Below are 123,641 nucleotides of genomic sequence, written 5' to 3'. Positions count from 1 at the left end.
GAGGAAGAGGGGGAGGAGGGCAAGAAAGAGGAAGAGAACAATAAAGAGGAAGAGGAGGAGGAATAGAAAGATGAAGGGGGGAGGAGGGCAAGAAAGAGTAAGAGGAGCAGGAAGAGGGCAAGAAAGAGGAAAAGGAGGAGGACAAGAAAGTGGAAGATGACAAGAAATAGGAAGAGGAGGAGGAAGAGGGCAAGAAAGAGGAAGAGGGGATGAGGGCAAGATAGAGGACGAGGTAGAGGACAAGAAAGAGCAAGAGGGCAAGAAAGAGGAAGGGGGAGGAGAGCAAAAAAGAGGAAGAGGAGGACAATAAAGAGGAAGAGGAGGAAAAGGGCAAGAAAGAGGAAGAGGAGGGCAAGAAAGAGGAAGAGGGGGAGGAGGGCAAGAAATAGGAAGAGGAGGATAATAAATAGGAAGAGGAGGATGATAAGAAATAGGAAGAGGAGGATAAGAAATAGGAAGAGGGGGAGGAGGGCAAGAAAGATGAAGAAGAGGAGGAGGAAGAAGGCGAGGAAGAAGGCAAGAAAGAGGAAGATGGCAAGAAAGAGGAAGAGGAGGACAAGAAAGAGGAAGACGAGGACAAGAAAGAGGAAGAGGAGGGCAAGAAGTAGGAAGAGGAGGAGGAAGAGGGCAAGAAATAGGAAGAGGGGGAAGAGGGCAAGAAAGAGGAAGAGGGGGAGGAGGGCAAGAAAGAGGAAGAGGGGGAGGAGGGCAAGAAAGAGGAGGAGGAGGGGGAGGAGGACAATAAAGAGGAAGAGGAGGAGGAAGAGGGAAATAAAGAGGAAGAGGGCAATAAAGAGGAAGAGTGGGAGGAGGGCAAGAAAGAGAAAAAGGATGAGGAGGACAAGGACGCCGCGTTATCGACCAAGCAGAACAATCCTTCCATCCACCATAGATAATTTTTCAAATTGCTTATCGGATTTGTTTCAGCTGCTGCCTGAACCTAAACAAACACAACATGACATCATGACTTTGCGTAAACATACACGCCACTTTCAAGTCAAAAGTGGCGTGTTATTTATACGTATTTTGAGCTATTCGCGTGTATGTTCACGCCGAAACGAACCGTCATCTTCCGCGTGTATGTCTACGCCGTTAAATGTCCGCGCGAAACGGAGCAAAATGTATGTGAAATAATCATGTTGGTCCCCTTTGGAAAACGTGTCGATGGCACAGTTTAACAGCCTCAGACGTGAATCTTACACGTACCATTATCCCCGGACGTTTGCTAATCCTACCATCTAATCATAACAATTTCTTAAAACTACGTAGGCTACAATTACAAAGAAAAACAACAGACAGACAAATATAATCACAATAATTTATTTAATAAGAAAATGTCAAAATCGGTACCAAAAGTTGTTCACGTGACGTGATGTGTCGCAGTCCTCTCTGGCAGTGATTTTGTATGAGGTAACAGCAGAATTTAAGTTATTAATTCAAATCCATCATGAAAATGTTAATCCGTCTTCGGTTCGGTTCGCTCTGAGGGCTGCGCGGCAGTGGTGCGCGCTTCATTTCAAATGTGAATGACGCAATCTGTGACGAAGCAGGCGAGGCGAGAGCCAATGAGTGTTTGATATTACTGCCGTAACCATAGTAACCTGTCGTAACGCTTCTTGAGGGCGCAATTTTTGAATTTGAATTCATAACAAGCGCGGGGTTTGACGTTTACGGTCAAGATGACGATTACTGGATAAAGGGCTGAGTTTGGATCTTTTTCTGGCAAATATGGATTCTGAAGGTTTGGATTACATCAAGCTAATAAAATTGGTGTATTTTGTGAATCGATGTTGTGTTGTAAGGTTAATTATTGTGATTATACTCGTCTGTCTGTTGTTTTTCTTTATAATCGTTGCCTAGGTAGTTTTAAGAAATGGTTATGGTTAGGTTTAGGGGTAGGATTCGTGGCTCAAACTATATTTTAATGCCATATTGTTCATAAAAATGCCATTTTCCTATATCTGTCCATTACGTTTTATAATTTTAATATTGTCCATAAAATGGGTATGTTTAGGTGTGAGAGTAGAGTTAAGGGATCTTACATTTATAATCTATGGAATTGACGGGTGACGGGTAGGTTTAGGGACGGAGTTGGGGTAGGTCATATTTATAATGTAACGTTAAGTCAACGGCGTTGATAAACACGCTGAAAAGCGATTATGCGTGTTGATAGCACGCCAAAAATGGAAATCGAATTGGCGTGCCATACATACGCCATTTCATGAGATCAGTCTGACAAACAGATGAACTAGAGGAATTAACTAGCACTATGAGCACCATTCTCTCTGGAAAATTGGATATTGTTGCACCCATTAGATTAAAAAAGGTCAGAGAGAAAAGTAAATCACCATGGTACAACAATACTACGCATGTTTTAAAGAGAGAAACCCGTAATTTAGAGCATAAATGTAAACAAACTAATTTGGAGGTCTTTAGAATCGCATGGAAAGACAGTATGTCACGTTATAAAAAGGCCCTAAAAGCGGGCAGGGCTGATCACCTCCGCAAACTAATAGAAAACAACCAAAACAATCCTAGGTTTTTATTTAACACCGTGGCTAGACTAACAAATAAACAAGCGTCTCCTGAACAAAATATTCTGTTACAGTTTAGTAGTAATGATTTCATGAACTTCTTCACTGAGAAAATAGAAAACATCAGAACCACAATTGTAAACGTTAAATCTTCAATCGCGCCTTATAATTCAGCCTCGATTATCACCCCGCAAGAACAATTACAGTGCTTTACAACTATAGAACAAAAAGAGTTACAAAAACTTATCACTTCATCTAAATCAACAACATGTTTATTAGATCCTATACCCACTAAACTACTGAAAGTGCTACCGATAGTGGAAGAGCCTCTTCTCAATATTATTAACTCCTCTTTATCTTTAGGTCATGTTCCAAGAACATTTAAACTGGCAGTTATAAAACCTCTCATTAAGAAAAAACAATTAGACCCACATAATCTAGCAAATTATAGACCTATTTCAAATCTTCCTTTTGTGTCTAAAATACTAGAAAAAATGACATCTATGAAAAGTTTCAGTCTGGGTTCAGGCCGCACCATAGCACTGAAACTGCGCTCGTTAAAATCACAAATGATTTACTCTTAGCTTCTGACCAAGGCTGTATCTCAATACTAGTTTTACTTGATCTTAGTGCTGCGTTCGATACTATAGATAACACAATACTCTTAGATCGACTACAAAATTATACTGGTGTTCAAGGACAAGCATTAAGCTGGTTCAGATCATACCTATCTGACCGCTACCATTTTGTCCATTTAAATGGAGAAAAATCGATCATAACTCCAGTAAACTATGGAGTGCCGCAGGGATCTGTGTTAGGCCCTCTGTTATTCTCAATATATATGCTGCCACTTGGAAATATTATAAGAAAACATGGAATTAGTTTCCATTGTTATGCAGATGACACTCAAATCTATATTTCATCACGGCCAGATGAAAATGCTAAATTATCCAAATTGACAGAGTGTATTAAAGACATAAAAGACTGGATGATGCTCAATTTTCTTTTATTAAATCCAGACAAGACAGAGGTACTACTTATCGGTTCAAAAAACCGCCCACAAAACCTCTCAGACTACAACTTTAACATAGTAGGATGTCCTGTTACTTTATCCTCTACAGTAAAAGACCTGGGTGTTATATTAGACCACAACTTGTCTTTTGAAAATCATATTTCATATGTTACAAGAACAACCTTTTTCCACCTTAGAAACATTGCTAAGCTACGTAACATGCTATCTGTTTCTGATGCAGAAAAGTTAGTTCATGCATTCATGACCTCGAGATTAGATTACTGTAATGCTTTATTAGCAGGTTGTCCTGCATCCTCAATAAAAAAGCTACAGTTAGTCCAAAATGCAGCCGCTAGAGTTCTTACTAGATGAAGAAAATATGATCATATAACACAGATTCTGTCGTCTCTACATTGGTTACCTATTACGTTCCGTATCAATTACAAAGTATTACTACTGACCTATAAAGCCCTAAATGATTTAGCTCCCGTGTATTTAACGGAACTTCTATCGCCCTACAATCCATCGCGCTCTTTAAGATCACTAAATTCCTAGGATATCTAAGTCCACTATTAGGAGGGAGGGCGTTTTCACATTTAGCTCCTAAACTCTGGAATGGCCTTCCTGATATTGTTCGAGGCTCAGACTCGCTGTCCCAGTTTAAAACTAGATTAAAGACGCATCTCTTTAGCCAAGCATTCACATAATACTTACCTTTTATACTACAGTTGAATCAGATTGAATGCATTAATATTACGAACAGCAGCTACGCTAATTATTTCCCATATGCTTTTCTGTTGTTATAATACAGATTCTGTAGATTCTGTAGGTAAATACAGATCGTCAGCTCCAGTTTGTATCCAGCCTCTCATGGAAACTACAGATTCTCCAACACCCGTGCAGAGACGACTCGATGCTGGCGATATGTTTATGCCCTAAATCAATACATGATTAACTAACTGTATTTCTCTATGTACATTTCTGAAATGCACTTTCTGTAAAGCTGCTTTGTAACAATATGTATTGTGAAAAGCGCTATACAAATAAATTTGAATTGAACAATGGCTGATCTTGCGCTCTTGGTTTTCCTCTCTGTGTTTGCCATGATTTCGCAATCGATGAATATTAACTTGTGGGCGTTTCATGAACTAGTTATGGGCAACTATGGGCGTGACATGAAGCCACAAAAGCTGCGCTACATTTGGAATTTTGATTTATTAAGGGAAAACTGCGTAGGATGTGTGTGCGCACGGTTTTATAAATAAGAATATTTCTGCTCATCCAAGAGAATGAGAAGTGAAGTAGGGCTTCTGTGACAGACAGTAATGCAGTCTCAGTTGAGCGTCCTTCTTGAAGCTGGATTGGTTGACATTCAGCTGGTTGTTCTGAGATAGGAAGATGATACTTGGTTGAAAGCAACTCGTTCAAGTGTTTTCACTATGAATGGTAGGAAGAGAGACAGGTCTGTAACTCTCTTCAAGTGACGCGTTTAATGTGGTGGCACAAACGCTCTGGGAAAACACATGAAATTGAAAATTAGTAACATTGTGTGAAAAGAACACCATGGCTCTGTCGTGATGAAATAAAACTTTATTTCCTTTATCCAGATTTACTGATGAAAAGACACTATGATGATTCAGGAGCAGTTTGTTCTTTAGCGTGTTTCTTCTGGTGGGTCTGAAAACTACCTAAATAAGCGAATCTCTCGTCGCAGATGGAGCAGCGGTAAGGCTTCTCTCCTGTATGAACTCGCTCATGATGTCCTCAGAGTGTATTTTCTGGTGTGACTTTAGATAACTTGAGTTTGTGAAGGTTTTCCCACATTCGCTGCACTGGTACGGCCTCTCGTTGGTGTGAACGCGCACATGCCTCTTCAAAAGGTATCCATACATGAATCTTCTATCGCAGTGAGGGCACTTGTGGGGAAAGTGTGGATTCCCTTGTGACTTGAAAGAACTTGTTTGGTGCTGAAATTCTTGTCACACACACTGCAGAGGAGAGTCTTTTTGCCAGTGTGTGTCTTCATATGAACTGTCACATTATAAGGAGTGGTGAAAAAATCCTTCCCGCACTGTTTGCAGTGAAACCTCTTCATTCTGTGCTCTTTTGAATGACGTCTCTTCTCTTCTAAGGTAGGAAAGCTGATTTCGCATATCTTGCATGTCAAGACTGTCTGTTCTGTGTGTTTTCTCTTGTGTCTCGCTAAATGTCCCCGTGAGCTCAATGTTTTCCCACAGGTGACGCAGGAGAAACTCTTGATCTTCAGCTGATTTTTTTTTGATGTCGAGGTTGTTTCTTCATCAGAAGATGAACCGCCATTCACATCTGAAAAGAAAAAGGTATTAAAATGTCTAACTTTAAATGAACACAAATAGATTTAATGAATCATGCACTTACCATCATGAAATTCTATCATTTCTGTCTATATTTTTTCTATAACTTTGAGAGCTTAAAATTTAAAGCTAAATGTGAAATTGTGATGCAGCTCATGATACAGTGTTTTCAGCACATCGGTTCACAGTAACTAATGTCTGCACCTGCTGATTTAGGAGCACAACTACAGTTTTGCACACATTCTGACTATGATTTACTATAACACAAGATCATAAATGGAAGATACACACCTGAGGGAATAAAATCACTGTCATCATTTTGATTATCCTCATCTTCATTTTCTTCATCCTCAACATCATTTAATTCATCATCCTCATTCTGATCTTCATCTTCATCATCCTCCTCCTCCTCCTGAGTCTGTTGTTGTTCCTCTGCTGTGGTTTCTTCTCCTCGTCTCTCTATCAGGTTCCTGCAGTCCCCCATTTTGACAGAGGTTTGATCAGCGGATCCATGATCCTGATCGTCAGTATAACACAGTAAAGTGAGGCTGAGCTCTGAGTCCTGTGTGTCTCTGGATCTCCAGACTGAATCCTGAGCTTCTGTCCCATCACTCACACACACTGAAACCTTCTCCAGATCCTGACAAACACATCATAGATCAACACAAATAAACAACAACCTGTTGATATTAGCCTCAGTACTCAGCAGTTTTCTCTAGTGGGTATATTAGTTATTTGTTAGCATATTTTGCTCAAACCTCTCTGTTGGGTTTGTCTCCTCTTTCTCTCAGCTTTGCCTCCAGTGACGCCACCTCTTTCTTCAGCTGACAGATTTCAGAGATGAAATACTCAATATCCAGCATGGACAGATCAGTTCCTACTGATTTAGAGCAGATCACATCCATCTGAAGACAAACATCATCATTATTACAAGATGCATTTATCCACATTTATATCAAGCTAAGTTGTAATGTGGACTCAAGCATTTTCTGTAAAGCTGCTTTGAAACGATGTGTATTGTGATTGTGAAAAGCGCTATACACAGGTTTTTGAGCCGTTTCCGCTCTACATCCTAAGCTCCTCCCATCGATGCAATCCACTTCCGTTCTGGCGGGTTTGGTTTGTTTTGCTAGCTAGCTCCGTTGTGCCGACAAAGCACTGATATCGCAGTGACAAAGAGGATATAACAATTACAACATGAAGAAAGGTGGTTCGGGAACGACGTGTGCAGTAGTTGGTTGCAAACACTCGAGAAAGCACCTGAACGAGTGGTTAGAGAGTGCTACGATCACAAACCAGCTACGAAGAGGCAATGTCCATGCGCTCCATTGTGTACATTTTTTTTACGATTCTCTTATCGATTCATGATAGCACTGTGTGGAAAAAGTATTCATATGCTTTTTCGGCAAAAAACTGTACTATTTATGTAATAAATGGAACGTTATTGTAAAGTGTTACCGATTAGTTATACATCGATTCATACATCTCGTGAGTTCAGTGTTGGAAATATCAGTTGTTTTGACAGCATTAATGATTAATAACAAGAATGCTGAGAAACTGGCTTCTTTTATAAACAATCTTATTGAATAATTGCCCTTTTAATTCATTTTATTTTGAATATGTAAATGCCATTTGTGCCATTTATAACATGGCACAAATGGCATATTTATAACATGTTCTTCTGTTCTTTTTTTTTTTTTTTTCAGGATGTGCACTGTTAGTTCGTATTAAGACTTTTACATTGTACCTTGTATTTGCTTCGTTAATAAAAAAAAAAAAACGTAGACAGGTTTTAACCATGGTTTTAATTATTCATTAAAATGAATCGGTTCAAAGGAGTCATTAGTTCGCGAATTGGACATGTCATACGCATTGTGTGATTATCCCAGCAGTTAGGACATGGATATCCAACTAGATTTGTGTCAACACAGAAAACATTACATCACTGGATAGGTTTTTACGTTTATTAAGAGTGTGATTTTTATGGCAGCTGAATGTGCGGAACGCATTTCAGAGAAGATAAGGCAACGTATTTTAGCACAATTCACACCCAGCGGTAATTCAGGAGAAAAAAAAATGCTCCACATGAAACTTTGGTTTTCCGACATTTTACCATCATGTCGTTTTATTTAGAGAGAGCAAGACAGCGCTTTTGGAGTTTGGAGACGGTGAGTCTTGTAAACACTTTCGCCTGGCTCCGAAGAGAGAGAGTGCGCGCGCGCGACCGGGTCCCTCTCTCTGCTAGTTCTTTCAGTTAAACATGCGAATTCAATTCCCATCCCTACCTATGATGTAGTTCGGATACCAACAATAAAAAAGACATAGGCCTTGGCTACAATGGTCAAATAATCGCTGTGTTTACATCGGGCAGACGCTGTGCAAACCACTTCCGGCGGAAATGAAGTGCATTTGTGTACAGTAATGGCGCCGCCCATGATTTGGCGCGTTAACTTGTCTATACAAGTAAATGTGAATTGAATTATAATGAACTTACACTGATTTAAACTCAAAATGACTAATGATAATGGAGAACAGAAATACACAGCATAAGAACATGATTGCAATTTCTGAGAATATTAATACACAGGTAGATATTAGTTACAGATATAAAATAAACATATGTTTAGGCATGTTTATGTTTAAATTCACTATTGTAAATATATCATTACAACACATTACCAATATCTAAAACTTAAATTTAGCTGCTGGATCTAAAAACAGATTTCAGAAATTTAACATGATAATGTGATACTTGTACTCGTTTCAAAGCGTCATTTAAGTGTCCAGCATTATAAATTGATTGAAAACCAAAATTAGAAAATTAAACAACGTGTTAACTTTGGTTCTCTTACGAGAGTACTCTTGTGTTGCATAAGCTAGCTTACGCTACGGGAAAATCCCCTTTCTCGAGAATACTGAAGCCAAAAAATTATCCTTAATTTTTGCATTAGTTTAAAACGCATTGCTGCATAAGCAGACCTAGGCGAGACAGCCCGCGCGCCTATTGGTTGCTCTGCGGCAACTGCTTGAACCTATCGAGAGACCGCCCGTTATATATCCTTTCACTGCATTCGCTTGTTACGTTATACGCGCTTCTCTAAAAGAGCGGGCCGTTGTTCTAAATGGCTCTTTTCTCTAAGTGCGGCTCTTGCCAAGCCCCCCCTCAGCGACCGGGACCGCCACATCCTGTGCGTTTCCTGCCTGGGACGAAGTCACGCCAACCACGCGCTCTCCCAGGGCGGCTGCCCGGAGTGCGGGGAGATGTCTATGTCAACCCTGCGGGCTCGTCTAGCATCTTTCGACGTGATACCTGCCCCTCTGCTTCTCTCTGCTGGGCCGCGCCGTAAAAAGTGCCGTTCACAGTGCCGCTCATATCCGATATGAGCGCGCTTGCATATCGGATATCTTCCCGTGTGCATCGCTCTCTGGATCCCCTACCTCTATCACGGCCGGCATATCGAGTCTGAAGGGGAAGACGTAGAAGAGGACAGCTGCTTTCTTCTAGCTTCGGAGTGTGAGGGCTGGTCGGGCTCCATTCCGGACCCAGCCCCTTCCCTTCAGGAGTCGAGCGGTATGCGGACCAGCGTCGATGCGGAGCTTCTCCGCCTGCTCACCAAGGCCGTGGAGGACCTTGGCCTCGACTGGTCGCCGCCCGAGGAGCCCGCGCCCAGCAGGCTGGACGGCTTTCTCCTGCCAGGTCGCCGCTCGACGCCTCACACGAGGCCCGCTCCTTTCCTGCCGGAATTACACAAGGAGCTGACTAAAAGCTGGAGGGCACCATTTTCTGCCAGGCTGCTGCCTACTGTCTCTTCGACGCTCTCTCTTGTTGATGGCGCGAAAGACAAGGGCTACCTCTGCATTCCAACGGTCGAGGAACCAGTAGCCACACACCTCTGCCCACCTTCCGCCAGATGGCAATCCAAGCCCTCGCTGCCCTCTAAAGCCTGCAGGACAACTTCGGCTCTGATCGGTCACGCTTACGCCGCCGCCGGTCAAGCCGCTTCAGCGCTTCATTCTATGGCCGTGCTCCAGGTTTTCCAAGCCAACCTTCTCCGCACTATGGACGAGGCGGGCCCAAACCCTGAGAATTTCGCGGACCTTAGGAGCGCGATGGACTTAGCGCTACGAGCCACCAAGTCCGCTGCCCAGGCCATCGGGAGGAACATGGCGTCTCTCACCGTCACCGATAGACACTTGTGGTTAACTTTGTCCGACATGAAAGAGTCAGACAGAGCTACTTTCCCTGACACGCCTGTGTCGCCATCAGGTCTCTTCGGCCCGGCTGTTAAGGGTTTTGCGGAGCGGTACAGAAAACCTTGCAAGCCATTCGGCACTTTCTTCCGAAGCGCTCTAGTTCCGCGACGGGTCGCTCTAAGCAGCCGCCCAGCCGGAAATCAGTGTCACACCCACCCCCGCCCACACACAGCGACCAAAGCCCGTGCACCATTCTCCCTTTAGCTTTACACATGAAAGCATGGGAAAACATTCCGGGCGTGTCAGATTGGGTCCTGAACACTGTAAAACGAGGCTATTCGCTGCAGTTTGCCGGCAGACCCCCGCGCTTTCGAGCCAGGGTCGAGACCACGGCAGGGGTTTTCCTACATTGACATTTTTTTGGTGGCCGCCAAAACGATTTTTTTGTCCCGCCAAAGCCTTACTTCATCTGTTATGGGGTTTTGTGAGTGAAGCAGGCTACTGACGGAGTGACGGAGAGAACGATCACAGAACCTCACCCCCGCGCGGGCACTCTCCGTCTTTAGTTCTGTCTTTGCTCTCTCCCTCGCATCAAAATCAACTGATCCTAAAGGTCGGAAGACCGAATCCATGTTTCACGTGGTGCATTCGAAGAATATTTTTGCTGAATTAGCGCTGGGTGTGAATTGCAGTCAAAAAAAAGTTGCCTTATCTTATCTTACAACTTGTGACATGCATTCCGCACATGCAGCTGACATAACTTTAAATAAACGCAAAAGAAAGAAATAAATCTATCCAGTTTTAAGTGTTTTTTTTGTGTGTGTGTTGACAAATCTTTCGTGATGTCCTAACAGCCAGGATTCTCACACAACACGTCCGCTAAAGTCCGATTCGCGACCTAATGACTCCTTTGAGGCGATTCATTATAATGAATGGTTAAAGCAATTGGTCTGCCCGTCAGTGTCTGAATCGGTGTATAACAAATCATTGCTTAGAACATACACATCTGAAATGAGAAAGTAAGTGTGCTTACCTCATTTAGCAAGAGTGTTTAGTAAAATTTAGCCTTAATAATCCACAGTATGTATAGGCCTATGACAATGTGTAGTAAATTACCTATAAAATCATTTAGTTTAAAGTTAGACTGGAGTGAGATGAAACTAGATCAAAGCACAAATCAAGCTGTTGCTAGCTAGCTGCTAATTTTACTTTCTTTTACTATCTAGCCTGACAGTGATTGTTTTTTCATGAATAAATAGGATAAGAAAAAAAAAAAAAAAAATCACAAACTGTTTCTTTGTATTTATTTTAAATGTCAGAGCAACCAATATGCGCGCGATCTGTCTCACCTAGGTCTGCTTATGCAGCAATGCGTTTTAAACTAATGCAAAAATTAAGGATAATTTTTTGGCTTCAGTATTCTCGAGAAAAGGGATTTTCCCGTAGCGTAAGCTAGCTTACGCAACACTCGTTCCCTCATCTAGAGAGAACCGAGGTTACGTTAGTAACAGAGCGTTTTATTACAAATATCACAGTTAAAACACAGCTGCTGTAGGAAATGTGTGTTTACAACTACAATTATACAAATATTTATTATTACATTTACCCAGGCTAAGCTATTTACTGTGGGGTAAAATCATGGCTAATTAGTTTATTTATTTATATATATATTTTTATGATAAATGCGAATAAGTAGTTAATTTAAAGCTCATTAAATAACTACAGACAGAAAATCAACAATCACACACACAGTTAAAAACAACACACCTCAGTCTGAGCGCGCCGGGCTTCCTCTTCTTCAGTGGTTTTACCGGCGGACTGAAGAGCGTCACAGCGACTCCTACAGGTTTCAGGAAGAAACGCTAGTCAGTAGATATATCGTGTCTACAGCAAACTTTCTCCATCTTTTTCTCAATCAAAAACAAGCTTGAATTCCTGTGGTGCAGCTACGAACGTGAATCATGTTTATGTTTTCTCTATGGTTCAAGTTGTAAGGAATTTATTTTTGTAGTTGATGTGTCATGTTCACGGCACCACTTTATTTCCTAACGTTTCCGTATCGTCTATTATTGCATTTCTGTGTCAGAATCAGTTTAGCTCTCTAAACATGAACTGTGGTAAATAACGGTCCTTTCTTGCCCTGCTGTGGCACTGCCATGTTTCTAGTATTACTGCTAAAAGAAGCTGTAGCTGAGATTTGTGTTTACACGAGAATAATATGCCAAATAAATAAAACTAGGCTAAATCAGACACTGATCAGCACTTATATCTTACCTGTCATGGTGGCACAAACGCTCTGGGAAAGCACAAGAAATTGAAAATGAATAGCATTGTGTGAAAGGAAAACTATGTCTCTTTCTTGATTAAATAATGTTTACAATCAGGGTTCTAGACTGCGACCATTTTTTGAGAATGTGCGAGTTAAACTTTTATGTGGTCGCATTTGTGCGAGTGCATGGTCATGTACTAATCAGTTAAATTCACGCATGCGCAACAGAACGCCGTTGCATAACTTATGTTCAAAATCACTACGGTACGCCTATAATAAGCGTTTATATTCGGACTATTTTATCCCGGCTGCGGAGCTCCGTGCCTGCGTGACTCGCCATAGACATTAACGGAAAGAAGTAGCTCCGGCTACAATGTTCTTGCGCAAGACACCTGCAGTTTATTTATTAACAAACGTACAGGAATTCAGGAATTACAAGCCAACGCACCAGCATACAGCCTCAGACACAACTGATTACCAGAGCACAGGTGTGGACATGGAGGAACCAAGTGAGCAAAGGAATATGACAAAGACATATTATGTTTATTATGTTTGATTATACAAAAATTAGGGCTGTCAAAATTAACACGTTAACGCATGCGATTAATTTTTTCAGTTAAACGCGTTTAAAATATTTAACGCAATAATGCAGCATCAGATTTTTTCTTTCATCCATTGGCTGCTCTATAGTATTTTATCACGCTATCATTCATTCAAGTGCTAAGAAACTATTCAAGTGCGATAAAACGCAAAAATAAGAACTTAAATCTGTACTGGCGGCGCGCTGTCTGTAAATCTCCTCTCTGTGTGATACACACACACACAAACACAAACACACAGGACTCGTCCGCACAGAATGCCGCTTCAGACAGCGCGCAGCTGCATTGAGTTCTCTTTCACGCTTGAACGGACAAAAACACACAAAAGTATGCCAAAATGCTCTCTTTGTCGAGTATCCTTGTAAGCACAGTATTAAATTAGTTAAAAATGTGTTAAATGAACGCAAAGAGTTGTGACAACATCGGATGCTTGTCAGATCCAGATTCCCATTGTATGCATCAGATCTTAAAGCGACAGTGGCCTAATAAACCCGCTTCTGTGATACATTAATGTAAAAAAAAAAAATCAAATCAAAGAGAAAACGTCAGAGAAAATTACAGTGAAATCTGAGAGGTGTTTGATAACTTTATTCAATTTATGTATATTTCCTACCTAATAGATCAAATATTTAAAATATACTTTATGTTGTTTCTACATTAATTTGGAGATTAAATGTGTAATTATTACAATATAAAAATATATTAAAAACTTTAATGTTAAGTGTGATTAATCGCGAATAGGCTAGTTAATTGTTTTAATCGATTGACAGTACTAAAAATACAATCAAACATTAAAAAACATACGTTGTGTTTTTTTGATAGTTAGTTGTGCGCGACTTTTGTTCGTTTTGTTTTATTTTAATAAAGTACGAGTCCCAGTCATGCCGACCCCTGTCTTCTTCCTTCCTGGCTCTTGAACCTCATCACACTTTTATTTCATTAAAATGAATTAACAGCAAGAAAAGTAAGGTTTAATACTAAATTGGTTATCATAGATTTTACTGCAGGGATGGAAAATAACTTTTTTGTCCACCGGCCACTGTGGCTGGTGGATTTCAAAATCTACCAGCCACTCAATGTTTTTACCAGCCACTTTCTTGTTTTTAACCGACAATGTGTAACTGCATGTGAAAATTAATACTACAAGATCTAAAACACTTAAACTGTTTATTTAATCTCTCAAGTCTCAATGAAATACTGAAATTTTCTCTTTCTCTCTTATATTTCTCTTTTTTACCTGGATGTGGCATTTGGATGATTCGTGGTCTTTTATGGCTTCCAGTTTTAGGTTTTTAGTCCCAACAATGAACACGAGAACGCTCGCGGGTGAAAGCGTAAAAATATTTTATCAGATGTGCCTTTCGTTTAGACCGCGACGGCATTTTTGGGGCTTAAAAACGCAAAAAAAGTGAAACTACCCTCCAGAGTGGAAATCTTAAAAACGCTCCACCGTCGCGTTCCCGTAATGGTGCGTTCACACCGGACGCGAGTAGCACGTCAGGCGCGAGTGATATCATGCCTCCTCTAAAAGTGTCCACCATCCGTGTGAAACAATATGCTATTTTTATTTACCCGCCACGGTGGCCGGTAGGTGAAGCGGGTTTACCCGCCACAACACAAAATCACCTGCATTTGGCTGGTGGCGGGTGCTAATTTCCATCCCTGTGTTACTGTATTTGTCGAATTCATTGTTAAGATAACGCTGCACAGTTTTACGTGTTCTAAACAATTGTTGTAAAAGTACATTCAAACATACCCACCACATCATTTGCCAAAATACTGATTAATCTCTTTGTTTAACACATGCTATATTTATTTACATGGCCATAAACACCAGACATGATAAACAATGTCAATAAACTAAACACAAATCTAAAGCAATAATACTTTCCTTGCTTAAACATAACTATTACTATTACCGAATGCTACATTTGGAAAATATAAAATTAAACATGCTTTGTCAACAGAACCAGCTGCAATCGGTAAAGAATAATTGTGTTCCATAACGACTGCACAAAGCAAGCTAACGTTTGTTGCTTGATCGACGCTACAACTACAACTTCCGCATTTGTCCAGGACTCCACGCAGTACCAGCGGAAACCGAGGGTAACGCGGAAATGACGCCATTGACTGGCGACTCCCAGCTCCCCCCTGCTCTAACGCCCCGTTTCCTTGGTTAAAATCGCAATTTTCTCATGATTTAAAAATAGTTGGAAACAATTGGGATATTGTAAGTAATCAACTTAACAAAATATATAACACTGGCCTTGAGATGTTGGGATATTTTAATGCAAAATTCTTACATATTGTACCTTTAACTGACTGTTTTGTCAAGTACTTTTTACTTTACTATATTTTCTTTTAGTGAAGTGACGTAAAAGTTTAAGTAAAACAAATGTCAGGGTTTCCCGCAGCACTTTGGAACTAAGGCGGCCGCCTAAGCAACACACGCCTACCGCCTTAACTACGTCGTCAAAAGTTTTTTTTTTACATCGCTTTCAAAAAGAGGAGTGCTGTCAATACAGAGAACAACGACAAAAATCGGTGTTGCCTACACCATGTTATCCTCTTTTTAAAATTTGCACCCTGTTGACTTCAATGGGGCAAGTTTTAAAACTGCTTTTAGCCTCTTAAAGTAACAACATGTAACTTTTCAATCTTCATAATATATTTCCAAGACCCTTGTGATAGTACATCGACTTACAATAGGTTGAATGAGACGTCTGCCAGAGCCTGACGGGGTCTGTATCGCTTTTACTGGCACTATGTAACTTCGGGGAGCGGGTAGTAACCAGCGCTCAAAAAGAACTACAAAATTCGACTGCTTTACGGCATACGCCATTTCGCCCACCACTTCCTCAAATTCGGCTGTGATAGGCCAACCAACGCGTTTGTTTTCGTGCGTCTGTTTTCGTCATGGCTGAAGCAGCAGCGAAACGTAAGAAGTCCAAGGTTTTGTCGGAGTATAGTCGGAAGAGGAAAAGGGAGAGTGATAAACTGAAAGGCAGGACGAGGATCAATATTGGTCGAGCATTTGCTCGCTGGCGTGAGCTTATGGAGGAGGAGTGTTACCAGACCGATGCTGACTTGGCCGTCATGCTGTTGAACTAGTAAGTAAATTGCTTGCATACTATCTTTAGTTTTTCTAATCTGTTGTCTGCGGCTACGGAAACTATCTCAGACCTGCAAACTCCTCGGACTAAAAAAGGTGACAGTGTCGCGACTGTAAGTGTGCGACTAACATTTTTCCTAGGTCGCACCGGTGCACCTAACGTCCTCGCATCCGCTGCCTCTGCACGAACGTTTGTTGGCGTTCTCCTTTGACGGAACTCACACTCTTCTCTCACGCGATGCCACAGTTCGCACAACACGACAGCCCTGCTTAATGAGTGACGACGGAGGACAGAATTAAACATTCAAACGTAGCCTTGGTTACACTTAAGGTCTGTTATATTAGTCTGATTTTATTTTAAATTTCGGCTTCCAAAGATTATAAAAAATAATATATTGAGGTAAAACCATTAAAAACTATCTAACTACGCGCAACTTCTTCCCTACGCAGCATTACAGAATCAGAATCAGCACGATCGGTGATTGTTGTAAATGCAGTCTAGCTGTTGCTAAATTGCGGGACGCGTTTAATAATTGAAAGAGCTATTAAAAACACAAAAATCTGCGCAATAGATGTTGTTCGCATGGCGGCGCGCGCTCCGAAACAGACCGAGACAAGCAAATTATACTTTCGGTTTCATGTGCAGATTGTGCGCGTCTAAACGATCTCAAAAGCGTGTCAAAATTACCGGCTTTGAGATTCACTAAAAACAGTTTATGTCTTAAATGGACGTAGTTATGGAAATAGTTGGGAGAATATGGTGCATCAGTAGCCTATTAGATCTGCACCCGGTCTTAAAGGGGCCGCAGTCTAATAAACATGCTGACGATTGCGCCATTACTGCAAATCAAACAACAAGAGAAAAATCACTCACAGCTCTTGAAAGAATAACTTCAGCTTTAATAAGCATTAATCTATTTATGATAAATTTTACAGTGTTATTTTACATTTTATTACTTTATTAGATTTCTTTTTAGACCATGCCTGAACAGTAGTAGGCCTTCCTGAAATTAAAGCACTGTGTAGGCCTATATAAAGTATATCTTTGTTTAATTATTTATCTTTTGTTTATCTTTGTTTATTATATATAAAACAAAAAGAACCATAAGAATACAGTTAAAGTACTGTATCGATGAGCAGTATCGGTAAGAGTAGGAATACCGTTAATAATTGTGCTTCAAAAAATAAATAAAAGTTTTTACCTACACCTTCTTGTTTAAATTCATTTACATAATATATATGAATGTGTATAGAGCGTGATAAAAAGGTGACCTTAAAATTGTGGCGTTAAAGGTGATACAGCGTAGGAAAAATTTGGGTGCACCCAAATTTTGTGCTGGTGCACCTAAATAAAAAAGTTAGGCGCACCAGTGCAACCAAGGCAAAAAGTTAGTCTGGAGCCCTGGGATTAATCAATGCATGCTGATGAATAATCTATAACAATAATAGTTAATCTGCATACCCTAGTTTTGCTCTGATGTAAAAAGACTGACAGTGACACAATAAGTCATGTTAGCAAAATGTTTTAATCTTTTAACTCTTAAAAAAAAACTATTAAAAAAACATGTATGTTCTTTAATGTTTGATTATAATTTTACTGTCTTCACATAGGGATGGGAATTGATAAGATTTTATCAATAATAATGCCACTGACGATTCTGATTATCGATCCAATTCTTTAACGATTCTCTTATCGATTCTTGATAGCACTGTGTGGAAAAATGTAGTCATATGCTTTAAAAAAAAACAAGTGGTTTTATTTATTTTAAAGGTTAAGCTTGAGTTAGCAAACTGTACTTTTATATAATTTATGTAATAAATAGAACCTTATTGTAAAGTGTTAACTTACTGATTAGTTATACACCGATTCAGATGTCTCCTGAGTTCACTGTTGTTTTAACCATTCATTAAAATGAATCGGTTCAAAGGAGTCATTAGTTCGCGAAATGCGCGTTGTGTGATTATCCCAGCAGTTACGACATGGACATCCAAGATTTGTGTCAACATAGAAAACATTTCATCACTGTATAGTTTTATTTCGTTTAATTAAAGTGTTGTTTTATGTCAGCTGAATGTCCGGAACGCTTTTCAGAGAAGATAAGGAAACTTATTTAGCACAATTTACATCCAGCAGTAATTCAGGAAAAAAAAAAAAATCCCCGAATGCTCCACATGAAACTTTGGTCTTCCGACCTTTTACCACCGTGTCGATTTATTTTGATTAATATGTGCGAGGGAGAGAGCAACACAGCGCCTAGTTTGGAGACGGTGAAGTCGTTTACACAGAGAGTGCGCGCGGCGCGCGCGCGCGACCGTCTCTCTCTCTCTCGTTCTTTCAGTTAAACATACGCCCTGTGACACACGCAGCCGTTCATCTACATTACTCACCGATCAAATAAGACTTTGGCGGGACAAAAATTCACTTTGGCGGGCGCTAAAACAAGTTCAATGCAGGAAAATTCATGCGTGAGTTTCCATTAGACTCGCACGGTAGCCAGGCGTCTCATCTAATGGCGAGCCGAGCTCAGTTGACGCTGTGTGCTTCAAGATTCTGACGCAAGTGCTAAGATTCCAATTGGCCAAGAGAAAAAGTGCTAAGATTCCGATTGGCCCAGAGAAATGTCAATTATAAGAATTATCCAATAATGTTTCGCAATTCTAGCCTGCATGGCAGTTACTGTGAGAAACAATACCCCCCCCCCCCCCCCCCCCCAAAAAAAAACTCTCCGGTTCTACGCGATTCACGTAAATGACCCAATTGACCAAGAAAACGGTGATTGTCGCCGAAAAGCGACAAGTTTGCAGGTATGCTATCTGGTCCTCCATTTATCTTCATGAATCGGCTAGTAGATGAGCGAATTATCAATCTGGTAGCTAGTAAACACTAACATGCTAGTTTTAGATGGTTAGGATGCTATCGCTATCATTCTCGTTCAGATTTGAGCATTGCAATCGACATGCAAATCGCAAATGTTTGAGTTAAAATGTTTAGTCTACTAAACATGTATAAATTATGAAAGGAGGAAGATTAATAATATTATCATTGCCCATATGAAAAAAACCTGCATGCTTCATATACAGTAACCGTAAATCATTTTACGACAGCGGTAATGGACAATACCGCTTCCAACCTGTAGGGCGACCGCAGAGGAAAAGTTCCACGTTGTTGCTTTAACATCCTTGATGTGTCATTACAAGTGCATAGTTCATGTGAGTGATTCCTTCAGAGTGAACACGAGTGAATCTGACTTTTTTTTTTGTCATTTTCTTTACATCCTGTTTTCGGTTGAAGTCCAAAGTAGTCGATTGCCGAGTTCACGCGCGTTATCATAGGTAACTAAACCTATGCGCGTGAACTCGACTGCTTTGGACTTCAACCGAAAACAGGATGTAAACACAGGTATTTGCGCTGGCTTAAATAACATCATTTTTATCCATTTCTTTCACATCTACTGCAGTCAGATTCACCTGTGTCCACTCTGAAGGAATCACTCACATGACCTGTGCACTTGTAATGACACATCAAGGATGTTAAGAGGCTAAAAGCAGTTTTAAAACTTGCCCCATTAAAGTCAACAGGGTGCAAATTTTAAAAAGAGTATAACATGGTGTAGGCAACACCAAATTTTGTCGTTGTTCTCTGTATTGACAGCACTCCAAATTTACAAAAAAAATGAGCTCAAAGTTAAAATTGACCGGAGTTCTCCTTTAAATTAGCGTCAATTCATCCTTCGCAGGGAGTTTGATTGACATGCGATCGGAGTCTGACCAATCAAAATCCACCATTTTTGTCCGACAAAGCAGTCAGGAGAGTTAGATTAACGTCGGTGGATTTGACCTTGGCTTTAACTGAAGGCAATCTGTCACGACACATTAAAGAACAACAAAACGTTAGGCCTATTTATTGTTTAATGTTCTTTGACTGACCAAATTTGAAAGGTGAGACTTTGTTTCATATTAAACATTACCTGCTCGGCCTTGTCTGTCAGCGTGTTGTCAGTGTCCTCTATTTTTCACTGCTTGAGAACATGGTTTGAATCCGAAAGTTAAATTTAAAAAAAAAAATTAAATAACACTTCAGGGGCCTCATTTATAAAACTTTGCGTAGGATTTGCGTCAGAAGTGGCGTACGGATGAAACATAGGATGTGCGTACGCACAGAAATATTCGGATTTATAAAACCGTGCGCACACACATCCTACGCAGTTTTCCCTTAAAGGAGAAGTTCACTTTTAAAATGAAAATTCTGTCATCATATACTCACCCTCATGTTGTTTCAAACCTGTATGAATTTCTTTCTTCTGCTGAACAGAAAAGAAGATATTTAGAAGATTATCAGTAACCAGACAGTTTTTGGGTCCCATTGACTTCCATAGTAGGAAAAAAATATACTATGGAAGTCAATGGGACCCAAAAACCGTCTGGTTACTGATAATCTTCTAAATATCTTCTTTTCTGTTCAGCAGAAGAAAGAAATTCATACAGGTTTGAAACAACATGAGGCTGAGTATATGATGACAGAATTTTCATTTTAAAAGTGAACTTCTCCTTTAATAAATCACAATCAATTCTAAATGTAGCGCAGCTTTTGCGGCTTCACGTCACGCCCATAGTTGCCCATAAATAGTCCGTGAAACGCCCACAAGTTAATATTCATCGATTGCGAAATCATGGCAAACACAGAGAGGAAAACCAAGAAACGTAACTTCACTCATGTCATTACGCTTTGTGACGGCATCATGGCATTTTATTACCATCCATATGATTGCATCTGACAAGCTACAGATGTATTATGAGGATGAATTGCATAACATGACAATATTATTGCAGAACATATTTCACTTTTCATTTTGAAAATATGTGTTAATTTGCATTTCTGTTGTAATCTTCGTTTGCTTTTGTTTGTTTTACACTGCAGATCGATCAAACGGGTGTTCGTGTAGGCTGTTAATTGTAAGACTTGCTAAGTCTTCATGTTATTTATGAGAGGCAGTATTGCCATTTCTTTTACAGTTTCTACAGTTTCACACACTTTCACGTGTTTTTTCATTCTGCCGACGGTGTCGCCATTTCTCATTTCACCCGTTTTTGTGCGTACGCCTGGGTCAGAGCTTGCGTGAAGGACCGCACATTTTCCCGTCAAGTTTGCTTTTTATAAATACCAATTATTGCGTAGAGAGCGGCGTACGCCTTCTTTTGTGCGTACGCAACGTTTATAAATGAGGCCCCAGGTCTCTGCACAATTGTAAAACTATGAAAGCGTTGTCCGCAGAGATGCGATCTGACACAAGTCCAATTTTCTCACAAATCTCAACGTTCATTTAAGACTTTATTTAAATCATTTAAGACTGCTCTTATGAGGACACTCAACAAAACGGACATTTTGGCATCATTTGTGTGTGTTATGGTTTGTTCAAGCCCGAAAGAGCACTCGATACTGACGCGTGTCTTTTCTGTGAGTCGTGTGTGTGTGTGTGTAATAGGCATGGTCTAGTCTTGTCGCGCTTGAATGGTTTAAAAGCATTCACATTAATAAGAGTGTGATCATACAACGCTAATCAACAGGTGACCGGAAAAAAATGGATACAGCGTAATTTAACACAACTTATTTTTTTTTTGCGTTGCCGCGGTGGGCAAGTGATGAAACCAGCGTTGCGACTGAACACCGTGTAACACCGACTATCGTAGCAAGCCTAGATCTTACTCATGCTTTTCACTTTTCATGTAATCAACAGATGAAATAAAAAAATTAAATAAAAATATATATATATTTATATTTTATATTTATATTATATTTACATTATTAAACATAAATATGAAACTAAATCGTTTTCTTTAATGACTGGGCTACAACACGTAGCCCTATAGCCTACACAGTACAGAGAAATCTAATGTTGGAGCGGGATTGGAGCAAACACCGTCTTACTGGCACATGTTGTACCCCACCAACCTTAAAATTTTACTGAAGATAGTTTGCAGTTTCATCAGGCAGAAGTCAGCTTCAAGAATCACAAGGAGTGATTACTCCAGTGATCAAAAGTAGGCCACTTCCCCTTATATTTACAAAAATCACAGCAATTATACCCTTCACCAAGGTCTAAGCTTTGTCATTGCTTCAGGTTGAATGATTCTGATTGGTTAATAAATAATCACACATTTTCTACGTAGATAGACTGAAGCATATCTCCATCAATTATGCGGCTGACATTCGGACCCTGAATTTAGGCACGTCATGACCTTCCACACATGTAGTGATTGTAATGAATAGTAATTGGACCAATTTTTGAGTCTCTAGGACCAACTCTATAGCGCCACCACCAGTTCAAAAACACAACATTAAAAGGGTTATAACTTTTGATCCCTTTGATCTAGATGTGAATGTAAATAGATGTAAGATGTAAACAATACTTTAGGTGAAATACAGTAATTATTTCATAAACTTATTTGATAATTGTACGTAAAGTAAGGGAGTTATAGTCAAAAAGACAGTCTGGTCACTAGGAACATGCTACAACCTTTGGATAATAAAAAATCCCTTTGGTGAATTAATGTAATTTGATTCTAAAAATATTTGTGTACAGTATGTGCAGTGAGGCAGGTTTCCTATCCTATCATTATAATGCAGTATAGTATATAATGCAAGTTAGTATGCCATTAAAACAATACTTTCCCACTTTGATCGATTGTGGAAAATGTAGTAGTTGATCATATTTGTTGCCCACATCATGTAGCTGCTTAGAATGTGCAAAAAAATTAGCTTTATTGCACATATGATTAAAAAAGTTCTTAAACGCGAATATGCGAATAGGTAGAGCATATAATAACAAACCAAACGTGAAAAAAACGGTGCAGGTAAAGTTCCCGGTGAACATAGGAACAGTTTAGACAGAGAGTAAAGCTAGGTAATGTTAGTTATATAAGGTACACTACGTGTGCTATTTATGCATGCTTCATGACAAAAAAACAACAACAACAACAACTTTGCCATCAAAAAGAAAAAAGCCCGATTAACGTTACCTGTCCAGCAGAAATAAAGCCATCATGGCGTCACTCTTCAGCCCCATGAGGTCCCTCAGTTGTCGCCACCGCTGGAAAGCCACGCCGATATTGACTCTCGTCTGATTTCTAGCTTTATCCCAAAACTTTTTGGTCATAGCCTTTTCGTATACTGTCTTCCTTTTTTTGCCTTGTTTGCCTAATGTATGTGCAGGTACTAGGAATTTTGACTGCTCTTTCTCTGCCATAATTGTGTTTCTTCCTAGCTCCCGTGCCTCTTCCCCTCCTCTTCAAACGGGAGCGCGCATGTGGTCAGCTCCTGCTCTGTAGCAGCAGGGGTGGTAGCCATGGTAGCGAGGGAGAGTGACAGTCGCCCAGCCAATCATTTCACTCATTCCGAATGGAAATAAGTAGCAGTGTTTATAGAGCTGGTAAGTCCCGCCCATCCGTAAAACCCCAAGTGGACCTCAAAATTGTAGTAAAATGATGGCAAAATTCAAACGGGACCAGAAGATAATTATGTTCTCACATTCACTTGCATTTTTCGATCTAGAGGTCCAGTGGGGTTAGCGGAAGGGGCGGGACTTACCAGCTCTATTGCGCCCTGAGAGGACTACAGACACTCGATTTTTATACTATCTTTTTCAGAGTACTTACATTTTAATTATGTATTGGTATATAAAGAAAGTTTAAACATTTTGGGGGGAAAAACTGCCGCACCTGACTTTATTTATTTTTTATCTTATTTTTCCACCACAAGAGGGCGCAGTTTCCAACAATAACAAAGGCGAAGCTTGATGACGCTATGAAGGAGGTGACGATGGGAGACGTCTTTTTTAATGCGTTTTCACCATCTAGCGATGTATCTAAATGGAATTAATGAATCATGATCACGGATGAGGTAATTTATTCGTTTTTGTATTATCTGTCTGATCGTATTATTTTATGTTATCATAATTAATGAACTGCAAGGAACGTGAAATGTTATGCTATATTATTACAGGCATGTGGTGTAATTCATATAAATCATCTTTACTGTAACTATTACGTTACTTGTACAATACAAAAAAAAAATGATTTGCTTACCTGTCTATCAATGCACTCGCGAGAGCAGAGTCGCTGTCAAGTCCAAGATTGTCGCGCAGCTCTCTCCATCTCGAAAACGCCTGGCCGATATTTATCCGGGTTTTATTCCTCCGTTTGTCACACAGTCTGCGTGTATCCGAGTATGGACGCTTTCGTTTTGTTGGCACTTCAATACTCGCCAAAGAGTAATCGTGATCCATAACCGCTATAACCATACAGTCTATGGCGGAGTCCCAATTCGCATACTATCCGTCCTAAATAGTATGCGAAACTAGAATTAGTACGTCCCAAATCGTAGTATGCCTATGGTAGTATGTTGAAATGAGTATTCCAAAGATACCCGGATGATGTACTATTTCCGGTTAGAATTTGAAACGGCTAATATTGCCCACAACCCATTGCGCGCGGGAGGAGCTTTGTGGTGATGTAAACATGGAAGCCGGTGTGGTGATCCTATTGAGAGCCTAAGTCCCTCCCCTTCCGGTCGACCACCATGGGACCTTGGCTGAGTCCCAATTCGCCTACTTATACTACGACCTAAAAGTATGTACTTTTTTTGTGATGAAAAAGTACATACTTTTGAGTGTGTAGCAAAAAAGTATGCACGTTCTGGGACATACTTCGATGACGTCATGCAACGTGAACTTGAACGTGGTTGCCTAGTTACGCACACCGCGACTGTTAACAAAAGATTTAACATTTCATTCATTCTTATATATCCAATATAATTTTATTTACTATTCCCATCTTTTTTTCCACAATACATTTACAATGTGTTTACCAAATTGAGGAGTGAAGCAGGGCGTCGTCGTAGATCAACCAAACGCAGGTCGTTTGTGAGGCGGCTGGTTCTGACGTTCATGTGCAAATGTGTGTAACGAAAGCTAGCGCTACTTATTTTCTGAGTTAAAATATTTAAAGTTTATAGTATAACTATTGTTTAACGTATTTTATACTTAATCTTATACTTATGTATAATACTTAAAAATACCCCGATGAAAATGAACCATATGCTTTTACTATAGTAAAAGTTTAGTAACCATGTTTCTTTGGTTGGACTGATAAAGTTAACATATGTACAGCCACAGTATTACTACAAATAAGTCAGACAGAAACATCAAAAGAAATACATAAAAAAAAGACACTTGCATGACACTGTACTAGAGCCTTTTTATTTATTGTTTTGTAGCCTGCAATGAGGCGCTCGGTATCTTCATCGGACCCTACAAGATAAACACGGTACTTTTTTGGCACAACATAAACCCATTAATATTACGAGACAATAAAATATAACTTTAATTAGGGTTAAACATTTGAATTCTTACACTTAAAAACTGAGGGCGCATCTCCGTTGCTGCATCCGACTGCCAGGTTTACATCACCATCATCACCGCGAAGCTCCTCCCTCCCGCACGCAATGGGTTGTGGGCAATATTAGCCGTTAGAGTGTGCATTGATCTGCACTTCGAATTCTAACCGGAAATAGTAGACCATCCGGGTATCTTTGGAATACTTATTTCAACATGCTACGATTTGGGACATACTAATTCTAGTTTCGCATACTATTTAGGACGGATAGTATGCGAATTGGGACTCAGCAATGGAAGCCGGTGTGGTGATCCTATTGAGAGCCTAAGTCCCTCCCCTTCCGGTCGACCACCATGGGACCTTGGCTGAGTCCCAATTCGCCTACTTATACTACGACCTAAAAGTATGTACTTTTTTTGTGATGAAAAAGTACATACTTTTGAGTGTGTAGCAAAATAGTATGCACGTTCTGGGACATACTTCGATGACGTCATGCAACGTGAACTTGAACGTGGTTGCCTAGTTACGCACACCGCGACTGTTAACAAAAGATTTAACATTTCATTCATTCTTATATATCCAATATAATTTTATTTACTATTCCCATCTTTTTTTCCACAATACACAAACACAATAAAATACCACAACAGTGCGGTGAGAAGCCTTTGAATTCGCTGAAATCTCCGCGATGAAAGAAAGATGAAAAAGTGCAGATATTCCTAACAAAATTGAAGTGGAAAACATGAGAAACACTTTGTAACAAATAAACTATTAGTTCATGATTAGTTAAAGAAAGTTTGTTATGTTTTCCAATACACAGATTACCTTGATTTACTTTAGTAACAAGTTTTTAAGGACTAGTTTACTTTTTTGAAAATATTTCTTTTTTTTCTGATTCATTCTAACACAGGAAGGAGTAAATTAAAGTTTTACGCTACTGGATGACAATGGTTCTCAACTTTGGTCCTGGACAGTGTACAATAGTACACATTTTGGATGTCTTCCTTATCTGGCACCGGTCTTGGAGTCCCTCTACTAACAAGCTGGTAAGTTGAATAATGATTAGAGACCAGATGTGCAGTGCTGGGGCTACTACAGATCCAGGTACAGATAATTACTTATGTTTTTTTTTTCCAGCTGTCTTCACTTATTTTAATACAGTATGTTTTAATTTCAATAGAGTCTGAGCTGTCTGATGACTGACAATGTTTGAGTGGCAAAAGAAAAGCAAGAAGTCCTCACAGCCAAGTCGAGGAGTTCATGAGAGACACACAACACCTCAACAAACTGCAGTGCATGGAATTGATCCTCTGGAACAAAAACTACCGAAGAAATCATTAGAGAACATCCTAGACTTCACAATTTTCTTGGAATGGTGAGTTTAATGAAGTTCAGTACAGAGGGTATGCGCGTGACGTAGTAGTGGGAAGTTCGGATAATTTTACTGACTTGGATCTTTAAATCTCGTTCATAAAAATGAACAAATCTTTTTTCAAGTCATTTCGTTCATTTCATATTTATTTAAATGTTATGTCAATAGCCAAATTCCCCAAACACATCAAATGTTGATCACATTTAGAATAAGAAAAAAATTGCAATGCAAGGAAGAGGCCAAATTATGAGAAACAGAAACGATTAAAGGTCCTGTTCTTCGTGATCCCATTTTTCAAACTTTAGTTAGTGTGTAATGTTGCTGTTAGAGCATAAATAATACCTGTAAAATGATAAAGCTCAAAGTTCAGTGCCAAGTGAGATATTTTATTTAACAGAAGTCCCCTTTCAAAGTCAACAGTGAACGGCTTGTTTGGACTACTTCCCTCTACTTCCTGCTTTTAATGACGTCACTAGAACAGTTTTTTTGACTAACCTCCGCCCACAGGAATACACAAAAAAAGGGGGCGTGGTCTTGTTGCGCTCCCACGGAGAAGAGGAAGAGTTGCGTTTGTAGAGTGTGTTTGTCGCCATGTCGTCGAGACGCTGATATTTTCTTCCCGGAGTCAAATCACCTTTGTTTGGCCTTCCCAGGGGCGCTGTACTTAGAGATCAATGTGATCATCTATGTTCTTTGGGTCTGATTCCGGCTCAAATTGAATTTAAATTAAAGACATGTTTACAATAACACTGAGAGCATGCATCTCCACGTTATGGTTAGAGGCGTGACCTTTCCGGGCAACGTGCGCTAAGCTGCTGTCGAATCACAACACAGGAACCGCTGCACAATCAGAACTCGTTATGTATTTCTGAAGGAGGGACTTCATAGAGCAAGGAAGTTATCAGCCCGTTTTTAGGACAGTGAAAACAGCGGTATACAGATAAGGAAATTGTGTGAAAAATACAGTTTTTTTTTTTTACACGCGAAACATGAACACATATTATATTGCACACTGTAAACACAATCAAAGCTTCAAAAACACAGGAAAAACGGGACCTTTAATTGATTTATCTGGGTCTTCAGGCTATGCAGTCTGTTAGTTTACCTCAACTCCCAATCTAAGCCGTTAAAACATTAGTAACTCATTTATGGTCCAGCGCTGTCATGTGACAAAAGAATGAAAGACTCAGAAGAATCAGACCCGAAGACTCGAGAGGTGAACTAATCCATTCTCTTTCCGGTACTGACAGCATAGCCTCTATGGGACTGACAGGAAGAATGAAATATGAATATCCATGATCACTGGATCTTTGATAAGTTGTAAGGAACACTATATCGAGTCCAACCTTTAGTTTAAACTGATAATCATTTGTTTTACTCACGTTTTCGCAGTTACCCCTATTAAATCCAGTCATGCAGCAGCTCTTCGGCGGGAAAGTGACGTCAGTGCATACCTTCTATAGGGAAGGAGTGTCTTATTTTGGAAAATTGTTTTGGCTGTGTCTAAGTGCATATGAAATTAGGTTGACACACGTGTGGTATAGTTGAAAACTGGAATTTTTTTTTCTTTTTTCTTTTTTCTTGTCTTTCAAAGATGATCCCGGAGAAATGGCCTGACATCCTGCCATCATCGCCATACCTCACAAATGGAAAAATGGTGTGTCCAACATATGCTGAAATGAAGTGCAGCTTTTTGACATTAAGCCTGTAAGTAAAAGCAACACTATCAAATCAACTTTGATAAATTACACTGCTCTTCGGCTTATGTTCGTCCACTTCTTCTTTTCTTCAATGATTCCGCTTGTTAATGGGATTGTTCATCCAAAATTGCTCGCCCTCATGTCGTTCTAAACCTGTAAGACTTTCTCTCATCTTAGGATCACAAAAGAAGATCTTTTAGATGAAATCTAAGAGATTTCTGTCCCTCCATTGACAATCTACACAAGTACCGCTTTCAAGCCCCAGAAAGGTAGTAAAGACTTCATTAAAGTAATCCAAGTGACTCCAGTGGTTTAATCTTAATTTTAAATTATGTTTAAGGGATAGAATATACTCATGTCACTTCATAAAATTGAGGTTAAACCACTGGAGTAACATGTATTACCTTTATGATGTGTTTGCTACCTTTCTGGGATTAAAAGTGATAGTTGTGTAGCTGTCAATGGAGGGACAGAAATCTGTAAGACTCATCAAAAAGATCTTTATTTGTGTTCCGAAGATGAACAAAAGTCTTACAGGTTTGGAATGACAAGAGGGCGAGTAATTAATGACAGAATTTACATTTTTGGGTGAACTAATCCTTTAACGGCAGGTGTAATGACTAATTAGAGTGACCATAATTTAATTCAATACAGCACTGCTTTGATGTAACTTTTTCATAATTTAACACTGTTGATGTTGTCACAGTGCATGCCCAACTGAACATTATTTATTCTTTTAAGGATGGAGACAAGTGAGAAACAGTGAGACAAGCCCGGATCCACATGGCTTGATGCTTAATTGGGGACGAAGAGAACTCACAAGTTTTTATCATATTCAGTGTGGAAGCAGTTGAACAGAAGACTTTATTTCAAGCAATGGATGTGTTTCAAAAATGTTTTACATCTATGACAAACTACTTCAAGACCTCTGCACCCATTTTGGGAGTTTTTGTAGCATGCAAACTTTAATATATCTAGAGATATATCTGGAGGAGTTCCTGCCTCATTAAGAACTTTGATCATCATCATCATCATTAGGTCCAGTATTCAACATATGTATTTGTAGTTTTATTACTCAAGGTATGTTTACACTAACTCATCAATGCATTCAGTGTACAGTGAAGAACTTTTAATAAAGTTGTGATTAGGATTTATTGTTATTAATTTGTGTATTCTTTCCATATTTGTATAGGTTATTGAATTAAATAGGTTATTAATGTGTAGTTCTTAATTTAGTGTTCATTTTGAATTTTTGTGTGCTGTATGCTGTACAATTGTATGTATGCTATGTGTATTTTTGTGTAGGTTTTGAATGTGTTCTGTTTGTACATATTTGCATAGGTTTTGAATTTATTATGTGTGTTGTATGTACAATTATGTATATTTACATTAAATCCTAGACTCCACAATACATAGTTTGTAATTGAAAAATATATTTGTTGAAACATATGTATTGTTTATACAAATAAACAATCTGTATTTGAAAACAATGTGTATTTTATTTATTAAAATAAGGTCATAAATAAAAATAAATATTTAACTCAACTGTTGGGTTATTTTAACCCAACTGTATTTTAACCCAATGCATTGGGTTAAAATAACCCACAGTTGGGAAGGTGCTATACCAATCCACAGTTGGGTTATTCGTTGGGTTATTTTTAACCCAACATTTTTAAGTGAGTAATATCTCGTTATTTCGACATAATATGTGTGCGTGCAACAAGCAAGAAGTGCATTTGTAAATCCGGTGACGCGTGCATTGATTTTTATTAATAAACTTCTGACAGTGTCGACTCGGCTGCAGAGATGAAGTTGACGATCGCCATCTCCGTAGTGAACGCGCCTATAGAGAGAAATGCACATAATGGATTACATAATCAGAGAGTAGCCTAGCTTTTTTCTTTCGTTTTGAATTATTTCGTTTAAAGACTATTTAAGCTTTGTGTATTTGATGTATTTCTCATGTCTGTGTGAGGCATAGGCTGAGTTTCGTTAAGTTAGGATGAGATGCGCTCCAGTTAACGTGCAATAAGTAAGTGACCGCGCGGACGCCTCCATGATTATATCAACAAGCAATTTGTTGATGAATAAAATTTATTCAAATTAAGATACAATTTATACAAAACGAAATTCACTTTAAAGAAAGGCTTTAAACAGTTGACATTTTCACAAATTTCAGTGTCCACACCTCCATCCCCAGTTTGCAAGGAAAAGAAACAAGCCCTTGAGCCCACTGTCCTTGTGCAAAACGCACACATAGCCTACATAAGATTTGCGGAATTCTATGTATAATAATCATGGATGTACTGTTTGAAGATTGACAGGGAGAGGACCAGCAAACTATTAGGACTGTACTTACAGTTTTTTTTTTTTTTTTTTCATTAAAAGGTTTGAGTACAGTCGGTAAAAAAATCCAAAGTTAGGAACAACACAGCACATCACAGCCAAAAGTGGGTATTGAGGATCAACTCCTGCATATTGTACATTTTAAACACAAGAGTTATTTCAAATAATATCTAAAGAATATTAACAGTTCATTAGCTGTGCGAGAATCACAGTTAATTTTCTTCCTCCAAGCAGAGAAATGTACACTGAACTTATAAAAAAACAACTTGACTACTACCATCCACAGAGTAAATGTAATCCCATGCTGTCTGGTTTAGATTTCGTTCGTGTGAACATCCATACGCAGCACAAAAGTCCGGTATCATCCATAAAATTGAAGTATAGGCGGAGATAGCAGCGTTACCTAGCTACTTCCTATGGCAAGACTCCTGCTCAAAGATGGCGGCGGTTTTGACACATGTTTAGAACCCCAAGGCGACATCTAGTGTTTATATCTATGAGCTCCTGCCCTGTAGCAGCAGGGGTGGTAGCCATGGTAGCGAGGGAGAGTGACAGTCGCCCAGCCAATCATTTCACTCATTCCGACTGGAAATAAGTAGCTGTGTTTATAGAGCTGGTAAGTCCCGCCCATCCGTAAAACCCCAAGTGGACCTCAAGAGTGTAGTAAAATGATGGCAAAATTCAAACGGGACCAGAAGATAATTATTTTCTCACATTCACTTGCATTTTTCGATCTAGAGGTCCAGTGGGGTTAGCGGAAGGGGCGGGACTTACCAGCTCTATTGCGCCCTGAGAGGACTACAGACACTCGATTTTTATACTATCTTTTTCAGAGTACTTACATTTTAATCATGTATTGGTATAAAGAAAGTTTAAACATTTTGGGAAAAAAAAAACTGCCGCACCTGACTTTATTTATTTTTTATCTTATTTTTCCACCACAAGAGTGCGCAGTTTCCAACAATAACAAAGGCGAAGCTTGATGACGCTATGAAGGAGGTGACGATGGGAGATGTCGTTTTTAATGCGTTTTCACCATCTAGCGATGTATCTAAATGGAATTAACAGGCTTGTTTGAGATGCGCCTTGCCTCGCCTGAAATGTATGTGAGAGTTGGCGGCTGCAGTGAGGGGAGGAGTGAAAAAAGTGAGGCAAGAAGGACAGTTCTCTCTTCTCGCAGTGGATCTGACACCTGCGAGATCAAAGATGGATATCGCGGGATAAACGGGATTTACGCTCGTGCACAGTGTTGCTAATGAACTGAATGGAATTTAAGTTCTGTTGCTTTTATATGAAAATAAATATAATGAACAAGACACCCAAATAGCCTACTTATTTAATTCCATTCCAAATACATGTTTATCAATCTTTAATACATATATATATATTTCTTTTCTTTTTAAAAAAATAAAAATTACATTGCATAACCCATAGAGATCGCACTGTTGGAATATTCACACATAACGTATACACATAAAACATGATATCAGAGTTTTAAAATCAAACAAATACATCACGGTTGTTTAAACCAATGAACATTAAGCTGTGTCGTCAGCAAGTCGTTTCCCATGGTGCTTTTGATCAGCGCAGTCAGTGGAGAGCAACTGCGCTCGACTGCAGAATCCGACAGGTGTGCCTTGCACTCGCGAGAGATTTTTGACATACGTCAGCATGACATCAGAGCAAGGCGGATCAGAATTTATGTAGAAACACAGATATCAATAATCAGCCTGTGAATCTCAACAATGGTGACAATAATAAAGCATGTTGCAGTGGCTGCCACCAATCACAACTCATTAATGGCTCCCACCATGCATTGCGGTATGAATAAATTATGATCTGAATTGTCTATGTAATTTACTTTTCCTAATTGAATATTCTGCTCCTCACCATTGTTGAGATGCATAGACTGAATCTTGAGGTCTGTGTGTGCCTGAAAGAAAGACTTTTATATCTTTTTTTTTTTCAAAACAACTTTTAAGTTTCTTTGTATTATATCTAAAATTCTGGATATTTAAGCAAAATCACAGTTATGCTGTAAACAACAACATAAATCTAAGTCAGAAAGAAGGATCTTACTGAGCTCAGTGATCAAGTTCAAATGATGATTGTCATAATATAACCAACACCATCAGATCACTTTTTTGCTTTGTTCATCTGGCAGTTATAACTCAGATACAGCAGCCAAAGAAAATCTAAAGTAAACATATAAGGGTCAAGAGTCCAACTAAAGCAAACACCCATCACCATAATGGTAACTTACAATTTGTGACTTTCTCCTCTAGTTGGTTCACGTAGTGTTTTTGCGCAGCGCGTCTGTGTTACACGTCACCACGTAGGCTCACAATTGGCCGAAGCGGGTCATGTGTGTGATGCGTGATGACGTGCAACACAGACGCACAGCGCAAAAACACTACGAGGCCCAGAGAGAAGGAAATGAAAAGTGGAATAAAGTCGTTATTTTTGTTTGTTTTTGCGCACAAAAGTATTCTCGTCGCTTGATATACTTAGGATTAAGCCACTGTAGTCACTTGGACTATATTAACGATCTCTTTAATGACTTTTCTGGGCCAGCAAGTTTCGGTCCCTCTGAAAGCCTATGGAGGAGTGAGACAACTCTCAGATTTAATCAAAAATATCTTAATTTGTGTTCCGAAAATGAACGAAGGTCTTACGCGGTTGGAACAACATGAGGGTGAGTAATTACTGACAGAATTTTCATTTTTGGGTGAACTAACCCTTTAACTTATTTGCGGGTATCAGGGAGCCGCTATCAAAATGACTCCCGAAACTTTCCCGGGGGTTTGGGGGGTGTTGGGGGAAGTGAGGTATGCCGTAAAGCAGCCGAATTTTGTAGTTCTTTTTGGGCTTGGGTTACTACCCGAACCCAGAAGTTACATAGTGCCAGTAAAAGCGTTACAGACCCCGTCAGGCTATGGCAGACGTGTCATTCAACCTATTGTAAGTCGATGTACCATCACAAGGGTCTTGGAAATATATTATGGAGGTTGAAAAACAACAGGAACAAATCCTTAAAAAAAATGTAACGCACTAGTTTCCCATGTTTTCTGAGTACGCTATATTTAACATATATTTTTCAATATATGAAAAGTGGCAATTCCTAATGTATTCTTCAATATATTGGTTGGGAAACACTGGTCTGAGTTGGCAAGAGTAAATAAGGACTGGAGCTTAACGAAGGGTCAATTGATCAATAATAGGATTTTCTTTATATTTGTATATTAAAAATACAAATCAACACTGCTATGTCAAGTCAAGTCAAGTCAACTTTATTTGTATAGCCCTTTTCACAATATAGATTGTATCAAAGCAGCTTCACAGTATTAAATAAAGTAGTTCATCAGTGTTTGTTTCTGGTGTAAAACATCCACGTTTGGTAATGCAGATCAATAGCACTGTTGAATCGATTAATCAATTTAAGTATCCCCTATGATCCTCAGTTATACTGTAAAAAAAAAAGAAGTAAAAAATAAACAATGACAGTCAGACAAAATTGAAATATCTATGGATGATTTTTTAGTTGCACGACTCCAGAAAGACCACGCCAGAGAACTTCATAAAGCTAAGAAAACTGAGAAGAGGAAGAAGAAGGACCCATCTCTCACAGAACGAGCTGACCTATCAATGCAAACAAATGATGAGGATTCTCAGGCAGATGGAGAGATTGCATTACAGATTACTTAGTGTTGTTAGGGGAGTTATGTTAGCGAATCAGTTTAAATGTCCTAATTGTGAAATAGGAGAGGCTCGAATCATACGAATCATACAATAAATGTCATTGCCATTGCCTTTGCAAAGGAAGTTTGCAGCGCTAGAGGCATGTTGCAAGCTTGCTTTGCAAACACAGTGTTTGTGGTTTCCTTTGCTCTCTCTGAATAGTGCCAGTGGAACAACAGGTATTAAGGCCATGTCTGCTTAGTTGACCTTTTAACATGATTTAAGAAGTAATGAAGAGGCCGCCTCACTAACTGTGAGAAGCGGGCTGTGGTTTTAACACCTGCAGGTGAAGAAATGGTCAAAATGTCTATTAAGCTTGTTAGCGTTGGTGGCACATATGAGATATACACATATGTTTATTGCAAAATAGCCTTGGAACAGTGGAATATTCCAGGCCAGTTATTTTACCTTTTTGAAGAATTGTTTCATTGTAAGAGACAGCCCTAAACGCTTAAGACGGCCCCAATCAAACCATGTAAAAGGTTTTGTTTCCCGTTGTTCGGGACCGCACTTCGAGGTGAAGACCTATACGTATTCGTTTTTCCTTTTTGAATTTATTGTCTTTGTATTATTCTGAAACCTTTTTAAGTCAAACGAAACCAATTCTTGGTGATTCGAAAAACTTTTAAAACAAGTCTCAGAGTGTTTTTTTCCTAGAAGTATCTTTACTATGTTGTAGTTTGGATATTAATACCACTGTAAAAAAGAATACATTGATTTTATTGATATCTAATTAATAAAAATGAGGCAACAGATTACAAGCAATATTATTAATTAAATTTAACAAATTAGAATTGAGTAATAATTAATCAAATGAATTCCTTAAAAGTTAACCATTTAAAATGAGTAAAATTTACAAAATATCTTTTATTGCCAACATTGAAGACACCTGGTGTTAACAAGCAGAATCACTGAAGGAGAAAACCATAATTAAAGTCACCATTGTGGAGATCAGTGTGTGTTTTAGTTGGGCTCTTGACCTTAAATCATTTACTTTAAGTTTTGTTTGGATGCTGTACATGAGTTATAACAGCCAGATGAACAAAGAGAAAAGGTGATCTGATGGTGTTGGTTGTGTTTTAACATAATCATTAATTCAACATCATTTGACCTGAATCACGGAACCTCATATAGAGTCCAATTTATGTTTATGTCCAATTTCAATGATTGTTAAAGTCTTCTAACTGATTGTTATAATATTGCTGGACCTCACGCTGCAGTAACACAGGGTTTGTGATGAGAATATATTAATGGTACAACACAATTGTGAGATTCAAATTATCTCAGTGAAACAGGTTATTTCATGATGATTATAAAACCATCAACAGGTAACCATCATCACCTGATCTCAGTTCACTTTAGCTTTCTTTGCTGCTGCAAATGTGTTTGACACACACACTGTCACAACAGCCAAAGAAGACAATAGATATAATAAGAGTCAAGAGCCCCTAATGGAAACACTATTCACTGTAATGGTGACTTTAAATGAAACACATTAGCCTATAGTTAAACCTCTGTTAATTCTCAATAAAAACGTTTGTAGACGTCTGACAGAAATAAAGTCAGTCTGGTTAGTAATAAGTGAAGCTGGTAATGCTGTTTGTGGAGTTGTTTAATCCTCCAGTTCTGGTTTATTTCTTTGCTCTTGGCTGAGATGTGGCATTGCTATGGCCTGCTTGTGGCCCAGATCTGGCAAACAGGAGTGGCCCACCCAAGTGCCGTAAGTCCACGCTGCATGTGGGCCAGATCATCTTTCCATGTGTGCCAGATGTGGGCCGGATCTGGGCCGACACAATGTTGCTATGTGGGTCACGTCTTTGGATTCCGTCGTTATCGTTTGAGAGAACAACCAGCGCTGTAACGTTATTTCAGTTGTTTTTCTCTGTGAAAATGCACTAATGGATGTCTGACATTTTCGTTGCTTTTTGGGGTTTTCAAATTTAAAACGTCAATAAAGGCTCGCTCGTTCTGCTCTCACGGAACAGATAGATTATAATATGCTTATGTACCGTCAGATGAAATCATGCAGGCGTCAGCGCTTTCTCCGTCCGTGCTATAAATGCACATCCATGAATGAGAGCGGATTTTCTAGCGCATTTACTTGCACTTCAAAGGCAATATATCTATGGTTTAACGGTTAAACCATAACCCATTTGAGAGGCGGCCAAAATCAGAATTTAAAATGGACTGAATAAGCTCTCTACGAACTTGAGCGATGCCACGCTGACGGACCATGAAAGAGTGACGGACACACAAACACTCTCGAAGTAATACACAGTCTCAGTAGCCATATTTTAACTATTATAATATTTCGAAGGGCAAAAACAGGAACGTTTAAATGGCTTTACATCCTCAGCTAACTCGATCACGTCGAGCTAGGTGATTTCAGATAGCCAGGCTCCTCAGCTCACGCCCCGCCTGTTTGCCTATTTTCTGTTATCCGGGAGTGACGCAAGGCCAAGATGGCGACGGACGGCTCCGCCCACTTTAGGCTTCAAAAAAGCTCTTCAGAAACCTACGGGTGACGTCACGGACACTACGTCCATATCTTTTCAGTGTTTTCAACCACATAATGTTTATTTTAGGTTTTAGATATACAAGCAGTGGTGTAGTCTACGTGATACGCAGGTATACGCCACTAGAAAAGGCCAAGGAATTGCGTATACCCACTTAAAAAAGCGTGAGGATACGTAACAACTTCGTTTTGTGTCAGAACTTTCACTTGTATTCATAAATTCACCCCGTCTGTGTTTGCGAATCGAATCGCGGAATCCAATCACAAATGGAACTTGCTATAAAGCAGAACGTCACGGAATATGGCTATTTTTGAACGAATAAATCAAAAGTAGGGCTGAAATCTCGATATGGACTAGTGTCTATGAATATTAAAGCTAAAAGAGACTGCAATTGTTCTACACGTCTCTGGGAATGAGCGCTCAATGTGTGCTCCACACTACACTACACTACACACACACACACACACACACACACACACACACACACACACACACACACACACACACACACACACACACACACACAGAGAAGCACGAGTGACTCACGCTCGTGGTGTTTTCAGCGTTTCACTGTATTGAGACATGAATGATGTAGGCTACAGCTACCGATGTGCATTTCATCGCAGAGCTGCTATGAGAGTCACTTGACGAGAATTTCACCATTTCATTTGATAAAACTATCGTCATTCATTCGTTTCATATACACACAGAAACTGTTATGTCTTTACGACAACCTGTCAAAATAAAAGTTCGGTATAACTTGAAGAAATTATAACAGAAATATATTACTACTGCACAGTAGAGTATACTTCAGGCCTAATAATAATAATAATAATAATAAGTTTATTAAAACACACAGAAACTCAAATGTCTACAACCCACCAAAATAAAAGTTCGGTCTAACTCAAATTAATTAGAAAGAAATTGCACAGTAAAATGTATTTTAAAATAACACTTTTTTTTTCAAAAACACCATTTCTAAAAGTCAATTTGTATTTGTGCCTATAATGTTTAAAACATTTTTTTTTTAAATTGTCAGCTGATAAAACCTGTGCTTCAGGGACCATATTCATATAACATCTAAGGCTAAAGGTAGCTCTTAACTGACTGAGTTAGATGGTGATTAACACTAAACAGTAGAAAATCAGTCCAGCCTCCCCAGCTGTAAATGTCATTGGCTGTTAAAGTCTTTTGTTTCTTATAATAAATTGACATGTTGATAACACTTGGGCCACATTTACACATAGCCGGGTATTTAGAGAAACGAATATTTCTCCCCCTCCGTTTTTAAAAAAAGTTGTCGTTTACATCAACCCGCATAAATACAATGGGCGGCACTGTAGGGAGAAGGATAAAGCCATGCAAGCCAATCAGAATCCTCAAAATCGACAACAACGAATAGCACGAGCGACTTCCTGTTCCTTTCAAAACAACAGACATGGTGCAAGGTTCGTTCGTGTGGACAGACAGCGAAGCAAATGCAAACAGGCCAAAAGCGTTTGCACAAAAGTAAAAATGAGTACCACTTTAACAGCATCCATGATCAAATAGTAGCCAAACAAACTCTAAACATAGGGCGCTCACATGACATAAGCATTTTCTGGCGCATAATGTGACGTTTGAGAACCTAAAACCCCGTTTCTCCCAGTTGACACGGCAACACATAACCGGCGTTTTCAGAAATCTCCACTTTGGCCGGAGTTTTTAGAAATAATCGTTTTCTGGGATAAAACCGGCGTTTTCGTGTAAATGACAGGCCAAAACGCAGCGAAATATCTGCGTTTTCCCATCGTGTAAACGGGGCCTTAGTATTTCATAATGCTGTCAATTACATGTCCATGCATACTGTATGCTTAGTGAGTGTGGTGGTGCTTATGGGGTGACGCTCTGGGATGGGTGAGTATGCGGCGTGCGGGGGGGGGGGGGGGGTATTAGAGTATACTCACTACGAAAAACTAGACTACACCACTGTATAAAAGTACTAAAAAACAATACATTTAGAGTTTGTAAAATACACACTGATGTCAAAGGAAAAGGCAATAGTAATCCTTTCCACTATAATTAGACACATTTTATTCATATCAGATGCACATTGTGTAAGTAACTTTAAAGTTTACTCTATTCTTCTCCAAGTTCACCAGCCACTTACTTTTATGTATTTCGGGAGAAGCGGATGAATTCACGTGTTGTAAATCCAACAGATCCGATTCTCTGAACTGCGTAGTGTCAAGTCAAGTCATCTTCATTTATATAGCGCTTTTAACAATGATTGTTTCAAAGCAGCTTCACAGAGATAAACGTATAATTTAAGGTAACAGAGATTGTTTTGGCTTCATAGCAGAGTTAAGTTATTTTCCATCTAAAGTTAGTTTTAATTGATTTGCTTCCGTCGCAACGATCATTTGTTATTAAATAAGGGGCCGCTAAGACGACACCATTCTCTCTACACAGACTTTAAACGCGAACCTGTGAGAAACGCTGATGGCGTTCACATGCGCATTTAGAATGGGTTCTATAGTTATGTGCGTTTGAATATACGCAGGTTTGGAATTCCCTACAAGCCAAGCCTAAACAAAGTACTTGTCTTTCCTTATAAATTTTGATAAAGACTTTTATTTTATTTTGTTGCAGTGGCACAAACTAAGATGGCGGCGCCCATCGCGCATACAGCTCAACTAACGCGATCGTTATAAAGGTGTTTAAACAACAAAACACTTCCACTTGCATATATTTGACAATCGGAATATCAGATATTTCATGCCATATCTAACAAATTTGTGAATATTTTGAATAAAAAAGGAAAATTACATAAAAGCAGATCATCATTCATTCAGCTCTGTTGCTGCTGCGATGTCAAGTCAAGTCAAGTCAACTTTATTTATATAGCGCTTTTCACAATACAGATTGTATCAAAGCAGCTTCACAGTATTAAATAAAATAGTACATCAGTGTTTGTTTCTGGTGTAAAACATCCACGTTTGGTAATGCAGATCAATAGCACTGGTGAATCGATTAATCAATTTAAGTATCCCCATGTGTCACGTGACAAGCAATGACGCATTACCATGAAAACCATAAAGTGGCACATTCTAAATAACGGTCGCCTTGAAAAACTCACGGTCAGCCAGAATATTTTAAACGTACGTGTGAAAGGGTTAAAAAAAATCCGCTCCTCGCTCCTGGCAAAATCACGCAACTCCGCTCCTCACTCCGCTCCCACTCCGCACTGCTCACATACTCTGTTTCACATACATAGAGCATCACAGTCCCGCCCACAGCCCGAGAGCGCTTAGGTGCCGGAAGTAAATTTCCCATTAATTTCTCCCATTGACGTTTTCGAAAACCCGTATCTAAAGAGTTTTAGAGCATGTCTGAGGATAACCAGCTACGGCTGAACTCATAGGCATACAACATATCATTTCGAGTGAAAAAACGGCGAGGAAATCCAAAAAAAGTCAAAGGTACAAGACTGTAAATATTTTCATTTCCGAGCGAAGGAACTACTCATCCCATAAACCACCGCGCCTCACTGAAGTCGACTGAAGCCACAACCGCGAAAGAGCCTTTAGAGCGACTTTAAAATCTGACGACAGCCACGCAAACTTTTTCTTGTGCCGTTTATAGCAGTTCTTTCAGTAGTAATTGTGTGAATAGACTGGAAAGCATGGCTGGCGGTCCGCGGCTCACGGGTGCAGATCTGGCGGTCCGCGCGGCGTGCTGCTCATCAGTTTCAGCGGCCCACGGGCAGGTTGCTGACAAATGCCTCAACAATTTCCCACTTGTGGTCCATGCTCATTTTATTCATGAAGTTATAGTTCATCCTTAATTTTAATAACATTTAATGTATTTTCTTAATAACAACAAGTGAAAATTAAAAAGTGAAGGTCAGCAAACCAGAAAGTGCATCATATTCAGTTTATTAACTTGCCATGAATTATTACACAAATGTTCAGTAAATGCATGAAGAGCTCTCTGTGGCTCTGGGTATGCCTAAGCTAAATATTGTTTTGACAGTGGCATCATAAAATGCTTGATATGACTCATACCATATATGAAGACTCCTTGGTTCAAATGTCACATCAGTGATACCGTGCAAAAAAAATGCAACAGTTTTTTTATATATATATTTATCTTGAGTCTTCACGAACTTTCGCGGGGTTTACACGAGCTCCACCAATCAGATGCATCACTGTGGAATTGTTTAGGATTGTGGGTAATAACGTACTTCTCCAAGACATCGCGAATAAAAGGCATTTATCTCAAAACAAGGAGCATATACAATCGCTTAGTACTGCCGTAGCTGGTTTTAAGTCTACCATGTATGGTTACGTTTTTATGGCTTATACCCCAACCGTCAATGGAGAAATTTTATTGAATTTTTACTTCCGGCACCGGCTGTGGGCGGGACTGTGATGCTCTATAGCTTTGGGCAGATGCATGTTATGCTAAGTTTATTTGTGTGAGTGCAGTGGGTTGGCTGCAGGTGCTCAGTGCTCTCTTGTAGGGTCGTCGATATGTAAATCACTGTCTGACTGCACAAGATAAAGACTGGTGAAGATCTGAGAATGTTTCCAAACCAGCGCACCACAGTTGCAACTAATCAACTAGCTGGTCAAGCAATGGATTCTACAAACAACCAAGACTCTTGTGAGAGGTGCATGAAGAACAATTGTGAATGTCAGAAATCAGACTCTTCGTGCTGTAGTGCTGAGGCCTGGGAAAACTGCTGCTGTGGATGTTGTTGGAACTTTTGCTGCGGCTGTATTGCATCATCTCCAGATTGTTGTGGTGACCTTTTTTCGATTGGTATTCAAAACTGTACTCTGCTGTGAGTGTTTGCAGGATATTGCCTAGGTGAGAAATGTTTGCTAACATGTGGTCTAGTCACAATCTACTGAAACATGTCATACTAACACTTACTACTGTCCATGGAGAAGAGTTGAAAACTAATAGGAGAAAAATATGAAAAAAGTGCTTAATGTATTTTAATCTTTCAGTAAATATAAACATCCTTAGAACTCATTTACCTTCCTATTAGATGATTTGTCTTGTTTTCAGAAAAAAAAAATCTTGAATTTTGTTTTTCACCTCATTGGCATAAACATTATTACATGTCGGATCTAAACATGAAAAAATGCTGATTTAGTAAATTAACCATTTTTTTTTAAACTTAAAGTATTAAAGTGAGTATAAGGATGTTTAGATTATTATTATTTTTAGAAAACAAGACAACAATTTATAATGTCAATAATACACTATATATATATATTTATATTTATTTATTTATTTATTTATTTTTATTTTTTTTTTTTTGCTTAATGTGTCCAGAGTAAATTGATCTGTGGAGACGCTGTCACTCGACCCAGGATGTGTTTCAGCTCCAGTGAAGAACATGATCAACACAAGCACAACAGCACTGCAAACCACAATCAACATCAGCATCTTTATCATCATCATCATAATCTTTATCCTCATTATGGGTGTTAAATCTGTACATACAAATACAGTTTCTGCCAAAGATCCAAAGACAATTCATAACAAATCCAGTGAGAAATAAATGTCTTCTACTTTTTCTCACCTTTGGGTGGATATTTCATTAAACAAACATAGTATGTTTCTTGTTTAGTTATATTATGTTTTTGTTTAGTTTGATTATGTAAGAATATGAATGTCTGCTAAACTGATGAGCTGTTTTCTGTAGTTTATAATTAATAAATAAAATGTAAAATATAAAAAATATAAAATAAAATTTCCGCTCTCCAGGACAACAATGATATTAAGAGACAGTTTATTATATATGTTGTGGTCAAATGCTGGACAGATGCTGATCAACTTCTGTAAACATTTATTTGGTGTTGATTATATAATTTTGCATATAAGTCTTAAGTGTCTTATTAAACAGTTCTAGTAAAGAATTTAAGGTTATTTAATTGTTTGACTCTCCTGTGTTGTATAAGTTTGCAGAAATAACAGTATGCATGTGAGCAGAGATAAAGAGAAAATCACAGAATTACACACACACACATGCATTTTTTTTTTATTACAGAGAAAGTGCAGTAAAATTAAACAATGATTCTACAATTTTTTATAGAACTGCTAAATTGCCTTAAAAATACAGACATTCAGACCACTGAAAAACCAGACCCTCTTCCTTAAATAAAGGTAAATGTCATGAAGTTTAACCTGAGATGTCAACAAATATACATAAATGGAAGAAAAGAGAAACACAAGAACAGGCCAAAAGATGATGATTGTGACCATTAATAAATAACCAACATCCCCATGTTAACATTTATAAAAAAAAAACAAAAAACAAAAAAAAAAAAAAAAACAATTGCCATAAGAAATGTCTCTCAAAAGACATGGTTAGAGAAGCAATCAAAACTCATAAAAAAGTCAAGGGTCAAGAGCCCAACTAAAAAGCAAACACTGATCACCATCGTGGAGACTACAAACCAAGCAATAAAGCAACATCTAGATAATTCTCAAAATAAACTTATAAAGTCAATCTGGTTAGTAATAAGTGAAGCTGGTAATGCTGTTTGTGGAGTTGTTCAATCCTCTGAGAATCTTTTATCTTCAGTTGATTTAATTTAAAGCTGTGGCTAGTCAGTTGTAGTTCTTGTGTCTCGTCTCTTCTCTTTTTTTCTATCTTAACGTTACTTCCAGGGTTTGGCTACTAAATGTTTAAGTTACCGGCCATTCAGACCCAGCTAACAGAGTTTTGTTACAAGATTGTTCTCCAAATATTCAGTGTTGGTTCTGGGAACGTAAAAAATGTCCAGATTTCTTGACGTTAGAGGAACTTGTTTTAAAAGGTATGATGTTCCTCAAACATTCTTTACTTAATTTTGATTAACAGTTCAACATTCTAGGAACGTTGATTTGTAACATTCCGAGAACATGAAAATGTCCAGTTTCCTGAATGTTAATAGAATGTTATTTGAAGGTTAGTGTGATGTTCCTGAAACATCCTTTCAATCATTCAAACACTTTGAACAAGCGCTGAAAGAGAGAGAAATAAGAACACAAACTACAACTTTCTTCAGACACACTCTTAGGTTAAATCAACTGAAGAGAAAAGAAGACATTAAATCTGTGAAGATCTCAGCAGAGGAGGATTAAACAACTCCACAAACAGCATTACCAGCTTCACTTATTACTAACCAGACTGACTTTATTTCTGTCAGACATCTACAAAAGTTCTTATTGAGAATTAACAGAGGTTTAGATGTTGATGAATGATTGTTTTGTTTGACGGGTAACTTTTTAAAACCAGAAACGTGTGACGGGGCGGTTGGAGTCGTCTGGGAAAAGTGGGTCAGAAAGGGATTTAGTCGGCGAGTTTCTGAAAAGCATGTAGGCTGAGAGAGTTTTGTACGGTTAGTTTATTGAAAATGTATATGAAATGGCCTTTCCTGGTTTGATCTGTCTTACTTTGCTTTATGAAATAAGAGATGGTTTCATTGTCTAACACTGATAGATCTGTGATTGTGGGGTGGGCTGTTAAATCTATGAGGCTGTTAGGCTGTTAAATCATTCTTTACCCCACAGTAAAGCTGCTACCACTAAAGGATAAAACTCAGACAGCGCTGAGGATGTTAGTGACTGCGGTGAGTCTTACAGCTTGGCGGGCCATGTAAATGCGAACCAATGACCTTGGTAGACTCCTCCAAAACCCATGGAGGGAGCTGCGTTGGTGAACAATTGGATATCCACGGGGAGAGAAATCAGATTATTAAAGAAAAAGGACAGGCCATTATCTATAAACTGAGCTTGTTGTAGTTAGGGAGATTTGGTCCTCTAGCGCGTGAACTGATGACGTGAGGAAGAGGAGATGTGAGATGAAAGAGCGGCCTTGCGGGATGATGCCCAAGTTTAAGTGACCGAGCAGAGATAGTAGCTCGGTTTAGAACAATTTGAATTTTCTAGGAGGGTGGCTGCGACCAGAATAATCCTGTCGATTTTTTCCTTGGGCAGTGAGGCCTGGAAGTTAACTGTGTCCAATTTAATGCCCAGAAATTTGATGGATGTGACTGGTTTTGGTTTTGCCTTTGGGCAATTGGAATCCCAAGTTCAGTGAAGACTTTTTTGACTGTGAGACGATGCAAGGCTGGGATGGAGTCAGGAGATGAGATGATTAGGAAATCATCTAACAGGTGGATTAAGTAGGGAATTGAATAGTTATTAGAAAGAATCCAACAAATGGTTTCTGATAGCATGTCAAAAATCTTGGGGCCAAAAGTTAAACGGACGGCAAAGTAAAAAATTTCTTGCCAGCGTACGCCGAACAAATGCCATGAATCTGGTTGGATGGGCATCACTTTAAATGCAGAGGTGATGTCGACTTTAGCGAGCCAAGCGCCGTGACCCACGTATTTAATCAAAGTTATAGCTTGGTCAGTGGTGTGGTAATGAAGAGAAAATTGTTCAAGCGAGATAAGGCTGTTTATGCTTGGAAACGGGGAATTGTGCAGGGCTGAGAGATCGATTATTATGCTTTTTTTTGCCTGAAAATGTCCTGGTAGCCACTCCAATGGGGCTGATGCGGAAACACTCGAAAGGGGGAATGTTAAAAGGACTGATCATAAAGCCTGATTGGATTTATTTTTTAATTAGAATGTCGACTGTGTCAGGTTCAGCGAGAGCGGACTGGAGATATTCACTTATGATACTTTGAGTGGGGAAGCTTTCAACGCCGGATTTGAAGCCGTGCTCGAGACCAGACAGTAAATAGTCACTAAAGTTAGTGTTAGGGTGGTGAGACAATTCAGTTGACAGATGAGAAATATTCACAGGAGTCAACAGGTAATTTTTTATTATCTTTATTTATGGATCTTTTAACAGGGCATATAGTGCGGTCGCGAGCGCCACCACAATAGCTGCAAATGTGTAAGTAACGGCAGCATTGCCGTGAGCATCGTCCTGAGTTGAAGTTATTGCAACCTTGACTGATGGAAGAGAAGTTTCTTCTTTTGGAATCTATGGCTGAGTCATTGAAATTTATGTTTGCTGTCCACGGGACGTAACTGGTTGATTTTCCTGTTGCTGAATCTTGGCAGGGAGGATCTGGAGGGTTAATCAAAGGACAAGCTGTGATGGAATGAGAAACGGATCTGTACACAGCGCAGGATATGTTACGGCAGCCTAGGAACACTCTATTGTGTAGTTCTGTGTCTAAGAGCACTGGTTCCACTGGGCTATGCGGACGGCGCATTTCGCTGAGAATAATTTGTGGTAAGTATAGAAGTGGGTTCCTCCGTATGATAACGAGAGCTCTGCGATTATCGTGAGATAGTCGTTTAATTCTCGTCTCCTGTGGGGAAGTGCGGCGCAATTTATTTTACTATACCGACTGAAAGCAATAACAAATTCAGAAAACGAAAGAATGCGGGAAGAATTATGAACTGGATTTTTGAGGGTGACTGCAAAATCGCTGCAGTCGCTGCAATCGCTGCACCGTTGGCGCTGATAGGGCGAAGAAAGCTGCGGTCTATAGCTTGCGGAGCGGAGAGAAGAGTAGGGCCTGGTGGCGGCGGCAGAATCTGCGCTCGCAGAAGACTAGGACCTGCGAGATAGGGAGAAGGTGCCTTCTGGATTCGTGAGTTTGGGGCCTTGTGATTACTTGCCTTTTTTGCTGAATTTGAAGGTGGAGTGGATCTTGGAGAAAGGAAAGCTGTTTGGAGTGAAACTTTTACAGGTTGTACAGTTGTGCTTTATTCATTCTCCTAGAAAAATTAACATCAGCGCTGATTAGCGCTTGTCTCAACCCCAACGCTGTCCATTTTTCTATTGCAGGAATGGTGGGTTGTGCTGAGGTGTAGGAGGATGCTGGAGATGGTGGTGGAAGTCTTTATGGTGGAGCCGTGGCGCCTCAGGGTATGGGAAGCGGCTCGGCTAGGCCGGCAGCCACACAGTGTTGCTGGAGGTTCAGTTGCAGTGTCCCGTTGAGCATTGGAGCTCGTTGCAGTGTTAGGATGCTGCGATGGATCCTGGGCAACGAGGGAGTCGGCACCAGACGGGAAGAGTTCAATCTCTGAAAATAACAATGTCTTTCTGTCTCTCCAAATGCTTTTGAATCTTCGCTATTTCTTCAATGCAAATGAACAAGCGCGCCATTATTTGTTGTGTAGTGACGTGTGTTTTCAAGTTAGCCAGATATGCGCAGATTCTGCGCTATACGATGTAATTAAAATATCATGATAACTCATGAGTTGAGTATTTGCGCAGATTTGTCTAACACGAACTTCCCCAGCAAAGTGAGTAAACGCAGAAATGAACACTCCAAATTGTCTTGTGATTCGACAACCTTACCCGCCACCGTTGCTTTTTACCAGCATTTGGCTGGTGTTAATTTCAATCCCTGATTACTTCAGTTGATGGTCTTTGACTGTTTTGTCCATTAAATGTAAACATTTGGCATCCTGTGCTGCCATGCATTTTACCGTTTTGTTTTTGTTGTTGTTTTTTGACTGTGTGATTCTGGTTGTGGACAGCAGGTGTGATAACAAAGGGTCGTCATCACTTGATTAATCATTTCATTATCTCATTGCATGTATAAAAAGTTCATTGCACTTAAATGATCTGTTGGGATTTAAAGTGTTTCTGTTATCTGTGTTTTGTGGGCCACCTTTATATTGAGGAGTCTGTGTTTAGGTTGAGGAGAAGACGACGAACGCATTGATAATGTGCTGCATTTTGCATTATTTCAAGATCAAGATCATTGTAGTTGTCAATACAGTGATTAATTCATACATGTGTGCTATTGCTAATGGTTGGGTTGAGGTAATAAAGGTAAGTTGATGTTCAAATAGTTAAATTTGGATATGGGTTTGTAGTTTAAATTTATAACCAGTAGGGTTCCTTATTTGTGGGCTCAAATGAAATAAATTGACAGTATTAATACAGTAAAATAATATAAATAACATAACATAAATATACAATGTCATTTATTTATTTTTTTACAGAAAAAAATGCACTATGATTTTACAATAATTTCACTTTCTTTAGGAGTGTGAAATTTCATAAAATGCATTCATTTACACCAAATGTTAAATTTTTCCAGTTATTTAAGTGTTACTGAAAACAGTTATTTTTACCTTAAAAAAAGGCAATTATTATTATTTTTATGTGCAAAAATATAATTTTAACGTGAGATGTCCATAACATGTATATACATGAATATAATAGAGTGATGATTGAGTATATTCTAAATAAACAAATATATATATATATACACTGGGGAGAACAAGTACTTGATACACTGCCAATTTTGCAGGTTTTCCTACTTACAAAGCATGTAGAGGTCTGTAATTTTTATCATAGGAACACTTCAACTGTGAGAGATGGAATCTAAAACAAAATCCAGAAAATCACATTGTATGATTTTTAAATAATTAGCATTTTATTGTATGACATAAGTATTTGATCACCTACCAACCAGTAAGAATTCCGGCTCTCACAGACCTGTTCGTTTTTCTTTAAGAAGCCCTCCTGTTCTCCACTCATTACTTGAATTAACTGCAGTGATCATGAGGTCTCATTAACTCAATGATCATGAGGAAGGTGAGGGATCAGCCCAGAACTACACGGCAGGACCTGTTCAATGACCTGAAGGGAGCTGGGACCACAGTCTCAAAGAAAACCATTAGTAACACACTACACTGTCAAGAATGGAGGTGGAAACCTCATTCTTTGGGGATGCTTTTCTGCAAAGGGGACAGGACGACTGCACCGTATTGAGGGGAGTATGGATGGGGCCATGTATCCCAAGATCTTGGCCAACAACCTCCTTCCCTCAGTAAGAGCATTGAAGATGGGTTGTGGCTGGGTCTTCCAGCATGACACCGACCCGAAACACACAGCCAGGGCAACTAAGGAGTGGCTCCGTAAGAAGCATCTCAAGGTCCTGGAGTGGCCTAGCCAGTCTCCAGACCTGAACCCGATAGAAAATCTTTGGAGGGAGCTGAAAGTCTGTATTGCCCAGCGACAACCCCCGAAACCTGAAGGATCTGGAGAAGGTCTGTATGGAGGAGTGGGCCAAAATCCCTGCTGCAGTGTGTGCAAACCTGGTCAGGAACTACAGGAAACGTATGATCTCTGTAATTGCAAACAAAAGTTTCTGTACCAAATATTAAGTTCTGCTTTTCTGATGTATAAAATTCTTATGTCATGCAATAAAATGCAAATTAATTATTTAAAAATCATGACCCCTTTCGCCTTCAGAACTGCCTTAATTCTACGTGGCATTGATTCAACAAGGTGCTCTAAGCATTCTTTAGAAAGGTTGGCCCATATTGATAGGATAGCATCTTGCAGTTGATGGAGATTTGTGGGATGCACATCCAGGGCACGAAACTCCCGTTCCACCACATCCCAAAGATGCTCTATTGGGTTGAGATCTGGTGACTGTGGGGGCCATTTTAGTACAGTGAACTCATTGTCATGTTCAAGAAACCAATTTGAAATGATTCAAGCTTTGTGACATGGTGCATTATCCTGCTGGAAGTAGCCATCAGAGGATGGGTACATGGTGGTTATAAAGGGATGGACATGGTCAGAAACAATGCTCAGGTAGGCCGTGGCATTTAAACGATGCCCAATTGGCACTAAGGGGCCTAAAGTGTGCCAAGAAAACATCCCCCACACCATTACACCACCACCAGCCTGCACAGTGGTAACAAGGCATGATGGATCCATGTTCTCATTCTGTTTACGGCAAATTCTGACTCTACCATCTGAATGTCTCAACAGAAATCGAGACTCATCAGACCAGGCAACATTTTTCCAGTCTTCAACGGTCCAATTTGAGCTCATGCAAATTGTAGCCTCTTTTTCCTATTTGTAATGGAGATGAGTGGTACCCGGTGGGGTCTTCTGCTGTTGTAGCCCATTCGCCTCAAGGTTGTGCGTGTTGTGGCTTCACAAATGCTTTGCTGCATACCTCGGTTGTAACAAGTGGTTATTTCAGTCAAAGTTGCTCTTCTATCAGCTTGAATCAGTCGGCCCATTCTCCTCTGACCTCTAGCATCAACAAGGCATTTTCGCCCACAGGACTGCCGCATACTGGATATTTTTCCCTTTTCACACCATTCTTTGTAAACCCTAGAAATGGTTGTGCGTGAAAATCCCAGTAACTGAGCAGATTGTGAAATACTCAGACCGGCCCGTCTGGCACCAATATCCATGCCACGCTCAAAATTGCTTAAATCACCTTTCTTTCCCATTCTGACATTCAGTTTGGAGTTCAGGAGATTGTCTTGACCAGGACCACACCCCTAAATGCATTGAAGCAACTGCCATGTGATTGGTTGATTAGATAATTGCATTAATGAGAAATTGAACAGGTGTTCCTAATAATCCTTTAGGTGCAGACTGATCTCATGATATGGCGTATGTATGACACGCCAATTCGTATTTCCATTTTTGGTGTGCTATCAACACGCATAATCACTTTTCAGCGTGTTTATCAATGCTGTTGACTTAACGTTAAATTACTGTATATATAAATATATATGACCTACCCCAACCCCGTCCCTTAACCTACCCGTCACTGGGGTTAATACCATTTATGAGTCTTCCCCTACCATCCTAGGAAAAATATATTGCTCCCCAGATGTAGATATACATTTTGCTCCGTTTCGCTCGGACATTTAACGGCGTAGACATACACGCGCAAGATGACGGTTCGTTTCGGTGTGGACATACACGCGGATAGCTCAAAATGCGTATAGATAACACGCCACTTGACTTGAAAGTGGCGTGTATGTTTACGCAAAGTCATGATGTCATGTTACAGTAGGTGAGTGTATATATATATATACAGTATATAAATTGCTTCTTTTTTAGTTCCCTCTCACATACTGAAAGGCTCACTGTGCAGGTCATTGTTTTCTCAGTTTTAATGACAGCATAATTCTGGATTATTCACACCCCAACGCCAATATTACGGTGGCAGAGAGAGCTCAATGCACTGCAACTGAAGAAAACGCATGCAAATAGAAAAAAACACCCGCAAATTAAGAAAACATCATCATCAGTTTCACAACACGTGTGCTTCAAATACTCACAATACAACCAAATACAGAAACACGCTGCAAATAACAGACCACAATGGAAATGTTTCCAGGGGAACCAAATAAGTGACGAACACGACTGATGTTCCTTCATCCATGTGGAGATTTCCGCCAGAAAGCTTCTGTTGAGCTACTGTGGGATCATCTGGTTGAAACGAGAGGAAGAGCTGTGTGTCATCAGCATAGCAGTGGTAAAAGAAACCATGTGCCTGTATGATGTGTCCCAGTGATGTGGTGCAGATGGAGAAGAGGAGGGGTCCAAGCACTGAACCCTGAGGAACCCCTTGTGGTCAGCTGATGTGCTCTGGATACCTCGCCTCTCCATGCGACCCTGAAGGACCTACCAGTGAGATAGGACTCAAACCAGTGGAGGAAAGTTCCTGTGATGCCCAGTGACGAGAGGGTGGACAGAAGGATCTGATGATTCACAGTGTCGAATAGGGCTGAACGATTAATCGCACTTTCCATGTAATCACACTTAAATCGAGATGGCTTATCGCGATTTTAAAATCGCAAAGGCTGCGATTATAAAATCGCAAAGGCTGCGATTATGTTTGTCAGTTATGTACGGCTCTGTAATCGCTGCTCCATTGAAAAGCACCGTGAGTTTGAGTCACTTATAACGTGCATTTGAAAAAGCAACACGCGTCAAACATCTTTCCAAACACGAGAATCATTTATGAACCTCTTGTCCAACAAAAGACAACATTTAATAACATGTATTTACTCCAAACTCACTTCATAACGACAGTTGAGCTCCTCCTTCTGTGAGATGATGTGCTTCTGACACAGAATAAGGCAGTCATGTATTTATAAGTCATGTTTAATCAAAGCGTTTCAATCTTCTGTTTATTCAGATACAGCGATAGGGATTTCCTGGAATGATGCGCCGTCAAAGGTGTAATTTGCGGGTGGGACGTGTCCCCACCACTTTTGAAACATCTCGCAGCACGAATGTACCAATACAAATAAACAAAACATCTCCAGTTAACTAGCAGAGCATTCATTTTGTTCGTTTGTTAACCCTCTGGGGTCTGAGCTGTTTCTGGGCCCTGGAGGTGTTCTGACATGCTCTGACATTTGGGGTTATTTCTGTTACTTGTGACATTTTCATGGCTAAAGTCTAATTACACTGTATTCAGCACAAACTCTGCTACAATAATATATCAGCAGCATGTATGTAAAAGTTTGAAGTTTTGAGATAATGACATTTATGCGTGGTTTGTGAAAATACAAAAAAAAAATTTTCACTGAAATAAGGCCATGAAACCCATACTGATTATTTCTTCACAAGACTTTTGAAAATTGTATGACGTAGCCTAGAATATTTGCTCTAAAACTCTTAAAAACGACGAAAAGCAGAGACTTGTGAATTTTTTTTGTGCTTTGTTGTTGAGGTAATGAGCGCGTTCGCATTCCATGTGGAGATTTGCATGTCAATCTCTTTTGCGCGAGTGGGCGTGGTCAAATTAAAAATCATTAGAAAGCGTTTGAGAAGCTGGACATCTTGTTGGTTTTATACAAATTACTTAAACAGAGAATATTTGTTTTTAGTTTGAATCCGATCATTTAAAAGTACACACTTAAATGTTTATAAAGGTATATGGCTCATAAATGTGTGACAAGTATTCGCTGAGTTTTGTTTCATTTTATAGACTTGCTCAAGAAAAAAAAAGTTCACCGCGACGGAGAGGCAGAACACACACCTTGTTTATTTTCTTTATTTTACAAAAGCACAATGTTTTAATTTGATTGTAAGTGGACACATTCAAAAGTAGAAATACCACAGATTCTTTTTTTTATATTTCTTTTTTCTGTATGACCATAAATGACGGAGAGATTTAAGTTTATAGTGCTACAATGTGAAGAAAATCCAGCAAAACGCGCCGGCGCGTTTGCCGACCTCAGAGGGTTAAATAAGAGGCGATCTAGCGCTGAAATGTGTTGTTTTTGAAATCAAGTGATCAAAGTGCTCGTTACCACTGCGATCAGTGGTGCGGATACTGTGTTTGTTTGAGGCTCGTGCACAGTCTTCACTTGGGCGCGCGCTTCAATCCGTTGTGGAGACACTCTCTATTCGTTCCGGTGAAATTACAAAACAAACACAAACGTTTCCCTGCCTGATATACAACCACCGGTAAACATAATCGGTTTTGATGAAAAAACAAACAAAAAAAAAACTATATGAGTGCGGATTAGAACCCAGAACCATTTAATACACGCTTAAAATAGTCGGATCAACATATAATAGGCCTCATTAAACGACTAATTAAACCCAATCAATGTACTATTTAAATCGATTGTTGGACATCTTAATGTTATTGTACATACATCTGTTTTATGATTTAGCATTGTGTTACCCCCCGTTACCCCCCCCCCCGTTTCCCCCCCTCTAGGACACTCTAGGAAAACACATGAAATTGAAAATTAGTAACATTGTGTGAAAAGAACACCATGGCGTTCATCATTGAGCCACTTTTAACACTTAAAACATGTTTATCAGCGTTATGAAATCCAGGAACTCATAGATACTATCTTGAGGCAATCACTGTTCTATTCTGTCGAACAACTTCATTTGCATAGTTTAGTTCAATCCATCTCCAACTCTCTGAAACAACATGAAAGTGCAATGTGACACTGCCTCCTACTGGCTGAATCTAAAGTTTCAGGATGAGCTCAATGAGTCCTTTATCCAGATTTACTGATGAAAAGACACTATGATGATTCAGGAGCAGTTTGTTCTTTAGCGTGTTTCTTCTGGTGGGTCTGAAAACTACCTAAATAAGCGAATCTCTCGTCGCAGATGGAGCAGCGATAAGGCTTCTCTCCTGTATGAACTCGCTCATGAGTCTTCAGGACGTCCGATCGAGCAAACGTCTTGTCACACTGAGAACACTTGAACGGTCTTTCTCCTGTATGAATCCGCTGGTGATTTTTTAAGGTACCATGTTTAGCGAAACTCTTCCCACAAACGGCACAGTTATACGGTCTTTCTCCAGTGTGAACTCTCAGATGAAATGCAAAATGAGTCGGACTAAGGAAGCTCTTCCCGCAGTAGGAGCACAGGTACGGTTTCTCTCCGGTGTGAGTCCTCTCATGGCAAATCAAATTAGGTTTTTGACGGAATCTTCTATCACAGTGTGAACACTGATATGGTTTCTCCTGAGAGTGTATTTTCTGGTGTGACTTTAGACAGCTTGAGTTTGTGAAGGTTTTCCCACATTCGCTGCACTGGAACGGCCTCTCGTTGGTGTGAACGCGCACATGCTTCTTCAAATGGGATCCATACATAAATCTTCTATCACAGTGAGGACACTTGTACGGCCTTTCACCCGTGTGGATTCGCTTATGAGCATCAAGATTCCCTTTGGTGAGGAAATACTTGTCACACTCGCTGCAGTGGAAAGTCTTTTTGCCAGTGTGTGTCTTCATATGAGCTCTCATATTAGATGGAAGGGTGAAAAAATCCTTCCCGCACTGTTCGCAGTGAAACTCCTTCTTCAAGCTGTGCTCTTTTGAATGAAGCCTCTTCTCTTTTAAGGTGGGAAAGCTGATGTCGCATCTCCTGGATGTCAAGTCTTTCTCTTCTGTGTGTTTTCTCTCATGTCTCGCTAAATATCCCTGTGAGCTCAATGTTTTCCCACAGGTGACGCAGGAGAAACTCTTGACCTTCAGCTGATCTTTTGATGTCGAGATTGTTTCTTCATCAGTAGATGAACCCCCATTCACATCTGAAAAGAAAAAGGTATTAAAATGTCTAACTTTAAATGAACACAAATATATTTAATGAATCATGCACTTACCATCATGAAATTCTATAATATCCGTCTATATTTTTCTGTAACTTCTAGAGCTTAAAAATTAAAGATAAATGTGAAATTGTGATGCAGCTCATGATACAGTGTTTTCAGCACATCGGTTCACAGTAACTAATGTCTGCACCTGCTGATTTAGGAACACAACTAAATGTTTACACACATTCTGACTATGATTTACTAACAAAAGTTAATAAATGGAAGATACATACCTGAAGGAATAAAATCATCATTGTCATCATTTTGATTATCCTCATTCTCATTTTCTTCATCCTCAACATCATTTCCTTCATCCTCATTCTGATCATCCTCCTCCTCCTCCTCCTCATGGATCTGTTGTTGTTCCTCTGCTGTGGTTTCTTCTCCTCGTCTCTCTATCAGGTTCCTGCAGTCCTCCAGTCTGACGGAGCACATCTTCATCTGCTGTTCTCCAGCGTTACAGTCAGAGGTTTGATCAGCGGATCCATGATCCTGAGCGTCAGTATAACACAGTAAAGTGAGGCTGAGCTCTGAGTCCTGTGTGTCTCTGGATCTCCAGACTGAATCCTGAGCTTCTGTCCCATCACTTACACACACTGAAACCTTCTCCAGATCCTGACAAACACATCATAGATCAACACAAATAAACAACAACCTGTTGATAGGAGCCTCTTTACTCAGCAGTTATCTCTAGTGGGTATATTGGTGATTTGTTTGCATATTTTGCTTCTGGCTTAACTTGAGATGTGCATAAGAAGTGAGAAGCTAACAAAACTTTGGTTTTATTGAGCTGAAGGTAGGGCTGGGCAATATATATCGCATCACATTGTTATGCGCATCTCGTCAGTAAAGCCGGTTCCTTGATTAGTAGTAAATCGCCATCACCTGCTTTCAGAAGGAGCAGCATTTACTACAAAGAGCCGTAGTTAACTGACAACCTGAGCCATATCACATTAATATCGGGGACGTATCGCCAGCGATAATTAATGCGATATGGCTCAGCTTGTCAGTTAACTACGGCTCTTTGTACACAGCAAAAAATCCTGTGTTAAATTAACACTCCTGGGAGTGTATATGAGTCCATTCAAGAGTGTTGAAGTTATTGAGATAATTAAGTGATTAATTGAGTGATGATTGAGCATTATTGAAGACACCTGATGTTAACAAGCAGAATCACTGAAGGAGAAAATCTCAAATTGTAAGCCACCGTTATGGCGATCAATGTTTGCTCTTGAGCCTTATATTATTAACTTTAGATTTTATTTGGCTGCTGTATCTAAGTTCTTGAAACAAAGTTACTTACAGGACCACCAAACCAGACGGAGCACACAACAGAGATTCGTCATGGACACCCTCAGCATACAGCTGGTGAGTCCCATGAAACTAGTGCTCCTCGACAGGTAGAGAAACAAGCCTATCGACTTACAAATCGATGGCACAAACAGGGAGCGAAACCCAAAAGCACTCGAGACATCAGATTGTCACGAGCCTCACATATTGCCGCAGTAGCATCCTCTACCCCAGATACAGCTCTGACAAGGATTGCAAACACTGGTCTGCTACCACCGCCTATACATCTTGAGAACAGATTTGAAGTACTAATGAATGTAAATGAGGAATCCCCAAATGTGATGAATGTGATCGAACACAGACTGAATGGGCCAGTAGCTAACACTGATGCTAACTGGTGCTCAAGGTCAAGCAGACAGCGGCACTCTGATAGTGGGGGACTCCATAATCAGAAACATTAGCAGCAGGGATACAACTACGTGCTGCCTTCCACAAGCAACAACTTCTGATGTAAACAGGGAACTTCAGAACATTCTGATGAAACATAAGACTGCAAATCAACTCATCATTCATGTGGGGAAGAATGATATTCATAAAGAGCAGTCAGAACTCCTTAAGGAGGATTTCAGTGAACTTTTTGAAACACTTAAAAGACTGAAAGTTCAAACATTCATCAGTGGACCTCTCCCAGCAAGAGGAACAAACAGGTTTTCACGGTTGCTTGGGCTTAATACGTGGCTGCAAAAAACCTGCAATATAAAAGGAGTAAACTTCATTGACAATTTCAATCTTTTCTGGAGTCAGAGACAACTGTTTCATCGAGATGGCCGTCACCCAAAGAAACTTGGTTCAAGAGTGCTAAAGGACAATATCTACTTCTCCCTCAATCATCGTTCGGCAGTGTGTGCCAATCCACTCAATCTGAATGGCGCACACACACCTGGACACAGTATGAATGACCACGGGACTTCACTTCATCAGCAAAATGGACATGCGGTTGACATATCACACAAGGACAATGCTAACACCACTCCGCCACAACAACCTCTGCTCACGGACACAATCTCAGCTGAGCCCTGCCCACAGAGCTCACCACAGACAGACATATTAGAACTGCTCCAAGATTCAGCACCCAAGGACGACTTCCTGGAAAACAGCCAGGGAAGCCAGGACAGCATATCACAACCTCCGATAACACCAGAGCAACAGCCCCTTTCACCAGACACTTTTTCCCTCTCTCCAGCATCGCCACTTCTGTGCTTCTCACAGAAAATGGAAGAACTGGTGTATGCTGGAACCAAACTATCCCACTCTTTTGCTGCAAGCCCCCAGATACCAACCAAAAAACGACAGGCACCGCTACCACCAAAGCCTGCGGGCCCAGCTCGCCCTCCCCCTCCTCCTGTGAGAGGTCTTCGGCCTCTGCCACAACGCCAGGGCCCACACCCTCCTCCATCTGCTCGAGGTGAACCAAAAACAACTGATACCAGCTCTCAGTGATGTGTGTTGGGTCCCTGCTATGATAACAGTAACTTTCTCAAATGTTTACAGAACAAGCGGGAACCCAGTGTGCCTGTATCTTTCTCAATTGCTGTTCTATTACATGATAGAAAGTCTAAGGCCTTCAATAGCCGTACAGCAAACCCAACTAATCTGCTGCCTATTACACGTCAAACTAAGAATGATGGGTGGACAAAAAGTAAGATTGTCAAGTTAGCACTTAAATAAATCACTTCTAGTCAACGACTTAATAACCACAATCAACCTGGACTTTATGTTTCTAAATGAAACCTGGCTAGAAGACAGCTGCAGTGCAACAATCCTCAATGAAACAGCCCCTCCTAACTTTACTTTTATAAGTGTCTGCAGAGCTGTTAAGAGAGGTGGGGGTCTAGCTGCTCTTTTTAAAGATATCTGTCAATGTAAGCAAATATCATTTGGGAACTACCCGTCTTTCGAATATCTGGGTACTGTGTTAAAAGGTGCTCCATGCATTTTACTTATCATTATTTACAGGCCTCCAAAATACTCTCCAGCCTTTGCTGAGGACTTTACAGAACTGTTATCAGCAATTACCTCAGAGTTTGTCTGTTTTGCCATTGCTGGAGATTTTAACATCCACATAGATAGTGCAGAAAACAATATGGCAAAAGAAATCAAAACTGTTTTAAAAACTTTTGATCTGACTCAGCATGCCATGTACATGGACCCACACACAATCGTGGACACACTCTAGATTTACTTATCAGTAAGGGTCTAAACATTTCATCGATTGTTATTAAGGATGTAGCACTGTCTGATCATTTCTGTATTTTCTTTGATATATTGATCTCTCCTGCCACTGAAGCTAGATCTGTGTCTGTCAAGAAGAGATGCTTAAATGAGAACACTAGTGTACTATTTATGAAGGCTATATCCTTAACACCAAGCATATCTGCCGACTCTGTTGATTTTCTCCTTGATTATTTTAACTCAAAAGTTAAAAGTGTAATTGATGATATTGCTCCTGTTAAAGTCAGGAAGAAGAGTGGCAGACAAAAAGCACCTTGGAGAAACTCAACAGCAGTGCAAAATATGAAAAGACAATGCAGAAAAGCAGAGCGCATGTGGCGGAAGACTAAACTTGTAGTCCATTATAACATCTACAAAGACAGCATCCATGCTTTCAATTTGGAACTAGGCAAAGCTAGACAGACTTTCTTCTTAAATATTATAAACAGCAATTCAAACAACACACGCACTCTTTTTGATACTGTAGGGCGACTGACAACCCCCCCAAGCCAGATTCCCAGTGAAATGCTCTCCGACAGCAAGTGTAGTGAGTTTGCTTCTTTCTTCTCTGAGAAAATCAGTAATATCAGAAAGGTGATCAGCACATCCTTGAGTTGCACTGGGGTCAGTCAGAACAGACCACCGGAGAAAGTAGTTACTTTGTCTGATTTCAAAGAAATTGATGGCAAAATTTTGGAAGAAACTGTACAGCACCTTAAAACATCAACCTGCGCTCTTGACACACTTCTCACATCATTTTTCAAAAGTGGGATAGTCCTAAAATGGTTCAGGTCATACTTAGATGGGAGAGGTTATTATGTGAGTATAGGAGACCATAAGTCTGAGTGGACATCCATGACATGCGGAGTCCCTCAAGGCTCAATTCTTGCACCACTCCTGTTCAACCTGTACATGCTCCCAATGAGCCAAATAATGAGAAGGAACCAAATCTCTTACCACAGCTATGCAGACGACACACAGCTCTACTTAGCCCTATCGCCTAACGATTACAGCCCCATTGACTCCCTGTGCCAATGCATCGATGAAGTCAACAGTTGGATGTGTCAAAACTTTCTTCAGTTAAACAAAGACAAAACTGAAGTTATTGCGTTTGGAAACAAAGATGAAGTTCTCAAGGTGAACACATACCTTCACTCTAGGGGTCAAACAACGAAACATCAAGTCAGGAATCTTGGTGTGACACTAGAGTCAGACCTTAGTTTCAGTAGTCATGTCAAAGCAATAAATAAATCAGCATACTATCATCTGAAAAATATTGCAAGAATTAGATGCTTTGTTTCCAGACAAGACTTAGAGAAACTTGTGCACGCTTTCATCACCAGCAGGGTGGATTATTGTAATGGACTCCTCACTGGCCTTCCCAAAAAGACCATAAGACAGTTGCAGCTCATACTGAACGCTGCCGCCAGGATTCTGAGCAGAACCAGAAAATATGAACATATCACACCAGTCCTCAGGTCTTTACACTGGCTCCCAGTTAAATTTAGGATTGATTTTAAAGTATTATTACTGGTATATAAATCAGTCAATGGCCTAGGACCTCAATATATTGCAGATATGCTCACTGAATATAAACCCAACAGATCACTCAGATCACTAGGATCATATCAGCTAGAAATACCAAGGGTTCACTCTAAGCATGGTGAATCTGCTTTTAGCTATTATGCCAGCCGCAGCTGGAACCAGCTTCCAGAGGAGATCAGACGTGCTCCTGCTGTAGTCACTTTCAAATCCAGACTCAAAACACTTCTGTTTAGCTGTGCATTTACTGAATGAGCACTGTGCCAATGTTCGTCCGACTGTTTGTACTGTACTGTATTTTATTTATTTATTTTTTAAACTGTTTTAATTTTTTATTATTTTAATTTCTTCTATGTAAAGAACTTTGAATTGCCATTGTGTATGAAATGTGCTATATAAATAAACTTGCCTTGCCTTGCCTATAACTGCCAGATGAACAAAGAAATAAAGTGATCTGATGGTGTTGGTTATATTATGACAATCATCATTTGAACTTTGTTTTTGATTTGTGTTGTTGTTTACAGCATAACTGTGAATCTGCATAAATGCCCAGAATTTTTGATATAATCCAAAGGATGTTTTAAAAGTTGTTCTGATAAAAATAAAAGATCTTTCTTTTAGGCACACACAGATGTCAAGATTCAGTCTATGCATCTCAACAATGGTGAGGAGCAGAATATTAAATTAGGACAAGTAAATTACATAGACAATTCAGATCATAATTTATTCATACCGCAATGCATGATGGGAGCCATTAATGAGTTGTGATTGGTGGCAGCCACTGCAACATGCTTTATTATTGTCACCATTGTTGAGATTCACAGGCTGATTATTGATGTCTGTGTTTCTAAGTAAATTCATTTGAAAGTGTTTAGATCAGAACAATGTTTATTAAATATGTTGGATAAAAAGAAAAATACTGAAAATCATATACTGTAGAATCACAAAGCTGCTAACAAGTTAAACCAAACTATCTCAATAAGTTTTATTTTTCAGATCACAGCATGATTATGTCAAAACGTAACCAACACCATCAGATCACACTTTGTTCATTTGACTGTTATAAATCAATAACAGCAGACAAACAAAATCTAAAGTTAATAATATAAGGCTCAAGAGCCCAACTAAAGCAAACAATGATCACCATAACAGTGGCTTACAATTTGTGATTTTCTCCTTCAGTGATTCTGCTTGTTAACATCAGGTGTCTTCAATAATGCCAGTGTTTCCCCTATAAATTTTTCCAGCAGCGGTGCTGTTACGTGCCGGAGGGTTGTTACCAAGCCGCTCGCGGGGGGTCCGGGGGTGCATGCAAGATTTTTTTTTTTTGAATAACCCCTTAAACCATGACTTCTGGCAAGTTTTGTGGATAGAAATGGACATTTTGAGACATACAGTTTGAGGCTCAAATGTAAGAAAGGGGCACTATGTAAATAAATAAATAAATAAATAAATATATATATATATATATAACGGCTGGGAATCGATTAAAAAATAGCTAATTAATCGCACAATTTGCTGTGATTAATCGCAATTAATTGCATTTAATCCAAACTTGTAATCATCAATATTTAAATGTTGGACAGAAAAATAGCCCTATATTAAAATATAAAACATCAATATATTATTCTTCATTCAGTTCTATGCAACATACTCAGATTTAACAGATTTATTTTTTAACTAATTATCAAAAAGTATAGTCATACAAAGCTATTATTACCAGAGTATGGCTATGTGATCAGAGAAGGTAATTTTACCATGCATGGCTATACTAGCTCAGCAAACAGAAGTCTACTACTGAGAAATTTCATGTTATTTGAGTGGGACTTTGCTTTTCCAGTGCGTGATCGGTACATGATTGGGCCGTTAACCACAGAGCAGAACCATAGGAGCAGAACGCGCATCGCAAACACGGAGTGGAACATTGAGCAGAGAGCGCAGTGCGCCGACACACACACACACACACGGAACCGAGAGCGCGGCGCAAACACAGAGCGGAAAAGACTCGCACGTGAAGTTACTAAAACAAGCTGCTAGAGAATGAAACCTTATCGCCGAACACGGAGGGGTGGGACGGCATATTTTCCATAGACAGTAAAAAAATGGACACAGCGACCCCATAGACTTCAACGGAGAAAAGTTCGTACCGCTTTCTCCTTTGCACAAGCGCTTGCTCGCTCTCCCGTGGCGTCTGTCGTTGCCATGCCAACCATGAACTGAGGCGCGCCTGAAAACCTTTTGATCTGTCCATGCTGAAAACGTGCGCGCCGCGTCGCTTCTATTATGAGCGCGCTTGCCGCGCGCCCATATTTGAAATATTTGCATGTGAACGTGAATGTGAACGGCCCCTTTTATGGCAACGTGTGTAAGTGAATGTCGTGATATTATTGATCATGTGAAGATTTTGCAGCGGCGCTGAAAATCCAGTGGCGGCGCTGCGCCGCTGCCTAATACATTGTAGGGGAAACACTGAATGCTCAATCATCACTAAATTAATCACTTAATTATCTTAATTAACACTCTTGAGTGTGGACTCATATACACTCCCAGGAGTGTTAATTTAACACTGGAGTTTTTGCTGTGTAGTAAATGCCGCTCCATCTGAAAGCAGGTGAAGCCGATTTACTACTAATCAAGGAACCGGCTTTATTGACGAGATGCGCATAACCCCCAATTTCCACCAGATGCGGAACGGCTGCGGAACGGCTCCGTGTTCCGTCGTCCGTCAATACCCACCAGGTCCGGATTTGTTGCGGAACGGCTGCGTCCATGACTGACAGCTGAAGTCACGAGGACCCACGAGATCTCGCTAATTCACGTATGATCGCGCGATATATAGTTTCTATAAACATAACGTTATGAGGAATGGCATATTATGACGTTTTCAAGGTGAAGTGTAGGGAAATATGATCCGCCATGATCACGGTGTATTTTATTTAGAAAATTAACCGGATCTTTTATTTTGTTTTGGTTTGTTCTGTTTTTTTGCTCGACTTCCTGTCCTGCGCATTCTGCCCTGTAGTGCTGCGTAGCTCTCCGGCATCCGGCAAAAATAGAAGCTCTGCGTATCTGCTCCGGAGGGCTGCGGATTGCCGGAGTCGGAACGCAGCTGTACCGCATTCAGTGGAAATACACTCATTGACTTTAATGGAAACCTATTGACTCCGCCGCCGTGCCGGAGCCGTAACGCAGCCGGTGGAAATTGGGGGTAACAATGTCATGCGATATATCGCCCAGCCCTAGCTGAAGGATGAAATGATGAGCTGCTCAAACCTCTCTGTTGGGGTTGTCTCCTCTTTCTCTCAGCTTTGCCTCCAGTGACGCCACCTCTTTCTTCAGCTGACAGATTTCAGTGATGAAATCCTCAATATCCAGCATGGACAGATCAGTTCCTACTGATTTACAGCAGATCACATCCATCTGCGCTCTCATGGTCAACATCTGAAGACAAACACATCATCATTATTACAAGAGGCATTTATCCACATTTATATCAATCTAAGTTGTAATGTAGACTCATGCATTTCCATATCCACATTTTATGCATTTTCTGTAAAGCTGCTTTGAAACAATGTGTATTGTGATTGTGAAAAGCACTATACAATGTGAATTGAATTATAATGAACTTACACTGTTTTAAACTCAAAATGACTAATGATAATGAAGGAGAACAGAACTACACAGCATAAGAACATGATGGCAATTTCTGATAATATTAATGCACAGGTAGATATTAATTTCAGAAATAAAATAAACATAGGTCTATGTTTAGGCATTTTTATGTTTAAATTCACTATTGTAAATATATCATTACAACACATCACGAATATCTAAAACTGAAATTTAGCTTATTTAAACACAGATTTCAGAAATGTAACATGATAATGTGATACTTGTACTCGTTTCTAAGCGTCATTTAAGTGTCCAGCATTATAAATTGATTGAGAATCAAAATTAGAAAAATAAACAACGTGTTAACTTTCGTTTTATTACAAATATCACAGTTAAAACACAGCTGCTGTAGTAAGCAACGGTAAATGTGTGTTTACAACTACAATTATGCCATTATTTATTATTACCCAGGCTAAACTATGGTTACTGTGGAAAATCATGGCTAATTCGTTTTTTTTTTTTTACGATAAATGCGAATAAGTAGTTAATTTAAAGTTCATTAAAACACTACAGACAGAAAATCAACAATCACACACACAGTTAAAAACAACACACCTCAGTGTGAGCCGGGCTTCCTCTTCTTCAGTGGTTTAACCGGCGGACTGAAGAGCGTCACAGAGACTCCTGCAGGTCTCAGGAAGAAACGCTAGTCAGTAGATATATCGTGTCTACAGCAAACTTTATCCGTCTATTTCTATATATATATAAAAAAAAGCTTGAATTCCTGTGGTGCAACTACGAACGTGAATCATGTTTATGTTTTCTCTATGGTTAAAGTTAAATTGTTCAATTGATGACCACAATTTAAGTAATTTATTTGTGTAGTTGATTTGTCATGTTCACGGCACCATAACTTGATTTCCTAACGTTTCCGTATCGTGTATTACTGTATTTCTGTGTCTGAATCAGTTCAGCTCTCTAAAGATGAACTGTGGTAAATAAATAACGGTGCTTTCTTGCCCAGATGTGGCACTGCCATGTTTCTAGTATTACTGCTAAAAGAAGCTGTGGCTGAGATTTGTGTAAACACGAGAATAATATGCCAAATAAATAAAACTAGGCTATATCAGACACTGATCAGCACATTAAGCTGTCAACAAAATAAAAAATAAAAAGTGTCCATCCAGAGGATTAATTTCTTTGCAGCAAATATCTTACCTGACATGGTGGCACAAACGCTCTGGGAAAACACTTGCAATTGATAAACACATTATCAATTAATAATAAATTAATTACATTGTGTGAAAGGAAAACCATGTCTCTTTCTTGATTAAATAATATTTAAAATCCCAAATGAAAACCATCCAACAATGGAAAATATGGTGCAATTGCCTTACAATCATCCTTGAGCCACTTACATCACTTCCCACTAAGCAAAATGATGTCCGAAAGACGTCTTTTCAATGTCTTTGTTACAAAAATCGGACGTTGAAATGACATCCACTGAGGAGCCAGAGTGTTTGCTTTAGTTGCACTGTTAACCCTTGCTGTAAAAAAGGCCAGATTCTGACAATATCATACCATATTCCATTAAAACAGTAATATACCGTAGAAAACAAAACTAGCCTACAGGAATATACTGTGAATTAACAGTGCTCAAAATCGACACTCAGAGGCTGTTTTCCCAATCACACCCTATACCCTCATTCACTATTCCCTACATTAGTTCACTAATATAGTCCACTAGACAAAGTGAATGAAAAGAAGTGAGTAAATTGAGACACTGATGAACACCTGATAAGCAGAATCACTGAAGGACAGAAAAACAAGAACAGAAAAAAGAGAAACACAAGAACTACAACTGACTTCCAGCAACACTGAGTGTGAAACCAGTTTACGATTATTTCTTTCATACATGTACAAAAGTTCTTGTTGAGAATTAACAGAGATTTAGTTAATAATAAAGTTTGTTGTCACCATGATGGAGATCAGTATTTGCTTTAGTTGGTCTCTTGTACCTTGACTTCTTACCATTCATCTCTCTCTGGCTGCTGTAACAGTGAGTTTATAAAACACATTTGTTATGGCAAGAAAGAGTCAAGAGGAAGATGATCAGGTGTTTTTGGCTTTTGTGATCATGTCACAATCATCCTGGACATGTCTGATTCTCTGATCTTTTCTGTATTTATTCTTTAAATGTATGGGTATTTCATATTTAGCATATATCTGTAAATCTACATCATAAAATCAATACTTCTGTAATCAGGTCTTCTGAAGAATATTGTAATCATATAGTGCATTAAAAAACTCCTGCTTGACTCAGACACACACAGACATCAACAATCAGCACATGAATCTCAACAATGGTGACAATCAAAAGTTTCATGTCGCAATACATGCTGGGTTCCAGGATAATATAAAACTCCCAGCATGCACTGCTGCATGAATAAAAAAATATATATTGCCACCATTGTTGAGATTCATGTGCTAAATTGTGATATCTCTGTGTTTCTAAAAAGTCAGTGTAGCTCTGTTTCTCTGGTTATGCATGATGTGTTAAAAAAATTAATCATTGTAATTTATTGCTGTGCCAGTCTCCAGACCTGAACCCGATAGAAAATCTTTGGAGGGAGCTGGAAGTCCGTATTGCCCCGAAACCTGAAGGATCTGGAGAAGGTCTGTATGGAGGAGTGGGCCAGAATCCCTGCAGTGTGTGCAAACCTGGTCAGGAACTGCAGGAAACGTATGATCTCTGTAATTGCAAACAAAAGTTTATGTACCAAATATTAAGTTCTGCTTTTCTAATATATCAAATACTTATGTCATGCAATAAAATGCAAATCAATTATTTAAAAATCATACAATGTAATTTTCTGGATTTTTGTTTTAGATTCTGTCACTCACAGTTGAAGAGTACCTATGATACAAATTACAGACTTCTACATGCTTTGTAATTGGGAAAACCAGCAAAATCGGCAGTGTATCAAATACTTGTTCTCCCCACTGTGTGTGTATATATATATGGTGGGCATGGAGCGGAGGAAGATAGAGACACTGGAGCCCTGCGGCTAGAACAAGCAGCTGCAGTCTCTTCTGGTGGTCGCAATTTGGTGATTTCTACGACACAAGACAATGGGCAAGTGAGCACAGCGCAGTCATTATAAAAAGACTAATATGAAGTTTCGGGTTGGGTCATATAATGCGCGTGGCCTGTGTCTCGGGCACAGTGCAGGGGACAAGTCACGTCGCGTTGTGGTTGATAAGCTCCTTGACAATTGTGATGTTGTGTGTATTCAAGAGACTTTTTTAGCTAAACAGGACCTGGGGGGTCTAAATACAATACATAATGGATTTTATGGGGTTGGGGAATCTACCACTGATTTAAGTACCAAAATTGTCAAAGGTAGGATATCTGGGGACGTGGCTATCCTCTGGAATAAGAACTACGATCCACTAGTATCAGTGGTAAGATTGGGTGTGGATTGGGCTGTTGGTATTGAGTTTAATTGTCATGAAACCAAGTTTATTATCTTGAATATATATACTCCGTATGAGTGTTATCAAAATGAAGCTGAATACTTAAATAGATTAGCATTTGTTGGCTCTTTTATTCAGGATAATGCATCAACCTGTATTTTTGTGGTAGGAGACATGAATGCTGATATTTCTGATGCATACTCTTTATTTGCTAATCACTTAACGCATTTTTGCACTGACATTGGTTTAATACTGTCAAGCAAGGTCCTTTTGCCTAATACTAGTTATACTTACATCAGTGAGGCATGGCATACCACTTCATGGTTAGATCATTGTGTATGTACAACTGATGCACACGCTTCTTTGGATGCTTTGACGATTCATTATGATTTTGCCATCGCCGATCATATACCATTTTCTCTGTCTTTAAATGTTAAAAACTTACCAATGTTAACTACGGTGGCTAATAGCATTAACACAGGAAGACTAGACTGGACTAAATTAACTATGGAAGATTTCAAGAAGTATTATGTTAGGACTGATGGATTGCTGGGAAATATTGCACTGCCCAAAGACGCCATAAGATGTGGTGATATTAATTGTAAGAATCCACAACATAGTAACGATTTATGTGTTTTATATGACTCAATTGTGGATACACTTAATATTGCCAGTAGGCATTTTTATAAACCTCAGCGAAAGGCATATAGCATCAAGCCTGGTTGGAATGAACATGTAGCAGAACTTCATGCCAAAGCTCGGTGTGCATTTAAAGACTGGATAGAGTCTGGTAGAGTTAGACAGGGCCCTTTATTTGAAGAGAAGAAACGGGCAAATGCAAATTTTAAATATGCACTAAGATTTATAAAAAAGAATGAGAACTCGATGAGGTCTGACTCTTTGGCATGTAAGATGCATAACAGAAGTTATAATGACTTTTGGAAAGAGGTTAGAGCCATGAACAATATTAAAATGTCTTTACCCTCAAATATTGAGGGTGTTAGTGGCGCTGATGGAATTTGCAAGATGTGGCGGCAACATTATCATGAGCTGTTTAACTGTGTTGGGAGGAATACTTTTGAGGTGGAAAATATTGACAATGATGAAAAAGTGGTTATTAATTCAGAAGAGGTACAATCTGCAGTATTGGGATTAGATGACAATAAAGTGTGTGGGACAGATAGAATAACAGCTGAACATCTAAAATATGCAAGCAAGAAACTTGTTCCTCTGTTTGCTATTTGTATGACAGGTTTCTTAGTTCATGGGATTCTGCCTGAATCTATTTTACCTGTTTTATTAGTGCCCGTCATTAAAGACAAAACTGGCAAAATAAACAGCATGGACAACTATAGACCTATAGCCTTAGCTTGCATAGTATCCAAAGTGTTGGAGCGAATTCTTCTTAACAGGTTGGAACAGTATATTTTTACGACTGACAACCAATTTGGTTTTAAACGTCAACACGGTACAGATGTGTATATTTGCCTTGAAGGAAATTTTAGATCATTATAACCGCCAGAATTCCACAACTTTTCTGTGTTTTATAGATGCCTCGAAGGCATTTGATCGTGTAAACCATGAAAAATTGTTTCTTAAATTGCAACATAGAGGAATTCCAAAAGTAATTATAAGAATTCTAGTTTTCTGGTACTCACACCAGTCTATGCAGGTGAAATGGGGGGGTTCTTTATCAGAACCATTTACTGTTGGTAACGGAGTTCGTCAGGGTGGTATTTTGTCACCTTTTCTTTTTAACGTGTATATGGATGACTTGTCACAACAATTAAATCAATGTAATACAGGATGTATGATAGGCAACACTCTCACTAATCACCTTATGTATGCAGATGATTTGGTAATCATTTGCCCATATAGTGCTGGGTTACAACAACTGTTGAAGGTTTGCTCTCAGTACGGTGCAGATTTTGATGTCAAATACAATGCAAGTAAGAGCAATATCATGATTGTAAGAAGTAAAGAAGACAGGAAATTAGTATTCCCTGATTTCTTTTTATCTGGTACTGCCCTTAAAGTGTGTGATGAGATAAAATATCTTGGCCATCATATTGTAAATGATTTATTGGATGATATGGACATTAACAGACAGTGTCGCAAGATATATGCTCAGGCTAATGTGCTTGCACGTAAATTTGGCATGTGTTCTGCGTATGTTAAGGTAGCTTTATTCAAAGCATTCTGTACACCCCTGTATACTGCCCATTTGTGGCGGTCTTACAGTAAAAAGAACATGCAGAGACTGAATGTAGCGTATAATGACGGCATGAGACTGCTTCTAAAACAACCAAGATGGTGTAGTGCTAGTCAAATGTTTGTTAATGTTGGTGTGCCTACCTGTTCTGCATTAATAAGAAATCTTATTTTTCGATTCATGTGTAGAATGTCTGCCTCTGAAAACAGTATTATACAAGCTTTAGTCCATAATGATTTTAGCTCTGTCAGGTATACATCTAGACTGTGGAGACATTGGCGCTCCTGTTTGTATATTTCAAGTGAAAGTTATTGACCTTTTATTTATTTATTTATTTCTATGTACTGTATATTGTATTGCTATGTTGTAATTGTTGTCATTTTTATATTTTTACTATGGACCTTCTATTTTGAGTCCTGAATAAAGACATTATTATTATTATTATTATTATTAATATATATATATAAAAATTCATTACTTCTTTTTAGGTCCCTCTCACATACTGAAAGGCTCATTGTGCGGGTCATTGTTTTCTCAGTTGTGAATCACAGCATAATTCTGGATTATTCACACCCCAACGCAAATATTACGTTGACCAAGAGAGCTCAACGCACTGCAACTGAAGAAAACACATGTAAATAGAAAAAAAACACCCGCAAATTAAGAAAACATCTTCATCAGTTTCACAACACACGTGTGCTCCACATACTCACAACACAACCAAATACAGAAACGTGCTGCAAATAACATAGACCACAACGGAACATTTTCCAGGGGAATCAAATAAATGACGAACCCGGCTGATGTTCCTTCATCCATGTGGAGATGTCCGCCAGACAGCTTGAGATCTGTGCAGCTACTATGGGGTCATCTGGTTGAAACGAGAGGAAGAGCTGTGTGTCATCAGCATAGCAGTGGTAGGAGAACCATGTGCCTGAATGATGTGTCCCAGTGATGTGGTGTAGATGGAGAAGAGGAGGGGTCCAAGCACTGAACCCTGGGGAACCCCTGTGGTCAGCTGATGTGCTCTGGATACCTCACCTCTTCATGCGACCCTGAAGGACCTACCTGTGAGATAGGACTCAAACCAGTGGAGGGAAGTTCCTGTGATGCCCAGAGATGAGAGGGTGGACAGAGGGATCTGATGATTCACAGTGTCGAAGGCAGCAGACAGATCCAGGAGAATGAGGACTGAAGATTTGGAAGCAGCTTTTGCGGTCTATAGGGCTTCCGTGACCGACAGTAATGCAGTCTCGGTTGAATGCCCTTTCTTGAAGCCAGATTGGTTGACATTCAGCTGGTTGTTCTGAGACAGGAAGATGATACTTGGTTGAAAGCAACTCGTTCAAGTGTTTTCGCTATGATTGGTAGGAGAGAGACAGGTCTGTAACTCTCTACAAGTGACGTGTGTAATGTGGTGGCATAAAAGCTCTGGGAAAACACATGAAATTGAAAATTAGTAACATTGTGTGAAAAGAACACCATGGCTCTTTCGTGATGAAATACAACTTCATTTTTTAATTAAAATTAAATGAAAATCATCCAACAGTGGAACAAATACAATCATCATTGAGCCACTTTTAACAATTAAAACATGTTTATCAGCGTTATGAAATCCAGGAACTCATAGATACTATCTTGAGGCAATCACTGTTCTATTCTGTCGAACAACTTCATTTGCATAATTTGGTTCAATCCATCTCTAAATCTCTCAAACCACATGAAAGCGCAATGTGACACTGCCTCCTACTGGCTGAATGTACAGTTTCAGGATGAGCTCAATGAGTCCTTTATCCAGATTTACTGATGAAAAGACACTATGATGATTCAGGAGCAGTTTGTTCTTTAGCGTGTTTCTTCTGGTGGGTCTGAAAACTACCTAAATAAGCGAATCTCTCGTCGCAGATGGAGCAGCGATAAGGCTTCTCTCCTGTATGAACTCGCTCATGAGTCTTCAGGACGTCTAACCGAGCAAACGTCTTGTCACACTGAGAACACTTGAACGGTCTTTCTCCTGTATGAATCCGCTGGTGATTTTTTAAGGTATCATATTTAGCGAAACTCTTCCCACAAACGCCACAGTGATACGGTCTTTCTCCAGTGTGAACTCTCTGATGAACTCCAAAATTAACCGGACTAAAGAAGCTCTTCCCGCAGTAGGAGCACAGGTACGGTTTCTCTCCGGTGTGAGTCCTCTCATGGCAAGTCAATTGAGATTTTTGACGGAAACTTTTATCGCAGTGTGAACACTGATATGGTTTCTCCTCAGAGTGTATTTTATGGTGTGACTTTAGAGAACTTGAGTTAGTGAAGGTTTTCCCACATTCGCTGCACTGGAACGGCCTCTCATTGGTGTGAACGCGCACATGCTTCTTCAAATGGAATCCATACATGAATCTTCTGTCGCAGTGAGGACACTTGTACGGCCTTTCACCCGTGTGGATTCGCTTATGAGCATCAAGATTCCCTTTGGTGCTGAAATACTTGTCGCACTCGCTGCAGTGGAAAGTCTTTTTGCCAGTGTGTGTCTTCATATGAGCTCTCATATTAGATGGAAGGGTGAAAAAATCCTTCCCGCACTGTTCACAGTGAAACTCCTTCTTCACGCTGTGCTTTTTTGAATGAAGTCTATTCTCTTCTAAGGTAGGAAAGCTGATTTCGCATCTCTTGCAGGAGAAGCTTTTCTCTTCTGTGTGTGTTCTCTCATGTCTCGCTAAATGTCCCTGTGAGCTCAATGTTTTCCCACAGGTGACGCAGGTGAAACTCTTGACCTTCAGCTGCTCTTTTGATGTCGAGGTTGTTTCTTCATCAGTAGATGAACCGCCATTCACATCTGAAAAGAAAAGGGTATCAAAATGTCTAACTTTTAGGGGTGTCACGATTCTCCAAATCCTCGATTCGATTACATTTTCGATTCTAAGGTCACGATTCGATTCGATTCGATTCTCGATTTTTACATTTATTTTTTTATTTTTTTAAGCACAGGTTGCTTAGGCTAGACTAGGTCTGGGCGGTATGAGCAAAATAATTTTTTCACGATATGACTCATTTTATTTCACAGTAACAATATATTTCACAATATAGTTATGCTATTCTGGAGAAATTGACAGAAAGGGCTTTATGTATAATAAATAAACCCAAATAGCCTACTTTAGAAATGAAAAGTACTTCACCTTGTTTGATTTTCTTTTTCTTTTATTTGGTAAATGATTTATTTGGTAAACTATTTTGATAGCTAAATATATTAAACAGAACACAACCATCAACTTTTAGATGAACTGCCCCCAACTGATTGATATTAAATACAACTCATATGTGCGATTAAACTTTAAATAAAGTATTGCTGAATAACTTTTTTAATCTCATGTTATTGTTTCACTTAACCATTCAGTTTATAATATCTGATATTTTATATTGAACTATTCTATTCATAATAAATTAGTTACTTCCTTTTAATTGTATAGGATATTAGTAATACTAGTGGTTTAGATGTGTTCCTTCCCCGGTAAAGTTTTGCCATGCTTATACTGCGTTTTTAAGGGGCTTGTTTTGCTCTTTTTGTGATATCTGGCAACCCGTCACCTGGAGCTTAATCAATAAAAGTTCAGAAGTGACTAGAAGGAGAGCAGCAGTAATAAAAACCTTACAGCAGCTACTGTTAGCATTGACTAAGTAGTTTAAATTATACACACCTTGAAACTGTGTCATTATTTTACCATAGCCCGGTGAACCGCGCTCCCTCTCAGTGCGTGTGCACGCGCGCGTCTTTTGTATCAGTAAAATACGATCGAGTTTGAGCGACCTCAAGTTGTAATCACGTTTTGAATCAAATGAAGATTTTATCAGCTGGTTCAGTGGCCAATTGTTTGGATTTAGAAAATATAACACGCGCTGTACATTTTGGCTCAGATACAGGATAATATTACATTCGCACCGGACGTGACATGGGGGCGTGGCAGTATCGACGATTCAATTTTTTAATTCGATGATCGAGGTTGTGGTTTAATTTCGATCGATTTCGATACAAAATCGAAATCGTGACACCCTTACTAACTTTAAATGAACACAAATAGATTTAATGAATCATGCACTTACCATCATGAAAATCTATAATATCTGTCTATATTTTATTAGCTTAAAAATTAAAGATAAATGTGAAATTGTGATGCAGCTCATGATACGGTGTTTGCAACACATCGGTTCACAGTAACTAATGTCTGCACCTGCTGATTTAGGAACACAACTAACGCCTGTTTCACACATACTCCGTGTGCAGTGCGTATGCGGTGCGTGTTGCGGTGCATAACTGATCAGCGGCTGTACCACAAACACATACTCACTGTTTTTATTTCAAATCCAGAAGTTATGCAGCAACTTTTATTTATATATATAAAAAAAATTGTCAGCATTGCGATTCTCTTTGTACACATATACACTCTTTAATAGACGTACGCACGTTTAAACTAGGGCTGTCAACTTTAGTCGTTTAGTCGACTAATCGGTCGATGCCATCTTGGTCGACTGACATTCTCATTGGTCGACCAGTTGCATTTTTTTTTTTTTTTTTTTCAATAAAGACATTTTCATTGATTTACTCCTTGATATTTGTTCCTTTATAAGCAGTTATATATTACTGTATTCTAAATATAATTCGCCTATGTTTTTATCCCCAACTTTAAATGCTTTAATTTAGGCTATTTTGTAACATGCCACAGTTTAGCGCACCACGTAGAACACTCGTAGGCTGCACTGCTGCTTCGCGCTCAGTAAGGAATATAGTAATCTCTATGTGTCAGTCTGTCCGTTTGCATTTTGATTATTTCGAGAACCGTTCATCCAATCGACTTCACAAGGGAGTGCAGTGTCGCATTTGGTGCAATATAGACAGACACGCGAGACGCGACACGTTCAGAATTAATAGTAAACTACAGAACAGCGCGAGCGGGAAGCGGCGCACCTCACGCGAGCAGGGCTATATTCTCCGAGAACGGACACTGCACTAGTGATATAAAACGCACACAGTCTGATAACTTAAGCAATACTTTTAAGGTAGTCTAATATTTTTCTGACTAACAAATTACTGACACAGTAAAGGGTAGATTTAAATAAAGAAAAACGAAATTTAAATAAAGAAAAACGAAATTTAAATAAAGAATAAAGAAAAAAACGAAATTTAAATAAAGAAAAAACGAAATTTAAATAAAGAAAAACGAAATTTAAATAAAGAAAAAACGAAATTTAAATAAAGAAAAACGAAATTTAAATAAAGAAAAACGAAATTAAGTTAGCCTAAATTAAAAACGAGATTAATTTAGATTTATAATAACGGGTAAAAAGTCTAATACATTTTGTTTCTATTATTCTATTTTCCACAATGTCAAAGCAACAGCAGCAATACAAGCTCAGGCATGCACTTCGTCCATACAAACTCCGCTGTTCTGCGCTCCAGCCAGAGGAACACTCAGTCGGTTCTGTTTCTAGCATGCACCCGTTTTCCGCGTGGCTCGAGCCGCGCCTGAAGCCTTGTTTATACTTTCGCCTGGCTCCGCAGCGCGAGTCTCCGCAGACTGCGCGCGCACCTCCCGAAACGGATGAGGCGTTTATACTTGACGCGCTTGCCGTTGTACTATTCTTTGAAACGACAGGGGGCGACTCGAGTAATTGTCCTCTAAACCAGTGATTCCCAACCCCCGGTCCCCGGACCGGTGCCGGTCCGTGGACCCGTTAGTACCGGGCCTTGAAATATTCCCAGAATAATGTTTCTTTTTTTCTTTTTTCTTTTTTTATAATAATAATAATTTTCTTTTTTATATGCTTTTTTAAGTGACGTCATGTTATTTAATCCAAAACCTAAACAATAAATAGATTAAAATGTGTTTCTTTGAGCGCCTTGCGATTGCTTAGCAACGCGTCATATCTGAACGGACTGCAAAAAAGCGCGCTGCACCTGAAGTGACAGGGAAGTGGAGAGATGAGCGGGCCGCGATATTTTTTTCAATGGCTAATTTCATTGCGGACAGTTCTGGTAAAAGGAAAGGCGATGACCAACTCGAAAATAGCGAGAGAGAAAAAGTCACGCTTCATAAATACGATACCTCATACATTAGGTATGGATTTATGACAACAGGCGATTCCGTGGCGCCAAATCCGTTGTGTATTATTTGTGGTGAAAAACTGTAACGTTAAGCTGGTTTTCGTTCATATTTGTAAAGCAGACCTTTTTAAATTTCGTTTTATTGTATCCTGGAATTTGTGTGCATTGTTTTGGATGCATATGTTTTTTATGGATGCTCAGGAAGAACAGCTTGTCTTGTGCACAGCTACAAATATAGTAATATCAATAAGCAGTTCATGCTCACATTAAAATAGTTTTGTTCTCATTGGTCTGATTTGGTATTTTTTGTTAAAGGTTAAAGTTTAATCTCTAATTTTATACTTTTAAAAATGATTGGCTGAAATCACTAAGTTATGTGTTTGATATTGTATTCTGAAACTGTCTGATTGTTGAAACTGGCACTTATTTTCATTCAATTATATATATTATTATTATATATTATATATATTATTATAGCCTTTGTTGTCACCTGTTGGTGTGTGAAAACACTAAGTTGCTGTTGAAGTGATTGTCTTTAGTGGTTCTGGAGAGATTTGACCGGTGAAATGGACTGGTATTTTCATACAATTTGCCATTACTGCCACCTGCTAGTGAGTGAGTGCTGTGTGAGTTGCTTTTGAAGTAGATCTAATTGTATGGCAGTAAAGGGAAATATTTTGTGAACTGGTCTGAAAGTTTAAAAAGATTGGTATATTCATACAAGTAGCCTTTGTTGCCATCTAGTTCATTATGCAAATAAATGATAGGCTGTTACTGTTTTACACAGTGATTGATATGTTCCAAACGATGCATCTTAAAATTGACAACTGGTCCCTAGAATTTTTTTTATGAATATGCTGGTCCCTGGCACAAAAAAGGTTGGGAACCCCTGCTCTAAACCACCAGGAATCAGCAGTGAGAAGAAGAAAGCTATACACACGTGACAATGTTTATTTTAGAACACCACCACCAATACCACACTACAAAAATAATCGTGTAAAACCCAGTAAACCCTGAGATTATTACTCGTGACTATAAAACAAAATATATGGATATTAGAATGTGTAAAAAACAACTAAATTAACGATCTCCTTCATATTTTCTAATTTCACTAAACATTTTATTAAGTTTCGTGAACATTTTTATTAAACATGGACCTTTATGTTCATTAAAAATACTTTTTATGCTATTGTATGCTCATTTTTTAAATGTAAGCAACTAATTTAGAAGTGCAAACTGCACAGCAAAATCCCCAGTGTTAAATTAACACTCCTCAGTGTTTATATGTGTCCACACTACAGGGTGTTAAAAATTAACACTGAAGCAGTGTTGAAGTTAATGAGTTAATTAAGTTAACACTGAAGCAGTCAGGTCATGTCAAAACATCTCAAGGGCCCCAAAAACACCTCAGACTCCAGAGGGTTAATAAATGGAAGATACACACCTGAAGGAATAAAATCATCATTGTCATCATTTTGATTATCCTCATCCTCATTTTCTTCATCCTCAACATCATTTTCTTCATCCTCATTCTGAACATCATCTTCATCCTCCTCCTCCTCCTCCTGGCTCTGTTGTTGTTCCTCTGCTGTGGTTTCTTCTCCTCGTCTCTCTATCAGGTTCCTGCAGTCCTCCAGTGTGACGGAGCATATCTTCATCTGCTGTTCTCCAGCGTTACAGTCAGAGGTTTGATCAGCGGATCCATGATCCTGAGCGTCAGTATAACACAGTAAAGTGAGGCTGAGCTCTGAGTCCTGTGTGTCTCTGGATCTCCAGACTGAATCCTGAGCTTCTGTCCCATCAGTCACACACACTGAAACCATCTCCAGATCCTGACAAACACATCATAGATCAACACAAATAAACAACAACCTGTTGATATTAGCCTCAGTACTCAGCAGTTATCTCTAGTGGGTATAATGGTGATTTGTTAGCATATTTTGCTTCTGGCTTAACTTGAGATGTGCATAAGAAGTGAGAAGCTAACAAAACTTTGGTTTTATTGAGCTGAAGGTAGGGCTGGGGGATATATCGCATCGCATTGTTATGCACATCTCGTCAGTAAAGCCGGTTCCTTGATTAGTAGTAAATCACCATCACCTGCTTTCAGATGGAGCGGCATTTACTACAAAGAGCCATAGTTAACTGACAAGCTGAGCCAAATCGCATTAATATCGCGGACGTATCGCCAGCGATAATTAATGCGATATGGATCAGCTTGTCAGTTAACTACGGCTCTTTGTACACAGCAAAAACTCCAGTGTTAATTTAACACTCCTGGGAGTGTATATGAGTCCACACTCAAGAGTGTTGAAGTTAATGAGATAATTAAGTGATTAATTTAGTGATGATTGAGCTTTATTGAAGACACCTGATGTTAACAAGCTGCCAAAGACTTTTACAAAGGACTTTTTATTGCAGTTCTTGAAACAAAGTTTCGGGACCACCAAACCAGACGGTGCACACAACAGAGCTTCGTCATGGACACCCTCAGCATACAGCCGGTGAGTCCCATGAAACTAGTGCTCCTCGACAGAGAAACAAGCCGATCGACTTACAAATCGATGGCACAAACAGGGGGCGAAAGACCCAAAGGCACTCGAGACATCAGATTGTCACGAGCATCACATATTGCCACAGTAGCATCCTCTACCCCAGATACAGCTCTGACAAGGATTGCAAACACTGGTCTCCTACCACCGCCTATACATCTTGAGAACAGATTTGAAGTACTAAGGAATGTAAATGAGGAATCCCCAAATGTGATGAATGTGATCAAACACAGACTGAATGGGCCAGTAGCTAACACTGATGCTAACTGGCGCTCAAGGTCTAGCAGACAGCGGCACTCAGCTCAGAGCGCAGCCGAGCGCAGGACTCTGATAGTGGGGGACTCCATAATCAGAAACATTAGCGGCAGGGATACAACTACGTGCTGCCTTCCACAAGCAACAACTTATGATAAAAACAGGGAACTTCAGAACATTCTGATGAAACATAAGACTGCAAATCAACTCATCATTCATGTGGGGAAAAATGATATTCATAAAGAGCAGTCAGAACTCCTAAAGGAGGATTTCAATGAACTTTTTGAAACACTTAAAAGACTGAAAGTTCAAACATTCATCAGTGGACCTCTCCCAGCAAGAGGAACAAACAGGTTTTCACGGTTACTTGGGCTTAATACATGGCTGCAAAAAACCTGCAATATAAAAGGAGTAAACTTCATTGACAATTTCAATCTTTTCTGGAGTCAACGACAACTGTTTCATCGAGATGGCCATCACCCAAACAAACTTGGTTCAAGAGTGCTAAAGGACAATATCTACTTCTCCCTCAATCATCATTCTGCACACCTGGAAACAGTATGAATGACCACAGGACTTCACTTCAGCAGCAAAATGGACATGCGGTTGACATATCACACAAGGACAATGATAACACCACTCCGCAACAACAACCTCTGCTCACGGACACAATCTCAGCTGAACCCTGCCCACAGAGCTCACCACAGACAGACATATCAGAACTGCTTGAAGATTCAACACCCAAGGACGTCTTCCTGGAAAACAGCCAGGGAAGCCAGGACAGCATATCACAGCCTCCGATAACACCAGAGCAACAGCCTCTTTCACTAGACACATTATCCCTCTCTCCAGCATCGCCACTTCTGTGCTTCTCACAGAAAATAGAAGAACTGGTGTATGCTGGAACCAGACTATCCCACTCTTTTGCTGCAAGCCCTGTAGCGAATACGACTTTGGGTAAATTTGAATTAGCTCAAGAATATAGGGAATTTTGGAAATATTAATAATTATGACTCATGGTCATAATTCATAAGTCGCATGTACATTTATTTTATCAATTATAGAGATTAACTGGTTCTGTAACTGATCTAATCGTTATTCGTCCAGCGAGTAAAGGTGAGATTATCACAGTTAAGAAGGGTTATCTCTTTACAAACTCCAAGAAAGTTTAGGTTCTGGCCACGAACAGTAAACTTTATGAGTTTATTAATTAAAACTACTGAATGTAGTCTAATATCGAGCTTGTAGCTGGATCTTTTGTTTCATTGACTTTAGAATGGTGGGTTTTCAAACACAGAGACAGTGAAAAGTATAAATGGATTTTAATAAATGTGACTAAAGATTATATGAGCTACGAATAGAAACGTACGTAAAAATGCAAACAATAAACACAAACAAACATTTAAACAATAATAACATACGTGATAAGAATAAAATGAAATGAAAGAAAGAAAGAGAGAAATAGAGAGAAGTGAAAAGCTAGTAATTGTTACATACAGAAACCTAAACGACGGACCCCAGAAAAGCAGCTTTTATCAGATAAATATACTTGCACGTCTGTTCTCTGTTTGGTTGATGCTGAAAGCGCGGACGAGGTCCTGTTTCGACTGCGTCTTCCGGTGTCGCGGGAAGCTTGAAAAGGCTCACTGAAATGTAACGTTACCGAGAAAGTTCGTCTTCATCTTCCGTGAAGGAAGAGGCAAATATAACTTAGTTGCAAAGGAACGGCTGCTACGACTCGAACATGTGTTTGCCCGAGGCCTTCCGGGATGTTCCTCGGGGAAGCGTCGCGCCGGTAGAAGAGGAGGAAGGATGAGAGCGAGGTGAGAGAGAGAGAGGTGAGAGAGCCCGCTGTGTTTTGGAGGAGCTCAAGTCACGCCCCCTTGCGTGCGTGACCCAATCGCCTGGGAGGACGTATTGTGGTCATGTCCTTTCATTTGGAAAGGTACACGCCTCTTCTAACTAATGCTGGCGGAATAAACTTCGTTCATAAACATTTATAAAACTGGTATTAATCAAATAATGCATCCTCTAATATTCTGTGCTAAATATTCAACACCGTTGTGTTCTTCTGAACAAAACAATACCGCGAATGACAATTCTGTTAGTCAACAACACAAAGAAACAGGATTTCTCGTGATTACATGCATATTAAACTGATTACATATCAATAAAGCTTATAGATATCGTATTTCGGGTATAAGGATCATAAGCACAGCAAGAAATACATTTTAAACATTTTAAAAAGGTAATTTTGACCACAAGTGGTCGGGCATGATAAGGAGTCTGTGTTTTGTGTGTGTGTATGCAGAGTCGTGCACACGTGGAACCGCGGGGCGAACTTTGTCCTTCCTTTTCAGTGTGAATATCTTCTTGAGTTGATGAGATTAACTCAGGGGACCTGACCGAGCATCTGCTAACACTGTTGTTTTGTTTTGAGGGGTTAATCAGTACCTTTTGTTTGTTGATTAGATTTGATTAATCAACAAAAAGGCAGACCTGATCATCTGCTTTCCGTTACAGTCCCCCCTTGATGAGTTGATAGGGCGTGTATGGGCCTAGTTGACTCATCACGGTAACAATGGTCAGATGGCAGGTGATTGCTAGGCTGATGACTCAGCTCAAATGAGGTTGAGGGGGGTCGATAGTGTGGGATCCCCCCTTTTCGGGGTTCCATAGGAAACCGCCGGACACGGCTTTGTGAGCTAGGCTGTGGATGTTCACATTTCGTTGAGGTAATGTGCTCTTTCGACGTTGCTGGGTTTAAGTCGAATGTACACTTTCGGAGTGTGAGTCCTGCTTTGGTAATCAGGACTCGGGGCTGCTCTCTCTCCATGCGATGCCGGATGCCGGATCTGGTGATGTCCGATTGTGGCTGCTTTCTAGCGAACCACCACAGCATCCTGTTGGAGGAAAAAGAGAGAGAGAGAGAAAGGGAGGATAAACTTCAGAGATGGATGTCCTTGGTTGGCTAGGGCATCTTGTTGCTTCGCTGAGGTTGGTATGCCACATGCTTTGGTGTGCCATGCGTGGGTTTGGTGCTGCGGTGTTCAGCACATGATGTGTTCTCGGCACGCCTGACCCCCCTTTGTGCGCTGTGGCCTTACAAGCTGTGGCGCTGTGATGGCACAGGTGCACAATGCGTACTGAAGTCTTGTGAACGCAGCTTGTGCGTGGTGGCAGACAGTTGTCTGAGGCACTGGCTGCCAGTGAGCTCAGATGGCTTGCGAGGGTGGTGGAGGGGTAAGTGGCGGCATAGAAAAAGTCTGTTCGTCAGAGGCCCGCATGACCTTTTTAACACAGCGGAGGTAGCGTAAGCAGCTCTGAGGCGTGCAGTGTAGTTGGTAAAGTTCGTTTTGGGCTGTGTAGTCACTGCAATCGTGAGGGTGGTTGGTCTGTGTGTGGCGCAGACATTGGTCTGGTTACTCAACTGCAGTTCAGTCCAGGACCTTGAAGCAGCAGGTGTCAGTGTTCGTTTTCTGTTTCTGTGTCAGACGTGGCTGCACTGTCTTCATCTGTTGTGTAAGAAGACTCTGGCTCACCATGTTCTGGGGAGAGTGGTTCCAGGTTCGACGGTCTGGGCTTGGAGTTCTGGACGGCGGATGATGCTGGTTCCAGAATCTTTCTGAGCGCTCGGTCCGACGCGTTGGATGAGCACCGTCACAGTCGTGCTGCCACCTGCTGTCTGGCTCTGAGCAGTGTTCAGAGACGGAGTAGATTGTGTGTGTTTTTACAGTCTTTTCATCTATAGCCCTTTGCTTGGTGTAAGCCTTGTGGACTAAGTCTCTGAGTTTTCGAGTGGACATTGTTCGTGGGCAGACAAGCACGTCAAGATGTCCACTCACGCTGCTATGTAGATTCCGCAGAAACAACATTCTAAAGTTCACATCTTCTTCCATACCTGGGGTGTCGGTTGCTCCGAAAAACGTTTGTCGGAGTCGGCCATAATAGGAGTTTGGGTGTTCAAGTCGGGCCTGTTTCACATCGAGGGCCGTGATAAACCCTTGGTCAGATTCTGGGTCAGAGAATTCATGGATCAAAGCTTGTCGCAGTTGCTTGTAATCTGCCTTGACAGGGTTTGGTTGGCGATCCAGGAATTTACGCACATCTCTATTTGCAGTTATTCGTAGCAGATACAATGCGTCCCAAGCGGTCACGTTGGCGACAGTTTGCAAGTGAAAATCAAGGTCTTGTAAGTAAGCAAAAATGTCATGGTTTCCTGCAGGATCTGGGTTGAACGTAGGAATGTTGCGGGCTAGCTTGTCAAGGCTTTTGGGAGGAGAGCTGTTGCTGGGGGCCCAATCCGTCTGGAGAGGAGTCTGACCCTTTACAGCTCCGCCCCCTTCAGCTTTTGGTGTTTGGCTGACCGGGAGAAACTCTGTGATGCGTGTTTCTCCGTTCCAGACACTCTGCAATCTGTAAGCATGTTTTAGTTCTGCATGAACAGTGTCAAGTTCATCTTGGAGCTCGTGTCTCTGCTGAGTGAGCTGATGGATTTTAGTCTTTGCTCTCTCAAGGAGAGCTTCAGCCTGTTGGAGCCTTTCGTTGAGTTCTTTTCTGGTTTTTCTCTCCAACTGTTCTCTTTGGTCTGTGTGTCGATGAAGATCGTCTAGGGCATTTTGAAGTCTTTCAACTTCCTGTTGCAGCGTCGTGTCCGTCTCGTCCTCTTCCTCGGTCAGGAAGAGTAGCTGGTCTAGACGGCTTTGTGTGTGTGCCAGGTCCTCCAGGGCCTCTGTGGCCTGGAGCTGTAGTGCGGCTGTCTTTTGCTGCAGGTCGGCGTTGGTCCTTTCGCTGGCCCGGGCCTTGATGACGAGGTTGAGTGCGAGTTCTCCGAAGATTTTAGCCAGCTGCTCATGGTCGTACTTCTGGGTTGGATCGAAGATACCAACCAAAAAACGACACGCACCGCTACCACCCGCACCAAAGCCTGCGGGCCCAGCTCGCCCTCCCCCTCCTCCTGTGAGAGCTCTTCGGCCTCTGCCACAACGCCAGGGCCCACACCCTCCTCCATCTGCTCGAGGTGAACCAAAAACAACTCATACCAGCTCTCAGTGATATGTGTCAGGTCCCCGCTCTAATAACAGTAACTTTCTCAAATGTTTACAGAACAAGCGGAAACCCAGTGTGCCTGTATCTTTCTCTATTGCTGTTCTATTACATGATAGCAAGTCAAAGGCCTTCAATAGCCGTACAGCAAACCCAACTAATCTGGTGCCTATTGCACGTCAAACTAAGACTGCTGTGACAAAAAATAAGACTGTCAAGTTAGCACCTTTAAACATTCGTTCACTTAAAAATAAATCACTTCTAGTCAACGACTGGATAACCACAAACAACCTGGATTTTATGCTTCTAAATGAAACCTGGCTAGAAGACAGCTGCAGTGCTACAATCCTCAATGAAGCAGCCCCTCCTAACTTTACTTTTATGAGTGTCTGCAGAGCTGTTAAGAGAGGTGGGGGTCTAGCTGCTCTTTTTAAATATATTTATCAATGTAAGCAAACATCATTTGGCAATTACCCGTCTTTCGAATATCTGGGTACTGTGTTAAAAGGTGCTCCACGCATTTTATTTATCATTATTTACAGGCCTCCAAAATACTCTCCAGCCTTTGCTGAGGACTTTACAGAACTGTTATCATCCATTACCTCAGAGTTTGACTGTATTGCCATTGCTGGAGATTTTAACATCCACATAGATAGTGCAGAAAATAATATGGCAAAAGAAATCAATACTGTTTTAAAAACTTTTGATCTGACTCAGAATGTACATGGACCCACACACAATCGTGGACACACTCTAGATTTACTTATCAGTAAGGGTCTAAACATTTCATCGATTTTTATTAAGGATGTTGCACTGTCTGATTATTTCTGTATTTTCTTTGATATATTGATCTCTCCTGCCATTGAAGCTAGATCTGTGTCTGTCAAGAAGAGATGCTTAAATGAGAACACTAGTGCACTATTTATGAAGGCTATATCCTTAACACCAAGCATATCTGCAGACTCTGTTGATTTTCTCCTTGATTCTTTTAACTCAAAAGTTAAAAGTGTAATTGATGAAATTGCTCCTGTTAAAGTCAGGAAGAAGAGTGGCAGACAAAAAGCACCTTGGAGAAACTCAACAGCAGTGCAAAATATGAAAAGACAATGTAGAAAAGCAGAGCGCATGTGGCGGAAGACTAAACTTGTAGTCCATTATAACATCTACAAAGACAGCCTTCATGCTTTCAATATGAAACTAGGCAAAGGTAGATAGACTTTCTTCTCAAATATTATAAACAGCAATTTAAACAACACACACACTCTTTTTGCTACTGTAGGGCGACTGACAAACCCCCCAAGCCAGATTCCCAGTGAAATGCTCTCAGACAACAAGTGCAGTGTGTTTGCTTCTTTCTTCTCTGAGAAAATCAGTAATATCAGAAAGGTGATCAGCACATCCTTGAGTTGCTCAGGGGTCAGACAGATCAGACCACCTGAGAAAGTAGTTACTATGTCTGATTTCAAAGAAATTGATGGCAAAATTTTGGAAGAAACTGTACAGCACCTTAAAACATCAACCTGCGCTCTTGACACACTTCTCACATCATTTTTCAAAAGTGGGTAGTCCTAAAATGGTTCAGGTCATACTTAGATGGGAGAGGTTATTATGTGAGTATAGGAGACCATAAGTCTGAGTGGACATCCATGACATGAGGAGTCCCTCAAGGCTCAATTCTTGCACCACTCCTGTTCAACCTGTATATGCTCCCAATGAGCCAAATAATGAGAAAGAACCAAATCTCTTACCACAGCTATGCAGATGACACACAGCTCTACTTAGCCCTATCGCCTAACGATTACAGCCCCATTGACTCCCTGTGCCAATGCATTGATGAAGTAAACAGTTGGATGTGTCAAAACTTTCTTCAGTTAAACAAAGACAAAACTGAAGTCATTGCGTTTGGAAACAAAGATGAAGTTCTCAAGGTGAATGCATACCTTCACTCTAGGGGTCAAACAACTAAACATCAAGTCAGGAATCTTGGTGTGTCCCTAGAGTCAGACCTTAGTTTCAGTAGTCATATCAAAGCAATAACTAAATCAGCATACTATCATCTGAAAAATATTGCAAGAATTAGATGCTTTGTTTCCAGACAAGACTTAGAGAAACTTGTGCATGCTTTCATCACCAGCAGAGTGGATTATTGTAACGGACTCCTCACTGGCCTTCCCAAAAAGACCATAAGACAGTTGCAGCTCATACAGAACGCTGCCGCCAGGATTCTGAGCAGAACCAGAAAATATGAACATATCACACCAGTCCTCAGGTCTTTACACTGGCTCCCAGTTAGATTTAGGATTTTAAAGTATTATTACTGGTATATAAATCATTCAATGGCCTTTTAGCTATTATGCTGGATCCAGCTTCCAGAGGAGATCAGATGTGCTCCTACTGTAGTTACATTCACATCCAGACTCAAAACACTTCTGTTTAGCTATGCATTTACTGAATGAGCACTGTGCCAATGTTCGTCCGACTGTTTGTACTTTACTGTATTGTATTTATTTATTTAACTGTTTTAATTTTTTATTATTTTAATTTCTTCTATGTAAAACACTTTGAAGTGCCATTGTGTATGAAATGTGCTATATAAATAAACTTGCCTTGCCTTTGCCTTGCCTTGCCTATAACTGCCAGATGAACAAAGAAAAAAAGTGATCTGATGGTGTTGGTTATATTATGACAATCATCATTTGAACTTTATGTTTTTGATTTATGTTGTTGGTTACAGCATAACTGTGATTCTGCATAAATATCCAGAATTTTAGATATAATATAAAGGATTTCTTAAAAGTTGTTTTAAAACAACTTTTGGGAAAAGTAAAAGTAAAAGTAAATTAGGAAAAGTAAATTACATAGACAATTCAGATCATAATTTATTCATACCGCAATGCATGATGGGAGCCATTATTGAGTTGTGATTGGTGGCAGCCACTGCAACATGCTTTATTATTGTCACCATTGTTGAGATTCAGAGGCTGATTATTGATGTCTGTGTTTCTACATAAATTCATTTGAAAGTCTTTTGATCAGAACAATGTTTATTAAATATTTTGGATAAAAAGAAAAATACTGAAAATCACATGCTGTAGAATCACAAAACTATTAATACGTTTAATTTTTCAGATCACAGCATGATTATGTCAAAATCATAGACTGTAAAAAATATGGACAAAGCGTCTGTGACGTCACCCATAGACTTTCTAAAGAACGGGTTTGAAGCCGTTTATGGGGGTATGGGCGGCGCCATCTTGGAAAATGTTGGGAAACCCTAACCCCGCACACCTTCTGACGCAGCGCGCGTCACTCAGCTCGCTCTGCTACTCCGGTTATCTCTGAGTATATTTTAGGCAACGAAATATGTTATAAAACACCATACTAACTCTTTTCGTTTTCATTTAAAGAAATCTTAAAGCTACACTGTGTAACTTTTTTAGTTGATTCTTAGCAAAAAACACTTAGTTCTTTCAAAAATATATGTGCTCATTAATGTATATTTACTTCTTTCAAGTAATAAAGTATTCTCTTAAGTTTATAATCTGCCATTGAAAGTACCTACGGCTAAGGGGTTCGTATGCCGGTCGCCATGTTGCCCCTCCATCTTGAAACTACATTAGCCAAAGAGGGACATACCAGTAAATTAAAGCTTCGCCTTTTGCGTTTTTCACTCAGTGACACCTGACGAATGCGAGGGGGAGATTACTCGCGAGCTCGCGAGTGCCGGCAGATTTGAAAGATAGTGTGGTGTGTGTGTGTATGTGTGCGTGCGTGCGTACTCACATTTGAAAGAGAGATTTAAAACGTCAACGCGACAGACAAATCAGCAAGACCATAGTCAATATTGGAGTAACTTTTCCTAGATGGAAAGAGCTCATGAGGAGAAAATATTTTAAAACGGATGCCAAGGTTGCCTGTTTTCTTCTCGACAGGTAATTCAGCCTGTTGTAATTCATTTGTGTAAATTCGAAGTTTTATAGTTGCTTGTCTAACCATAGCATGGTTGTGCATAACGCCAGAACGACCTCTAGTATAACTTCATCCTTGCGTCAATGGTGAAAAAGTATTGTTTACCTTGTAACATAAATCTGTGCTGCGACGGATCACAGGTAATGAATAGTTTTAAAGGCGCAATTTTTTAAGCTATATAAAAAAAGGACACTGTAAATTTTTGTTATTTTTAATTGCTTTTACTTTGTACACATTGTAACGTTAGCCTAATCTGATTATGCTGGGATAGGCGATTCCAAGGGTGACGTTTACCTCCTGACATCTGTCCTGTAGTTTTATTCATTTTAGACATATTGTTTATTGTCATGGACGAAGTCGATAACTGGAAGCCATGTTAATCTTGGAATAATACGGCCACCGTAGGAGTTAAAACGCCCTCGGAATTGAGAGGAACAGAAACTAATTTTCACTGGGTAGTCATACAATTTCACCGCTAGATGGGGGTAAAAATCACACAGTGTAGCTTTAAACATTATAGCCACACAAATGTGGTTCAGGCAACGCGTATTGATTATATTCAACTGCACATAACGTTTGCCTATTTATGAAAAAACAAAATATAAAACGCAAACCTGCCTCTTTTCATTTTAAATATAATATAAAAATATTAAACATTTTATGGTCCAGGCAATATGTGCATTTGTACTAAACAACAGATTTTGCAGTAAACAACATTACAGATCATCTTCGTTGTATTAAAATTTAAAATGACAAAACTCAACCCAGTCTCTTTTTGTTAACCTGTTAAGCTGCAACGCCACTTTTGAAAAATCCCCAGAAATGACATACCCAAACTTAAACAGATACAGTTCATGAACCCTTTGCACTAAAAGCACAAGTATGATCTCATTTGAAAGCTGACACCTGGCAGTTTATTGTAAATGTAGAATTAATTATTGTCATAATGAAAAAAAATTGTTATAAATAGCTTCAAAGTTTTGTAAAGTTATTAGAAATTAATTTTTATGAAACATCCTCATGAAAATAAAATTGAAGTTGGCACTGGAGCAATCTAGAAATGCACTACAGCTAAAGCCACATGTCTAAACATTTTATGTTTAAAATCTGAAGATAATAAGTCCAAAACTCTGTATTTAGTTACATGTTTTTCAAGACCATGTCAGTTGACTTTATTTTGATTTGACGTTAAAGATGCTTCTGATGTTTATTGCCATCTTCTAACCATCTATCCAGTATATTGTCTCTATTGTTTTGTGGTGCAAACGAGCCCCATTCAGTCTCAGTCTCCCCCTGCACACATTAACACCTCTCCAGACTGGTTATGGCTCGAAATATGCATTTCTTTTGTCTGCATTATAGTTACTAACGACTGGCTATTCATAGGGTTTCAATCCCTAATTTATTTTATCAAAGTTCTTACTTAACATTTAAAAACTGGATCAAATGCCCTGCTTGAATAATGAAACATTTTAGTAAGCATATTTAGAAAAAAATTATAAAAGGATAACTGCAATATGTGGCAGGTGCACCTAGAGCTAGCTAGCATGTTAGCTTAGCACACCATCAATACACGACAATTTATGAGATTAAAACCATTTTTGTGCTTCAAACTTAATTTATAACGCAAGTAGAGTGTTTTAAATAATCTTCTGTGATATAATTTCGCTTCAGATTAAAAAATCAGACATAAAATATATATTTTTTACTATTCTGCACAATGATAAAGTCTATATCGATTAGCAATACATTATAAATATAATCTATTATTATGGAAATACCTGACATTATTTGAAGAACACAGGTAAACCAAATATCATTTCAATCATGTTTATTGTCTTCAAAAAGTCTTTTTTCTGCATGTAACAACGATCTCTGATAGCTGTGTGTGTGTTCGAGACTTCCTGGATTGTCACATGATCATGGTTCTTCTTCATGTTACATAAATGGACTATTATTGTGAATGTAGCGCCCTCAGGCTGTTGGTATGGATTGAAAACACAATACATCACAGCGTCCAGCGCTCATAATGATTACATCGACGCATTTGGGCATAAATTCAATAAATATTATTCCTGTCTATAGAAATCTGATGAAAACTTATGAAAATATATCAATATTTCTCCAAATCTGCACATTTTTGAGCTAAAGCCCTGAGGGACGTTGTTTTGTGTATCGCTGTCATGACGACAGCACGGGAGTTTTTTTATGAATGAAAGCGGCTGACGCGCATAATTCATATCAAAGGTATCGACTCATTTTTTCATTTCATAACTCCTGACACAAATTAAGACATAACTGTCACTATAAGTTTTTCAGAATACAATAGTGGTCAAATACTGAAACTTGAGTCTTATATCTTTTTAATGATGTATAGTTTGTCAATGTATAACATTAAATCTGATAGTAATTTTTAACTAAATAAAAAAAAAACGCTTCAGTGCGCCGACGCACTGGTGAAGCTTAACAGGTTAAATTTCAGTTTTATCAATATTAGCCATTATAAAAGTATAAGTAAAAGGTATAAGAAGCTATACAAATAAAGCAAACAATTCAGTCAAACATACAAAGTCTGCGCTCTAGTCTAACCATACATCGGTAAAGTTAAATAGCTTATAAAGTTATGAAACTTCCCCTCAGCCAAAACAATTGCCCAGGGAAAAAATTATAGATTCACGAGACCAAAAATCGCCCATTAGATATACACAAGACGAGTTATATCTCCTTGTCAGCTGTCAATCAAGCTGTCAATCAAAGTTAACCACGCCCTTATTGTCATACATTTTATATCTAAATACGATCTAAACTAACGAGTTAGAAAAAAATTCACCCCCCTCACAGTTGTCAGGCACTCGGAAGCTATCGAAAAATACAATAAAAGTCCATAGGACCAACCTGTAAAAACATGAATTTATGCTGTGAAAACAGACATTTTAACATGGGGGCTATGGACATTTGCTCCCTTTTGGGACCTCGCCCTAGCGGATTTTCGATGTATTGCAGTTTTTCGCACTTCCGGGTAGGCTTCATTTTTCAGATCAGAATGTTGCCGCTTGGTCAAAACGTAACAATCACTATCAGATCACACTTTGTTCATTTGACTGTTATAAATCATTAACAGCAGACAAACAAAATCTAAAGTTAATAATATAAGGGTCAAGAGCCCAACTAAAGCAAACACCGATCACCATCACAGTGTCTTACAATTTGTGATTTTCTCCTTCAGTGATTCTGCTTGTTAACATCAGGTGTCTTCAATAATGCTCAATCATCACTAAATTAATCACTTAATTATCTCATTAACTTTAACACTCCTGAGTGTGGACTCATACACTCCCAGGAGTGTTAATTTAACACGGGAGTTTTTGCTGTGTAGTAATGCCGCTCCATCTGAAAGCAGGTGATGGCGATTTACTACTAATCAAGGAACCGGCTTTACTGACGAGATGCGCAAAACAATGTCATGCGATATATCGCCCAGCCCTAGCTGAAGGATGAAATGATGAGCTGCTCAAACCTCTCTGTTGGGGTTGTCTCCTCTTTCTCTCAGCTTTGCCTCCAGTGACGCCACCTCTTTCTTCAGCTGACAGATTTCAGTGATGAAATCCTCAATATCCAGCATGGACAGATCCGTTCCTACTGATTTACAGCAGATCACATCCATCTGCGCTCTCATGGTCAACGTCTGAAGACAAACATATCATTATTACAAGAGGCATTTATCCACATTTTATGCATTTTCTGTAAAGCTGCTTTGAAACGATTTGTATTGTGATTGTGAAAAGCGCTATACAATGTGAATTGAATTATAATGAACTTACACTGATTTAAACTCAAAATGACTAATGATAATGAAGGAGAACAGAACTACACAGCATAAGAACATGATGGCAATTTCTGAGAATATTAATACACAGGTAGATATTCATTACAGATATAAAATAAACATGTTTAGGCGTGTTTATGTTTAAATTCACTATTGTAAATATATCATTACAACACATTACCAGTATCTAAAACTGAAATTTAGCTGCTGGATTTAAACACAGATTTCAGAAATGTAACATGATAATGTGATACTTGTACTCGTTTCAAAGCGTCATTTAAGTGTCCAGCATTATAAATTGATTGAGAATCAAAATTAGAAAATTAAACAACATGTTAACTTTCGTTTTATTAACTTACAAATATCACAGTTAAAACACAGCTACCGTAGTAAGCAACGGTAAATGTGTGTTTACAACTACAATTATACCAAACTATGGTTACTGTGGTAAAATCATGGCTAATTCGTTTTTTTTATGATAAATGCGAATAAGTAGTTAATTTAAAGCTCATTAAAACACTACAGACAGAACATCAACAATCACACACACAGTTAAAAACAACACACCTCAGTCTGAGCGCGCCAGGCCTCCTCTTCTTCAGTGGTTTAACCGGCGGACTGAAGAGCGTCACAGAGACTCCTACAGGTTTCAGGAAGAAACGCTAGTCAGTAGATATATCGTGTCTACAGCAAACTTTCTCCGTCTGTTTCTATATCAAAAACAAGCTTGAATTCCTGTGGTGCAGCTACGAACGTGGATCATGTTTATGTTTTCTCTATGGTTAAAGTTAAATTGTTCAATTGATGACCACAATGTAAGTAATTTATTTTTGTAGTTGATTTGTCATGTTCACGGCACCATAACTTGATTTCCTAACGTTTCCGTATCGTGTATTACTGTATTTCTGTGTCTGAATCAGTTCAGCTCTCTAAACATGAACTGTGGTAAATAAATAACGTTCCTCTTTTGCCCTGATGTGGCACTGCCATGTTTCTAGTATTACTGCTTTAAAGAAGCTGTGGCTGAGATTTGTGTTTACACGAGAATAATATGGCAAATATATAAAACTATAGGCTATATCAGACACTGATCAGCACATTAAGCTGTCAACAAAGGTTTTTCCATCCAGAGGAATAATTTCTTTGCAGCATATATCTTACCTGACATGGTGGCACAAATGCTCTGGGAAAACACATGAAATTGATAAACACATTATCAATTAATAATAAATTAATACCATTGTGTGAAAGGAAAACCATGTCTCTTTCTTGATTAAATAATGTTTAAAATCCCAATGAAAATCATCCAACAATGGAAAAAAGGGTGCAATTGCCTTACAATCATCCTTGAGCCACTTTCAACACTTAGCCTACAATATGTTTATCAATGTTAATCAAGGAACTCATAGATACTATTTTGAGGCTTTTTAATAGATCAAGTTCAATCTCTCAAGTTTAAGATACGATCATTCTTCTATTCTGTCCAACACAACTTCATTTCCAGAGTTTAGTTCAATCCATCTCTACTCTCTCAATCCACAAGCTCAATGTGACACTGCCTCCTACTGGCAGAAAGAGCTCAATGTACAGTTTCAGGATGAGCTCAATGAGTCTTTTATCCAGATTTACTGATGAAAAGACACTATGGGGCGGTTTCCTGGAGAGAGATAAAGCCTTGTCTTCAGATTAACAGAAATCTGACTTATCTGTCATGGTTTTAAATAGTCCTAGTCTTAGTCTTGTCCAGAGTTTAAGATCGTAAGTAATACCATTGTTGAGATTCATACGCTGATTGTTTATAACTGTGTGTGTCACTGTAGGTAAAATTTTTGTGCTTATGTTTGATTGAAATAATTTAACTGATTGTTATAATATTTACGGCCTTGAATGTGAGGTCGTAGCAGTTCACTCAGATGATACAGAGAATCAATAGACATCCTAAAGTTCTCACGCCTCTCCTCGGGCACGAGACACAAAGACACGACAGTCACACACACAAAGTTATCCTAAAATCTCCACGCGAGATTCGCCGCTGAACAACAACTGCGAGTAAACCTCCGTCTCCTTTGAAGAAAAGCTATATCTGCAGAATGTACACACTGACATCACTCTTTAACAAGGCTGTCAAAGCGGAGAGCAGCAAAAAACAACTCCTGTACGATGTCGTCCACCATCCAACTGCCACAAGGCCGGTGTTCTGTCGATGTAGCATACTTTGTCAGAATAGCATACCGGAAGTTAAGTTTTATAGCGGGGTCTGTCAATTTAACCTACTTTGTCAAAACAGTTAACTGCTGTATGATGTCGTCCACCATCTTGGCTGAATTGGTCACATGACTGCATCACATGACTTGAAATGCATCATCGTCTTCAAAAAACCTCCGTTTTCACAGTCCACATGGTGATGGAAAAACTGTTTTCAAATTCATCAAATTTGGAGAGTGTTTTCAAAACACTACGTTTTCGTTGACTCAAAACGCCGACTCAGTGTTTCGACGTGACTCCTTTTTTTTTCAACAATTGTTTTCAACAAACTAAAATGCCTGTTTTAAATGAAACTTGCGCTGGCATATCTTAAAATATGTCACTGTCGTTGTTTTGTCTCGTGATGCACATCAGCAATGTTTCTTTCTTTCTAAGGCACGTTTATAAAAGCTACTTAAATGTCCTAATTTAACCACTGCCTAATCATGGCCTAATCTAAACCCTGTCTGTGAAACCAGGCCTAGAAGTGCTCTTATATCAGGAGTAATCTCTTAGAGATCTTTCACAACATCTAAAGCACATTAGATCCTCACAGTGCGTCTGTATGCCCAATTACCGGAAATACTGTCATGTTTAAAGATGACTGAGGTCTACTAAAACTGTTTCACACACGTCAGTTTCTCTGTGGTTTTCATGATGAATGCAGGATGAAGTCTTTACACCCTTCTGTCACTCTTAATGTATATGTTTATATTAATAAACGGATGTGTCCTCTGCCTTCTGTGTTTCTCTGCTTGTCTTTCACACATATACATTTCACACACATCTCAACACTCTCCGCCCTGTTAACAGTGCAGATCTGGGTGGAACCGTTAGAGAATAAGGAAGAAGAAACGAGAGAAAGACTGACGGAGGATCTGTGCACTTCTAATGATAGTGACTTACATCACATTCAAGAAACACATTTGATCAGTTCTTGCTTTCACTGGATTGGGATCGGATCTGGTTTATCTCTGGATATCTGAGACTGAAGTCAATCTGGAATGAAGGCTGCCATCATCATCTTCATCTTCATCACCCTCTGCCTGATCTCAGGTCAGTTCTTCACTGCTCAGTCTGGGTCATATAATATACTATATTACCCAGATTGATGATATATAATAACCCAGAGCAAATGAACTTGTGTTTGGCAGGTCAAGTACTTTGTGTCAGTGTGTTTGGATGCACTGGAGGGAGTTTAATGTTCAAGTGCATGTACAAGAACCAGAGAAAGACTGATGATCAACATAAAGGAAATTATTTATGCAGAGACAGGCGCTGTAAGATGGGCATCAGTACTGATGTTCAGAGGCGATGGGTTTATAACGGGAGATTCGCTCTGTATGATGATGAAAACAGCAGATTCTTCACAGTGTTCATCAGGAACCTCAACAGAGAGGATGATGGGGAATATACATGTGGAAACAATCAGACATGGAGTCATTATGTTAAGTTAGTGGAGAGTAAAGGTACGTGTGACTCTTTATAACTTCCTACAGCAATTATTTATTATAGTATTAAAGGTGCAGTACGGAAGATTTTGAGTAAAAATTAACAAAAATGAATTACTGAAATTTTTTTTAAACAGTTTCCATGCCTTACACTGATTCAAAATGGTCAGATTATAATAATAATCCATATTTCGAGCTGTCAGGTTGGATTATGCAGGGAAAATGTCAGTTTTACTGTATGTCATTCTTCTTTGCATGTTCATGTTACTTCTGTAAAAAGAAAAAAATATATGCAACTTATTAATTCAGTTACATTAATTAATAACTAATTAATTCTTATTAATTTATCTGTTCAGATTACATTTTCAGATGTGTGTTTTTCTGTCAGTATGTCTTGGCGTAGGATGTCACGACTCTAATCTCAGGCAACTATAAATATACCTAAAAACAACCACAATACACATTAAAAGAAAAACACTGTTGATCATGACGTTGTATGTTTCACACAGAGATGGCGATAGAGAGGCCAAAGTTCCCTAGTGCACCTTTAATAACACTAATAATATTTTAGATTTAAGTTCATGTCACAAGGTTTCGTTGAAATCATTTTCAGGGTCTCGTTGTGGGACGTCTGTTATCCTGGACGGGTATCTTGGACAAAAGACGATCACTTTCCGCTGTGAATATGATGAGAAGTTTAAAACACACACCAAAGTTTTCTACAGACTGAACGAGGATCCTGTCCATGTTCTGAACAGTTCACGATCATCACAATCATCTGAGGAGAAGTTCAGTCTGTCTGACAGTCATGAAGATCATTTTACTGTGACCATTAGAGATATTTCTGCAGCGGACGGTGGAGTTTATTTATGTGGAGTGGAGAGAGACGGATCAGATCATCGACCTTCAGATCAGTCATTTACTCACATAACCTTCATTAAAGAGATTCAGCTGAATGTTTCTGGTGAGTTTAGTTTCTTTTAATGAAAACATCCTTACAGTTCTAAATAAGGAATGTAAATCCCTCCTGACTTTTAATAATGTAATAAATTAAGAAATAAATCTTGTTTTGCAGGTAAAATCACGTCTGTCCAGGTTCAGGCCTACTCCAGTAAATCAGTCTTCATCACGTGTAAATTTCCACAAGAATTCAAAGGAAACAAGAAGTTTATCCAGAAAGATCCACCACAGAAGATCTTCGTTGATGGACAGAATCAGTGGGTTCATCATGGTAAAGTGCTCATGTTTGATGATTCCAGTGAAGGACGTTTGAAGGTTTTCATCAGTGATTTAACCGCGGCTGATGAAGCGACGTACAGATGTGGAGTGAATATCCCTGATCATGATCTGTTCACTGAGATTAAGCTGACAGTAAATCAAGGTAAAGAGCTTCTGGGAGGACCTTCATTTTAGAGACTTATAAGAAAGATAGCTTTTTATATATTGTATGTTTTTTTATCTTTTTTGTGTGTATAGTTAAAGGTCCCGTTCTTCGTGATCCCATGTTTCAAACTTATATTTCTTATATTGTATATTTTTCATTGTTTTGTGTATAGTTGATCATTTTCCTGCATCAAGCAACACATCTGCTATTATTGGTGAAAGTGTGAAACTCACCTGCAATTTCCCAGAGAAACACAACGAGACCTTCACACACATCTGCAAAGAGAACAAGGAGAAGATCTGTGAAAGCATCAGTTCATCAGAGAAGAAACGCTTTGAGTTTTCTGCCGGTCCAGCAGGAGTTTTCACAGTGAGCATCAGTAATGTGAGCGTGAGAGATGCTGGAGTTTACTGGTGTGGAGCCGAAACCAGAGACACACATCTGACTTCTGTCTCGCTCACCAATCAACATCAACTCACTTTAACTAGTGCGTGCCGTGACCATAAATCAAATAACATATGCATATATTACAGCATATAAATACTTCTCCTTTTCTTTGACTATTAGTGCCTCCAGTGGTCGGACGTGAAGGAGGTTCATCTGAGATCAAATGCCCTTATGATGAAAACCATTCAACAGAAATAAAGCATCTTTGTAAAAGAAAGTGTTTCACTAAAGATGCTCAACATATCATTCGATCCGATGAAGCCCATGTTAATAAAACAAAGATTTCAGTAAAGGACGACACTGAACTCAATCTCTTCACTGTGACCTTGAGTGACCTGAGAGCAGAGGATGCTGGGATATACTGGTGTGCAGTGGAAGGAGCGTTTAACCTTCCCATTGAGCTCATGATCGTCCTGAAAGATGGTGAGAGTGTTTTCTGGGGATCATCTCAGTGTTTTCTGTCATCATCCTCATGTGTTTGTTCTCTCCAGCGCTCTTCACTCATGCGTCTGTCGGAGGATCGGTGTCCATCAGCTGTAAGAACATCAGGAGTCAAACACAGAGGCTTTTCTGCAGAGGAGATCAGCCCAACATCTGTGTCCGAGACGGAGTTCGTGTTTCATCCGATACGAGGACAAACGGCCGATTCTCTCTGACGGACGAAACCTCAGCTGGAGTCTTTACTGTGAACATCAGCAATCTGACAGAAGAGGATTCTGGGAAATACTGGTGTGCAGAGGAGACTTCTGGGTCGTTCGTATTCACTGAAGTTCATCTACATGTGACTCAAGGTAAAATATTGATTAAACTAATAATCACAATTGTTTTGCTTAAAAAATATACATAACTGCGATCATTTGTCATGATTATTCTAATTTCAGAAATCTATTTTTTACATTTAATCACATTTATTGCACACACAAGTTAGCAAAAATCATGATTTATTATATTTATCATATACATTAACACTCTCAAAACCTTAAACATTGAAATTCCTAATAATAATAATTCCAAATTATGCTAATATTGCACTTTTTATCGTCACACAGATATGAATATAAGTGCATTTATTCAGCAACCTCAATCACAAACAATAGAGTCGAGATCCATTTGTATTTATTACAATTCATCAGTGAAGGTTTGATCGCAGATTAATTCTCACAAGCGGCTCGTGACAGAGCAGACTGACTGAACGACACTTTCATCTAACAGAATATCTCAAATGGAGATCGAGAAACTCCAACTTGTCTGTCAGTGTTTTCAGATCTGGGATATCCGGCTGTCAATCACAGTGTAGAGAGTGTGTGTGCCAATGGTTGACAGATTGCAAAGATAACATAAAACTAAGACATAAAATGTTTCCTTTTTTAAGAGGAAATGTTTGGGGATTTAAACTCTTGACATCTGGCAACCGCAAGCATTAAAGATTGTGAAGGCTTGTTACCAATGCAAGATAACTGAATGTAAAAAATAAATAAAGTTTTCAGAATAAATAACAACGGCCCAATATTGCAACAATTATTTTTTAGAGAAGCAGAAATTGTAATCATGATAAATCGATTTATAATGTAGCCCTACTTTCTACAGCTTTATTTCTTACACACACACAAAAAAAGAAAGTTTGATCCTCTTTGTATGTACTGTCTCTTTAAAGCATCATGTGTGGGAAAGTCTGCAGACTCAGGGTCATCTTCACTCCAGCTGAAGACCACAGACAACATGACGCATCTAAAACCTGCTTGTTTAAGTAAAACTGGCTGTGGCTTTTGTGTTTTAGCTTTTTAGTGTAGTAAGTGCTGTCTACAGAAGTGTTTAGATCCGCCTGACTGTGTATTGAAGTCTGTTTTTGTCTGTGTGGAGCACAAAGGCTATTTTCTGAACATTCACGCAGATCTTATCTATACAATGAAAATACAAAACTGATCCACATTGAAATCGTTCTGCACTGAAAAGCTTAGGTCTGGACAGGTCTTCTGACCTATGATAGCATGTATATATGATGCACAAGAGATTTTAATGATGAATTTGTGTCCGTTGTTTCGTCATATTTTACTGCTTCACAAGACATGAAATAAGTCACATGGGCAGTTCTGTGGTGCTTTTTTAAAGCTTAACAGCCCCTTTTTATACTCTGCTTTTGTAGGACATTATTGAATGGAAGAAGGAAAGTCTGGTAAGATCCAACAGATCCGTTGCTCAGTTTGAGTTGTGATCTGAAACGAGTGTTTGATGTACAGTGTGTGTATGAATGCTTGTGCATGATGTCATAGTCTCACCTTGACAATCCCTTTGTGTGTTTTCAGGCTTTTCTGGTTTCTGTTTGAGGGCTTGATCCGGCTGGCTGAAATACAGCTGTTACCATGGTGAGATGCACACACACACACACACACACACACACACACACACACACACACACACACACACACACACTCTTGTACATCTATCTTTATGAGGACATTAATTGACACAATGCAATCTCTAGCCCCTTACCCTAACCTAACACACATTCGGTTTAACCTCGCATTTTCTCTGCTCTTGTTCACATAGGAATCGTTTCATCATGTGGATCGACTCCAGTCCAGTTACCCACAATCCCCTCTGATGAGCTCCTGTACACGTCTGTCAGTTTCCAGAAGCATGAAGAGTCTCTCAGTGAAGCATGATCTATATGCAATTTAAATACATAAATCTTATGTTTAGACATTTTTTTTTTTTGAGTGTGTTCACGTTGGCCTAATTGGATTAAATTGACATTTTTAATGTTTTTGTTTCGTTTACACTTTCATAGAGGACATCACAGCAAAATAACTATGTAGGGCTAGCACAAGATGGGAAAAGTTTGATTAATTCTTGTTTACTTGTGTTCATTTAATTTATTTTTATTTTAGAGCATTTAATGTGCTTCTTAACAATATTTTATTTATTACACACAAGTTAATTTTTTTTTTTTTTTACCCATCAGCCCTCTGTGTCTAAATAAGAAATAAAAGTCCCAGAGTTAAAAAATGTGTAAAACGAGCCTGTGTGTGACTTGGTATGACTTGATGACTAAGTTGCGACTTGACTTGACTTGACCCTTACAACAGAATGACTTGGCTTGACTTTGACTTGCAATGTTAAGACTTGGACCTGACTTGAGACTTGAATTTAGTGACTTACTCCCACCTCTGGCTTTAGCACTCTCTCGATTCCCAGTAGACTACAGATATTTTCAGTCAGAGAAACAGAGGAAGCTCCCGAAATAAAAGTTGCTTTATTTTATGATAGTCCGGTATAAAGAGACGAGATGTAGGCTACTGACAGATACAATAAAAACATGATTGTGATAGCCATTATGATTGGTCTGATTTCTTCTTACCATGTTTACTATGGTAATGGTTACCGTGCATAGTCTTTTGCATCGGTATAAATATTTCTACCTTATACGGTGATCAGAATCCACATCAGATCACAAACTGAGGTTATTCAAACATGAAAGTGAGTTTTGAGGTAAACTATTTTAAAAGTCTTCAATGCTGATGTTAGCTGACAGAATCATCCGGCGCTGGCGTCTCCAGACTCAGGTAAACTCCGCCTCTGTTCGTAACCACTCCTCTAGCCCGAGCTGGCCCGCTGTGGACCAAGGTATTCGACGGGCCAGAAGATCCTGGCCGTTGTGTGCCGTGCTGCTTATATTTATCACACAGTAAAAATTACGTGAACGTCATCCATAACGTAAACGTAAACGTAGCCCATGCCTGTAATGTAAATTGAAATATCTGAAATGTGTTTAAAAATCATATCACCGTTATTGAAAAAAATTATATTGCGATATATATTGATATTGAATTATTGTCCAGCCCTATTATATCTGTTATTTAACAGTTGATATGGTTATTTAATGCTGATCTAACCAGCAGAAAACACTTGTCAGGTTTAAATCCCAGTTGCGCTGGAGGGTAACATTGTAACACTGCGTTACAATGAGCCCCTATTAGAAATATGCTATTCTATTCTATTCCATTCCATTCTATGCTATACTTTTATGAATTCATTTGAGAAACCATGAGAAAAAGATGAATAAAGACATTAAAGAGTCAATGTTCATAAATTATTCATTATTTTGTTTTGAACTATGCTGTATAACTGTGTTTTGCGGTGTGTTTGATTGTCACAAAAATATTTTATTTTTAATGATTTAAAAAATACCATTTTATGAAGAAGTTAAGAATTGTATTTTATTGACAAAATATTTGAGTTTATCTTGGATATGTTTTTTTTTATTTTATTAGATCAGATAACATTTTAAGCTGTCACATGGTCATGTTACAATGTGCCCTTCACATGTTAGGTGGGGCATGTTGTCACATTTCATTTCCATTCTTTCGGGGTATATCAAGAAAAAAGTATACACTGTATTAATGAAACAAAACCACATAATTGTACTAGACTTGTGAAATCAATGCAGGGAAAAATAAATACTCTGAACACTAAGCAGGTTTACACAAACTGAGAAAGTCAAAAAGTGTTAGGTTGTGGCCCGATCTCTTTGGCATTGATTATTATAAACTTGTAATCAAACCAAGACCTATTGAACCTTTAAATCTGGATACCAAGGGTGATCGATGAAAACGGCGGCGGGATTGCATAAATATACATTTATTCAGCAGAGATCTTTATTGAAAATGATGAGAATAATACAGACATATTGCTAAATCAAAGCAGAACACAAGCACAATCATTTATACAAGTTACTAACAGTATTTTATTTTGTTCTTTTGAAGATTGAAATGTATTCTGCTGCTCAGTATTAGCAAGTTACAATGTAATTAGTTACTTTTTTTAGTTTAAAAGTAATGTAATTAAATTTTTTAAATATCTATTACTGCCTTTCAGGCACTTCACTTGAGTTTCACATTTCTAAAATACATTTATCCCTCAGGTGTTCTTCGTTTCGGAATCCCACTTGTTATCTTCCCGGTCAGAAGTGACCGGACACCTAAAAATGAAACATCCTCCACCCCAGTAAAACCAATGCAATTTATTTTTGTTCAATAATATTTTTTCTTTTGTATTTTGAGAGGATTTGATGGTAATTATTCATATTTATGCAATATTTATGGTTAATTTTTACCATTGAAAATAATACACAATTTTTTTTTTTCAATTTTTTTTTACAATATTTATTCAATTATTGCAGTATTTCAGATTAATATAGAGACTGGGCCTTTTAAATATATATTTTTTTGAAGTCAGATTAGCGCCACCTGTTGATAAAAATTAAATATTACATGTTATTGCATGGGTTTACCACTAGATGCCTGTATAGCTCTCTATGGAGAGGTTTGTGAATTCTCTAGTTGTTTTGGGACCAAATTATTACTTTTAAGATGTGGATTTGAATGTATTTTTTAGAAATTCTCAAATAATTTTTTTTGCCAAGGTTTATACATTTTTTTTTTTTTTTATAAATTTGAATTTGTTTTTTTTTTACAGTCAGACCTGAGTACAGAGAAAGCATTTTGTTACAGGTAACATTACGATTCGTAAAAAAAAAAATACAGTAATATATTCATTATAATTATTAATTATGTTATGTTTTTCACTATTGATGTTTTAGAGTGTCACCCCTTCATTGCTGAGCACTTTTATTCTGCATCGTGGCCGATTTGTAGTGATTTTGTGTTTTTGTCAATTTCATTTTTGACCAAAGAGCACAAGTGTGACAAATTTTTTTACGACCACCTATCCTGCTCGAATCATGTTTCGTAACATTCCGATGAAGCTGTGATTTAAAAGATTTATTTTTAATCACAATTCATTGGTGTGTATGTGTATAAAAGTGTGTTTGTATGTGTGTGTGGGTGTGTCTGTTTTGCACTCTTGATATTTTAGAGTGTCACCCCTTCATTGTTGAGCACTTTTTTTCTGCATCATGGCCGATTTGTAGATTGTACACACACAAATTCTCAGAATTTTGTGTTTTTGTCAATTTTCCATTAATATCCTATGGTCGATCATTTTTGACCGAAGAGCACAAAAGGAACTACATTTTTTTACGACCACTTAGCATGCTCGGATCATGTCCTCAATGTTTTTGTGTGTTCACATATCTAATGCCATAAAAGTCACCAAGTTTCATAACATTCCGATGAAGCTGTGATTTTTAGAGATTCAAAACAGAACATTTTTCGGTCAGAAATGACAGAAGAGCACCTGAGGGTTAAATCTCAGTGGAGAAGGCTTCTGCATGATAGACATCCCATTAAAACACTGACATTTATGACATCAAGTACATTTATAATCGTTATGAATATTGTCTTGCTCTTCCTCCGAGCTGATGCGCTCATCACAGATTGGCTTATTGCTCACAACATAATGCGCCACTTTTGGTGACTGATGCTGACAAAGATTAAAGATGATTTTTAAAAATAAGTTCTGTCATCAGTTTAACATTTTCAGGAGAAGTCAATGTTTCCTTGTGTCTCTGAGAGAAACATTTCAGCTTCTTTCCCAACAGTGACCTGTAAGTGTCACAACTGATCCATAACCTGTTCTAATAACTGATCCAGAACCTGTTCTAATAACTGATCCAGAACCTGTTCTAATAACTGATCCAGAACCTGTTCTAATAACTGATCCATAACCTGTTCTAATAACTGATCCATAACCTGTTCAAATAACTGATCCATAACCTGTTCTAATAACTGATCCATAACCTGTTCTAATAACTGATCCAGAACCTGTTCTAATAACTGATCCAGAACCTGTTCTAATAACTGATCCAGAACCTGTTCAATGACACTGAATTATTGCACGTGGCTCAGTAATTATTCTCAGTGACTGACACGGTTCTAGATTTGAGTAAAAAACATAATGGTAAGTTTAGTTTGGTGTGTTGCTGTGTTTGACAGATGCATAATCAGAGTGAATCTCGTTCTTGCTGAAGGAGACTGTAGCGTCACTGAGAGACTCTTCATGCTTCTGGAAACTGACAGATGCGTAAAGGTCCCTGTCAGAGGGGATTCTGGGTAACTGGACTGTCGAGTAAAGTGGATTCTGTGAATCAGAGGGGATTGTGGGTAACTGGACTGTCGAATATAGAGGAGTTGATGTAGGATCTGAGTCTTGAACCTGTAAGAGAAGCAAAATCCCCCAAACATGAAGTCTCAGTTCAAAGGTACAGCAAACATGCCCGCTTATCTGACATCATGAAGTAGATCAGCTCTGAAACTCACCATTTCATGATCTCCGGTCTCTCTTCTGTCTGATGATGAGATGATGCCTGTGTGAACAAGAGCCACATCTCAGACTGAGAAAATGAGAGATAATTTAACTGTGTGTGTATTTCAGAACAGCAGAGGGCGTATGTGGTATTAGATGTGTGTGTGTGTGTCTCACCATGTTTACGGCTGTATTTTATTTTGAGCAACATGAGCACTAAACACACAGCCAGCAGGATCAAACCCACAGAAACCACAACTATCACAGGGGAAACTGAAATCACACAAAGGGATGTTCACAGAGAAACAAGGTGAGAATGTTACGTTCAGCTACACTCTTACACATGCTGTACTTTAAATGCTTGTTTATATCATGAGATAACTTTGAACTCAAACTGCGAAACGGATATACCAGACTTATCCTGGGATGTTTCTCTTTCAGGGTCATGTGACGTTGTTTCTAAAAATACACAATCATAGCGCTGTTGGTCAAATTTATTAGAGAAACAAATTCAGTCATTATTTACTCAGATCATCTGTCAAGTCAAGTCAAGTCAAGTTTATTTATATAGCGCTTTTCACAACACAGGTTGTATCAAAGCAGCTTCACAGTAATAAATTAGAACAATACATCAATGTTTGTTTCTAGTGGAACGTCTACGTTCGGTAATGCTGATCAATAGTATCGTTGATTGATTAATTCAATTAAATATCCCCAAATATCCCCAACTGAGCAAGCCAAAGGCAACAGTGGCAAGGAACCGAAAAACTCCATCAGGTGACCTAATGGAGAAAAAAAAACCTTGGGAGAACCCGGGCTCAGTCGGGGGCCAGTTCTCCTCTGGCGTTTATGAACTAGAGGTCGGATTTAACTGTAGGATTAAAAGTATTATATGAATGCCTGGCTGAAGAGATGCGTCTTTAATCTAGTTTTAAACTGGGAGAGTGAGTCTGAGCAACGAACAGTATCCGGAAGACTATTCCAGAGTTTTGGTGCTAAATGTGAAAATGCTCTCCCTCCTTTGGTGGATCTGGATATCCTAGGTATGACCAAAAGCCTCGAATTTAGTGATCTTAAAGAGCGCGATGGATTATAGGGCGATAGAAGATCGGTTAAATAGACTGGAGCTAAGCCGTTTAGGGCTTTATAAGTCAGTAGCAATACCTTGTAATTAATACGGGACTTTATAGGTAACCAATGTAGGGATGATAAAATCGGTGTTATATGATCATATTTTCTTGATCTAGTTAGAACTCTAGCGGCGGCATTTTGGACTAACTGTAGCTTGTTTATTAAGGATGCAGGACAACCGGCTAATAACGCATTACAGTAATCTAGTCTCGAGGTCATGAATGCATGAACTAACTTTTCTGCGTCAGAAACTGATAGCATATTACGTAGCTTAGCAATGTTTCTAAGGTGGAAAAAGGCTGTTCTTGTAACATATGAAATATGATTTTCAAAAGACAGGTTGCAGTCTAATATAACACCCAGGTCTTTTACTGTAGAGGATGAAGTAACAGGACATCCTACTATGTTAAAGTTGTATTGTGAGAGGTTTTGTGGGTGGTTTTTTGAACCGATAAGTAGTACCTCTGTCTTGTCTGGATTTAATAAAAGAAAATTATGCGTCATCCAATCTTTTATATCTTTAACACACTCTGTCAATTTGGATAATTTAGCGTTTTCATCTGGCCGTGATGAAATATAGATTTGAGTGTCATCAGCATAACAATGGAAACTAATTCCATGTTTCCTTATAATATTTCCAAGTGGCAGCATATATATTGAGAATAATAGAGGGCCTAACACAGATCCCTGCGGCACTCCATAGTTTACTGGAGTTATGATAGATTTTTCTCCATTTAAATAAACAAAATGGTAGCGGTCAGATAAATACGATCTAAACCAGCTTAATGCTTGTCCTTGAACACCAGTATAATTTTGTAGTCGATCTAAGAGTATTGTATGATCTATAGTATCGAACGCAGCACTAAGATCAAGTAAAACTAATATTGAGATACAGCCTTGGTCAGAAGCTAAAAGTAAATCATTTGTGATTTTAACGAGCGCAGTTTCAGTGCTATGATGCGGCCTGAATCCAGACTGAAACTTTTCATAGGTGTCATTTTCTTGTAAGAAAGAGCCCAATTGAGCGGACACAACTTTTTCTAGTATTTTAGACATAAAAGGTAGATTTGAAATGGGTCTATAATTTACTAGATTATTCGGATCTAATTGTGGTTTCTTAATGAGAGGTTTTATAACTGCCAATTTAAATGTTCTTGGAACATGACCTAAAGATAAAGACGAGTTAATAATATTGAGGAGAGGCTCTTCCACTACAGGTAACACTTCTTTCAATAGTTTAGTTGGTATGGGATCTAATAAACATGTTGTTGTTTTAGAGGAAATGATAAATTTATTTAACTATTTTTGTTCTATAGTTGAAAAGCACTGTAATTGTTCTTGCGGCGTGATAATTGAGGCTGAATTATAAGGCGCGATTGAGGATTGAACGTTTACAATTGTGGTTCTGATGTTTTCTATTTTCTCAGTGAAGAACTTCATGAAATCATTACTACTAAACTGTAATGGAATACTTTGTTCAGGAGACATCTGTTTATTTGTTAGTCTCGCCACGGTGTTAAATAAGAACTTAGGATTGTTATGGTTGTTTTCTATTAGTTTGCGTAGATGCTCAGCCCTGGCCGCTTTTAGGGCCTTTTTATAACGTGACATACTGTCTTTCCATGCGATTCTAAAGACCTCTAAGTTGGTTTGTTTCCATTTACGCTCTAAATTACGGGTTTCTCTCTTTAGAACACGCGTAGTACTGTTGTACCATGGTGCTTTACTTTTCTCTCTGACCTTTTTTAATCTAATGGGCGCAACAATATCCAATGATCCAGAGAGAATGGTGCTCATAGTGCTAGTTAATTCCTCAAGTTCATCTGTTTGTTTGGGTTCACTGAGCAGCTGAGACAGATCCGATAAGCTGTTTGAAAAATTATCTATGGTGGATGGAAGGATTGTTCTGCCTAATCGATAACGCGGCGCAGCATGATATATTACAGGAGTACGTAATATGCAAGTTACCATGTAATGGTCAGTGACATCGTCACTTTGTGGAATGATATCTATATCGGTTGGATCGGTTCCATGTGATATAATTAAATCGAGTGTATGATTAAATCGATGAGTCGGTCCGGTAATGTTTTGCTTGACCCCAAAGGAGTTTAATAAATCAGTAAACGCAGCCCCTAACGCATCATTTTGATTATCTACATGGATATTAAAGTCTCCAACAATTAATGCTTTATCGAAGTTAACTAATAGGTCTGAGAGAAAATCTGCAAACTCTTTTAGGAAATCAGCGTAAGGCCCAGGCGGTCTATATACGGTAGCCAAGGCTAGAGATAATAGGGATGTTTTTCTATCATCTAAGAGCGTAACATTTAGTACAAGTACTTCAAATGAAATAAACTTATAACCCGTTTTCTGAGTAACATTGAGAAAATCTCTATAGATTGTTGCAACACCGCCGCCACGACCATTCAGACGGGGCTCGTGCTTATAGGAGTATCCTGATGGAGTAGACTCATTTAGACCGAAATAATCATTTGGTTTAAGCCAGGTTTCAGTAAGGCAAAGTACATCGAAGCTATTATCTGTGACTATTTCATTTACAATAACTGCCTTAGGTGTGAGTGATCTAATGTTTAAAAGACCTAGCTTTAAAAATTGTTTTTGATTACCAATAGCAACATTTTCTGGTTTAATAACAATTAGATTTTTTCTAGATCCTGCAGTAGATTTATGATTTGATCTCACTAAACGAGGAATAGACACAGTTTCTATGCAATGTTCTACACTATTTATATCAGTTAAATTGGTGCAGCAGAGACTATGATTTGGACTTTTGTTTACTAGTCAAAAGGTATTTAACATTTTGGAGATGTTATCTGACAGAAGATCCGATCCGAATCTGTTTGGGTGTAAGCCATCAGCACGGTAAAGCCTAGGACGCTCCCAAAACAGATTCCAATTATTTACAAAGAGAAGTTTCTGCTCATTGCACCATGACATTAACCATTCATTAAGCGCAAATAATCTACTAAACTTTTCATGACCTAGTCGGTACGTGGGAAGCGGTCCTGACACAATAATCGTTATATCAGGCGATGTGCTGCGTACCGTATCGATCAGATTCCTGAAGTCTTTCTTCAAAACTTCCGTCTGGCGCAGTCTGATGTCGGCCCCTCCCGCGTGCAGGACAACGGTTCCGACGCGCTCGTTCAGAATCTCGGGAACGTGAGCAGCGACTTCGGAAACACGAGCATCAGGAAAGCAGTGACTGTGCACCTTACTTTTATTTAACGTAACGTGTACGTGTCGAACGATGGAATCGCCGATGATCACAGCATCGCGTTCTGTTTCGCGAAGAGGGGAGAAGCGGTTTTGTGTGGATATCTCGAAAACCGGGAGGGTCGGAGAGAGTTTTCTTGGTCTAGACCTGACTCGCGACTTCCGCTGCGGAAAAATCCAGGCTTCGTGATGGCATGTTGGAGCCGGAGTGAACGAGACCATGGCTGATCGCGACCTCGACGTTCGGGACCGATGTTGAGGAACGCACGGAGTAGACGAGGTCGGAGTCAGCGGGTTAGTAACATTAATCTCTGATTTGTGTGCGTCGGCGCGCGATGTTTCGAGAGCCAAACGCCGGTCTATCAGCTCGGCTTTTCTTACTAAAAGGTCGTGGATCTGTTTCTCAACAGCTTCCAGCTCAGACTGCACCGCGTGCAGCTCAAATGTGTCCTCACCTGCACCAAAAGGTAGACTACTTACATTTGATATATTCGCCATTTTAACAGATGGACAGTAAGTTAAGTTAGCAACGACGCTACCAGTGGTGCTATCAATATTAATACTAATTTATGGCTTAAGTCTTGGATATAATCCGTCTTTTCAGTGGTACGGGTGTAGAGTAGACGCACGATAGGTGAAAAATGTTTGTTTGTAACTTAAATGAGTGCGGAGAAGACGCGTTCAGCCGTGATCCACGGACGTAACCTATAAGAGTATCCAGCGTTGGATCACAAGGCTTGAGACGCGTCTGCTCAACAATCCGCGTTATAACTATGAGGTGAGGAAAAGTAGAAAATGTTCGTTGTAAGTGAGTTTAAAGAGAAATCAAGAATTATAAATCAATCGATGGAGCTCCAAAGACAACAACGCGCTCAGACGCGACGCATGCGCATTCGAAACATTCGACCGGAAAATACTGTGGAACACAAATGTGATTATCTGAAGAATATTTTCTGTAGCAGACAGCAACTAGTCAAGCTCCCAAAAGGACAAAAAAAAAAGCCATTAAAGTGCCCATGTGACGTTTCATTTCAAGTCACATTTATTAATATAGGCTAGTGCTTTGAGAGATTTATTGTCATCTTTTATTTGCAGTTGATTTCAGGCTGTGTGGCTTTAAGTCAGTTGTAATAGTTGAGTTTCATTTTCTGAGAGTGCAAGCATGATGTTGAACCAATATCACATTGTAACAATGATTCAACGTCATCGCCATTGATTTATGGATGAAAAAAAAAAAATCCACATTAATTGCTGGAGCAAAAGAGATGTTGATTCAACACTGATACATTAACATTATTGTGATGGTTGCTGTCTATCTGGGACCCTAATCAAACACACCTGAACCAGCTAAGCAATGTCTTCAGGATTACTAGAAAGCTACAGGTTGGGGTTTATCAGGGTTGGAGCTAAACTCTGCAGGACAGTGCTGCCCTACAAAGGCAAAAGACCTTAAGTCGCTAGAGTGTGGAACTGAGAAAAATGACTTTAAAGATTTTTAGTTGTCCCGCCAAATTAATTATAGGTAGGACACTGGAAATCTGGCAAATAGATGTTTAAGTAATGGAAATTATATACATAAAAAAAATTGAGCTCAAACTTGACTTTTGACCACTATTTTAAAGTTACTGTACTCTGCCTTTGTATTGTCAGCAAAAAGTGAGAAGTCATGCCAAGGCAAAAGGCAGTAACTTGCACATTATCAATATTTAGTTGCTGATCACCATTAATAAAATCATTATAGTACACACCTGTATAAAATCTAGTGATCATAGCATTTATTTTGTATGATTTACAATTATTTATAGCCATCTACTTATTGCTATCCTGTGCTTTGGTTGCATTCTGATGGCATTATTAATACATTTGACATGACAAAATACCTCCATAAGATATATTAGTCCAGCGTTGACTCGACCGCGTTTAGGGCGGGGCTGAAGGCGAAGTTTTGGCACTCTGCCAGCTAGTTTGCCAAGCTTTAATTCTTGGTTGTATTCATCTGATACGGCAATGTGTAACGTTTTTCTGTCAACTCTGCATAATCCTTCGCGATCGATACCGAACGTTTGTTGATGGAGCGGGTTCAGACCATACTAAATGTTCTGACCGCAATTGTGCAGGACAAAGCTCTGAGGACATCAGAAGTTAGAGGGACTGATGGCAGCTGTACAAAGTACACAGGCTACACCGTAATTTTAATTTTAATGGACATTAAAACAAAGGCAGATAAGCGTACAATCTGGTAGGTAGCATTATTTGATTGAACACCGGCACCGTAACTTCATATTGACGCGCGGCTAAACAAAGGCAGAGTACCGTAACTCGTAATTTGAGCGTTCCAAAACAAAGCCAAAGAGCGGTAACTGATGTTACGGTGTTCTGCCTTGGTTTCTCATGGGCTTTTGGAAGTTACTGTTAAGACAAATCATTATTTTCTCGAAAAAACAACGGAATTGATTCAAGATACTTATCCACATGATAAAGGAGGTCTTGAATGTGCCAAAAATATAAATAACTCATTTTCGACCAAAAACGAAGTTACGGTCTTTTGCCTTTGCACGGCAGAGTGGCCCTCCAGGACAGTATTTGCCCATCCCGCTGTATGAGAATGGTGTATTGTGAGCTGACCATGTGACACCACTGTGATAGTGTTGAGAAACCGGAAGTAGAATCTCCCCCTAGTGACATATATTTGAACCGCCTCTTCTCATCCTGTTCAACAATTTCAGTTCACAATGAGCTCATATATTACTGACACTGTAAGTATCACCGTAGGAGAATGGTGTGATATCACTGTGATCATGATCTCACGTGTTGACTGGGAAGGAAACATCTAACTGTGTCTGGTGTCGGGACATCTGCTAACAGTTTATCACTGCAAAGGTATTTCAGAATTCTTTTTACCCTCGAGCGAAGACAATAAAAGTATGTTGCAATGATTATACGAGGGCCGAAAAAAAGCAGCTTTATAAAGACAATAGAGTCAGTATTCAGCTCAATTCAGTTCAGTGTTGATTCAGTTCAACAACAGTGTGAATGTTCAAATGTATGATTAATTGCAAATACAGTGCTATGCATAAGTTTAGAAACTAGTGGTGGGCATAGATTATTATTTTTAATCTAGATTAATCTCACTGTAATCTTGGAATTAATCTAGATTAAAATGGCTCATTTGAATTCTGCAGAAGGCATACAGAAGATGTGTGCTACCCAAATAATGACTAAAGGGCACGTGTCATTTAAAAGAACTTGTGAACAAATGGCAGAGATTTTTTTTTTATTATTATTAAAACTAACATAATAAAGTAAGATTTTTTTTTTTTTTTTACTTTGAGCAATGGTGGAGCCAGGGGTTAAAGTGAAAAAAAATCCTGAGCCTGAAAATTTTTTGGGAGGCGCAGGTGGGGGGTGGGGGGGGGGGTGCGGTGCGGTGCCTTGGGCTTCATTGGCACCATTTATTTTCAAGCATGTTAATGGCATATTTTTATGAATAAAGACCAGTATCACTGATATAGCTACTTATGTCTCTTTGTCCAAAATTTTAAACATTTATTAGGCTTAAAAAAATATAACAACTTTTAATTTAAGTAAACTTAAAACAATCATCACTTAAACCCATAATAAATGTAATATTTGCCTGTACCTTACCTGTCTAACCAATGTGAATATAGAAATTGAATACGTTTATAAAACAGTCCGCACTGCATAAATTATAAATGAAAAATAGATTAATCCTTAAGCGTTTGGCAGTTAGTAATTTTCTCTGTTCCCATTGTTCTTTGGTTAACTTTACTAACAGAGAGAATTGCTGTCACTTACCAGCCGCTGCTGACAGGATCTCACGCATTCTCTACTCTTTACGAACTATTTAAGATTGTATTTAACTCATTTTACTGTTCTTGTGAAGATACTCGACAAAACTGACATTTTGACATAGCCTAAATGTGTGTGTTATGGTTCGTACAAGCGCGAAAGGGAACTCGATGGCGCGCTGTCGACTGCGAATGCGATACTGGCGCGCGTCTTTCTGTGTGTGTGTGTGTGTGTGTGTGTGTGTGTGTTTCAGGAGGACATTCATTCACTGACAGCGCGTCACTGACAGCGCTCTTTTGTCTTCTCGCGCATTGATAGTTTAAAACATTTGCGTGAAGGAGAGCATGATCATATAATCCAAAGGATGACAGAAAGAACGGACGCTGCGATAAATATTTTAACATGCTAAAGCTGGACAAATTAATCGCATGCGTTTACTTTGACAGCACTAACGTTAGGCTACTTGTACATTGCTGACAGAAAATGCTGCGGTTTAAAGTGGACTCGTTTTCATGGTAGGCCTACACAGAATGTGTTTTTTTTTGTAAGCTACACAGAATATTTAATTAAATATTCAAATGAAATATTTAGCCAAGTCTGAAGTTACCAAGGAGCAGCATATGTTAACGTTAGCTCAGTTATCAACAGGTGTAACGTTAGACAGAAAATATGATTATCCTGACCTGAGCTAATTTACTGAACCAACTCACATCTCCTTTCTTTCTTTTCATCCATGATGACATTAAGTCACGTACCGTTACCTGTTGTTGTTTCTGCCGTTTCATCGCTGTCTGTGCTGCAACCGCTAATACTCGCTCATTAGAACATTCAGTGAGCTATTTTACACAGGCTCGGTCCTGCTCCGAGTCCTCCGTGTCAATGACGGCGTGCGGTTAAACATCATAACAAACGAATTTGAGTGGGGGTGGGGAGGACAACGGGATTTTGGAAAGTGTCCCCATAGGAAATTACGCCCGTGGGTAGGACATCATCCCAAAGCTTCATGAACTAGCGCTCCTTTCCCCCACAACGTTAACGTGACGTATAAATCTCAATCACACTGTGTTGCCCTGCTCTGCTTCTGATAGGCTTGTAACGTTAGTAGAGCTGCGTTTCTTTCATATGATTGGTAGGTGAAATCAATTGACTCGAAAATATTAAACCGCATGCAAGATTCAAATTTATTTATTTTTCTTCCTCATGGCCGAACGCCGGAGATCCGGCACGGTGCCGGAATACTTTAAGCCCTGTGGAGCTATAATAGACTCTTCTTATGAGCATATAAAACAAAACAGCTGCTTGGAAAAAATAAAATGTAGCCTAATATTGTAGTAGTTATAAACAAAGGTCTATTTTTAGTTCAGATTAACATTTGAGGGCAGCAATTTTATTCATTTGTCAAAATAAAACCAACGTAACGTTACTTGAAAGCATTAGCCTATAGCCTACTATTCCTGCCAAACTTCCATGGTTGCAGTTAGTGTTACTACAGTAAATCCATGGTGAATGTTGCAGATCTGTGGACACTGGATAGTTCATTCATGGCACAATGTTTCTTCCTGGCTTCCACGCACTGTTTGATCTGTTAATAACGGAGAAATGTGAATGTTTCTCACTAGATCTCGCAGTGATGTTATTACTTAAGTAGCGAATTCAAATGGTTTCTTTACTGGATCTCTTATTAGCGCTGTCCCACTAAGTAAAATGATGTCCAAAAGACGTCTTTTCAACGTTTTTCAATTTTGCACATGATGTTTTGAGCAAATGTATCATATAGTCACACACAGACATCAAGATTTTGGATATGAATCACAACAACGGTGACAATCAAAACACAAAAGCTTGGGAATTAAGGATGAGTTTTGTACTATGAAAGCTACACATCATGCATTGCAGCATGAAGCTTTTTTTTTTAAATTGTCACCATTGTTGTGATTCATGTGCAAAATCTTGATGTATGTGTGTGACTATGTGATACACTTGCTCAAAACATCATGTGCACATGCTGTATACACCTTCAAATAAGTGATCATTTTAATGCTATTCACAGAAATATTGCAGTTCCACAAGGTTGGTGGTTCTGAATGCCAAAACATCTGACAACATTTGATGCTTGTTTTGTGATAATTTCATCATCAACCATAAGCTGAAAACAGCTGATCTTACTTATTATTAGCTTTCTCTGCCACAACATTTGTGTTTTACAAACACACTGTTAAAGCAGAGAAATTAAAGTTAAAGTAAAAGAAACGGGGACCAAGAGCCCAACTAAAGCAAACACTGATCACCACAATGGTGACACTTCAAATTAAACAAATATCAACATCTAAACCTCTGTTAATTCTCACTAAGATCATCTGACAGCAATAGTCAAAGTAATTATGTCTAAATGAGACAATAAATTATGTTGAAATATGTCCACAATGCCCACATCTGAACTAGTTTTAACCTTGTACGAAGGTTCGATGAACGTCTATATCGGACGTGCAGAACACGTCGAAAAAAGACGTCATAACAACTTTCATTCTAGACCCTCAGTGGACGTCTTTTCAACGTCCGATTTTTGTGACAAAGACGTTGAAAAGACGTCTTTTGGACATCATTTTGCTTACAGTGTCGCATGATCACGATCGGCTCGCGTTGCACTGGTCCAAACTGATAAACAACGGTCCGTCAACCACACAATAACGAGCAGTTTCGTTCCGCTTGCATTACGTTTGCCATTTGATGTCGGACAATGTTGTGGTCGCGCCAGCGTCTCTTACATTATGAGCGCGCTTGCCACACGCAACGCGCCTACATTTGAAATAACGAAATTTTGGTCGGCAGGAAAAATGGTCCAACAAACCGTTCGGTTTGAAAATGCGTACCGAACACCGAACCGAATCCGCGCTAAAATATCAAGGTGAAAGTCATCATAGCTTGCGTAGTATAGACCCAGCTCCCAACCCAACTTTGAGAATAGATTAACTGCGATATTTTTTTTATCGCCCGATAAGAGTCTCACGTTAACGCAGCACGTTAACGCCGATAACGGCCCACCACTGTTAGAAACCCATGCTAAAGTTGACTAAAAAGAGGATTCAAAAATCATCTTTTGGAAATTGAACTTAATGCCTTAATTAAAAAAAATAGGAAAAATCCAACCTTTAAGGACACCAATTTTCTTTGTGAATGAATAATGTATCGTAAATAAATAAATGTTCTTCCTTAAAATAAAGGGTGCATAAGTCTGGACACCCCTATGTTAAATTCCCATAGAGGCAGGCAGATTTTTATTTTTAAAGGCCAGTTACTTCATGGATCCAGGATACTATGGTTGGATTTTTCCTATTTTTTTTAATTAAGGCATTAAGTTCAATTTCCAAAAGATGATTTTTTAATCCTCTTTTAAGTCAACTTTAGCATGGGTGTCTAAACTTATGCATAGCACTGTAGCAAATTCGTATCCGATGATATCAAGTATGTGCCAAGACATCTTTACAGTGCATACAGTGGCGGAGCCAGAGGGGGGTCCGGGGTGGCACTGGACACCCCTGACATGCGATTGGCCACCCCGGGTGCCACCCCAAAATTTTATTTGCTACTGGCAGTTGCTGACGCTGATTTAAAAAAAAAATAATTACGTTCGCCGGCAGCGCGGCGCGCGCGTGTTTTCAAACGGACGAGCAGAGGACGAGAGATAGTTGCAAGATCCCGAACTTCACCGAATAAGAAAACATCATATTTGAAGTAAGTTTTTAAGGTTTAGCATCAGGGGGGGTTTGCTCCGAATATATTCGGCCTAATACACGCATACAGTAGGCTACCTTGCCGTGTGTACGTTACAGTATACAAATGTTCTAGCTAATGTGAGGATAGGAGATCAAAACGGAGGCAAAGAAGAGCAGAAACAAGCGATATCATAATGCGATCACTAGGACTGTGAAGCTTTATGGGTGTAGGGTGCTGATGGACTCGATCTACTGTGTTTTGATCATCATTAAATTAAATCTGATCTAGATGTAGTCTTTGATAAAAATGCGATTTTCTCAGCTTTTTGATCATGTTGCTTTTATGTAACTTGCCAACATTCAAGTGTTGATAAAAAAGACGCATGAAGCTAGAATAAAACAGATTTTTTTTTTTTTTAAAGCACAGGGTCTGTTCTTTGGTATGTTCAGATATTCATACAACAAAATATTCTGGGGTGCCATGAAATTGTGAAAATTACCAAAAACACCATTTTTTTTTATACTGGGAGAATAGTTATGATAAAAATGTTGGTAATTGATGACTGGAATATGAATATGATTTGAATCATATTTTAAATTTGGCATATTTTTTAACAGGGTCAATTAAACATGAAAAGAAAGAGAGATAGGCTATAAGAGTTCTTTTTAATAAGCACAAACATAGTCCAGTCATTTTATGAAAAAAGGTTTAACAAATTGCAGCAGAAGCAAACTCAAATAATTTTGTATCCTCAATATGTCCTGAGTAAGGAAAAAAAGTCCAGAAGAATCCCATTAGGGGAAGTTTTGAAAACTGTTTCTGGGGATTCACTTTTTATTTTACCTACCTTTTGTCTTCTGCATTCTCCTTACCATTGTCTCCTGTTCTTCCCTCAGACTCGTCCCCCAGAAACAGTCCCACAGACCCAGCCCAAAACCCAATCTCTTAAAAAGTACTTCCTGCCTCTATGTATTAATGCTCATGGGTAGCCTAAATGGGTTCCATTCAGACATTAACATTAAGTATTTTACAGTTATATGTCAACAAGATTCAACAAGACATTTTCACCTGGCTATACCCAATGTTTAGATCTGTTGTGGTATTTATGCAAATTAGCACATACATAATTAGATTATGCACCATTTGTCCATGTTAACAAACAATTTAAAAAAAAAACTTGTAATACATTTTTTGTTTGTCTTGATGTAAGTAATCAACTCAGTAATTTTCATGGTGATATCTAAAGGTTAATTTTTACCCTATTCATGTGAGAGAAAGAATGAATAGGCTATATTTGGGTCTTTTTCTAAACTTTCCCCTAATGGGATTCTTCGGGACTTGTTTTTCCTTACTTAGGACATATTGAGGATACAAAATCAGTTGAGTTTGCTTCTGTTGCAATTTGTTCAAGGTTGACCCCCATTTTGGCTTAAAATGACTGGACAGGCAGATCAGATGCAAACAGACCCCAGCCCTTGCATCACCACTGGCTAGTCAGAGTCAGTGTGGTCAGACTTCAGGACCATCAAAAGCTCAGAGCATCTACCAGACACAGGCAGTCAATCACATACCAAATTCAGGAATTTAAATTGAGAAGATTTTGCCAGATTAAAAGGATAGTTCACCAGAAAATCAACACACACACACACACAAAAAAAAAAAATTAAATAATTATAATTAGAAAGAATAATTATAAATTATTATAATGAAATAATTATTTTGTATTAAATCTTCCTAGGATAAGATTTTATATTGATGGGCAATAAAATTGTTTAAAATTTTCAAGTACATGTCTGCTTGATGCCTGCTATATCTAATTAAAAAAAAATTGTAAATGTGAGGGTTTTTTTGTAAATAAATGCAGCAGTTCATAACAGACACATGCTACGGTATCTTATCTCCTTGGTGCTTCAGCTTTGTTTTCTGCAAATATTTTGGATGTTCAGCACTTATAGACACAAACAGAGTGACCCAATTCCTTCCATAAGCTTTTCCACTGTATGTGTGTGTGTGTGTGTGTACTGTGTACCCCCGCAAGTAGCAGTGGCCACCCCCTGGCCACCCCATGTATAAAACTCTAGTTCCGCCACTGAGTGCATAACAATTTAAATTCAGATAAACTTATTTCAGTGTATGGAAAAGAGCAGCAAGAATGTTAAAAAACATATTTTGTGCTACAAAAAAAACAAAAAAGTGTGTCTGAAATGACAGTAAGGTGAGGGTTTTGCACATCTGTAAACAGAAATGCTTTCTCTGTGCTAAACTAAAAAAAAACTAACACACAAGTTGTACTATGGTTTTGGTAGCTTCCGGTTCTCTGTGGTTTTCATGTTCATCAGGCTTAATCTGCAGACTTTACCACAGCATGTTGCTTTAAAGGGACAGTTCACCCAAAAATGAACACACTGTAAGAAGAAAAGCTGCAGAGAACCGTGTGTGACTCAAGCATGATCTATACGGAACAAAAATATATGGGAATATACTGCAAAATATAATGTGATATATTTACATAATACATTTACATATATGGGAAACTAGTGCATGTTTTTCAATATACTGCAATATAAAAATACATAAAAAGCATTTAAAAATTAAGACAAAAACAGCATTACATGTAATAATCAGAAAGTTTTATCCTTTATTGTGTACATGTATTGCACATTCATATTCCCATCAATTCTAGTTCCCAGCATGCTTTGCTTCTGACTGTTAAAGGAGAGTATGTTAAAATTAAGAGTTATTTAATGTTTTTAAATAATGTTTTGCTCAATATTAATATAGGGGGAGATTTGTTAGTGTTTCATTTTCTACTATTTTGGAATTTAAAAGGTTTTCTGGTATGTCTGAGTTTTTTCTTGGTCGCCATTATGCTGAAAGATGTTTTACCTTGAGTCACACGTAGATGAATTTCAGTGAATACGAACGACCCAGAAGTCTTCTCTGCACACCAGTATTTCCCAGAATCCTCTTCTGTCAGACTGCTGATGTTCACAGTAAAGACTCCAGCTGAGGTTTCGTCCGTCAGAGAGAACCGGCCGTTTGTTCTCTCATCGGATGAAACACGAACTCCGTCTTGGACACAGATGTTGGGCTGATCTCCTCTGCAGAAAAGCCTCTGTGTTCGACTCCTGACGTTCTTACAGCTGATGGACACCGATCCTCCGACAGACGCTTCATGAGTGAAGAGCGCTGGAGAGAACAAACACATGAGGATGATGACAGAAAACATTGAGATGATCCCCAGAAAACACTCTCACCATCTTTCAGGACGATCATGAGCTTAATGGGAAGGTTAAACGCGTCTCCCACTGCACACCAGTATATCCCAGCATCCTCTGCTCTCAGGTCACTCAAGGTCACAGTGAAGAGATTGAGTTCAGTGTCGTCCTTTACTGAAATCTTTGTTTTATTAACATGGGCTTCATCGGATTGAATGATATGTTGAGCATCTTTAATGAAACACTTTCCTTTACAAAGATGCTTTACTTCTGTTGAATGGTTTCCATCATAAGGGCATTTGATCTCAGATGAATCTCCTTCACGTCCGACCACTGGAGGCACTAATAGTCAAAGAAAAGGAGAAGTATTTATATGCTGTAAGTAGGGCTGGGCGATTTAAATCGCTATATTGTTATGCGCATCTCGTCAGTAAAGCCGGTTCCTTGATTAGTAGTAAATCACCATCACCTGCTTTCAGATGAAGCGGCATTTACTACAAAGAGCCGTAGTTAACTGACAAGCTGAGCCAAATCACATCAATATCGCGGACGTATCGCCAGCAATAATTAATGCGATATGGCTCAGCTTGTCAGTTAACTACGGCTCTTTCACAGCAAAAACTCCAGTGTTAATTTAACACTCCTGGGAGTGTATGAGTCCACACTCAAGAGTGTTTAAGTTAATGAGATAATTAAGTGATTAATTTAGTGATGATTGAGCATTATTGAAGACACCTGATGTTAACAAGCAGAATCGTTGTAAGTTACCGTTAAGACGATCAATGGTTGCTTTAGTTGGACTCTTGACCCATATATTATTAACTTTAGATTTTGTTTGTCTGTTGTTTCTGAATTATAATCACCAGTTGAACAAAGAAAAAAGTGATCTGATGGTGTAGGTTATATTATGACAATCATCATTTGAACTTGATCACTGAACTCATTAAAATCCTTCTTTCTGACTTCGATTTATGTTGTTGGTTAGTGAATCTGCATAAATGCCCAGCATTTTTTATATAATATAAAGGATTTCTTAAAAGTTGTTTAAAAAAATAAAAAAAATTATTTTAGACACACACAGATGTCAAGATTCAGTCTATGCATCTCAACAATGGTGAGGAGCAGAATATTCAATTAGGAAAAGTAAATTACATAGACCAGGGGTGCCCAATCCTGCTCCTGGCGATCGACTGTCCAGCACAGTTCATCTCCAACCCTAATCAAACACACTGACAATTCAGATCATAATTTATTCATACCGCAAGGCGCAATGCATGATGGGAGCCATTAATGAGTTGTGATTGGTGGCAGCCACTGCAACATGCTTTATTGTTGTCACCATTGTTGAGATTCACAGGCTGATTATTGATGTCTGTGTTTTAAATGCATTTATCTGAATGTCTTTTGATCAGAACAATGTTTATTAAATATTTTGAATTATAAGTATAGTACTGATAATCATAGGCTGAAGAATCACTAAACTGCAGCTAACAAGTTAAACCAAACTATCTCAATAAGTTTCCTTTTTCAGATCACAGCATGATTATGTCAAAACATAACCAACACTATAAAATAACATTTTACTTTGTTCATTTAACTGTTATAAATCAATAACAGCAGACAAACAACAGTAAATATTAAAGTAAACATATAATGGTCTAGAGCCCAACTAAAGCAAACACCCATCACCTTAATGGTAACTTACAATTTGTGATTTTCTTCTTCAGTGATTCTGCTTGATATCATCAGGTGTCTTCAATAATGCTCAATCATCATTAATCACTTAATTATTTCCTCAGCCCTAAATGCCGCTTCATCTGAAAGCAGGTGATGGTGATTTACTACTAATCAAGGAACCGGCTTTACTGACGAGATGCGCATAACAATATCGCGATTTAAATCGCCCAGCCCTACTTAGTTTAAAATAAATATTTATATGCTGTCATATATGCATATGTTATTTGATTTATGGTCACTGCACGTACTAGTTAAAGTGAGTTGATGTTGATTGGTGAGAGAGACAGAAGTCAGATGTGTGTCTCTGGTTTCGGCTCCACACCAGTAAACTCCAGCATCTCTCACGCTCACATTACTGATGCTCACTGTGAAAACTCCTGCTGGACCGGCAGAAAACTCAAAGCGTTTCTTCTCTGATGAACTGATGCTTTCACAGATCTTCTCCTTGTTCTCTTTGCAGATGTGTTTGAAGGTCTCGTCGTGTTTCTCGGGGAAATTGCAGGTGAGTTTCACACTTTCACCAATAATAGCAGATGCGTTGCTTGATTCAGGAAAATGATCAACTATACACACAAAAAATATGAAAAATATACAATATAAAAAAAGCTATCTTTCTTATTTCAAGTCTCTAAAATGAAGGTCCTCCCAGAAGCTCTTTACCTTGATTTACTGTCAGTTTAATCTCAGTGAACAGATCATGATCAGTGATATTCACTCCACATCTGTACGTCGCTTCATCAGCCGCGGTTAAACCACTGATGAAAACCTTCAAACGTCCTTCACTGGAATCATCAAACATGAGCACTTTACCATGATGAACCCACTGATTCTGTCCATCAACGAAGATCTTCTGTGGTGAATCTTTCTGGATAAACTTCTTGTTTCCTTTGAATTCTTGTGGAAATTTACACGTGATGAAGACTGATTTACTGGAGTACGCCTGAACCTGGACAGACGTGATTTTACCTGCAAAATTAGATTTATATGTTGATTTATTACATTATTAAAAGTCAGGAGCGATTTACATTCCTTATTTAGAGCTGTAATGATTCTTTAGTTAAAAGAAACTAAACTCACCATAAACATTCAGCTGAATCTCTTTAATGAAGGCTATGTGAGTAATTGACTGATCTGAAGGTCGATGATCTGACCCGCCTCTCTCCACTCCACATAAATAAACTCCACCGTCCTCTGCAGAAATATCTCTAATGGTCACAGTAAAATGATCTTCATGACTGTCAGACAGACTGAACTTCTCCTCAGATGATTGTGATGATCGTGAACTCTTCAGAACATGGACAGGATCCTCGTTCAGTCTGTAGAAAACTTTGGTGTGTGTTTTAAACTTCTCATCATATTCACAGCGGAAAGTGATCGTCTTTTGTCCAAGATACCCGTCCCGGATAACAGACGTCCCACAACGAGTCCCTGAAAATGATTTCAACAAAACCTTGTGACATGAACTTAAATCTAAAATATTATTAGTGTTATTAAAGGTGCACTAGGGAACTTTGTCCTCTCTATCGCCATCTCTGTGTGAAACATACAACGTCATGATCCTTGCAGTGTTTTCCTTTTAATGTGTATTGTGGTTGTTTTTAGGTATATTTATAGTTGCCCGAGATCAGAGTCGTGACATCCTACGTCAAGACATACTGACAGAAAAACACACATCTGAAAATGTAATCTGAACACAGAAGTTACATATATATTTTTTTCTTTTTACAAAGGAAACATGCAAAGAAGAATGACACAACATAAAACTGACATTTTCCCTGCATAATCCAACCTGACAGCTCGAACTATGGATTATTATTATAATCTGACCATTTTGAATGAGTGTAAGGCATGGAAACGGTTTTAAATTTTTTCAGCAATTCATTTTTGTTCATTTTTACTCAAAATCTTCTGTACTGCACCTTTTATAGTACTATAAATAATTGCTGTAGGAAGTTATAAAGAGTCACACGTACCTTTACTCTCCACTAACTTAACATAATGACTCCATGTCTGATTGTTTCCACATGTATATTCCCCATCATCCTCTCTGTTGAGGTTCCTGATGAACACTGTGAAGAATCTGCTGTTTTCATCATCATACAGAGCGAATCTCCCGTTATAAACCCATCGCCTCTGAACATCAGTACTGATGCCCATCTTACAGCGCCTGTCTCTGCAGAAATACTTCCCTTTATGTTGATCATTAGTCTCTCTCTGGTTTGACATCATGCACTTGAACATTAAACTCCCTCCAGTGCATCCAAACACACTGAAACAAAGTACTTGACCTGCCAAACACAAGTTCATTTGCTCTGGGTTATTATATATCATCAATCTGGGTAATATAGTATATTATTTGACCCAGACTGAGCAGTGAAGAACTGACCTGAGATCAGGCAGAGGGTGATGAAGATGAAGAGGATGATGGCAGCCTTCATTCCAGATTGACTTCAGTCTCAGATATCCAGAGAAAAACCAGATCCGATCCAGTGAAAGCAAGAACTGATCAAATGTGTTTCTTGAATGTGATGTAAGTCACTATCATTAGAAGTGCACAGATCCTCCGTCAGTCTTTCTCACGTTTCTTCTTCCTTATTCTCTAACGGTTCCACCCAGATCTGCACTGTTAACAGGGCGGAGAGTGATGAGATATGTGTGAAAGATAAGCAGAGAAACACAGAAGGCAGAGGACACATCCGTTTATTAATATAAACATATACATTAAGAGTGACAGAAGGGTGTAAAGACTTCATCCTGCATTCATCATGAAAACCACAGAGAAACTGACGTGTGTGAAACAGTTTTAGTAGACCTCAGTCATCTTTAAACATGCCAACATTTCCGGTAATTGGGCATACAGACGCACTGTGAGGATCTAATGTGCTTTAGATGTTGTGAAAGATCTCTAAGAGATTACTCCTGATATAAGAGCACT

General features: G+C 39.0%; 5 protein-coding genes and 1 long non-coding RNA gene across 13 annotated transcripts; 2 read left to right on the top strand and 4 right to left on the bottom strand.

Moving 5' to 3' along the window:
* Window positions 1–3,524: 3,524 nt before the first annotated feature.
* Window positions 3,525–23,632, bottom strand: LOC308688030 (uncharacterized protein). 2 transcript variants are annotated; one of them, XR_014029818.1, is made up of 6 exons: window positions 23,071–23,359; window positions 11,841–11,913; window positions 6,638–6,784; window positions 6,171–6,519; window positions 5,235–5,871; window positions 3,525–5,057 (listed from the first exon to the last, which is right to left on the bottom strand). XR_014029818.1 is itself a non-coding variant. In XM_081360863.1 (5 exons), exons 1-5 carry the CDS (start codon window positions 23,295–23,297, stop codon window positions 5,420–5,422), a joined length of 1,248 nt encoding a protein of 415 aa, XP_081216989.1. In that variant the 5' UTR covers window positions 23,298–23,632; the 3' UTR covers window positions 5,116–5,419. The 2 variants fall into 2 exon arrangements, 1 of the variants encoding a protein (XP_081216989.1); XM_081360863.1 differs by lacking the exon at window positions 3,525–5,057 and having other exon boundaries at window positions 5,116–5,871; window positions 23,071–23,632.
* Window positions 23,633–26,352: 2,720 nt separating this feature from the next.
* Window positions 26,353–29,456, top strand: LOC308688295. Its single transcript, XR_014029863.1, has 4 exons — window positions 26,353–26,489; window positions 26,624–26,818; window positions 28,410–28,522; window positions 29,257–29,456. It is a non-coding gene; the product is annotated as an uncharacterized lncRNA (long non-coding RNA).
* Window positions 29,457–52,008: 22,552 nt separating this feature from the next.
* LOC308687515 (uncharacterized protein) lies at window positions 52,009–66,248 on the bottom strand. The gene is made up of 4 exons (XM_081360107.1): window positions 64,315–66,248; window positions 63,361–63,528; window positions 55,218–55,599; window positions 52,009–54,921 (listed from the first exon to the last, which is right to left on the bottom strand). Exons 2-4 carry the CDS (start codon window positions 63,526–63,528, stop codon window positions 53,906–53,908), a joined length of 1,566 nt encoding a protein of 521 aa, XP_081216233.1. The 5' UTR covers window positions 64,315–66,248; the 3' UTR covers window positions 52,009–53,905.
* On the bottom strand, window positions 64,328–91,774 carry LOC308687516 (uncharacterized protein). Of its 4 annotated transcripts, XM_081360111.1 has the most exons (6): window positions 91,698–91,752; window positions 90,822–90,989; window positions 76,927–77,314; window positions 70,185–70,259; window positions 66,303–66,451; window positions 64,328–64,383 (listed from the first exon to the last, which is right to left on the bottom strand). In XM_081360111.1, the coding sequence occupies exons 2-6, from the start codon at window positions 90,978–90,980 to the stop codon at window positions 64,372–64,374; spliced, it is 783 nt and encodes a 260-aa protein (XP_081216237.1). In that variant the 5' UTR covers window positions 90,981–90,989; window positions 91,698–91,752; the 3' UTR covers window positions 64,328–64,371. The 4 variants fall into 4 exon arrangements, with proteins under 4 accessions (XP_081216237.1, XP_081216234.1, XP_081216235.1 ...); XM_081360108.1 differs by lacking the exons at window positions 64,328–64,383; window positions 66,303–66,451; window positions 70,185–70,259 and adding an exon at window positions 70,802–72,221 and having other exon boundaries at window positions 91,698–91,774; XM_081360109.1 differs by lacking the exons at window positions 64,328–64,383; window positions 66,303–66,451; window positions 70,185–70,259 and adding an exon at window positions 70,802–72,221 and having other exon boundaries at window positions 91,681–91,705.
* Window positions 91,775–94,209: 2,435 nt separating this feature from the next.
* Window positions 94,210–100,734, top strand: LOC308688193 (polymeric immunoglobulin receptor-like). 4 transcript variants are annotated; one of them, XR_014029838.1, is made up of 10 exons: window positions 94,210–94,430; window positions 94,529–94,843; window positions 95,439–95,789; window positions 95,901–96,206; window positions 96,382–96,696; window positions 96,777–97,079; window positions 97,148–97,447; window positions 98,311–98,829; window positions 98,960–99,019; window positions 99,204–99,656. XR_014029838.1 is itself a non-coding variant. In XM_081361120.1 (9 exons), the coding sequence occupies exons 1-8, from the start codon at window positions 94,379–94,381 to the stop codon at window positions 98,986–98,988; spliced, it is 1,971 nt and encodes a 656-aa protein (XP_081217246.1). In that variant the 5' UTR covers window positions 94,210–94,378; the 3' UTR covers window positions 98,989–99,019; window positions 99,204–100,734. The 4 variants fall into 4 exon arrangements, 2 of the variants coding, with proteins under 2 accessions (XP_081217246.1, XP_081217247.1); XR_014029837.1 differs by having other exon boundaries at window positions 98,311–99,019; window positions 99,204–99,987; XM_081361120.1 differs by lacking the exon at window positions 98,311–98,829 and having other exon boundaries at window positions 99,204–100,734.
* Window positions 100,735–118,367: 17,633 nt separating this feature from the next.
* Window positions 118,368–123,295, bottom strand: LOC308688391 (polymeric immunoglobulin receptor-like). Its single transcript, XM_081361407.1, has 7 exons — window positions 123,093–123,295; window positions 122,680–122,994; window positions 121,784–122,134; window positions 121,367–121,672; window positions 120,955–121,269; window positions 119,009–119,311; window positions 118,368–118,940 (listed from the first exon to the last, which is right to left on the bottom strand). Exons 1-7 carry the CDS (start codon window positions 123,142–123,144, stop codon window positions 118,552–118,554), a joined length of 2,031 nt encoding a protein of 676 aa, XP_081217533.1. The 5' UTR covers window positions 123,145–123,295; the 3' UTR covers window positions 118,368–118,551.
* Between the last annotated feature and the right edge of the window lie 346 nt (window positions 123,296–123,641).

Source organism: Scardinius erythrophthalmus (genome assembly GCF_964197995.2).
Source record: "Scardinius erythrophthalmus genome assembly, chromosome: 3".
In the NCBI taxonomy this organism is placed as follows: Eukaryota; Metazoa; Chordata; class Actinopteri; order Cypriniformes; family Leuciscidae; genus Scardinius; species Scardinius erythrophthalmus.
This window is presented reverse-complemented; position numbering and strand designations above follow the sequence as displayed.

What these genes read in the sequence shown, in the direction of transcription:
- LOC308688030 (XM_081360863.1), bottom strand. Translation starts at nt 23,297, where the DNA reads ATGGCAGAGAAAGAGCAGTCAAAATTCCTAGTACCTGCACATACATTA. An exon ending in GCTTTATTTCTGCTGGACAG is followed by an intron (nt 11,914 to 23,070) that starts GTAACGTTAATC and finishes TGAAACCTGTAG; the next exon opens with GAGTCGCTGTGACGCTCTTC. An exon ending in CCCGGCGCGCTCAGACTGAG is followed by an intron (nt 6,785 to 11,840) that starts GTGTGTTGTTTT and finishes GTTTGTCTTCAG; the next exon opens with ATGGATGTGATCTGCTCTAA.
- LOC308687515 (XM_081360107.1), bottom strand. Translation starts at nt 63,528, where the DNA reads ATGTTGACCATGAGAGCGCAGATGGATGTGATCTGCTGTAAATCAGTA. An exon ending in GAGACAACCCCAACAGAGAG is followed by an intron (nt 55,600 to 63,360) that starts GTTTGAGCAGCT and finishes TGTGTTTGTCAG; the next exon opens with GATCTGGAGAAGGTTTCAGT. An exon ending in TGATGATTTTATTCCTTCAG is followed by an intron (nt 54,922 to 55,217) that starts GTATGTATCTTC and finishes TTTTCTTTTCAG; the next exon opens with ATGTGAATGGGGGTTCATCT.
- LOC308687516 (XM_081360108.1), bottom strand. Translation starts at nt 90,980, where the DNA reads ATGAGAGCGCAGATGGATGTGATCTGCTGTAAATCAGTAGGAACGGAT. An exon ending in GAGACAACCCCAACAGAGAG is followed by an intron (nt 77,315 to 90,821) that starts GTTTGAGCAGCT and finishes TGTGTTTGTCAG; the next exon opens with GATCTGGAGATGGTTTCAGT. An exon ending in TGATGATTTTATTCCTTCAG is followed by an intron (nt 72,222 to 76,926) that starts GTGTGTATCTTC and finishes TTTTCTTTTCAG; the next exon opens with ATGTGAATGGCGGTTCATCT.
- LOC308688193 (XM_081361120.1), top strand. Translation starts at nt 94,379, where the DNA reads ATGAAGGCTGCCATCATCATCTTCATCTTCATCACCCTCTGCCTGATC. An exon ending in TAAGTTAGTGGAGAGTAAAG is followed by an intron (nt 94,844 to 95,438) that starts GTACGTGTGACT and finishes AATCATTTTCAG; the next exon opens with GGTCTCGTTGTGGGACGTCT. An exon ending in TCATCTACATGTGACTCAAG is followed by an intron (nt 97,448 to 98,959) that starts GTAAAATATTGA and finishes GTGTGTTTTCAG; the next exon opens with GCTTTTCTGGTTTCTGTTTG.
- LOC308688391 (XM_081361407.1), bottom strand. Translation starts at nt 123,144, where the DNA reads ATGAAGGCTGCCATCATCCTCTTCATCTTCATCACCCTCTGCCTGATC. An exon ending in CACCCTCTGCCTGATCTCAG is followed by an intron (nt 122,995 to 123,092) that starts GTCAGTTCTTCA and finishes TGTGTTTGGCAG; the next exon opens with GTCAAGTACTTTGTTTCAGT. An exon ending in TAAGTTAGTGGAGAGTAAAG is followed by an intron (nt 122,135 to 122,679) that starts GTACGTGTGACT and finishes AATCATTTTCAG; the next exon opens with GGACTCGTTGTGGGACGTCT.